The 120003-nt window shown below is 52.2% G+C and overlaps 1 protein-coding gene and 1 long non-coding RNA gene across 5 annotated transcripts; one reads left to right on the top strand and one right to left on the bottom strand.

Moving 5' to 3' along the window:
- Positions 1 to 403: 403 nt before the first annotated feature.
- On the bottom strand, positions 404 to 18292 carry LOC308068932. The gene is made up of 2 exons (XR_013930199.1): positions 16758 to 18292; positions 404 to 10356 (listed from the first exon to the last, which is right to left on the bottom strand). It is a non-coding gene; the product is annotated as an uncharacterized lncRNA (long non-coding RNA).
- On the top strand, positions 14729 to 98842 carry JADE2 (jade family PHD finger 2). Of its 4 annotated transcripts, none has more exons than XM_080400433.1 (12): positions 14729 to 14956; positions 22337 to 22394; positions 25319 to 25404; positions 37724 to 37881; positions 58404 to 58573; positions 69982 to 70193; positions 74089 to 74256; positions 74785 to 74901; positions 81209 to 81670; positions 86990 to 87107; positions 91630 to 91758; positions 94211 to 98842. In XM_080400433.1, the coding sequence occupies exons 2-12, from the start codon at positions 22337 to 22339 to the stop codon at positions 95065 to 95067; spliced, it is 2535 nt and encodes an 844-aa protein (XP_080256559.1). In that variant the 5' UTR covers positions 14729 to 14956; the 3' UTR covers positions 95068 to 98842. The 4 variants fall into 4 exon arrangements, with proteins under 4 accessions (XP_080256559.1, XP_080256561.1, XP_080256558.1 ...); XM_080400432.1 differs by lacking the exon at positions 14729 to 14956 and adding an exon at positions 15074 to 15770; XM_080400434.1 differs by lacking the exon at positions 14729 to 14956 and adding an exon at positions 18448 to 18608.
- Positions 98843 to 120003: the final 21161 nt, after the last annotated feature.

Genomic DNA, 120003 nt, shown 5'->3' with positions numbered 1-120003 from the left:
TTGTGTTGGGTAGCTTTTTTGGCACAAGTGAGTGGTAAGGATGGTTTTGAAGGAGGAGAAAGGAGTGGCTGTTCAGATTTTATCGGGAAGGTTTTCCCAGGCTTAAAAGAAAGCTGGGCAGAAAGCGAGTCTGCTCTTAGGGGAGAAGCTGACAGACTGATTATAGAGGCTGGTGGGGCAAAGGTTATGGGCTGGCCGTACGTAGGGAGGTTATTGGTTCAGCGAGGTAAGAGGAGACGTGGAAAGGTAATAGGAATAAAGAGGAGAAGGCAAGAAGCTTGTAAATTATGTAAAGCAAGGACCAGCATGGTTGTGAATTGATGTGGTCCTGAGGGCAGCTGCTAAAACTGAAGGTTGCAGTAACTGATTGAGAGGGAGGCTTGGAGGAGGATGTTTTGGGTTGTTTGTTTTTGTTTTTTTTTTTTTTTAAAAAAGGGTTTAGAGGTGTTAAATAAGAAGAGGAGCAAGCATGAGACATGATTCCAAAGAAATCCAGTCTGTATGTGGTGGGTGGGTGGGAGGATGGGGGTATCACCTGGGTGAGGACAGGGAAAAGCGAGAGGGTGGCAGCAGGGCGCCTACACCTGCCTCATTGGGAGGGGTGGAAAGCAGTGACCTGAGCTGCTCTGTAGAGCTGTTGAGCTCTTTTTGAGTATTTTTCCAATTTATTTTTTGATTAATGGATCCTTATTTTTATATCACTACTGATTCTAGTAGCTCACCCCGTGTCGCACGATGTAGGTGACTGCGGGGGGGTATCCGGGCTATGCACTCAGCCAGATTCATCATCGGCTGACACCAGCTTCACGCAAACGAGGTTTCTTTTTCTATTTCCAATCGTTCATAGCAGAAAAATATTCTGAGAAAATCTTGTCTTGTGGTGGTTTATCCTTTCTAACTTTGGCCATCGCTCAAATAAAAAATGGCAGTGGTCTATGGAAAAAAGAAAAATAATTTTAAAAGATGCTTACTTGTATTTTTCCAAACCACCAGACCAGTTTACCAATTCCTGAGAAAAGACGCAATCAAGTAATGTTTCCCTTAATGTCAGAATGCAGAATAATGCCTAGATGAGTCTTTCAAAAAAGATACTTTTATACTTTTCCTGTCAAATGCAGAAGACAATCAGTTATTTCTTTCTCCTACCCCAAATATTTACACCTAAGGAATGTTAAGAAGTAGATTTGTTTTCCTTCCTTAATTTGCTTGATAGGAAAAAAATTCTTTTTTTATTGATTTTTTTGGTTTTTTCGTGTTTCGGTATAAAAACAAGATGTAGAACAGTTGGATATAGGTGGGGGGTTTATCAGTTAGACTTGGAGAGCATCATATCCCAGTATGGGATGATGGAAAGAAGGTGTGGAATCCTGGATCCAGACACATCAGTTGCAATACTTCCTTTAATTTCCTTTATTAGATATGAATAATAGAATAATTCATACTCTTTCAAGGTCAAATGCTGATTTCTCTAAAATAAGTCACTTTTGTGAGCTTTTTTGAATTGGAGGCTGTCTTCTGTCTTACTCTATTTTAGTTCTCAACCACGGCAGCAACAATTGCATTTCTGTGAGGAGAAACCTTCGTCACAACCCTGGCTCTGTTTGCCTGGGTTTCCCCAAGCAGTTCCTGACCTGCAGATGGGGTGGGATAGTGAGGAGTTGTGCTGCTGGTGTCACCCTGCCGGGGAGGATCTCCGGGAGGTGATGCTGGGGGATGATGCCTGGGCTTGCATGGCCCAGCTGGTGCCCACTGGGGAGGGAGCAGCTCTGGGTGCCTGTGGCATCTCCCACTGACAGCACCAGGCGGCTGTGCAGCCAGCAGCTCGCCCGAGGCTTTGCAGAGGTCTCTGTGTACGTACACCTCTGTGCTGTGACAGCCGTTAGTGCCACCCAACAAGTGGCTGCAGTTGGAGTGATGGTCAAGGTGCAGTCATGATGAAGGTGAAGCCATGCGGACTCTGGTACCCGCTGAAACAGGCAGCTCCTGACGCTGTAACATGGCAAGTCAACCCGCTGATCTGCGGGAAGACTGTATCTGCCCTGAAAAATGGTCCCGAGCCGGCCCTGTGGCTCTTTGCTTCGGACTCAGATGATGCACGAGGATGGGCACCTCCAGCAGCCCTCAGTGCAGACTCCTCACCCCTATCCCAGCCACGGCAGTGCATTTGCATAAGAAGCAACTGGGTGAGTAATACTTGCCTCTGCAGACATCAAATGCTGGAAGTATTTTGCGGTAAACCTGTTGCTGCTCTGGGCAGGGAGGATGCACTTTACTCCGAAAGCAAAGGATGAAAGCCTTTGTGGCAACGGCTGTGCTTTGAAAGTGACTGAGCCCAATCGTCTGCACAAGCAACTGTTTTATTATCAAAATAAGTGATCTCCCAAAGCACTTAAAGCCACTGCCTGCACGGAGCGGAGCCGCTGTGCGCTGCAGCCTTCTGCTAGTGCTGCTGAGCATCTCCATCTTACTCCAGCAGTGCAGTCTTGTTAATTGCAATCAAATAGTGCATTTAAGGGATTCACCGCTTAGGTTGCTTGTTCAAGTGGGCTTGGGGTGGTACGTGGTGAAAATAACTGCCATTAGATGGCTAGCCTGTGTCTACGTGACCTGAAATGGCTCAATTTGCCCAATTCCTACACCGCAGGTGTGTGGTGACGCAGGCCTGTGTCTGTCATCACAGAACGGAGTCTAAGAATAAACTAGATTTGCACCTTGCATATCTTTTCATAGATAAGATCGTTACTTCAGAGCCAGGCGGTGGATGTAGCTGAGGGACAGACTGTGAACCCTGGGTGCTGGGCTATTCCTGACTTTGGCCTCTGCCACTTACATCACTGGAGTAAAATCTTGTGTGCTGCTGGTTTCTTACATGGAGTTAAGGACACTGGGCCCTGGATTAAAAGTGCTATTAAGGAGCATATTGATTATTATTATTATTTTACGGGCTGGACAGTGTGCAGCAGCTGTCAGTGCTGCTGCAGAGCTTCCTCAAGGAGTCTGTGCCTTTGCAAAAAGGAAGGAGATATGGCACAGGAGGATTTTCTCACAAGCTGAGGAAATGGATTATCTGTGAAAAGAGCCAACAGTTTTTATTTACTGTGAAAATCTGAATCTTGCTCTCAATTTCCCATCAAGATAAAATGCAGGCGTTCGGTTAAAATGGTAACTTAATGCTCCAGAGGTTTAATTACCACCACTCTATAATCAGAATCAACACAGAGTGCAGTCTGCAGCTCCCAACTTCAAGAACTGCAGCTCCCCACAAAGCAGCCAAAGGAAGATATACGGCATGTGCTTAGATTTTGTGGTACTTCCCATAGCTGAACTTGCAAAGCTGCTATTGCTAACGGTTTTCTTTCAAACCTCAGGTTCTCCCTTAGCTATTATCAAACTCCATAGGTCCTTATTACGACGTTTTAACTTTCTCTGTGTATTATATCTATATACCTATACACGGTACTCAAGGGAGTTCACAGTGCTGGAAACTAAATTTCCAGGTTTTTTATTGCACCAATAGAAAGCGCTGGACTGAAGTAGCCCCCAGCAGTGGTTATTGAAATGTTGTAAGGGCTTTGGTTGGAAGAAGCGTCAGGAAGGCAGGGATGTTTTCCAGGCTGTGGCTGATGTGATCTCTGGCGTGGGCCACTGCTCCTTGGGATGAATGATCGATGCTCCTCCATTGCAGCACCCGGTGCTTTTCTTTCCAGACTTCAGCACTCGCAGATAAGAGGTAGGGCCAGCCTGGGTCTAACTTGGTGCTGTTTTCCCTCTGCAAGTTAAGATTTCTCTCCTCCAGTGCATTTTCTGAATGAGGTTGTCTGGCTGTGCCAGCTGCTGTTGATCCCTGTGAAAATTGCACATGCTCTATATTTTACCCGTTACTTTGCAAGCTGGGCTTTCAGTGAGCGAAGCCTCTGCCTGGATCGCTGCCGTGTGCTGCCTGGCACTGAGGCAGCCGTACCCAAGCAAAGCCGGCAGCACAGGTACTGCGCTAGCAGCTCCCTGCCTTCTGCCAGGGCTTGAGCCCCAGCTTTACATCATGGGCTGCTCCCAAGCCCAAGCTGTTTCCAGTAGCAAACACAGAAGTTGCTCTCAAAAAACAAACCAACCACCAAAACCCACCAAACCAAAAAACCCACCACCAAAAAATCCCAAACCCATCCAAACCCCACTTCGCTACAGTTTCTGCTCTCTCGAAGCAAAGGTTAATTTTTTTCACCATCACCAGCCCCCTATAAAAAGCAGCACAGTTTTTATCCTGCCCCACTACTTGTGGAAGTAAGAGATACCCTATTAACAACCCTTGTCCAAACAAAGCATTGGCGGGGTTAGTGCCAGCACTTTCCATCCAGCACTAGTATTTGTTTTTCCATGCTCTTAATCTTATAAATTGAATCGAGTCTGATAAAAGTGACTTCCTGAATATTGCATAACAGTTTGTGTCTGTCAGGATGGAAGACAAACAAACCTGACCTTGAACTTGGAAAGTTTCCTCCCAGCAGGTAGGAGCTTCCAAAAGACTGTGCTGATATGGGAAATGCCAGAGGGGGCTCCTGGTCTCCTCGCTGCCCTGGGGCAGCAGTGAGACTTCCCTGGCAGCCACCCTCTCCCTGAAAAAAAGCTTTGAAAAATGCTTTGGATCCTCCTCTGGGGACCAGAGAATCCCCCGGAAAGAGCTGCAGCAGGAAGACAGCAGCATGTTCTTGCTGCAAAAAGGAGGCAGAGGAGAAATCCTGTCCATATCTGGTATAGTTTAGCCTCCAGGGATTAATTAAAGGCTTTTTCAGTTTTTCTTTCAAACCTCACAACATCCATCTCCGCCTCACTGAATAGGGAAAAAGGAGAGAGGCATTTTCTCTGGTGAATCACCAGCCTGTTTCAATTTTCAGTTTTACATTGCAGTAATATTTTTTTCCAAAGGGAATACCACAGAAAGGGCAAACTTTGGCTTCTCACCATTGGAGCATTGCATCATTGATATGGACTAGAAATCTGAGCGGCGGGCAAAACAAATATTCCCTAAATTTAGCAATCCTCAGTATCCTTGGTGCTTCTGTCTCCTCTTCCCTGCCCCTGGGTAAGGCAGGTGAAGGTATCAGCAGAGCCAGTGTGGGATGCGGAGCAGGGGACTGGCAGCCTGTGCGTAGTGATGCCACGGGAGCAGGGAGGTGTCTGGCATCCTCTGAGCTGCTCGCAGTGCCAGGACTGGAAACTAACAGAGCTCTGGGGCAGCAAAATCCTTTCTTCTACAACTCCAGCTTGCAGTGATGGATGCAATGGAGCAGAAGGAGCCACCCAGCTCCCAGAGCTCCATGTGAAACACGTGGGGTCTTTCGTACAGGTCTCCCAGTACCAGAAAAACATAGGTCTTGGGAGACTGGTTTCTGGGCAGCACCGGAAGACTCACCACAGCTCCTGGCTCAGCCTGCCCCGGTGCATGCATGATGCCCTGTCCCTTGGGCCCTGTGGACCCTGAGGCTGTGTCCTGGCTGCAGTGTTTGTTTTCTGACCCCATTACCTATTCCAGTTTGGATTTCAGCTGCTTAGGCTTGATTATTTTAAGCCCCCTCCATCTGATTATCAGCAGCCCAGCCAGGCCAGATACGAAGCTTCCTGGGGGACCCCCAGCAGCATTGCAGAAGGATAATTTGCCTCTTATTTATGATCCTGGAGGGGGCTGGTTAGCAGAAACGGGGGAGAGTTATGGGATCGGTACAAGACTGGGGGAAGGGAGCTCCTCCTGCACCCCCGGTGCTGCAGCCTTTCAAATCTGAGAAACCTTCCTGCATGATTGATGACCTTGCTGCCACGGGCGTGCAGGGAGATGGGCGCTGGCAGGAGCCCCCTGCTCAGGGGGTATCGGCAACAGGCACTGCAGCATGTGCTAACCTGCATTGATATGGGAGGATGCTTCTGGAAGCAGAGTGTGGCTGCCAGAGCCGAGCAGCCCAGTGACATGCTGGCGTGGCAGGGAGCAGCAGATTGGTACCAAAGTTGGGCAGCCCTGTGCATCCTTCCTAGAGCTGCCTGCTCTTGCTTTTCGCTTTTCTATTGTTATCCTAAAGCTGTCCTCCTCCTCCCCCCAGCAGGATGAAGAAGCCTCCAGCTGGCCTAGGAGGCTTATCAGCTCTGTCTGGCTGGGTGTTAACAGTCTATTTGCATAAGTACCTGTCCCCGTCATATGCCACTTGCCTTTGTGACTGTATTTGTTTGTTTTTCCTCCAGCAGCCAGGCTGGAGGCGTGCTGCTCCCCAAGGTATGCCAAGGCAGATGCCACCACCTGATGCTCTGCATGCTTGGGCCAGGGTGCACACCCTCCCTGGCTCACCCGCTCCTCCTGCCCTGTGGGACCAGCCGGGAAATTCACTGTGGAACTCGCTGGGTCCTGTTTTCTCCTGGCTTTCAAGATAAAATTAAATTGAACCCACCACCACCACCACCTTTCACACCTTGACAGCTGTCCCGGCTGGGGAGAGCAAGCTTCCCCTGGGACTGCAAATCCCAGCTGGTGTTGCAGGGAAGGGTGGTGCAGCTGGGTCAGCATCTGTTTGATGGGCAGCTGTCTCCTCCCTGCTGTTAGGTGGGCATGAGTTGAGATCCTTAAAGCCCTTTCTGAGCTCAGGTCTCGGCTCCAAAGGCAGGGGCAGCGTAGCCTGCCAGGACAACTCTTCTGGATTTGCTGTGCTAAAGCAAGCATTGCTACAGCTTTGCTCCAAGTGTTGGTCATGACCGTGGAGTCACCTCCTCAGGTAGGAGCTAAGCGGTCTTGTTTCTGCTCATTAGCTCTGAAAGGTTTTTCCATCCATAATAAGAAAGTCATTAATGTTAAACTTCCGCTGCCAGGTACGATTGATTTGAAGATTATAACCACTATAAAGAGGGTATGCGTTGCATATACAATGTGTTAAAGTCCTGGCATGCAGGAATTGTTGCTTCAGTGGTTGTCTGTCATCCATGGAGCTCGCTAGAAGATGGCTCAGACAGATGTGGGGAGCAGCCTGGCAGCATCACTCAGAGTGGCCTGTTTCCAAAGGGCGAAGGTAAATCCAGCTCAGTAGCCGGCACCTCCTCTGCGGGAGGGCTGAGATCCCACCCTAGGGGATGTCAGACTCCGTGATTTAACAAGTCTTCGTGCTCTTGTTGCTGTGGTACTTTACAAATACGGTGCACAGCCTTGAGGACCTCCCTTGCTTGCAGGAGGGCAATGCTTGCTGGGGGAACCCCTCTGCCAGGAGCTACCAGTGCTGAAGTATTTTCTTCTGAATGTGGCCCAGAAAGCTGTCCTGCTGGTGTCCTTCCCCTCCGTGGCCAGTGAGCCAGTGAATCAGCTCTCCATCCATTCAGCCAGCCAGCCGCTTCTTGTATGTAAAAGTTATTTCAGTTATTTTAGACACATTTATGGCATTCATCATCTCGTTCATCATGTAAAGTGCTTTTGACAATGTATCAGCTGAGCCGTGCCAGGTGTGCCTTGCTCCTCTGACCGAGAGCGGCTGGAGGAAGGTGGGTGAGAAGAACGGGGAGTTCGGCTCAGCTCGGCGCATCCAGTCTCAGCTTTGCCTGTGTCAGCAGGTGTGTGATGTTATGGGGCGGACTGAAGCGTGTCTGCAATGGAACGCGAGGAGCAAGCGTGGAGAGGTGGGTAACCAGCAGTTTGATAGGAATAGGATCATTGAAGAGGATCAGTGGACTGGATTGTCCAACGAAAAATGCAGTGGGTAGCAGAGGGGGGAAATAGAGGGAGGAAGGAGCAGAAAATACGCCACATGAGCCACCCAAGAAGTGGCTAAAAGAGGAGTGGAACCACAAAAGGATAAATTCACGAAGCCAGGAGAGGGCTGCAGGAATCTCATTGCTGCTTTCAGAAGAACAGTGCTCAGCTAAGGCAGATTCAGTGGCTGTTCTTAGAGGCATTTGAAGGTGGCAAACCTGCTCTGGCTTCTACCGTTAACCAGAAAAGTGTCTGATTTGTGACCAAAATTCAGAGGCCCTGGTTTTCCCACCCCGGCACTGATGGCTGCATGCCCATGGACTGTTGGGTGGCCATTCGGGCTTTACAGACACAGAGGAATGAGTGTTACGGCTGCGGCTTTCTTGAATTTATGGGCAGACTTCATTCCTAACTATGCAGCCTACAGGTGATTTGAAAATTACAAATTCTGTAAAATGTGGAATATCTGGCTGTGTCAAACCCAGAATAATTGAAATTAAATTAGCGGGGTTGCTCCAGAGGCATTTGGTGCAATGGGTGCTCCTCAGCTGCTCCTCCCGCGTCGTGATGCTGCACCTCCAGCAATGGGGCTTCAGCAGCAATGGAGAGGCAGCTCACGTGGTGGGTCCTGGTCACGTCAGAGCAATGTTCTCCACACTTGGCAAACGGGGATGTCCTGGAAAAAGCCCATGAGATGGGACCCAACTGCCTACATGGCAAGCAGCTGGCTCGGCAAAGCGTTGTCGATCTGCATGGACGGCAGCATCAGCCTTGCTTTAGTCCCGTCCTGACAGGAGACAAAAAGACTGGATCGATGTCCTCAAATTTCAGAGGAGCAGAAGGTGGAGGTCTTGGATCCAAAATCTTATTTGCCATCCCTCTCTCACAGCCCTTTGCATGTTGTGCTAATAAATAGTGCTGCACATGAACAACTTGATCCCAACCCTGAAGAAATCCATAGGCACTGCCAGGTGCTTCATCCTCTGAAAATCAGGCCACGCATTTACGAGACCAGACGTGGCTTTCGGAGGCAGCTTTCAGGCGCCCTTTCCAAAAGCTGATATTGTAGCACATTGTACTGGGTCCTGGCTCTATTCAGACCTGATGAATTTTCTTGAAAGAAATATTGCGCCAAGTTGTAAGTCTCAAGCAATCCCTCACTTCCCATCTTTATCTCTTTCCTCAAGTGCACTAGCAGCTGCTCTGTCCTTCTGGCTACTCTTAGGTCTTCCTGAACCGTCGTTGCCAGCCCCATGTCCCGTGTGCCTCGCTCTCTGCTTGCTGCTTCCAGGCAAAGTTTGCTGCTTGGGAACATTGCTCAGGCGATGGAGTGTCCGTGTCAGCCCCCCTATGGTTAAAACCAACCCTGTAAGCAAACCCTCATCATTTTATTTATGATTTTTGGATGAGATAATGGTTTCCCACTTTGAAAAGAAAGCTCTCTACTTCAACATTTATTTTCTATAAATGCCTTGGCATTTATATTGCAACAGGAGACTATTCAGTGACATTATCTGATAAATATCGTGTTATACAGCTGCAATTTACAATGCATATATTTTTAACAGTGCTTCTAAGCTAAATTAAATGCTTCTAAAATATGGTACTTATGGAAAACAAATGTCTGTTCTAGCAATTTTGTTTTTCAGGGTACACTATTTTTTTAAAACCAGATATCATCTTTATCCTGTCAGGCAGTAAATTATGCACTTGCACTTTCATAAACTCTCCCCTTGGGAACTTAGTCAATGAAATGGAAATGTCTTTTTCACACCCTCCAACTCCAGAGAAAGACAGGGAAATAGCCAACTCTGTTATAAACTGAATGTCTAGAGGGAATCCATATAAAATGTGGATTAATGCAGTCCTGATGCATGTATTGTTTAGCATATGTACCATCCACTCAAATGGCGCATTGAATTGTGACTCAGATCTTTAATGTCTCTTTCTCTTTTTTAATTGGGAGAGTAATCGTGTGCTCTGTGGTGGGAGGTGGGATCCGCCGGTAGGAAGGTACCTGCTGGCCCCTGGCTGTTAACCTGCCTCCCAAGCCTGGGCAGAGTTGTCCTGCTCAGGGGAGTAAAACACAACTGCTTTTACACCTAGGTGGATCCTTCCCCGGACTGTGGGGTGGGAATGGGCAGGACAAGGGTTTGCAATGGCATGTCCTGCATTTGGGGGTTGCCTTTTGCAAAGGAGAAAGAAGTATTTAGGCAGCTGAGCTAGATGATCCTTGTACGTCCCTTCCAACTAATTCTATTCTAAACTGTTCTAAATCTATTTCTGTTTCTGACATCCATCACCCAGAACTACAGAGTTTGCCCGTAGCAGTCAAATGTCTTCAGGTGAAATTCCGAGCAGTCCAAGGAGCCATTTTATCCCATCACTGTGTCATCCCATCACTGCATCTAACGTGGAAAGTCTGAAACCCCAGCAAAAAGGGAGCAAAGGAATGACAGTGGGGAAGCGTGTTGCAGGGGATTCTGCTGCCATGCCCAAGGATCCATCTAAAGCAGGAGGAGCTACAACAGGTCTCCTCTTGTAGGAGGGGCACTGAAGCTGTTCAGCTGTCCACTGTTGGTCTTTACTTCCCCAAATCCACCCTTGAAGGTCCTTTGAAAGCACCGGTTCTTCCAGTTTGGGGACTGCATGAAATACACAACGTATTAGATGTGCTTTGCAATAAAAGTGAACTTACAGAAAACAGAGAAACCAACCAGAAAAAAAAGAAGGAATCTTGAAATCTGGCAGAAAAAATTCAGTGCACAAAACCCACGAGAACGGAGAATGTGAGCATCTTTGCACAAAACCACTTACAGATGCATTTCCTTAAAGGTAATCCCTTCAGACAGAGGCAGGCTGCCATTTCTCTGAAAGATATTAAAGCAGCTGTTGCTAGCACATAGAGAATTGTTGAGCTATCCATCAAGGGATGGACATTTGTAATGCTATATCTATTTTTTTTTTTTGTTTACAGTTTAGTTTGACACCAAATTTCTAGCTACTGAAGGTAATTGAGACTGCAAACAAAATCTCGCTATCCACTGATCTGCCAAATCGAATTTTCTTCTCCTGTAAGTATAGTATTTTTCCTGAGCTTCAGAGAGGAAAAGAATTATGCACAATGAATGAGAAAGAAAAGGGATTAGTTTATATAATGACCATAGCAGCCATCTCTCGCTTGATCTTTCTGTAGTAGTTCATTCTCAAAGATGGGAATGATTATTATTGCAATTTAGAACAGAGCTTGCTCTTTCTCTTTCTGCTGCATCTGCTTACTACTCTCCAAATTAACACATATTTTAATAAACATTAAATATCCCGGTTATAGACGGGATATTGGACAACCTTACTTGGGATATAGATGCAGCAAGGTTTTGTGTTCCCCTCCTGGACTGGCTGTGTACTGCTCTGGTCCTTGATAGAAATTAAAGTAGCCATGAGGCCATTTTGATGGCTTCTGGCTACCAGAGGCCTCTGAAGAGGGCATCTAAGGCAGTAAATCATCAGCCACATGTCTCCTACACCGTTTTTAAGTTGTGTGGTGCTTCTGAGGAGCTCTCTGTCACCAGAGCACCTCCCTGCCCCGTGGTGGTCCTCCAGTGGCCACCACTAGGGCCAGGTGGCTATGGCAGCAGGCACAGGCAGAGGCAGCTGAGCTTTCCTTGTGGTTTCTCACTAGCTAACGTTAGTAAATGGATTGTTTCTAAAGGTCTTCAAAATGATGTTGGATTTTCATATATATTTGAGGACTACTCGCCCTCCCCTGGACCTGTCCCAGCTGTGCTCACGTGCTGTGGTGATCAGATGTGAATGCCAGCAAGGCAGCCGGGTTTTCCTCTGCAGTGAGACCCACCTGCACCGAGATTTTCACTGGTCTGAAGTCTTGCTGAGAAGTTTCATAAACCAAAGTGTTGAGAGATGAACGATTTTACATGCTTGTTCTCCTGAAGTCGCTTTAATAGTTTTGTAAAATAGCTCTAGGGTGAGTCCATTCACCCCTAAACCCACCGTACTCGCCCCAGTCACGCTGGCAACGTGCTGCCCCACGGCGTGGTGGCAGCGGGAACGCCAGCTCTGCAGCACTTTTGGGGGCTTGTGTTTACTGATGGGATTCACCTCTGCAGAACTCACGCAAAACTCATGAAGACTCCATACGTCACTTAAAAACTTCTGTTAATTCTACTTATGCGTTCATCGCCAAAAGGTTGCCTATATTTTTATTTTAGGTTTGCAAAAATAAGCTCCGGTGAATGGAGATGAAAGGAAAATGTTGCTGGTTCCTTCCCTGGAGATCGTATTTCTTACTTGTTGCATAAGTGCTTATTTTAGCATCAATCAGCCGAGCCTTTGTTGTGTAGACAATTCTGTCCTTTTAGAGGATTTGTGCTGTATTATTTCTTCCAAAATGTTTTTTTTTTGTTTTTATTATTAGATTTATTTCTTCTCTTAGCAAATGCCAACTGACAACACCCTGTCACAGCTCTTCGTAAGTGTTACATAAATGTCATGCTATGTAAACTGAGTATCATATATATCATATACATGACCTTTCTGTAGAACCATCCATCAGGTGTAATCTCTGTGTATTTTATATATGTACGTGTTACATATACACAATTGTATATGAGTTTTGTTTGAGTGTGCATATATGGTAGCCAAAAATCTGTTAAGTATGTGATCACTGCTGCCCAGGAAAGTACTCAAAATGCAGAAATGTCCGAATTCTTGTTGTCAGTGCAACTTAACCTGTGCCCTTTTGTTGAAGCAGAAGATAATTTTAATTGCATGGTCAGATATTATTTTTCTTCTGCATCACAATGGCATGCAGTGCATGAGATGGTCAGCGAGGGGCTCAGCGATGCTGGCTCGTTCCTGTTGTTCAGCACATGATCCTAGGCCTTAGCTCAGCACATTATTCACATGTCTGACCACTTTTGGATTTCACAGCAAATAGAAAATACAGCTCCAATATTTCTGTGTGTGGTTTTCAAAGCAGAAGATGGTGCTCATCTTCCAGGTGGCAAAAATGCATCGTTGGGGTTGTGCCTTGGGATGCTGCGGACCTGCTGCACGCAACCTACCTGCCCTGAGGGACTGATCCACGTCCCTGGATTTTGCTATGCCATGACCTCCTTTAGAGGTGTTGGCCAGAAGGGTCGTAAGGCTGTAGTGTGCTGTACAGGACCGGAGCAGGGACGCTGGCAGGTTCTGCTGAAGACAGAATTATTGATTTCCTCGTGGCTTTTCCTACAGTACTTTCCACTACGCTGCATCAGTGCTTCAGCACCTTCATTAATCCTCCCCAAGCACCCGTTATGAAGATGGGTCAGGGTGACACATGGATGGATTAAGGTCAGTTTTGACTAATTCTGGGTACTCCATCTGAGAAGCGGAATGTCTGCTTTTTCAGAGCATTTAACATGATACAGCACTTCAAACATGCAAGCACAGCACCCACTGCTTCCAGCTGTACTAAGATGGATGTCAGCAATTCAGGCTAAAGGAGCTATGCACCCCCAACGTGGCCAACACAACCATCAGCATCCAAAAGTTTGGTTTAATGACTTTGTTAGCATTACAAAGCCTGTGGCAAGGGCAAGGAGAGAAGAATCCTCTTCGAGAGAGAGTTTTACCCTGTTGTCCCAGTCTGCATCCGCATCTTGCAGCCCTTGCGTAGCTCTGTGGGCAGGTTTTGATTCTGCAGGTAAGCTGAGGATCTGGTCAAAATTTGTTTCCTTTTTGACTTGCAGAGCAGGTCCATGACAATGCAGGTGTCATATGAAAAACAGATTGGGACGATGTAATAAAGAACTGCATTAGAATATGCGTGAACAAGAAAGTCTCCATAAATTGGTATGGAATGCCTCACTTTGGACATTTCTCATGTTCTGACCAGGTAACATAGTGACTTGCAAAATATCCCTTAACGCAGCCTGTGCACGTGGATGAGGCGGGATCCACAGGTGACGTCCTGGCAGTGAATGCTGTCCACCGAGGCACCTGGGGCTGGTGGGGACCAGCAGAAAGGGGCTGTGCTCCTGCGTCCCACCCTCTTGGACTACCAGGAAAGGCTTTTCTTAACTAGAGATGAAGTTTCCTATTCCCTGGGGTGCTGCAGAGCGGGCTCTGAGCACCTGGGGCATCCGCTGCCCCAAGAACAGCATCTTGAGAGATTCCAGCAGCCAGAACCAGGCATGTTGTTTGCCATGTGTTATGAGCTACTACTCTTCTTCACAGCCCAATAATGTGACTAATTTGGGCGGGTTTACCTAAAAGGCCGCCTCATGCTAAATTTCAAGACCCCATTTCCAGAGTTACAGTCCAAAAAACCACAGCAAGCCCTCGAATGACCAAAGCAAGGCTCCTCTCCTCCTTCGCTTTCATCCTTGGGAGAGCCAAAGGACTTGGAGCGGTTGGAAAATGGCCGGCACAGACGGCCAAGGCAGAAAGTTGCAGCCTAATTCATTCAAGTTTGGCAAATTATGAGGAGCCAGAACAGGGATGTACGGCAGGGAGTGTCTGAGTGGCTCTAGCAGTGGTCCCAATGGTTTTTAATAACCGGTAACTCACACTTAGAGCTGACCAGCATAACAAGTTGAAGAGATGATGGCGGATTGGGGTTGAAGGACTCTCTTGCACCTGAATTTTCACCTTCTGCCGCCATGGTTTAAAACAGCGCAAGGCAACTCCTGCAATTTCTTTTACCATAGGGTGCACAGGAGTTTGGGAAGATGTTATGTTGCATGGACCGCTCCACCCCGTTATGAGTATTATTTTAATTTAAGAAAGCACTTCTGTCTTGACAGCTGCACTCTTGCTGGTTTTAATGGTGGGAAGCAGCTGGCAAGGGGCAGCCCCGGGCCCAGGCATCCCCGAGGGGCACAGAGGGGTCACCCCGGAGCGGGAGGGACCGCTCCGGTCCTCTCCGCGGAAACTCTGCAAAGTTGGGGTTTTTCTGGGTTTGTTTTTTTCCGGGGGGGGGGGGGGGGGCGCCACCTCCCCCCGGGGGGGTTGCGGCTGCAGCCGCATCCCCAGCCCCGCCGCTGCTCGCCTTTCCGCGGGCGCTGCGCGTCTCCGGCGCGGCCCGCGGAGCAGCGCGGAGGCACCGCGGCCCTCCCCGGCGATTCCCACGCCGGCGGCCCGCCCCGCAGCCGCGGAAGTTTGCTACGCGGGGGGGGAGCGGCTCCGCTCCGCGATGGGCAAGAACCGTCTTTTTGACGCAGGAGAAATGGCAAATTTTAAGTACGTCATTAATATGGCGCCAAAAGGTTGTGTGTGTGTGTGTGGTGTGTTTTTTTTTTTTTTTTTTTAAGTATAAGCTTTTTTTTTTTTTTTTTTTTTTTTTTTTAAGGTTGCAGAAGCCGCCCCGTGTACGCCTGTGCGGAGCGCGGAGCGGGGGGGGCGGAGGGGCGGGCGGGAGTGTGTGTGTGTGCGGGTGTGTGTGCAGGGCCGGCGGGACGCCTGCGGGGCCGGCGGGCGTGCGGGGCTCCGGGCAGCGCCATGGGGCCCCGGCGGCCGGCGGGGGGGTGACGGGCGGGCGGGCGGCGGCGGCGCGGCCCGGGATGGGACCCGCGCTGCCCGCACCTGGCCCTGCCGCTGCGCCCGGCCGCGGGGGAAGGCGCAGGAGGGGGAGAAATTGAAGATTTGGGGCGGGAGGGGTGTGTGTGTGTTGGGGGGGGGGGGGAAGCGCCGCCACCATTATCCGTCCCCGCTCCGAAAGTCGCTTCCCCGCCTCCCTGCCGGAGCCCGAGCGGCGGCGGGGCGAGCAGAGCCTGAGGAAGTGCAGGGTGAAAAAGAAAGAGAAACAGGCGGGCAGGGCTCGCCCGGCCGCCGCGGAGCGGCCATCTCGGCTGGGAGCGGGGCCGCAGCCATGGAGTTGCCGGGCGGGCGCTCCTGAGGAGGGCCCGGGCGGCGCGGCCCCGGCAATGACACCGGATTGAGCCGGCGAGGGGGCTCTCCCGGCCGGGGACTGCGGGAGCATCCCCCGCCCCCCGCCTCCTCCCGCCCGTCACCCGAGAGACAGGCTCAACTCTTGGAGGACACTCTCCTGGCAAAGGTAAAGGCTCGGCGGGGCTGGCGTCGGGAACGGGCTTATTTTGCAGCGGATGGTTATTTTGCAGCTCCCCCTGCTTTGCTCGTATTTATTTATTTTTTTAATTTTTTTTTTATTTTTTTATTTTTCCTCCCTCCCTCCCTCCCTCCCCCCCCCCACCCCCCCGGCTGCGAGGCGGGGGATGTGCAGCATTTCCAGGGGTGGATTGCGCATGTTGGTCACTCTTGTTTTAAAGTGTACGAGGGAGGCAGCGGGAATGTAAACAAGAACTTTTAAAGGGTCGCCTCGCCGCTTCGCCGTTTTATTTCCCGAATTAATGACTGCGGCAGAGGCTGCTGCGCGCCCTGCCCGCGGGGGGGGGGGGGGGGGGGCACACACACACGCACGCACCGCGTCTCCGCGGGGCGATGCGCGGCCCCGGGGGGGTGTCCGCGGGGTGCGGGGCTGCGCGCCCGCGCTGCGCTGCCGCGGGGCCGGGCCCGTGGAGCGGCGGGGCCGCGGGCGCGGAGCGCTGCGCGGGGCCGGGATGGCGGTGCCCGGGGGCGTGGCGGCTGCCGGCTCCCGCCTGCCCTCCCCCCGCTCCCTCCTTCCCCCCGCTCCCGGCCGCCGCGCCGCGGGGCTTTCCCCGCCGCCCGCTCCCCGCGCTCGGCAGCCTCGGCAGGCGGCCCCGCTCCCCTGCAGCATCCCCCGGCGCACGGCCCTGCCGGGGGTCCCGCGGGGCGGCTCCCGGTCCCCGGCCTCCCCTCCGTCCCTCCGCGCCCCTTCCCCACCTGCCGAGCGGCGGGGGGCGGCGGGGCTGGCAGCGCCCCACCTGCCGGGCCCCCCGCCGCCCCCCGCGGGGGCTGCAGGCACCGGCCGGCAACTTGGGGAGCGCCGCAAAGGCGGCGGGGGATGGGGGGCTGCTGGGTGTCAGCCCCGGGTGCAATCGGGAGGGAAAAAATGACAATAACAAAAAAAATGTAATGTGTATATATATATATATCGTCATACCTGCACATCTTGAGCGCTTTTTGAGTAGGAAGGATGGCATTCCCAAGGAAAACTCCCAGTTCCTCAGAGCACCCACAGTGAAAATTGTTTACTTATGGGTTTGAGCCTGGACCCTCCCTCCGCTGGGACATAGCTAAGAGGGGATCTTGCTTGGGGGGAACAAAAATTAAACGAAAAAAATCAGTAATCTCAGCCTTTCTCCCAGGGGTAGGGAGCCCGGCTCTTGGGAATGGTGTTTGACCTTTAAGCATTTATTGGCTACTGAGGTTAAAATAAGCTTGAGATAGAAGTAAAAATAGCTGGCAGAAAGGTTAAATCAAAGGTTAAATTTGTTTTTCCTAGGAAAATTGAGGGAGATGTCCAAAAATGAAGGCTTGGAGGGAAGGATGGGAGGGTGCACGTGAGGTCTGTAGGCAGGGAGATGCGATTCATTTAAAGCGTTTGCCACCAAGTTCTGAAAGTTGGTGGCTAGGTGGTCCTCAGGCTGAGGCGTTTGGAATGAGATCTGCACTTTGCCTTTCCCTGGGAATTTGCCTTACCCTGGGAATTTGGTACAGGGCTTGGAGTGCCCATAGCTCCTGTTGATTTTCCTGAGTTGCGGATGCTCAGAGACTTGCAGGATGGGGCAGCCGGCTGCAGGCGAGGAGCCGTGCCCGGTGTCCCAGCCCTTGCCCGGTGTCCCTGCCCTTGCCCGGTGTCCCTGCCTGCTCCCTCCTTGCCTGAGGGCAGGGGTGGCCCCGAATGCAATAACCTTTGCGATTACCTGTGCTCTGCCTGGGCTTGCTGAAGAAATAAAAATGGATAATTAGAGGGTAACAAGTCAGAAGAGGCAAGCGAAGTTATAAATGTGAAGAGTAAAGAAAAAAAATCCCCATGTAGATGTGGAAGAAGGCAAAGCACAGGAAGTAAACCAGGGCTTGTTTTGTTTTAAATTTAAATGAGATGAAATTTTGCCCCAGGGAGCCGAGGCAGCAAGCAGAGCTGCTCCAGCAGAGGCATGGCTCGCTCCTCACCTGGGCACCGGGGCTGGTGCTGGAGAGGCTGGAGCTGACAGCAGGCTGCGGAGGGGCAGGCGAGCCCCGGCTGGCGGGGACAGGCTCCCGCTGCCCAGAAAACGAGTGTTCCCGGGTACCAGCATCGCGCCTTTCTGCGTTTACACTTCGCAGGGTTACCAGGGAGGTTCGGAAAGGAGCAACGTGGCTTCCCCCGAGGTGTGAAGGGCTGTGCACCAAGGTTTGCTGACGGTCTGTTGGTACCGCCGACGCGCATCCTTCAGTCAAAAAGTTTGTTCTTCTGTTACGGTGGAATTGGGGCTGTGCCTGCGGTGGGGGATGCTGCTGCTCTCTCAGAGCCTCCTATAGCAGCGCTTGGCTCCACTGTTGTTAATGAGAAACGACGATCCGACCAGGACAGCCGTCCTGCGGTGCAGAGGCTGGGACCTTCCAGCCCTCCACCCTCCTTCTTCAACTTTCTAACAACGGGCTGGTATTCCTAGACAGAGCAAATAGATAACGCGGAGGGGAAGCGTCGAGAGCAGCCCCTCGACCCCACGTCACCCGCCTGGGCACGGGCGATGGCAGCGGGGGTGCCTGGCAGCGGGGGTCCCTGGCAGCGGGGTCCGGGCTGGCCGGAGCGGTGTGCGTGCCGCTGGGGGCACTATTTTCTGTTTGTGTTCCTATTTCTGTGCTGGAAGAACAAACAGGGAAGTGGTTTTTCTGCAGTCTCATTGCAGCTCGCAAACAGAGCGCATAATTCAGCCGGTGTTGCTCAACTGTCACGGCGTCAGAGGTGACGGCGCAGGGGGACCGAGCGCGGCGCATCCCTTAACGTGCGGGTGGGCGCTGGGAGGAGGTGATGACCAAATACTTTTTCTTTTTACTGCAACTTATGCAGGTTTCTCTGCCTCTTCCCTGTGGAAGCAGTGAGTGTGGGCATGTATGAATTTCTCTAGTTTGCTTGCCAAGGTCCAGAATGGTTCATCCTTGCAAACAGCCCCTGCGCAGGGTGCTGTGATGCCACTCCGAGCTTTGAATCCCACGTGGACTTGATGTAAGGAAGCGTTTGTGGAGAGCTGGGAAGCATCAGCGGATTCCCCAGAGCACAGGGATGGTGGAGGAGTTGTTTGCTGGTGAAAGGCTGGATGAGGCATTTCAGTTTAGTGTGCGTGGGAGTGTGGGGCTGCCCAGGGAGCAGTGCCCAGGTGGGACAGGAGCGCAGGGTCGGGGCACATGCACCTCTGTGTGCGATGGGTGCTGCTGCCTTCACTTCTCCCAGGTTGCATGGGCTGGGCAAAATTGCATCTCCAAAAGCTCTTCTTCAGCCTTCCCCTGCTGTGAGGCAGCATCAGACAGCCTGAGGCCATCATCTCAATTTTACCGCCAGTCCTGTGGCTAATTTGTCCTGGGCCCTAGTGATTTACATTTGTTTAGGCTGATGCTGGGCCCTCATCTTCCTTGGTTTAGCATTTATCTGCCTTTCTCAGCTTGAACAAAGGCAATGCTGAACATGTGCTAGTTTGCAAGCCATTCTGTTTTTGGGTTTCCAGGCATTAGAGCAGGGCTATGCCTGTGGATTTGAGTTGCAGACACTTCAGGGGGATGTTCATTTGTTTATAAAAGAAACCCACATCTGTTTCTGTTTGAATTTTTTAAGCAAGCATACATAGAAACCTTTCTCTTGGTTTCTGGCTCTGTAAAAGTTAGATTTTGGGCCAAGTTTGACCTAACAGCGACCTTTTCAAAGTATTACAAATTTTTTTGGTATTTGTTTATGACTTTAGTAACGATGCCATGCAGGGAATGGGTCAGTTAAAGGTGAAATTAGCTTCTAATGTAAACAGAAGATTAATTTGGGAGCAGAGACTGTATTTTGTGGAGACTTTTTAAGTTGCTTAAGTACACCAACTGGATTGCTTCTGAGACCTCGCTCCTTGCGAGGAGCTCCAGCCCTGGCAGTGAGAGGGATGGAGGCAATGGGTCCCCCGCCCGCTGGTTTCTGGAGGGGTGTGGGGAGCCCATGGCTCACCCAGCCACCATCAGATTTTATAACCCTGTGCTCCAGATGGGGAAATGGCCCAATAAACCTTCTTCTACAGTAAATTCCTCTTTAAGTACCGTGGGGTTTACTACTGTTTGGCTGCTCAAGAATATGAGTCCCTCGGAAAACAGCATCTTCTTAGCGCTGCCTGGAAGTTGATTTCTGACAGGGGCTGGTTGAGCCCTGAGGTTTTGGCCCCAGATTTTGCTCCCGCGTACCTGTGGGCTGCTGTGTGCCTTTCCCTACCCAGGCAGTGATTGCCTTGCGGTGCTGCTGTGTGCAGATGTCCGTACTTTGCTCAAGCTAGAATTTCATTCAGAGCAATGTAATGCAGTTTGATTCAGAGGATGCTGTCTTGGATCCTGCCAGACAGTGGCAAAATGATTTACTGAAGTAGAGCCACTATTTACCTGCACTGTGAACCACTTCTGTATGTGAATTCATGCTTTCATAGAGCAAGCGCCTAGGAGTGTATTGTGTGGGTAGGTGTAGGATGGAGGCAGGATGCAGGGACAAAGTTCAATTAAAGGGATGATCAGTGCATTTTCTTACATACATATCTGAGCCAAAACCAGTCCCAGCATCCTGACACCTGTGCTGTGCGTTAATCATACGGCTTTTTCTCCCTCCGTTGGAAGGGTAGTGATGTCTTGCTGTAAAGGCAAGGATGGAAGACACTGGAAGTCTCACTGGCTATCAGTAGCATTCCTTTGCTTCAGCTCCGGTGTTTCTTTTCCCCATTGGCTTTGGCTTCTTTAATCTCTGTGACTAGGAACTCCAGAATCAATAAAAGCATAGCTCTGGCTTTGTGCTGCGAAAGCTTGTTTGTCACTTCAAACCAGTAGGAGCCAGTTTAAAAGGTTCAGGTAGAATTTCCACTAAAAGTAAGTAAACTGCAGTTAGAGCTGTCTTCAATATCATTTTCCTCGAGCAAAATCTAATGGCTACTTGGAACAAGGCTGGTCTAATAACATCTGTTTCCCCTGGAATCACTGGGGGAAAGTATTGATATTGCCATATTCTCAAGGAACGTTTTAAGTCATGTTTGACAGGGCAGTGCCTTGCCACAACACTGATAGCTAAAATGTTTATGGTACTTTGTAGTATTATCCCTTATAATGGTGTGATAAAACATAGCACATCTATTGTAAAATACAGGCATTGCAAGGGTTTTATATGCTTATGTGGAACTTTTCCTGTTCTTTGGGGGGAAGTGGCATGCTCTAGCCTGCTATCCAGTCTGCGGGCTGCTAGTACCTGCTGTGACTGAACCGTACAAAACCAGTGTTTTATTATCATTCCCGCTTAATCGTTTGCAGCAGCAGTAGTGTGTGTGCTATGTTAACACCCTTAGATTCTTACAGAGTATCTCAGAAGGTGCTAGGGAGACTTCCACGCAATCACATTGTTTTCTGTGGGTGTGTTTTAGCTCACAGCCTGCTGGGTAGATGTCGGGTCCATGGGTAGCCCATCCCATCCAGAGCTCCCCAAGCCCTGTATTGGGGGCCACATTGATCGTCCACCAGACACATTGGTAAACTGGGGTCTTCAAAAGTTTAATTCTCTTTTTTTTTTTTCTTTTGGTTCTGCCTTCTTTTTTTTTTTAAGCATCTGCTGGTACAGGTACTTGACTTCCAGCTCCGAGCGCTGGGTTCCTGAGGGGCGAGTTCAGGGGAACCTGCTGATTTCAAGTGGTTCTGTGGCTTGTTCATGGTCACAGTGCAAATCAGCAGTTTAGGTTGAAGTGGGTCTCCTGTCCTGATCGGTGCAGTGGTACCCGCTGCTGTGGTTTTGTCTCTGAGAGGATGGAGAAGTCACAGCAGCTGTGTAGAAGCCGCTCGCTGGCCCCGCCGGGAGCTGTGGTGCCGGTGGGGGGCTGCCCGGCTGTGTTGGCGCAGGCAGAGCGGCTCTGGGTGATGGGAAGCGTGCTTCAGGCTTGGCTGGCGCGCGTGTGACATACACAGCAGAAGTCTTAAAAGAAGCAGCTACTGCCCGAGTGGGAAGATGAGTCAGAGGGTAAAACCCCAGGCTGATTGTACACAGGGGTCCTCTGCAGCTTGGGGATGCTCGGAGTTCCCCCTGCAGACATACTGAGAGTGTGCGTAGTTTCCATGCTTCTGTCTGTGCGCTGCTCAAATTTGCAGCCCAGATGGGTGGTTCACAGGATGTCTTTTGTCCTGTCCAACAGCACCGCGGTCCATGGTGGGGCATCCTCCTGTGGCGATGCTCTTGCGGAGGGAGAGCCGTTTGGTCACCAGTCCTGCATGGGCAGATTGCCACCGAAGCTGAGTGATCAGAGTGTACTGGCTGTACCTCCTAGGAGCGGGGAAAGCTGGTGGAGAGATGCTTGACACCCTTAAAGTTTTAGGAAAAAAAAGCCGTATGAGGACTGTTTTCTTCCTTTTATTAAGCCTCTGGGTAGTTGCCTGTGGTGAGGCTGGGGCTGGGATAACACGGTGTGCGGATATTCAGAATAACAGTGATTTGGTGCTGAGTTGAGTTTCCTGGACATTAAGTGTAATGTTCAATTTCTTTTGTTACAGATGGAAGAAAAACGACGCAAGTACTCGATCAGCAGTGATAACTCAGACACCACTGACAGTAAGACCTTTAATTCAAGGCTTTGAATGAGATTCACCTCCAGCAGGGAAAACGCTTGAATAATTACTTTGCAAAGAGCGGAAGATACTGCGTTTACTGGGAAGTCTCTGCACAATGAATTGTGTGCCGGGCTGGGTTTGTCAGAAATGCAGCAACAAGCTGATACCAATTTAAACGCTCGGCTGTGGCTCCTCTTAACTGATGAGAGTGTCTCCCTCGTGTGAGGAGTCTGGGCGAGGGAGGGCTGCCGATTGTAAAGCTGCTAACAAAGCAAGCACGCTTTGTAGACAAGTTGCCCTTTCCTGGGAGCTGCAGCCTAGACTAGTTAACTCTTGATTGAGTTGTACTGGGGAAGGGGGAAGTTTTTGCTGGAGTCAGGATAAAACCGGAGCCACCTTGTTCCCTTCTTGCGAGCTGAAGAGTGATGTGGGAAAAGGGATGAGGCGCAAGCCGGCAAAGCTTGCAAGCCCACGCTTGCTTTTCAACATCTACCTCACTTCATCCTCATTCAGGAAAGCACAGAAGCATGTGCTCAACAATAAACATGTGCAAATGTGCTGCATTTTGGCTATAAATAGAGCGCTTTCCTCTCCCACTGATTCCAGGGTTTCACCCACTGCAGACATACCGCAGTGCCGTAGCGTTCAGTACCCTCAAGGCACTAGTCTAATCCCTTGTCTGGGCTCCGGAGTTTCTTACTAGTTGCTCTTGGTTTCTTACGAATGTCACAGTAATTTCATCTGGGCTGTGCTAGGAATTTGCTCTCCACACTTTACAGGATCTGGCTGCTGGATATCCGAGAACGAAAGGGACTTTGCTAAAGACACTAAACTTCTGGGCCTTTTCCTAACAGGATGATGGGGAGATTACAGGGGGTTATGGAAAGGCTGATCTTGCTGGGTTTGGCTGCCGTTCCCACAGCTTTAGCCAAAAAAATTGTCAGCGTGAGTGGAGTTTGCACCTCTACCACCGACGGGAACCTGCTGTTTGGCTGCCAGAGGGGACCCCCGTCCTGCCGGAGCCCGGGGGGGTCGGGGGCTGAGCCGTGCCTACAGAAAGTGTTTCAGGCTCTGTCAACACCACTTGTTTCTTGTAAAATAAAACATCTCTATCTCAGAAAGGGGTTTGTTTTGGAAGCTGTGCTCCAAACTTCCCGTCTCCTAATCCCCAGATGCTCAAAGGCTTACCCAGCCGAGCCGTGCTAGCTGGCTTCTCTGCCTTTCGGGGGTAAGGCATCTTTAATCATGGTATTAAACAACGTGGCCTTATCTCTATTGGGCTTGGATATTTATGCTGCAGGTGGTATCTAAGCTGTTGACAAATGCTCTCCTGCAGGATAATTGTAAAGAAAGTGATGACCTTCTTTTTTATGCCTCCGCCAGGAAAGGATGGTAGCGGCATGTTATCTAAGTCTCCGTAGATGTTGCACCACGTTGTAGCTTGGGAGGAGGGGGCAGGGTGGGAGTTAGGGACTCCATCGCTCAGTACACGCTGTGGGGCTGCTGCTGCAGTGCTGAGAGCAGCTCGCCCAGTAAAGCGGCGTTTCCCAGTGGCTGCAGCATGGGAACTTCTGCTGTGGGCTTTGCCTATGCAGTCCTGTTACGTACCAAAATGGTAACAAAAAAAAAAAAAAATTTCCTGTGGAGCCCACCTTAATGACATCCAGCCTGGCACTGCAGTCAGAACAGCTGTCCTCTGGGAACGACTGGTGCCATCGGATCTGGTCTTCAGTTTAGGAAGTGCAAGACAGTGGGTTTCGCAAGCAAAGAGTGCAGGGTGAACTACAGCAAAACTCCGTTGCCTGAGCTGGTGGAGGGAGGGACATCTCCCACCGCGGTGGTACCACAGCCCAGACAGCCCCGGTCCCTTGTCCCGGCTTGGCTCCTGGCCAGGGGTCCTCCTGAAGTCCTTGCGTGCACGGCTCCATTGTGTTTGGCAGTTGCTTATGTGGAAGTGTTGTTTCTTCCTATTTAGCGATCCAAGGATAAAATCATTAAATAAGCCTGTTGATAGTTAATTTGTTGCATGTCTGCAAAAGGATTTTTATATAGTGGAATCTGGAGGGGTCCTGCAATTTAGAAGATCTTATTATAAAAAGATGCCAGTAATTAGCTTATTATTTATTATTACCAAATACATAGAGCTTTTTTTTAAGTGATGGTAACACATATGGGTTGGAAATAAAGATCAATAACATAATGAGCCCAGCACAATTCAGGCTGCCCTTGCCTTGTGGAGGCAGTAGCGGTGGTGATGACAGTGCTCCAGACGGAATGCTGAGAGTCCGTTTGTAATATTCCCAGAGTAAAGTAATCCCAAATCCCAAAGCAGATGCTCCCTTACTACTGAAAAGTGTTAAGTGCCTTCGCTTGATGTGTCCTGTTGGGTGGTTCCCACTAGATGCTGAGCTGCAGACAGGCGTGGAAATTATTAGTCCTGGCATGAGCAGAGGAGGTTTACCCAGTTTGGTGAATATTTTTGACCATGGGGTCTGAAGTCCTCGAGCAGTTCAGCAGCTTGTCTTTAAGCATCCTTGTTAGAAAACGTTTAGTCTTATCTCCTTAATTCCTGATCCCAATAGATTCCTAATTCCAGGAGGGAGCCCTGGCTCATTTCCTTTTAGAAGCTCTTCTTACTCATGACTTTGGGTTTCTCATTTCTGTGTCTGCATTTCAAAACAATGTTTTTAAATGTCAGAGGCCTCTGTTTCATCATCCATAGCAGCAGGAGAGTGATGTTAGTCTATTTTGGTGAAGTACCCTGAGATGTGCACGCAAGTAATGCCATGTCAAGGTATTGTTGCATCTTAGCGTTGACCCACAGTGTTGGTGGAGGCTGTAGCAGTGGCAGTGGGGCTGGTGACAAAGATACAGAAAAACCTTCGTCCTTTTTCCAGGTAACCTGTCTCTGTTGCCTCATTGCAGGTCACGCCACGTCCGCCTCCAGATGCTCCAAAATTCCGAATACCAAGTCCACCTGGTCACGGCAGAAAGAGAAGAAGCCCTCTGAGGTACGTGGGCTTTTAGGCTTTTACCAAAGGAGAGTTTCCCCCCAGGGTCGTGCTCGCTCGGGTGCAACGGGGACCAGCGTGCCCATGGCTGGCTGCGGGCGGTGGGTGCCAGGGCAGGGCATCCCCCGAGGAGCCCGAGCCCACACTGCAGAGCCCCAGCCCAGCTGGCAGGGACCTGGCGGGCATCGCTGATGAAGGGTGGGGGGTCCTGTGCCCGCTCCATCCCTGTTGATTGATGCAAGGGGGGAGAGGTTGAGTTGGGTGGCATTGGGAGGTCCTGTGGCATTGGGGTGGCTGCGTCTTGAGGCTCCCTGGTTTGGGTGCCTGCCTGGGTGCCTGTTTGTTGATGGCACAGGGATGGTGCTGGTGCCAGGGGAGGGTGGTGCGGTGGTGGCGTGGAGGCTCCTCCCCGGGGATAAGTGGGAGGTACAAGAGCGCCGTGAAATGAGAGACAGCACAGCTGAGTTGCAGATTATGTTGTGTTGGTTTCCTCCTGTCACGGGGCTCAAGGGCATTAAGCTGAGGCCACTGGTGACTGACCTTGCTGGAGGTTTTCCCTGGCTGCCAGCTGGTGCAGGCAGTGCTGCCCAGCCCGAGGGGCATTGCCCAGGCTGCCCCTGCCGACCCCGCAGGGTCTGGGGCCGGGTCAGGAGGAGCTGTGGTTCCCGGGAGTGTGCTGGAAGGGATGATGCTGTGCCCTGCTTTCCCTTGCCTACCTCGGATACATTTCCACTAGGCATGGAAACTATACCAGGCATGAGCTGCTGTTGTAGCAACTGCACTGTTTAGTGGTGGTCATCTTTGTTTCAAGAGCAGCATGAGCAAAGCTGGAGGGACGTTGTTCTCACATTCCCTTTCCTCTGGACCAGGCTCCGAAGTCAAGCAGAGCTGAGTTTAGGAGCAGGTGAAGCTGGCATGGCTAGTGCCTACCCGCAGGCTGTAAGATCCTCCCCAAGTCCCCACATTCACCTCTTCTGAGGCTGTGGCCCGGTAAGCAGAAGCCTAACATCCTCCCTTTGCATCTAGCTGAGTAGAGATTTTGAGGTTTTCCTGTGGTCACTGCCTGAATTGCAGCTGCACTTGGTGCTTACCACTCTGATGGATTTGCATTGATATATCGAATGTGTTGGTGGTGGACAGAGACTTGGAAAGGCCAAGTTGTTTGTGCCTTGGGTAAAGAGAGGGGCTGAGACGCTGTTGTTAGCAGCTGAGGTGATTGGAAGCACTCCAGAGAGCAAAGAACCAGGGGCGCAGGTGGCACTGGCTGCTGACAGGGCTGTTGGGAAGTTGCACTTTAGGGCTGGTAATGTCATCTTTTTGTTATAGATGTGTTCTCTCGAAGCGGGTGAGGGGCTGTATTCTGTGAGCTGTATCCTCCATTAAATATATGAAGCATTTAGGGCATCTCCTCCTCCTGGGACACTGTTACCCCCTCTCTGAAATAACTGCCCGTCCCTGTGCCCGATGTGTCCATAAAGGCACCACCTTAGCCGCGTGGGTGCCTGCAGGAGTCCCACAGAGATGCCTGGCGTTAGAGCTGGCCACATGCACGAGGATCCGACTCGTGCATCACCAACAGTGCCATACGTGCCATTCTGCTGCCCAGTAAACCCCCCCTCCCAGGGAGCCTGTGTTGGGACACCTCTGTCTGCACCACTGGTACAGACATGCTTTTGTCCTTACTGTGAATTAGTTTATCAGCCAGCTAGGAGTTTACCTGGCTGCTAGTGAAGTCACTGGATATAAGCTCAAGACTCCAAGTGAAAATGCGTTGGCACTTTGTGAAGGATGGTCAGACCTGGCTCCAAGTTTTGCTGCTGCACAACAGCTGGAGTGGAAACCAGATCTTAGTCCACAGCACCCAGGGAGACATCAAACGTGGGGCCCAAGGAGGCCAGGCTCGTCCCCCTGCGTCATGCTCCATTACGCCCAGAGGACAGTTCTCAGCAAAATGTAGCTCTGGAACGAATAAAGTGGAGCAAAAGCTTAAGAGTGCCCAGCTTAGCAACTGTTGGGACAGAAAGTGAACCTCGGTGGCCTGTCTGAACTGAAACTCCAGGGGAATTTTGGAGGCGATGTGCAATTACTCAAGCTGGAGTTTGGCCAGGATTCTCAAGCTGACAAACCATCTTGTACAGAAGCGTGGTGGGAGCCTGAGCAGACGAGAGCGGTGCAGACCTCCGCGTCGCTGCCCTTACCAGGGCTCCTGCTGGCAGCCAGGTCTGCTTCAGTTCGGCTCCAGGTGAGACCCGAGGGTCAGCCGAGTGTGTCCCTGGGGCTGGACGTGGGGTTGCTCCGCACGGCAGGTCCGAGACCTGTAGTGGGGGACGGTCATGGTTTGGAGGTCACTCCAGTGAGCGCTGGTTTATGGATTTCCTCTATGACACTGTCCTCCAAACTTTTCCACGAGAGACCCAACTTGTGCTTTTACGGCGAGCATCCGTCTGGTCCATGCGTGGGGTCCTGCCTGCCAAACGCTGCAGGGTTCGGCATGTCCTCAGGGATTTCTCGCAGGAGCTCTGGAGGATTTCAGGCGCAGGCTGGGATGGATGTCGTGGCCCACTGGAGCAAGTACTGAGTAGTGTAAAATGTAAACCCAGCCTCTGTCAAACTACTTCACGTGGAGCAGGGAAGTACTTTCTCCTTGCTATCCCACCGAGGATGGAAACCACAGGAGGGTAACAGGGGGGAGCATGGTGAATGTATTATCTAATGTTTAACCGCCCCCTCCCCCCCCCAGCAGTCTGCCCCAAACGTTCTGGGGCAGGACAAGCCCTTTAAAATGCTAAACTCGAGGTTTACGTATGGCTTGTAACTTTTATCAAGAGCTGAGTTGCTGCCTGGGTGCAGAGGGTCTGGGCTCATCCTGAGGGGCAGCAACGCTGGAGGACGGGTTGGGGGAGCCGGGGGGTTTGTGTGCGTGGAGAACCACTGAGCTCTCCTGCCCCTCTCAAAGTCGTGTCCCTGGTTTTCCGCGAGCTGCTGCCTGCATTCCCCCTGACAACCTGAGCAGGAGATAAAAAAAATCAAAACCATTAGTGTTACATAGTTATTAGCCAGGTCAGGGGGTGATGTTTATTATGAAAGACTCTGTGAGAAGGGATTAACTATACACATTAAAAACCACCCTATACAAGGCATCTGGAAAAACAAGCTTCTTAACATGGAAAAGTACTGAGCTGTTTGTAAACATCCACGAAGGGGGCCATTGCCAGGGAGGGTGATTATATTTATCCGTGCCTGTCACGGGGCTCTGCCCAAGCTCTTTCCCGACATGTCCCAGGCACCAGGTCCCCGTCTCGGCTGCCTCCCTTGCGGAGGTGACAGTTGTCCTCCCTTGCCCCACGCCTGGGTGGCAGAGACCTCCAGGCAGAGCCCCGGTGCGATGCTGATGGAGCCCCAGGCAGGGGCATGGCTCTCTTGCCCTGCCCTTGCCTGTAGGCAGAGGATGGATGTGGGCAGCTGCCAGCAGCTTCTTGCATCTGCAGTGATAGCGGTCTACCAGTCTGGTCATTTTAATTAATCTCGTTAGAGCTGGTTTGTTGCTGAACCTGGCCTCAGACAGAGTGTGGTGGCCAGTACCCATCCCTGGGTGCCACTGGCCAAGGAGCCCTGCGAGTGGATGCTGGTAGCCCTCCCTGCCCCGGGAGCTGGGGGGAGGGGGATGCTCGCTCAGGTCCTGCCTGTCTTGGATGCTGAGTCTGCAGCGGGGATAGGATGTGCCTGAGTACAGGTTTCTGCTTCTTTTAGTGGCACATTAGTGCAATCCTGCCCCCGGCTATAGGGCTGCTGGGGATCTGAGCACAAGCCTCGCTGGTTAGACTGCAGTCATCAAGCCCTCTCTCCTGTTCCTGACAGCGAACAGTTGTCAGTGTCTGAGGAGAGAACAGAAGAACAAGGCAAGTGTGTAATGATAGTCACCGGTTCTATCTGCCAGCTCCCAGCCATCAGCGGCCCGGGGACTCCCTCGGATGCTGCCTCTGAGTCACTGCCGTGGCCGCTGTGTTAGTCATTAGCTCTTAGGATCCAAAACACGACCCTGCAGGGACTTGTGCTGCTGGAGTATATTGCTGGGCCAGGGGAGAAACCCTGCTTTTTTTGTGCAAACCACCTGCCTCACACCCCTGCAGCCATCCCTTTGCTGAGCTGAGGAGCCCTGCGCAGTCTCGGCTCTCCTGCGGGTGCTGCTCGTCTCCCCGGACATCCTCATCGCCCTTCTCCTTCGGGCTGGACCTTCTGGAGGTGAGGGCACCGCAGCTGCAGGCAGGGTTCAAGATGAAGGGGAAACCACAAATTTATACAATTTACATTATTTTCCGCTTGCCTTGTTTAGATACTACTTCCGAGTTTTGAAAGATGTCTTTTTATATCTCTTTGTAGGGATTTAACCCTTTTAACAAACACGCTTGTCGTTTCCCTTCTAAAAAGTCATTCTTGGTGCATTAGATCCTGTTTTTTTCCCTGTGATAGGTATATAATGGCCAGTGCAATGCGAATTTAGTCCTTGGGCTCTCGGTGCTCGAAGAAAGGCTTTTATGAGTATGGCCAGGCAAGACTGGACATGCTTTTACTGGGCTGGATGAGGAGAAAATCCGTCTCTGTTGAAAGGTTTGACTGCAGTGGCTTTGTCACTTTTCCCAAGCTGACATGGGGATAACAGATTAATACTATTGTCTTCTGAAGGCTGAGAAGGGCCAGACAAAAATGCTTCTTGTTCCTATTTTAAATTCTGTTGTTCATTGAATCTTTAACATTCAGCATTTCAAGAGGAAACAAGACTAGATGAAGAGATAGCAGGCTGGCTCCCAAATGAACATAAGAGTAAGTATTTTTTTCCCCACAGGCAGATAATGTCACTGCTTACAAATGCACACTAGGCATTGCCGAGTTTCAGAGCCTTGCTACCGAATGTCACCGCTCGTCTCGTTTCAGAAGGGGCTAGAAAAAGGTGATATAATGGCAGGGAAATAGGGCTGGGGGGGGGGTGGAGGGGAGTGGGGCTGGGCAGCCAAGGGCTGCACCCATGGAGGTGCCGGCTCAAGCTGATATGAAGACAGTTTGTACAACCAAAAAGTATTCCCAGGGCTCCCATTGTTCCCGTTGTTTTCTCTTTCTCTAAAAATCCTTGTGACTCATGAGCTACAACAAACAATTTTATGCTTGAGAGAGCGAAGGGCTAATAGCAGTGGCTGGAAATGAGGGGGGAGCCATGCAGCCAAGGCAGTCGGAGACCCCTGGTCCGGGTGTGAATGGAGCAAGGGGGTTATGGCCAGGGGGGTACATGGGACATGGCTGCCAGGACTGCAGCCAGGCAGGGAAAAAAGGTGTGTTGGGCTAAAATCTAAAGAAAACCTGTTATCTTGGTGTCAAAAAGCACTCCCGCAGCCTTGGTGCGGTGACCTGCTGCTGCCCGTCCTTCAGTGTTGCCTGCGCTACGGAGAGGTCGTCTGTGCGAGGTCCCGCATCGCTGCTGCGGGTGTGAGGGCATCGGGGAAGGATTGCAGATTTGTTGGGTCATAGGAGGGGACAGATGCAAATGTGTGATTTCAGATGCAGGCTGTGGCCAGTCCCTTCCCATCGCTCCTGTCCACCCTTTCCCAGTGAGCACGTTGTGCTTCCCAGCATGCGCTTAGTTTTGAACGATGAGCTTCATTTCTCTTCTGTTTCATACCGGTGCTTTGCAGTGTGGAGTGCTTTGCGAAGGGTTTTTTTTCTGCTAAAACTTTCCAGGGGTACAGCTGTTACTGCGTGTAAGAAAAAGTGCATCCCATCCCGGGACTGGGAGGCGGGACGGAGCTTGTCCCTCTGCCCCAGGAGGAAGGTCTGAGAGCTCCAAGGTCAGCTGGGTGCGGATGCAGGGGAAAATGTGTAACACAATTCCCGCTGGCTCGGAACGCTGGGTGCGTGGGGACCCGGCCTGCTGGAGCCCATCTGTGTTTGCCTGAGCTGTCTGGTTCCTTCCGAGCTGGTGTTCACCTGGGCTGGGTTGCAGCAGGCGCCTGGGGCCCGCAGCCCCGATGAGCACCCCCGTTGGGCGATGCCGAGGCCTCGCCAGGTGCGAGCGTCTGTGCCGGATCCTCTGTGGCAATCCCTGGGCCGGCTGCTGTTTGAAAAGCTAATTAAAACCAGCGCTAGACGAGTGTTTCTATTCGTTTTGATTTAAAGCCCAAAACAGATACAGCTTTTTGGCTCTCACCCAGGAGCTGGTTTCGTAGGAGCGAAAAGTCATCGCCACGGGATCCAAGTTCGGTGGTTTTGGGTCGGTGTGTGGGGCTGGGGGGGTAAGTGGCGGGCTCAGACCCGCGGCGCAGTCACTTGAAAAGCAGAGTCCTTGACGGAGCATGTAAAGCGGGAGCTGAATGGCGGTGAGATCGCCCGGCCACTTTATTAGAGGGGTTTGTGAGTGAGTCAAAGAACCTGGAGGGAACCGATAAGGAGGATTGCACAGAGAGGGGGAGAGGCTGGGAGAGGGGCTGGTCGGCTGCGGGGAGAGGCGGAGGAGGAGGAGGAACAGGAACGCTGCTGCAGAGCGGCACAGCCTGAGAGCCCTTTGCTCAGGGAGGGATGGGAGCGCAGCGTTTGTGATGCTCCATGGCATGCCCATCGCTCTTGCCGTCATGGCAAGGCACTGTGTGCCGGGGCGTCTCCTCCCAGGGGCCAGTGTTTCTCTCTGAGGTTGTCCAGATGTTCGGTGAATTGGTGCTGGTCCATGTGAGAGCTCCCAGAGGTGCCTCGCAGCTGCCTCAGGGTGCAGGGAGCGGCTGCAGGGCTGCATCCGAAGGGTGAGGCAGCAGACCCTCGGCAAGGCGGAGCGGCCGATGTTCGGTGTTCAAGGCAGTGCAGCTCAGAGAGGAGCTGAATCGAGCCCCTGCCTTGCAGGTCTCTGCCGTAACCACAGGAGCATCCTTCCCGCACCAGGCTGGACCCAAGTAAAGCATTAGGATGTGAAAATCTGATGATGTGTTCTATTTAGTTAGCTGGGGTTTTTTTTGGTTTGTTTTTTTTTTTTTTTTTGAGAGAGAGATTAAATTGATACAGCTTTTGCTTCACAACAGCAAATTACAGAAATAATAAAAAATACTGATGTATCATTGGGGAATGTAATGGCTTTGGTGTCCCAGTGACTTTTCGCATTCCTGGACCACTGGGACACGCTGTCCCGGGGAGGTGATCAGTCCAACACCACAAACTGGTGGGCTGAAAGGATGGGGAGATAGTAGAGTTGGGTAATCCAGCCTTGCCTGGCCGGTGAGGTGTGAGTGCCGAGGGTAACTTAAAGGCTTGCAGACCTTGGAAGTGGAGCTGACCCAGAGCGGCTGGATCCGCAGGACCAGGGTGGCAGTGGTGGGACAGGAGGGGTGAGCTCGAGTCTGGCTGCCCAGTGGTTCTTTGGTCCAGGGAGCAGTAATTGCCTAGAAGTTGTTTCCTACACAAAAAAATCTGGGTGGGTTGTGTGTGTGATCAGACAGCTTCTCCAGACGGCTGGTGGGACAGCTGGAGCAGCAGGACCCCTGTGCTGGTGGCCTGAGCTGCTGGGGGAGGTCAGTGTCCACCTTGGGATGCTCTGGTAGAGCCTGCTCCATGGCGTGAGGTCGGTGTGATCACACCGGGAATTAACCTGCTGCCTCATGTAGGAGCGACACAGGTGTGAGCAGGGAAAGCCATCTGGGAAGCAAGACGTGAGGCCGATGGGAGACGTGAGGCTGGGGAGTGGCAGCGGCAGAGGAGGCGATGGGAGCTGCTGCATCGATTGCTGCTTTCGTACAGGACTTGGTTTGCCGCTGCTGCCTCGTGGGGTATGCCGTGCCGAGGAACGGTACCTTCAGGAGTGTTTTTATTACTTCTCACTCCTAATATCCACATTTTGCGTGTTGTAATCTGCAGGAAGGTGGTGGTGGGTGCACTGGGACCCGCAGTGGGGTGCAGGGGTGGTCCTGCCGTGGGTGCCCGGGGCTGGTGATGGGGAGCAAGAGCTGCAGCCCCTGGCAGGAGTAGCTGCGTCTGCCTCCCTGCTGCAATTCCCAGGGGAATGTTGGGCACCTCCCTTCTTTTTGCCTTTTCCTCGCCCTGCCCTGCTGTGAAACACTCTTCTTTGCTCACCTGCGTGGCTGTGGGATCAGCAGGGACCAAGAAGGAGGTTTTCTCCATGTGCTTTTCTTCTGCCTGGGGTCTGAGGCTGCGCAAGCACTCCGACCCTGACTCTCGGTCCCTCTTGCTTGGAAATACGAAGGCAAAAATATCTTGGGATTTTGCAATTTCACATTCCCTGCCCCCACCTTCAAAGCTGATGCTAGCAAGGGGCGAGCCTGGCCCCTGGCCATCGGGGCGATGCATCTCCAGGCGTTGCTGAAACCTGCCTGCGGTTCCTGAGCGAGCAGAGGTAATAAAGTGAGCGTCTCGGTTTGGCCTTCCCCATTGCCGGCAGATCGATAGGCAATAAACTGGATCCCGCTGCCGGGCTGGGAGGGGAGGGCAGCGCCTGGCCAGGCTGCGGTGCTGGCGGGGGGAGCGGGGCAGCTGAGCCACCGAGACAATTTGTCAGCTCCTGCGGACGGGGAGAAAGAGTAAACACTCCTATTGAGGGAGAATTGCTTGTTTTCTGGTACCCAACTTTCTCTTCCCCGCCAGGTCCTCAGTTCATCAGTGCCCAATTTATCCTTTATTTGGTTTTCATAAATAATTCAGAAGAGTTTGAGTAGAATAATTGAGTCTTTTCCCAACCCTAATCCCAGACAATTCAAAACAAAAAGACATTTAGATTACAATTTGAGTGTATTAGCTGTTGGGAGATTTCCAGACAACTGATCTGCTTTCCTTTACAATTTCTGTGCCGTTCTATCATTTTTAAAGTGTTCTGCTTTGATAGTTAATAATTTGAGCATTTCCAGTTCTTCATGAAAAGACAGAGGCGTTGCTGTGATAAAGTGCGGGCGTGCATGCTGCCTTTGGATGGGCGAGCTTATCTGTTTTCCAAGAAGGACTAAATAAATGAAGTAGTGAGATTGCAAATCCAGCCTGCGATGTGCCTTATCATCTTCAGGGAAATAGATACAATCGTGCTTATTTGGCTTAAAATTAAAACTAATCTTCTATGCTGATGTGAGCTGAAAAGCCAGAAGGGATGAATTTGGGGAAGACTTAATGCAGGAAAACACAAGCCTGGGATCTGCATCATGCAGAGGGGAGAAATTACACCGAGGGCTGATCCCATTGCTGCATTTTCCAGCACAGAGCCTGCGAGGTAGGCGCGGCAGTTTGCCGGAGGGTTTTGCATCTGCTGAGGATGTTGCGAAGCATTGATGATGCTGGTCCTGCTGGTTCAGAGCGGCGGTGAGTGGCGTGGGGTGCGCGGCCAGCTGCTGGAGCGCCTGGACCGCTGAAGCCATGACCCCAGCAAACAACTGGGAGCACTAAAGAAGTTTTCTGAGTAATAGCTATAAACAAAGCAAAATGTGCTTAGTTTCTGACACGAGAATCAGCTGGAGCTGTTTGATTTGCTACCCGTGGATGGCAGCCCTGAGGGGCACCGGGGCTCCCCAGCAGCACTGCCAGCTCCTCCCTGGGCTGGTTGCTTGATGCGCTGCAGGATCCTCCGTCTGCCTTTTCATTGGCAGGAGGAAGGTGATGGGCCAGGATTGACATAAATCTGGTGTTACCTCGAAGCAATGGGGCCTGTCACCTCTCAAGCTGTCACCTGGTGCTGACTTTGCAAAAGAAAGTGGGGATCCTTGTTTGGGTAAGGCTCTGGAAAGGGCACTGCTGCGGGGGTGCCAGCATCCCAGGGAGGGGGGGTACCTCTCAGGGCAGGTTAATGACATGGCTGGACCCTTCCGAGGGCTGGTTGCCTTGGAAAGGGCAGTGCCACGTCCCCCATCGCTGCTTCTGCTCTGGCTGCCCGGCCGTGTCCCCGCAGCGGGAGCATGAGTGTGCCTGTGCCCCGCGCTGCTGCCGGGGCCCTGCCTGCGCTGCCAGCACTGCGCCGGCACCTGTCCGGAGCAGCTGGGTGTTCCTGCATGCCATGAAAGAGGGATGCAATGCTCCTGCACCCCGCAGAGCTGAGGGGGGTGTCCTCAGGAGCTGACTGAGTGGGTGGTGAGGGAGGTAGAGGGCACTTACTTGTCAGCAGGGTGCAGCCTGAGGAGTTTTGAAAACCAGCTGGGTGCCAGCACCTTTGGAAACCATTCCTACCTGGCCTTGCCCACAGACCCCGAGGGCGAGCGTCTCCAAAGCAGGTGTTTTCTGTAACACTTGTGCAAACCGAGCAGTGTCGAAGTGCTGCAACGCTCCTGCCCCAGGGCTGGTGGCTGGAGCACGGAGCTGGCACTGGCCCCGGGTGCTGCCCTCACCACATGTGGTCCAGGCACGGGGGAGCATCTCGTCCACCAAAGCAGAGAGGTCTGAGGTGGGGAGGCACGCTCGGGCTTTCATTGTCCTCATCTTGAACTGGGTTGCAGAGATGCCGTTGCTCAAGTTGTGACCCTGGCAGTGCCGGTGTGTCAAGAACGTGTATTTCTACACCGTGTTTTAGAAAACAAGCCGCAGCAGCGTTACTTCACTTATTTTGATATGCAGAGACACAGCACTGGAAGGACTATGCTATTTCGCATATCCCTTCTCATGTTTAATTAACATCTTTTTTTTTTTTTAGATTTCTCACACTCGCAGCATATTAAAAGGTTACTGTGGCATCTCTAACCATGCATTTGTAGCACACAGAGACTTCAAGGAACCTGATCTTTCTCAAACTGAGCTTAATTCTGACTGTAATATGTAGGCTGTTAATTATGTTTGTTGAGGGATGCGCTGAGACTATGTCTGGCCAACTCAAATCAGGTTTATATAGACGTAATCAGAAATGTCTGCAAGCAGATGCATCATCAGGAGGAAGGTACCGGTAAAATTCAAAGAGGTCCCAACATAGAAAAGGTTGTTTGTATTGTATTTAACTCTAATTGGGTTAGCAGCTGAGACTCTGAGGATTAAACAAACTGACCTAAATACTGGTCTCAGCGGTCTTAGTTAATGTCTAGTTTCCTGCATCTCGGCTGATTTGGCTTCCCAGATACTCCGCAAAGCGTGTTATCTTTGTATCGAAAATGTAAAACCATATCGTTCTGACAAAGCAATACTCATTTGGAGAATAGACTTTGCGAACAGATTAAACGGTGTCTGAAGAACACACCTGATCCATCCCTGCCTCGCAGGAGTAACGGGGATGGAGTGGATGGAGTGAGATGGTGTCCAGGCATGATTGCTGGCACCGCCAGTTATTATTTCAGCTAATAGCAGATGGTAGAGAGGAGAAATCATCCATTTTCATTTACAAGTTATTTTTGTGCTGCAAGAGGCAGGATTGCTCGAATCATTGCTGTCAGGCAACCCTCTGGAAGGAAAACCTTATTTACCGTGAGGGAATTTTTTGGAATGAGTTTTTCATCGTAGTATACTGGAGGAAAACTCTGCAGGGCCAGAAGTGAGATGGAGGACGAGCCCATTCACTGTCCGCGGGGCTGGAGGATTTTCATAGAGGAGGGGTTCAGGGTGATCTCACAGGAGGTTTATTGAGTCAGGAAAAATCTCCGTGTGTTTGGCTGTGGGTGTGTAAGCAGGCACCTAGATCATCTTTTAGTTGGGGTTTTCCAGCTCTAACATAACCCAGCCTGACTTTATTTTGCTTCTGGGTGTGCAGTCACCAGTGGAGCCATCAAGGCCTGGTGGGTACCCTCAGCACTTGGCTGTCCCCGCTCAAGGCAGTGAGGTGGTGTGATGGGGACATGAAGGTGCTCGGGGCAATGAGATGGCTTGTGTTTCGCACAGCTTCATTCATGTCAAGACCATCATTTGCCCTGGTAAGGTTGAATGTGGAGAAGCCCAGCGCTATACATCCCTTGGCATTTGGAGTACATATTGGCTGTGCTGAAAACATCCATCCCCTAAGAGAAAGCAGCCTGTTTCTTTAGTTTAATACCAATTTTCAGCCCGTGTCCTGGCCGAGCTTGCACCCTGCAGCTGGATTTCATGTCTGCCCTGTCTCAGGGACCTCAGAGGGGCTGTAGCTGCTAGGGCCGGGGCTCCTGGCGCTGCGTGGCCAAGCAGGGGAGCCCCTACCTGCACGTCGTGCTCTCCTGCACACCCCTCACCCTGTAGGTGACATTAAACAATGCCCTGATGCCATACCACTGGGGACAGAGGCACCTGCTGCGCTCTCCCTTGGGGACCGTTTACCCAGGGCACACCCCTGGGTGCTCGTGCCCCCAGGCTGTGCCAGACCCCTTCACTCTGCCTGTTGGATGAATTTATTTATTTTTTTCCGGTGCAGGTTTTCCGTACGGATCTGATAACGGCCATGAAGATCCCCGACTCCTTCCAGCTGAGCCCTGACGAGTACTACGTCCTGGCCGATCCCTGGAGGCAGGAGTGGGAGAAGGGCGTCCAGGTGCCAGCGAGTGCCGAGGCCATCCCCGAGCCCGTGGTCAGGTAAGCGAGCGGCGTCCCCTCTGTGGGGTCCCCTCGGCCTCGCTGGGGTCCACATCATCTCAGAGAGCACGGGAAGGGGATGCACCCTGCCATGGGCAGCTGCTTTCTTAAAGTCCCTCTCTGTGTGCCCAGCTTTTCTCGGGCGGCAGCAAGGAGCTGTGCCAGGCAGGCCAGCTCCTTGTTTGCTCTTAGTTGGGGAATTTAAAAAAAGACCTGATAGAAGTCAAAGGGAAGATAAAAAAAATACCAGCTGAAAACCACCTGGAATGTCAGGCTCTGCCTGGCGGGTTGGTGCATCTCTGCCTAGAAGCGCGTGGCTGTACCACTGGTATTTCATGGCAGGAGTGCGGGAGCTGGCCCTTAAATTAAAAACTTCCCTCTTTACCATGTAAGCTGTTTGTGTATATTGGAAACGTGATGGGCATGCTGAGATTTGGGGCTTGGGAAAGGGAGCCCAGCGAATAAACAGGCATCTCCCAGACCTTGTAGAGACGACGTCTATTGGCCTAGATCAGTGTCTCATTAGCTGTTTTAAAATAGGGAACTGAGTTTTAAAATAGACACTTAAACAGCTGCTCAAGCAAAAAATAACGTGGGGGAGCTGCTGCCCATTCGCTGTGTGCAGGGGATTATCCCCGGGCAGCGGCCGATGCCGTGGGGGAAAAGCTGGTGCTGCCGGTGGGGGGAACTTGGAGCTTGGGAAGGGACCCAGAAAATTGCAGGGTCGGACCCAAAAATTGCAGGGTCGGACCCGAAAGCTCGTGGGGTTTGCAGGAGCTTCGCGGCTCGGGCGTGCTCCCTTGGTGGCGTGTGACCCCGGGCACGCATCCTGCAAAAACAGTGGCGGGAGCGTTGTGCCGGCATGGTGCTGGGGCCACGGTGGGAGCGGGGCGGCTGCGGGGGGATGTGTTTTGCCGAGGGATTTGGGCACGACGCGGGGGCCGGCGAGGCTCCGCTTGTCCCACAGCAACAGCAGCTGCTGCTGCAGCTGCCGACCCCGCTTCTGAAGTAAACTTTTGTGTACACTCCCCTTCCTCCCCCGGGGACAGCAGAGAAAGAAATGAAACTTTAATGAGTCTGAACACATCAAAAGGGAAGTTGTAAAGGGGGCCGTTGAGTTGATTTAATCCTTGGAAGAAAAAAAACCCCAGCACAAAAACGCCAAAAAAAAAAAGGGGAAAAAAACCCTCTATGTGCAGAATATCTTTTTTTAGTTGTCTTTGACAGCTAACCGCAGTCTGGACTCACAAGTGCTCTGCTCCCCGACTGAGGGCTCATGCCGGTGCTATTTCCAGCTGAAAAGTGATAGCTCGGCGCTGGCGGTGCCCGTGTCAAGGCAGCCGGAGCAGTGGGCTGCAGGGCACGGCTTGGCTCCGCGGCGCTCGGCCGGGGTTCTGCGTCCCAGCCCCCCGAGCCGGGGGCTGCGGGCGCGCGGGGCAGGCTGCAGACGCGCCCCCTGCTCTTCTCCAGGCGCTTGTTTTTGGGGGTCCTGGGGCAGCTCTGTCTGTGCCACGTGTTCCCGTGCAGGGGTGCTCCTCAGGCGGAGCCTGGTGCAGGCCATCCTTCCCACTCTGTCCAGCTCTGGCACCAGCCGTTTCCCGTTTCCCCCGCCATTTTTGGGGGCCACTGTTGTGTCTCCTCTCGGTCCTCTCTCCTGAGACTAAGCAGATCCATTTGTTTTAAGCTTCCATCAAAGGCTGTGTTTGCTGCAGTTGTGAATGTTTTTGTGGCCGTCTAACAGGCTTCCCCTGGTTTCACCCATGTCACCACAGGGACATGCCTACAAACTTCGGAGGGGACATCAGAACCTCCCCCCCCAGCCTGGTGCTGCCCCCTCCCCTTGAGTTTGGGTTTCACTTCTGCTGTCAGATTCTCCTGTGAAGAATTTCCTAATTCTTGGGGTTATTTTACTCATTTGATTATTTTTGAGCTGGGCACTGTTCCCTAGTCCTTGCCAGATTGCCTCTTGCAATAGTTCCAGCTCTGTCTTCAATTCCCCGACACCATTTTGAGTTCAAACCTTGCTCTCCAAAGAGGTTGTGACTTCCCATTTATCAGAGTTCGACTCAGCAGACTGAGCAGGCGTCCCCCGTGCTGCGGGAGGCAGCCTGGCCCCGCAGGGGTCTCAGCAGAGCCCACGGACACCGGGGAGCATCTCCTGCTAGGTAGCGTGGAAGCCTTGCTATGTCGAGATGGGTCCCATCTGCTCCTTTCCACCCACCACAGAGGTCCCAGCCCGTGTCAGACAGTTCCTGTCCCATGTTATTTTCTGCCTGCATTCATCTAGATGGCTTATTGATGTGTTTCAGTGGTTTTCCCTGAGTTTTATTTTTAAGGGCAGATAACATGCGTCATCTTCTGGTCTTGGGAAATCTGACCCGTTCTCTGTGACCTCTCGGAGATGCTGGCTAGTAGCTCCATCCCTCTCGGCTAATCCCAGGTGGATTTCTGCAGTCCCTCTGGGTTGCAGCATGCCCCGCTCATCCCAGGCTGCTCCTCCTGGACTGCTGCGGGATCATGCTACTTATTCACAGCCTTAGCTTCCTCGGAAGTCTTTCCTCTCTTGTTGCTCTGTCTGTCTGTCCTGCGCTGTGTCTCTTCGCTGGCAAGACAGCAAGCGTAGCGCCAATGGCTTTGTCCTCGGACTGAAGCCTGCTCAGGATATTGCTCCTTCGCTAGTGCGATGTGAGTGGAATGAAGAGCTCATTTTACAGCAGCCTTAATGGTTGCACCTGGTTTGTGGCCATGATGCATGTCTCAGGGGGACAGGCGGTGACACTGCCAGTTTTTTTTACATCAGGACAGCATCTCTCCACACGCACACCAGAAGGCACGGCAGAGGTGGGTGTGCTCCTCCCGAGCAGTTCTCCCTCTGATAGCGTCCCTGCCCTCAGTGCTGTCCCGCTTGGGTCGCTGATGTGAGAGTCGAAGCGCTCTCATGGAGAGCAGCGTTCAGACTGCCAAGGACAGATGAAGGCTGCAGTCCCTTTTGCATCTCCAGTGCTAGACGACTTGCCCTCTTTTGGAGAAATGTCATTATTTTTTCACAAGAGATGACTATTATTTCATCTGCCTAAAGAGAACAGCCTTAAAAGGCCTTACAACTCCATTTACCTCCCCAGTCTAATTGCTTTAATTTGCCCCTGGCTCCATCCCAGCAGCACGTGGGTACCTCGCTGGTCCCGCTGAGCTGCTGCCCCACAGCCGCTGCACCACTGTCCCCTTTGGCTTCCAAACTTTTCTTTTTCCCTATTCAAAAAATTTCACATAAACCCAACGGGTCCTCCCTGCATCAGATACGGCCAATCCAAATTGCTGAAAAAAATCCCAACAGTGATACTTTTTGTAGACTGGGAAATGTGGAGCCCAGCAGCTGCCGCTATTCCTCGCTGTCGGGGCAGCATTTTGCTTTTCCCCCCCATCTCAAAGGTGCAGCACAAGGGTGAGACAGAGTATCCTGCCCTTAGGTTTGTGGCAGCAGGGTGCCGGTGGTAATCCAGTTGTCGCTCCGGATGGCCATTTCCATGGGAAATTCCTAGAGGGAGGCGGGGAGGGGGGCCCGGGAGCTGGACAGCAGGCAAGCACTGCCTGCAGAATAACCCTCAGCCCACCACCCTGGGACCCCCAGTTTGGTCGTTTCCTGGGCTGGGTGGTTGGCAGCGAGCAGATTTTGCCACGGAGGGTGCAAGAGTCACATCCCACCTCGGGGGTGGCTCTTGCCCCCCAAGAGGCACCTTGTACGCAGCCGCCGCTGCTCCTTTCATCTCCCGCCTGGGCTCCTGGAAACCAGCTCTGCCTACCTGCACCCTGCCTTGAGGTTTTGTGCCTCCAAAGCTGGAAATTAGATTTTTTGATACATTTTATTTTTCTGGAGCTCTAAAATGTCAAAAGCCGGGGGTGAGGCAGAAGGAAAGCACTGTGTTTTAAGGAATGCTTTCCCCAGAAAGCAGCCGTCTCAAAATGCCTCCAGTACGAGCCACCTTAAACTTGAGGGTCCTTTTAAGGTTAGCACAAATGGCAGTGCAGTCGCAAGGGAAGCGGTGGGGGAAGAGGTGCAGCATCTCTTGGCTTGGTGTCCCGGGAGGCACGGATGCTGCCGATGGCCACCCGCATGCCAGGCTATCAGGCGGCGCAGGAGATCTGCTCTTCCCTCTCACAATCATTTCCAGCTCATCGCTGCTGAGAAGGGGTTTATTTTATACGGTGACGCACCTGAGAATTGCCCAAAGCTTGAAGGGCTCCAGCCTGGCGAGAAAAGCCGCTTGGGGTCGGATGGGAGCAGGGGATGAAGAGTGGAGGCGAGTTTCCCTTTCGCCAGGCAGGGAGCAGCAGGCATCCTGCCGCTGCATCCCCCGGTCACCCGCCCTGGGACGTGGGTGGCGATGACGCTGCATCCCAGTGATGACACTACATCCCACTTCCGCTAGAGCCTGTAGCCAGAAGGTCTCCACTGCCTTTCCAGAACCAGAGATGAGCCTTACAGCCCCCGTGTGAGCTCTAACGTTATATTACAGTTGGGTAAACTGAGGCACGGGCATTTCTACTGTGGCTCAGTGGTAGAGCAAGGTGTGAGGTCCCAGTCTGGTGTGGGGGCACAGCTGGGTGCTTGACGCAATGTTGGACCATCTCAGCATGGTTTAAGTTTAAGGATTAAGCAAGATGAAGAGATACCACAACAGTTCTGGAGCACTGGGGCTGCGGTGCCACCGCTCTTGTAAATAGGAAGGAGAAGCTTTAGATGAGGTTTGTCTTTCCAGCGTCACACTGTGATAAACCCAAGAGGAAAGTGGGCCTTGCTGGTTTGCTGTGGGTGCTTGTAGGAGGCTGTGAAGCCCTTTCTGCAGAGCGGCTGTGCAGGGATGTGACCTGGGCTCGTCCCTACCCACTGGCAGTGATGCCGGGGCCGTACGCAGCAGCACGCTGAGCTCGCTCAGCAGAGCATCATGCCGTAAAGCCGCGGCACCTATGTAGGATTTTGTGCGCCTGTACGGGTTTTAATTCCTCCTTTATTTAATGATTTAACATTTTTGGCATGTGGCTCCTTCCCCAGGCAGGATCTAGAGGTGGCTCTTGGATCTTGCATTAAGCCACATTAGTATGTGCTGTAGATTCTGTTTCCTGTGAATTTGCACACAGCAGGAGGACGAGCAGGAAGGCTGCTTCTTGCTGGCAGGCTTCCCAGATATTCTTGGCGTTGCAGATCTATACTTGCATCATTGCTGTGGCCCTGTTTTAACAGAAAACAGAAAGTGCTGTGGCAACAGGAAGGCACAACCTCTGCGAGTACCAACTCGGTGATGACGGTGGCACCAGCACAGATGCTGTCTGCCGTGTCGGTATGGTGTTTGTGTCACTGTCCTGTCCTCCTCCCTCGGGTCCCCTCTGGCCCTGCTGCTCCCAACAGCCCCACGCGCAGGTAAAGCAGCTCCTCGCTGTGCTGCCGGGCATGTGTTGAGCTGGTGCGGGGCTGGCTGCGCCCTGAGCATCGTGATGTCCAGCTGCCCGGTGCTCATCTCCTTGGAGCTGTGTTGCTCTCTAGTGGACTCCAGTCCCCTGAGGAGTTGCCCCAACACCTCCAGGAGGTCCAGCAGTTCTTCAGGGGGGTGTAGAGTTGTTGGCAGGCTGTTCACGTCACGGTTTTGCGATACCAACATCACTGCAAAAGGGGGCAAGAGGAGGCACACAGAGCCAGTCTCCTTGCAGGGAGCAGTGTTGGAGAGGTGTGTGCTGGGGTGGGGAGAAGAATTAACTGGTGCACCAGTAATGGGTGTAGGACTGGGGCATACCCCTGCCCTTCCCTTCTGCTCTTGGTCAGTGGGCACCTTGGCTTATCCTGGCGGGGCTGGATGCCGCATCCAGAACACCCAGCGCAGGGAGGGAGCGGTTCCAGCAAAGGGAGAAGGTAATGCCGGGAGCAATCTCTGCCGCGGCGTGGAGCACGGTGGCACTGAGGGTGGCACGATGCAAAACGTCCCAGCCATGCCCGGGCTGCCCCTTTCCCTCTGCCTCTCGCTCCGTGTGCAGCGGGAGCCCTGGATGACGGCCAGGCTGTATCCCTGCAGCAGCGCGGCTCCCAGCCCGGGGAGGGCTTTCCAAAGCGTCGTTCTCAGCATGTACTGTATGAACCAGCACACTTTGTTCTTGAGCGTTGAGATTGGACTCCCTTCCCTCGGTCGGCGACGCAGGCTGGCTGTTGACTCATCAGCAGCTTCCCTTGGGCTTTGCTGCAGAAGGGGCAGGCAGGATTCTGCAGCAGTTTGTGTATCTTCTGGAGCAGAGCTTTTTTTTTTTTTTTTTGACATGATCCTGCTCTTTTTTTTTTTCCCCTCTTTGTTGTTGGGTTTTTTTTTTCCCTTCCTTCCAGCTCATCATGAAAAACGTGTGAGTTTGGAGCTTGCAGATGGCATGCTGGTGATTTTACAAAGGGCTATTTCTTGGGTCAGTTATCCCTGCTCTGTGGCTGCCTGCCCTTAAATATGCCGGGATTCTGGTATGCTTCAGAAATACATGCACGCTTCCCTTTCAAGATCTGAGGCTCTGCTCTGATCAAAAGAAATAAAAATCCCAACCACCTTAGGCCTAAATGTTTAGATCACAAGCCCTGGGACATGGGAGCGTGGGGAGAGGAAGGCTTGCTGCTTGCGCGCTCTGCGCTGCCGGGGACCCCTGCAGTGACGCCCGGCTGCAGTGAGCACTGGCTGGCCGGTGGCACTGATCCAGGACAGCAAAAAAACCCCAGTGATGTAACAGCAGTGAGTTCCCTCTGCAGCTCTGCCGCTGGGAAAGGGAGGTTTCCAGTCGGATCAGCTCAGGCAGCCCTGTCCCTGCAGGCAGTGGGGAGGGACGGGTGCTTTGCAGGGTGGTCTGTCCTGCCGGTCTTTTAGATACCTGATTTAGGACAGGGTGAGTCGCCTCCGTGGCAGCAGCTGTTCGGTGGTGCGGAGGGTCTGGGCAGCGCAGAAGGTGGCATCAGTGCTGTAGAGGGTCGTTAGTTCATGCCCAATGCCTGCGAATGCTTTGCAAAGGAGTAAGTGTGATTTATTCTGTCTGTTACTTGTTTTACAATCTGCTTGACAAGTTCTTGTGTGGGCTTTCAGCAAGTCCTCACCTTTATTAGTTTGCTACGGGAAACGTGTTAATCCAGCCTGTTCTTACCTAGTACCAAGCCACTTGGACTTACGTTGAATGTTTGCTAATCCTCCCAGTGGATGCCTGTGGTTTATACTGGATCAAGCGCACAGAAAATCAAGTGTATTTCAGCAGCAAATGTATAGAATGAGCGGGCTTGATTTCCCACTGCTACACAACAAGGTTTACAGCTCTCGGAATGGACGCTGGTTTGGTACCGCCTTGGGAGCCGCCGCATCTCGCTCCATCACCTCCGCTCTCCATCCAGAACCATGAATTTAGCGTATAGCTGGGCAAACCCTAGCAGATGTGATGGCTGCTGCTTGCAAGCGCAGCAGTAATTAAACCACTTCTTAGTGATTTAGTGCACCTTGTGTCCCTGTCGAACCATACAAGAAACTATTATTTTTAAGTGCTCCTCAGAGTGGTGGGCGGAGCAGGGCAGCCCAGCAGCTGCTGGGTCCTGGGTGCTGCTGTGGATAATCCTGTTGAATTTAGGTGAAGCCTGTGTTGCTGGGAAGTGAGCTTTACCGTGTTCCCAGCACCTCGGTGAGGTGAGGTGGGGAAGAGCTGGTATGTGGGTTTTCTTGAAGATCTGGAAGATGCACCGGAACAAGCGTAGCTGCATAGCGGTACGTGGATGCTGCAAGGGGCAGACATATCCCTCCTGGTTTTGTGGGATGGGCTGTGCACTGCTTCAAGTGACTCAGCGTCAAAACTGTTCTCATGTGTTTCAGGGTTCAGCGTTAGTGCAGTGATTCGAAACACATTAGAAAAAGCTGGATGCTGCCTTTTTGAATTCCTCAAAGCTTTGCTTTCCTTGGGTTGGTTTCCCTGTAAGGAGACCCGTGTGATGGCACCATGCTGAGCACAGCAGTAGCCGTCTTTGTGCCCTCCTCTGCATTTTGAGCTTTCCGATGCTCAGCTCGGTGAGCAGCAGGGTTGGGGGGGTTGGCCGGTTCCCGACCTGCTGTGGGTCACGCTCGCAGCCCCTGCTCAGACTATGGCAGGTGCAGAGGTGCTGCTGTTGCTCACAGCCTCTGTCTCTGGTCCCTGTTAGGAGGTGGCTACAAATACTGAGTGGAGCTGTTTGCGTTACTAAAATAATTGTGGAAACATTATCTGGCTGAGATAATTAATTCCAGATGCTTTAATGTTAGTAGCTTGGCTTAAGTTACATAAAGAAGCAACATTTTTTGTCTTTTTATATCCAGAAAACATACGCTCAAGTGTCCCTGGCTTCCCTAGTAGCAATTCCGAGATATATATTGCTGAAATGGAAATGAGCAGAATACTAGCAGCCTGCCAGCTGGGTTTGGAAAAGGTTGGCATGCGACATGGGTCCCTGAAGGGCCACCAGGTAGGTTAATGGTGCTCTGAGAGGAGGAGGAGAGCAGCACCCATGGGTGCTGGTGCTGGCTCTGTCCTGCTTGCCCGTGGGGAGCAGATGCTGCTTGAGCATCCTCTGCAGCTGCCCGGCGATCAGGGACTGCCGTGTTTTGCTGGGTTTTGGAGCCAGAAGAGCAGCGCAGGCTGTGCCTCCTCCCAGCAGCAGGTCAGGGTCCCCACCTGCTGCCTTCGATGCTGCTGTTAAGGCTGAATGGCACAGAGAGAAAAGGGGGAAGGGAATATGAAGAAGATCATTGCGCAGCATCAGAAATTATGTGTGTATTTTGCTTCGAGCCCAGACGCTGCTTTTGTCTAGTCAACCAGAAAAACATCTGCGTTTTGTTGTTCCAGCCAGCCCATCAGTAAACCACTGCCTGGCCATTGCTGTCTGTCCGTGCAGCCGTGGTTTCCTTCTGTGCAGAAGTTGTGCAGATGAACCCCGTCCTCTCCTCCGCCTCGGGAGGGCAGAGGCTGCCCTGCAACTTCCCAGCGCTGCACCTGAACACTGCTTTACCAGGTCCTTTCTCCGGTCTACACTGAGATGATTTTCTGGGCACTGAGTCAGAGTTGAGACTTAAATAATTTATTTGTTGAGCTAAATCTCAGTGAGATTTAGGCTGGAATATAAACCTGAGAAAGACAGGGACATCAACACTCTGGTCTTTCTCTCGTCTGCTGAGTATCAGGCTTTTTATATGGTGATAAACAGCTCAGAAATGAAATTGGAAAAGCTGTCTGGGTTTCACAAGATGGCTGTTTAGTGCCTCCTGTTCACTTGTTTTCCTCTTCTTATCACATCAAAGAAGAGTGAATCACTTTCTCCTTAGAGGATTACATTATTCCAGAAGCCTGGAAGGACCCGCTCTGGTTACAGGCTGTTACTGGAGGAGATTTTAGATGGAGAGGAGAAAACAGAGCATTTTTCTTATTTGCACCTGTTAATTGCAATTTGGAGCTTCAGCTGCATTTCTGTAAAACTTCCAGAACCTTCCAGAATCTTAAACTCCCAGCAGCACATGAAGGGACCACCCTACCTCATCCTTCACATTTTGCACAGAAATGGGATTGTCCTGGGGGATTTCCAGACCCAAACAGTGAGACCCTGAATGGTCCCGGAGCCAAAAGGAGTTTCCCAGCGAGAGGTGGGTACGGTGCCAGCAGCGGCGGGCGGCAGGGCTGTGCCAGGGCTGTGCCAGGGCTGCATCCTGCCGAGCTGCGTGGTGCGGGTGGCTGTGCGCTTCCCACCGCTGGGGCTGTTAATGATCGTTTCAGATATTCACTGGATAGTGCTGAGTGTCCGGGAAAGAAACAGCTAAAGGGATGGTGGCTGTAGCTAAGCTGCGCTGTGCTGGGCTGGTCCCTGCCTGGCAGAGGATGCTGGGGTCCCCGACCATCCCGGGGTCCCTGAAGCATCCCGGGGTCCCTGACTCGTCTCCAGCGCAGGAGGGATGGGGTGTGCAGCCTGCGCAGCCACCAGCATTACGTCACCCGGAGACACACTCACTGGCTGCTGGTACCCGGAGGGCAGGACACTGCTGCAAGCAGCGTTAACCCCTTCCTGAGCATCCCCGGTGCCACTGGGGTAGCACAAAGGGACCTTCACAGGGCCGAGCGTTGGCCACCGCTGTCCGCAGAGACAGGGTGTGCCTTCTGGGCAGGGGTGCTCCTGTTACAGGAGCTTGGTGGATCCTCCTGGGGCCAAATCCAGCTGCTTTGGTTGTTCTGGGGAACAGCAGCAAGAAGCCAAATGAGAGCTTCAGGGCTGAACCAAGCGTTTACAGCCTGCGTAGATTTTTGGGACAGGCATTTTACTGAAGATTTAGGTTATACCAGAGGGTAGTGCCAGCCCAGCCATCCGCACACCCATCAGGAGCTTGCTGGAGCACAGATGTACATGGGAAGGGTTGGTGGTGTGTGACCTCCATCAGCTTTTTTGCTAGAAATGTGCTTGTTGCAGCCCCTGGCATGAGGATAGCCTATGGATGGCATGAAGCGGGTGGCAGACTGGGCCACCAGACTGGACAGCCACCACAGGTTCCCCTTCGCAGACCCACCTTTGACCCCCGGGCAGAGCCCTGTGGCTGCGCTCTTACGTGCATAAGAATTTTTGTGGATTTGCAGAAGCTGCTGCCAAATCTTGAGGGGTTTTGGCTTCAACAGCCAGTAAGGAAATACTGCAAATTCTTACTTTTCTGCACAAAGTGGTCCCAGCAGTGCCAGCTAAAAACGGGGATTTAATTCTGTTGAGGTTCTTGTTTGTTTTAGAATAAAAGGGTTTGGTGATGGTGGCCTGTCGAGATGCTGTCCTCTCCGGGACCAGCTGCCTCCAGCTCTTTCTCTGCTCCGTCGTGCAAGAGGACGCCTTGGCAGACGCTGGGTCCCAGTGATCCTTGCCACAGGATCCAGGGGCTCTGGTTTCAGATCTCCTGCCAGTGGCTTGTGCCGGGGTGACAGCAGGGTGCCCACAGGACTCTGAGCTCTCGAGCACCCTGTGCTGGTGACTGGGGATGTCACCAATGTTGCCTGGAGCGTCTTCAGTCTAGGAGGGGTGAGGTGAAGTGCACAGGTACCCTTGCCACCAAGATGTGGATCCTAAAGGTGCTTTTAGGTTCATCCAGCCAGCTTGCCTGCAGGTCTAAACATCAGGCCTGTTAAATTAAAACCTAACCCATTTAATATTTTCTTGGCATTCCCTTTCCTCTTTAAACCCAGATTTGGAAGTATAGTTTTTGGCTTACGGTTTTACAGATTTTACTAGAAACCATAAAAATGGAATAAGTAGGCGTAACATGGTCAGTAAATCTGACCTGAGGGTCACAGAATCTTGTGTGTGGGTAGCAGCTCATTACTGTGACTGTCCACCACTGTCTGCAGCCCCAGCCTTTGCCCTTGTGGCACCATGCTCTTTTTCTAACATCTTAAATTCTGCTCTGCTATCAGGAAGCAATAGCATCTATAACCTCTACTAGCATCTATAAAATCTGTTAGCTTAAGTTCATAAGAAGATTGGGCATGTGGTCCAAATGGCCTGCTAGATACTAATTTAATAAACAGAAAATGAAAATCATGCTTCTAAATTGCCTTTTTAAAGTTGTCGTGTGCCACAGGAGAATTCCCCTGTGAGCTGGCAGTAAGAACAGTATCAGGATCCGCTGGAGTTTTCTGGCAGTTATCTTTCCACTGACTTTCCTAAGCTGATGTATTTATGGACACTGGACAAGATTAATTTAGACTGGAATGTAGGTAAAGAAAAGATGCCTGACTAAAGCCTTCATTACAGAATTATTTTCAGAAGAGAAACACTACGCAGGATTAATTATTTCTATCTAGTGTATTAAAAGGAAGCATATAGAAAAGAAATGCCTTCTCCCTTCAGCCAAGTGAAGCATTCAGTTTACAGAGATGATTAACCATGGGAATTTTCTGAGTATATTTTATTACCACGTAATCTTCTCCAGGGATAGTTGTGATTCTCAAGAGTGTTGGGGTCCACTTACTCTTTTTCCTCAAGTGCCCTTGAGACCCACTTTCAGACTAATGGCCTCAGGTTTGTTGTGCTTTTCAGGCTGATTCCACTTTCCAACCCTTCGTTTAAATAAGCCCTTGATTGATAGAGATATTTTTTTTAAAATGCCATGTCTCTGGCTGGCTGGATAAATAAAGGAGTAAATGCTCCTCCGGCGTAATTGAGCTTCTGCAAATGGTTTGGCAGTTGGTGGAGGCTTTGCTGCAGTGGTGCAGGGGGAGCCGCAGCATCTCAGTGGTGGCACATCACCAGCCAGCGCCAGAGCTGCGATGGCAAGGCGTGTGGCCCCATCATCAGAGCCCTGCTTGGAGAATGAGGCATCTCAGTGGTGCAGTGCACAGTGAGGACACACACTGCCCTTGTCCTGGGTCCTTGGGGTGGCAGCGAGTTGCTGCTGGGAAGCCGCCTTGCTGCCATGCTCTGGCTTAAGGAGGGCAACCCAAGCCCCCAGCCACTTGCTGTGGATCAGCAAGAAGTGACTTACCTTGTGGTGGTGGGTCTGCTGTGTTTGGGTGCTCCGTGACGGTGCTCACATGCAGGTAGGTCCATCCCTTCCCAGCACTGCATCCTCTGCCGGAGGGGCTGGAGGGACCAGCAGGGCTTTGGGAGTCCCTTGGAGGGGTGTGGGAGGGATGGTGGTGAAGAGCATTTGCAGGGCGGAGGGCCAGGGCACCTCGTGGCTCTCTGATCTGTTGGGTGGCACCCCCGAGAAGCTGTTGCCCAGGACCGTGGGTTTTTTCCAAGAAGAGCATCATCCAGGGAGCATGGTTCTGGCTGTGCCCTTCAGCAGCGCAGCGTTTCTTTCTTACTTTCAGTGAAAGCAGGCTTTTCACCCGAGTAAAACTGCAGGGTCCAGCTGAGAAGTTTCTGCTTGGATTTTCAAAAGATATTTTTTGAGATGAAGATGATTGTGTTGCTGTAATAGGGTAATGATTCTCTGCAATGCACCTGTGTTGTACTAATGAACTTTCAGGCCGTGCCATTTGTTTCTGTAGAGTTCTCGTTTCCTACCATGGCATTATTTATCCTCTGCCACCTGCCCAGTTTGGTGCAGTTGAGACTTTCTCTGTTGGTCACCCCAGCCTCATGACACTTTCCATCCCCAACTCGGGTCACGTGTGGTAACTTTTTCTTCTCTCAACACCCCCAGCACGTCACAGAGCCTTGGAAGCTCAGGATCTTGCCTGTTCCATCTGCTTTATAACATGTTGCTGGCTACCTAAGAACTCCTTCGCTCTGCTTTAGGTTAAGAGGGATGGTTTGGGGCTTTTTGGAGCATGTTCTTGCTTTTCCTGCAGCCCTGGTTTCGTAGCGTTGGTTGGTCATGCCCTGCACATGCCCTGACTGCAGGGATGCTCGTGTGTCACTGTCAACATTTGTTTGGAACATGCCAGGGCTGATACAGCCTGGGGTGACCGTGTCTCTCCCTCTTTGAACCGAGTCTAGGGATGAATAACTAAAGCATCAAAACATAGAGGGAATGGGAAAAACCCTCCAAGACGTATGAAATTCCTCTTGTGCTGTGGAGATCTGCTCGGGCAGGGGTTGGCCCCGATGGAGATGTCAGGGCAGCACATCAGCCGGGCTGATGAGATCCCAGCCTCACAAATGCCCCGGTGAGGAATTTCCTAGCACCGCTTTTGCTCTTTACCTGACTAGTTCCGCTTTTTTAAAAAGGAGGAAGTTTTCTAAACAAGCCAACAGAAGCCCTTCGCTATGGATAAAGGGAAACGGAAAAACTGGTAATTGAGGTAATTAAGAGCTTGACTCTTGCTTTCTCTCCAAGAAAGGAAAAATCAATGCAGCGCCTGGGCAGCCGCAGTGATGCCATCAGCAGGAGGGGGTGCAGGCGCTCTCCCAAGCTGAGGCAGATGCCAGGGCACAGCGTGGCCATGCTGCTGGCTCTCGCCAAGGGTGAGGAACAAGTATTTTCACCAGTCTTCAGAAAACCGTCGCCTTGAGCCTGTACCTGATATTGCCAGACTCTTCTGGGCGCCTGCTGCCCGCAGTGGGCATCGCTTATCGCCCACGTCCCGCACCGCAGGCGGTGGCTTGCCATCCTGAAGCAGGTAGGAAGTCCTGCATCCATGCCTGGGGCTGGAATAGGAGAGGAAAACTAGAACACAAGGCTAGAAATAAGAAGGAGGGATTGATGCCTATGGGATCACTGGCGCCTGAACCTGGGATGTGAAGTGTATTAGTACATAATGCAGAATTCACCCCAGATTGATGTGAGTTGGTGACGTGTGTGCAGACATCCTCATCACCCAGCCTGGGTTTTTTCTTTTTCCACTGAGCAGCTATTTGGAAAATGTGGATGTTTCCAAGGGGATTAAACCCTGTTCCTGTGCAGAATCAAAACCCTGATGATGTCCCTGCCAGCCCCAGCTCTCAGAGCCCAGCAAGAGATGGGCAGGAGATGCTGGCGAGGGCGGCCTCCGCGGTTTGTTCCCTTTTTCTAGCTGCATCTCCACCCCAGTGTGTCTGGGCAGCACAAACCTTACAGCTTTTCAAGCTCAAGTTTTCTTGATCTTATTGTAGATGAGGAGGGGTGCACAGCATGGTCTGGTTTCTGTTTTGCTGTAAATCAGGGCATGGGTTTTTCCAAAGAATTGCTGTCTTGTATTAAATTGTAGGATCTTTTTCTTCCACTGTTTCTCCTAGCTCAAGGCAACTGTCTCTGCAGTCCTTGATCTTTGTATCTGAACACCGAGAAGCTCTTTGCAGGTGTGTTAGCATGTGTCAGGCAGGAATGGGTTGATTTTTAGGAACATGATTTTATGCACTAAAGCAAATCCAGAAATTGACGGGAGGCTGTGCACCTCCAGGCGTCGCATCCTGCTTGGTGTTCCCAGAGGCTCGGGGTGCCCTGTGTGAGCCCCAGCATCTGGCAGCCTCCTGCACCCCTCGGGGCGAGAGGGATGCTCATAGGAGCAGGCACAGCCTCTTGTGCAGCTTGCTGAATTATTTGCAAGCCATAAAACCCTCGTGTTTAACTAAGTGCTGTGGACGAGTCAGGGGTTCAGTCTGGACCAGGCTTCCAGCAAGACTTTGTAGGGTTATACAGGCTGCTCGTTGTATAAAAAAATAGTTTTGCAGTTATTTTCGAGGTGCTGTTGGGCAGCACGTGTCAGCACTGCTCGAGCCACAGCTGAAAGCCACGGGACAGGGCAAAGTGTCCCAACGATGGGCGCTGCTGCCCCTGCAGAGGTGCAGAGCTGGCCCTGGAGTCTCATCTCCCACCAGTGCAAATCAGGCTTAGCTGAAGTTATAAAATTCATGTCAGCAGCAAACTGGCAGAAGATGCAGAAGAAGATGAAGAAGGAGCCAGATGCAAACCCGCAAGTTTTGTTTTCTGATAGGTATCCTGCGTCAGGTTTCAGCCTCTCTGAGCCTGGCCATCACTGCGTGTGCGTAAGCTGTGGGTGAGGTCTCGAGGGCAGCATTTATCTTCCTGGGATGGAGGAGCACAGCATCCCCCAGGCGTGGGCATTGCCCAGAGAGGCTGCAGGGGATGCCCTTTTCTCATCCATCCAGGTGACGCCCGTTTCTCCTCCATGGCTCTGTTGGCCTTGGAGGTTCCATGCCGAGGGGCTCGGTGGGCTGCACACCATTTGAGATGTCTCCGTTTTCGTTTTCCCTGATCTACGAACAACAGGCTTGGGGTTAGTTCTTCACCAGGTGCCTTCTTTGGGCAGTTTCTTCATTTCTGACCTCCTCTGCTGATATTTGAAATGGTGTCAAAATGGCATGAACGTGTCCTGGCATCCCCATGTCTGAGTTAACTCCTCCCAGCCCATGCTGCTGGATCAGTGTGGGGACACAGGGTCCTGCCCATGAACAGAAAACTCCAAAAGTAAAGTTTAGCGGCGGTCTTAAGGAGATACATGTCATAGTAATGCTCCTTCCTTGTAGGACTAATGATTAGCAGTGGAAGCAAGCTGCAGTGGATGGGAGCTGTGCAGGCAGCGCAGTGCTGCGGTAGCCGAGTGCTGCAGCATTTACCAGCCCTCCCTGAGACGTGTGTTTCCAGATGGGGGGAGGCACCTGTCATCGCTACGTTGGCATCTTTCAAACCTTTTAACTGAGCGCCAGCGAGCATGTGGAGCGTGCTGTTAGATCTTTGTATCTTAATTAACTTGATCTTCATCATCAGTGATGTGGTGAGTAAATGAAAGGAACTGTAAATTCCAGTTGCTGTTAAACCAGAGCAAACTCCGTTTAACGACGCAGTGTCAGGAGAAGCTGAACATGGAGCTTTTGTGGCGGCGGTGCTGTTATCATCAGCGGCCCCAGGAAGCTGCCTGTGATCTCTGCATCACCGGGGTCTGTGCAGAGCCAGGACCTGGGGGATGAAACACACACTCAGGTTTTGGAGGGACCAGCAGTGTTTGGCAGGCGGCTGTGTGGAAGGGGAAAGTCACTCGTCCCCCATCTCTGAGCATCAGCTTCTCCCCTTTTCCACGAGATGCCGCAGTGAGAAGGCAGAGGCTGCACGCACGCATTGGTGCCGACTTGCCCAGCTTGGGTGGCCACTGTCCCCTGCACGCCGGCAGCGCGGTGGCTCTCTCGGCAGGCGGGATGGTATGTACTGCATTATAGATAACCCACAGAGGATTCTGCAGTCGGCGTCAGCATCCTTACCAGACTGAGTGCGTTCCAGTGGCTGTCAATACAGTAAATGATCTGTTCAGGCCGCTCCTTTGATATGTACACAGAGCATTAATCTTCACACTTTTATGCCAGGCTAAAAATGGCAGCTCCTTTCTCCCGCCGTCCCGAGCATCCCCGGCTGGCCCTGTGTCAGGCTATCACCTGTTGCAGCCAGCTGTTCGGCGAGTGGCTCGTGTAACTTGGCTTCGTGAAGGCTTACGGCGCCGTCCCCTGCCTGCTCGGGCAGCTCTTTGCAACGGGAACGTTCATCGCCCTTGGAGGCTTTTATTTTCTCAACAGCTTTGAGCTTGCTCTTGTAAGGCGGCTGTGTCCCGCCTGCCTGCTGCTCGCCGGGGCACTTTGCAGAGCTCAGCTGGCCCTGGGCTCGTGGGATGGAGGCGTTCAGTGCTTGGAGCAACGCATGTTGTGCCGGCGACTCCGGTGTGTTTCGGGGCTTGGGAGCTCCTTAGATGATGCTCCCGAAGCCTGACTGGAGCATGCCTGGTTTCAGTGTTATTCCTGCTGTCTGCATTAAATACAGACGTTACTGAATCCCCAAGCCCTGTCCTAGATTACAGTGAGCTTGTTTTACAATCTGGGGACTGGGAGCTGTCTTTTCATGGGGTTATTTTCAGATCCTGAACTGAAGTTCAGGAGATGTCCTCAGGGCATTAGGGCATGTCTTTATTTTCAGTTTCCTGGTGGGGAAAATAAGGCAAAAGAGGCAAAAGGAAGCCCTTTCTTGATGTATCCATCTCCATGCAATCAAATTATTGCTTCTGTGGGTGGCTCTGGAAGTGTCTCCAATGGTTGTGACTGCAGAAGAGAGCAATTAAAGTACAGGTCTGGGTCTGGAGAAACTCCAGGTTCATTTTCCTCTCATGCCAGATTTCTTTCCTGATCCTGGGCAAGGCAGGTAGGGTGCTGTTCCCGAGGGCAGCTGTGCACAAAGATCTTCTTTTGGCATGTACAGACCTTGGAGCATCTGGTCCCACGATTCAGCTGGCTCCGTGATGGACACGATGGCTTTGCCCCAGACACATCACAGAGCACGAGGCACTTGATGTTCCCATATTAACCTACATATCAGGACAGAAGGCAGATAAAAGTCTTGCAGGGGCCAACAGGCTTCCCAGATGGTGCTGGTGCAAGAGCAGGGCTGGATCCTCTGGGTTTGCAAGTCAGAGAAGCTGCTCAGAAGGGGGTGATGCGCTGCAGTGGGTTGCTGTTTGCTTGTTTGTTTCTTTGCAGCATCTTTCTGTGTTGACGTTTGTGCTGGGAGGTGGTATTTCGGGAGGAAGCGTGTGCTGTGCAAATACTGCAGTGAGCTCCAGCTCCCAGCTTTGCAGAGATCTGTCAGCTGGCACCACGGGCTGCTTTTCACTTCCAGCCTGTCCTCTGCTTGCACGTCATTACGCATGACACTGTTGACATGTGCATGGCAAGTGTCATGCATATTGCTGCAGAGTTGCCAAGAAAAGGCAGAAGAGCTGACAGCCAGCGCCTGTCGCTTTCTGTGCAGGGAGTTTGCAGCAGATGAGGCAACTCCTCTCCCTGTCCCTGTGGTTGTGATTAGAGAGTGCTCAGAACAAACCTTGCAGACCACTGGGGGATGTTCTCTGTTGCTGAGCCTGCCAAAGTGCTGCCCGGCACGGTGGGAGTGTGGCACTGAAGTGTATGGCACACCGGAGGCATCCCGCGGCGGCGGGCAGCAGGCAGCCTGCTTGCAACGTGGGGCTCGGTTGCAGGGCCTTGGCTAGAGGGTGTTTTAGATCAGGGGTGTCTGGCGAGTGGATACCTGCACAGAGTGGTTCGGGCATCTCATCTGAGCAGCCCAAGACCAGGATCTGTTTTCTGTTGTGCCCTGGTAAATTAGCAGTAGTTGCTTGAGGAGTTAATGGCTGGAGGAGTTGCTGTTGCTATCAGTATTCGGACTATCGCATCCATTGGACTTAATTTTTCTCATATAAAGAGTTAATTTCCATAGATGAATGGTAAAACTGTTGCTGTAGGTAAAGGGGAGTTGCCACGGACCCGTGCTGGGACGGGCTGTCAGTGCAAGCCTGTGGGTTGGTTTTGGTGCGGTGGGGCTGGAGGCGGAGAGCCTGGCCCAGACTGCCCGCAGCCTCGGGGAGAGGGCAGCAGGCAAAGCTGGGTGGCTTCTGGTCACCAAACCGTAACTCCTCGTCCCTGCAGTCGGGTCCTGGCCTGGGTGTGAGGGGAAGCACTGGCAGAGCTGAGGCTTCCTCCAGTCCTGGGGGACCTCTGGAGAGACAGGACAAATGCCTCTGCTCCTGCTGAGCATTTTGGGCAGGGCACAGTGGGGAGAAGGCGGTGGCTGAGCTCTGGTTTTCAAATGTAAGTAGGACAGAGCAATGCACTTAAATTCATGCACCGGGCAAAGAATCTCATGCACGGGGCGCAGGGTGCGTGGTGGTGCCAAACACAGTGCCTGCGTGCTACCATCCTGCCCACAGGGTGGAGGGTGCTGGGTTGGCAGCACGGTGAGCAGGAGCCCTTGCCTTAGTCCTGTCCCTGTGTTTATCCCACGGCTCGGGCACATCCAGCCTTTCCGAGGGCATGGAATGGCCTTGCATAGCCACGGAGCAGGGATGGGCTGGTGCCATGGTTCCCCTCGCTGGCAGAACCTCTGGTTCCAGGCAAGAGCATCACTATTTGTAACGGCCCTGGTCCTGTGCTCGCATGTACTTTCCACATCAGATTTCCTGGTTTCACAGGCAGGACAATGTATTTCTCCCGACCGAGCTATTTCTGCCCTGATGTGGCATTTCTGTGCAAGCCTCTCTGCAAGCCCCCATGGGGAGCAGCAACCCTCTAACATCAGGGGAGCAACGTGAGGTTGATGCCAGCAGCTGTAGCTGTAGGTCGATTTATTTGACTCAGGAATCTAAACATGTAGGAGGCTGCTGCCACCAGGCTGGTGGTAATGCAAGGTGGGGAGGAAGAAAGGAGCCATGCAAAGTGGAAAAGTGGCTTAATTTCTCCTGGTGTGACAGGGAATTGGATAACTGTTGAAGAGCAGGTGTGCTCCCGCGGAGAGCCCGGTGCAGAGCTGCCCGCGTGGTGCTTCCCTGGGGCTGCTCCGCAGCGTGGAGCCGTGTGGCGTGCGGGCGGGTTCGTGCTGCACAGCATCAGTGGGTGTTCGGGAAGAATGAGATGTGGGGGTAAAGCCTGCGTGTGACACTGGTACCGCTTTTATTTCCGAAGGGTTCGGTGTTATGCCACCGATCTACAGGGAAGCATACACTGAGGTAGATGGAGGCAGAGGCCAAAACCCAAATTCCTGATTCCCAGACTGCTCGTTCCCCTCCTGGTCGCAGCCTGAGGCGGGTGGCCATGGTGCCACATAGGAAGCCAGCCCCACGGGAGCCGGAGCCATGGCGCAGTGGGGTGCAGGCTGGCCCTCGGCAGCAGGTGCGATGCTGGAGCCGTGCCACCATGCTGCCACCTCCCTGCGCTGCCTGTCTTTGGGACACTGGGAAAGCACGAACCCCAGGTTTGAGGTCCTGGGAAGGGGAGCTGGCAGCCAGGCTGTGCTCAGCGTTTTCTGAAAATTGGCTTGTTTTGATGCATCCCAACTCAAACCATCACATAAGGCGCCCACACCGGCAGTCTCTGGGGCTGGGACCACGTTGTAGTCCTCAGGGCATCCGAGGCACAGCAGACAACACCAAATGCACAAAACCCCTTTGCTTTTGTTCTTAAAGTCAGGTTTGTACAAGGCGTCGTTGCACCCTCCATGGCAAGAAAAGGGACAGTTTTGCAAGTTCTAGCTCTTTCTCAACCTCTTCTTCTGTTCTTCCAGGATCATACCGCAGCTGGAGAACTCGCCTTCACAGGTTTCACCAAGCAGCCTGCCTGGCTCCGAGATTTCGGAAGCTACAAGGACTTACTTGCAAGGGGTGAGCCGCTATGACCTGGATGAGCTCGATGCTTGCTGGTTGGAACTTGTTAATATGGAGCTCAAGGAGATGGGTGAGTATTGCTGCTGTTTTTCTCCTTGCCTGGGCATCCCGGAGTGGGCGTTCATGCTTTTTAAGTGATAATGTGGAACAAAAGGTCTTGAAGAAGAAATCTTCATTCAGGCTCTCCAAAAGAGACGATGTGGATTGCTGCAGTGCAGGAACTTGAGTGTATCTCGATGCTTCTCACTCACGTAGGAGTTTTTGGACACGGTGCAGGAAGAACGGGGCAAACCAGATGATGGTAGGAACAGTGCAGCGTGTCCTGTGGAGCAGGGGTCTGATTTGCAGAAGAACCAATAGATTCAGATCACTCATGACCGCGCTCCAACTGCGTGACCATCTTCATCTCCTGTAGCGATCCCTGCAGCATCTGAGCTGCAGGAGGTGTTGTGCAGGGCGGGTGCGTTGAGCCCGACTCCTCTTTGACTGGCCAGATCTGAAAGCATTTCTGCAGCATCTCTCCAACGGGGCAGATGAAGTCAGAGGAAAGAGGATTTCCTAGGCACAACGTGTAACTCTCAGAAATGCTGGTCCTGGGTTGTCTCTTTCCCAGGTGTCTCTGAGTATCATGGCATAACGTTGCCTGCATCACTGCTGTTACATCACTGCACATTCTTAAAATCCATTCGTGCGTTTCAGTTGAGTGCAAGTACCTGGGCTTGGAATTTGACCACTGGCACTAGTGCTTAGCATGGTCTGCTGGGCAGATTTGTTGGCACAGGCACGTGGGTCTGTAGTCCTGCCAGACTGTGGAGGGATTTTCCAGTCCTTGTTAGGTAAGGGTTGCTCTGGTGTGGCGGCTGCCGCGCAGGTAAGAATAACACCACAATAAAACATTCACCTTGTGAGGTCGGTGAAAGCTGAAGCGTGCCTACATGAAGTATGACTCCCCATTGCAAAGGTCTTCCCGGGGGTGGGACAAGGTATGTTACCGAGTGCTTGAGCAGATGGGGTCATGCACTGCTGAACGGGAGGGTTGTGCTGAGTCTCCCAGCCCGCTGGCTAAGAGCTGCAGTGAGTTTCAGTAAGATTGCAGTAAGGTTTAGTTTCAGTAAACTTACACAGGAATGTAAACGAGCTCAGAAGCAGGCCACTGCACTGGCTGGTCTTGGTTGCAGAAGATCTCTGTTCTTCTGATGTTCTCATAATTTGCAGCCAAATTTTGTTACCGTGATCTTCGAGACCTTGAGAAGGTTGTAGAGGCTGCTTTTACAGTTTGGCTAATTATCTATTATACATATCCTGTATATTGGATTTCCCGTAATCTCGGCATTGTGGAGCCCATAGTATCACTAGCAAATCACCATCAGCTTTGCCCTCATTAACTGGTCCTGTATTAGCAGCCTCAGCTCTGTCATTAGGCACACCCAGGTTTTGAGCTCCTGGCAGCTACAGCCAAGTCCCTGGGCAGAGCAGAGGGTGCTTCTGGGCAGCCCCGAGTGGCCTGGTCCCGCTCAGGTACCTTGCTGAAGGTTCACCCTTCCTGACGCTGCACAGCTGCCGTTACTGCATCAGGACAGCAGCCTGTGCTACACTGGACATCCTTCTGACTCCACCGGGCTTTCACCGTATCCCCTGCTGCACTTCCCTCACCATCTCCACTGCTAGGTGCCCATCAGTTGTGTCTCTGGGCTCCAGAGAAGGGTTGTCTCTCTTTCTACTTTCCCCTTGTACATATTTCATAAGCCTTTAGGAAGGCAGTGGGCAGAGATTTGACTTCTCCAGCCCAGTTGGGTTAAATTTGGCTTGCTTTTATTATTTCTTCAAAGTATTAGGTTACAAATGCAAGGTCTTAAATGGCTTTCAGATGTGGAGCTCCTGTGCTGATGGATAACTGGAAGGTTGAGATGAGATGGGTGCCGTTGGGGCAGGGATGCCGCTGCCCCAGGCCAGGTGGGAGCTGCCTGTCCCCTGCAGCTGCCAGTGCCATGTCACCTTCGGGCTGGCGTGCACCTTGGCACAGCGGCGCTGCCTTGGGAGCGTGTTGGGGTTTAGGAGGGGAGCTTGAACATTGTCCCAGGGGAGCTTGAGCATGGAGCATCACATACCCCTGGTAGCGCCGCTCCTTGCAGGCGCGTTGGGTGGGCTGGCATCGCGGCATCCTGATGAGTGCGCCCCGAACCCGATGTCAGGACATAGGCGATGGTTTGCTGCTGACCCTCTGTAATTTCGAGCAAGCTGCGTGTTTCTTCCTCTAGCTCCTTGTCATTTATCAGACAGTCAGCTTTTTCAAGGACGGTCCTTAGGAGCTGTTTGTACAGCACCAGGCTGGATGGCACCATGGTCTCTGACGAAGCCCCTGAGCCCGCCTGCCGCAGCCAGCTATAGACAGTAATAACGAACCCAGGGGATTTCAGCAGCGATAACGCAGAGAGCCTCACTGTCCATTCTGCAGCCCGTCTCTGTTGCTGAAAGAGCGCTGTAATTACTGGCTGAGCCTTAAATATGCTTAAATATGCCGGGGAGGGAGCAGCTTTGAAAACCAGCGTTTGGTGTGCGAAATCCACCGCGGACACGGCTGCAGCCTGAAGGATTCTGGTATCTCGCCCCATCCCCCAGCCCTCCTGACTCCTCTAGCAGCACGAGGGCTAGTGCATTTTTTCCAGTGACTTGAAAGGGAAAACATGTGGCATTGATTAATACCCCATCCCCGGCGCCGTGGGGAGCTGGGGGTCTGGCAGGTAGGGAGCAGGCTGGGTGCTGGTGCTCCGGGCTGCGGGACCGCGGCCGCATCTCGCCCGCCGGTGCCTGGTGCCGCCGGGGGGGTGGCCGGCGGGCTGCTTCGGGGGGACGTGTTTTCCTGCCCGTGGAAGTGGTGGGGTTTGGGTGCCTGGAGAGGAATGCTGTTGCAGCACATCTGATGGCTGCTCGCCGCCTGGGCTGTGCCAGAGCTCTGCTCCCTCTGCTTCCCATACGGGAGAAGCCAGGCAGCCGGGCACAGCACGGGTGAGATTTGGGTGCCCTTCACCACCCAAGGCAGAAGATTGCCCCCTGCCTTAGGTGGGGCTGAAGGCAGTCCGCAATTAGTGCTTTCTCCCGGAAGCCCTTGACATTAATGACAGGCTGAGATCTCCAGCCCAGCTTTGCTGATCTCTGAGATCATTAATGTGACTTAACTGGAGGACCGCAGCCTCTCCTGTTGAGAGAAGTCAGGAGTTATCTCCCAGCTCAGGAGATAGGCAGGAGTTTAAATTCCTCCTGGGTGTTTAGCTGAGCTGTTGTCACTGGGCAGTCCAGGGGCACAGTGTGTCATTCCCAAAATATTTAATGACAAAGAAGGAGCCTGATCTGTGACTGGCTCTCGAGGAGTGGCGGGGAGGGGAGCTGGAAAACACCTATGAGATCATCCCTCTCGCTTCGCTCCTGCCGCCGTGATCCACGTAGCACACAGCACATGCCTTTTCCAGTCCTTTTTAGGTCACCCCAGGGATGGAATTTTATCACCGAGATCAGATAAACCTCCAGATAGCTCCAGCTCCCTGCGCTCCGCAGGCTCCTCTCCCACTTAGGTGAAATGGCTCCGAAAAGCAAAAGTTTTACATGTAAAACCAGCTTTAAATAGCTGTGAACTGCCCTGTAAGATACTGCGGGAGCTGTTGCTGTACTGGAGACAGGTACTGTTTAAAGGACTGTGTGCTGGAGATGAAATCAGTATTTAACCCTGCCTAAATGTTTTATTTGTTGCTGCTGCAATATGAGAGAGTTAAAAAAGTGGGTCTGAAGGAGTCTGAATGAAACCCTGAACCAGATTTATGTACGTGCCGCTCCAGGCGGCCCAGGCCTTTCCTTTTAGAGAGGAGCCATGCCATAAGTCTTCGTTTTTATATTAACATTTTATGCTGTATTTTGTGATCTCCACTAAATCCAAAGCTATTGTAAGAGTGGGGCTAGAGACACTTCAAAGACCAAGGCTGAAAGATGCCTTTGCAGTGATCAGCACTTCATAAACACACGGAAAATCCTCAAGAAATGGCTAAAAACGTTGCCGGAATCAATTTTGCTGAAGGCAGAGTCGAAGTTTCTAAGTATTCCCTTGACTTAATCCATATGGTGTATGCTGCTCACATATGCCCACCACAGCTTCTATCTTGGGAGCTGGAGGTGTTCCTGGTATTTTATGGCAGGAACATGCAAAGGTCACATGCATTGCTTTTGAAGCTCCAGGGGGAATTCATCACTGCATACTTGAGATATGTCTGTGTACTAATGAGATGATACCTCCCTCGGTGGAGGTGAGATTGGTCAAGTAGACTTGGAATAAACCGAAGTCGGTGGAGTGACCCTGGGGAAGATGTGCTCAATGGAGCAGAGGCTGACATTAAATGTATGCCTCAGAGAGCGGCTGCTTGCCTCCCTGGCAGTGCCGGGAGTGCCTGTCTGAGGCTGCCCCATCCCACAGCATCCTTTCAGGATTTGGGGAGCCCTATTTGCCCCCCAAGACAGCTCGGTCTTGGTGCTGCCCAGGCAGAGCCTGTCCCCACGCAGCTGCCACCCACCCACGGGTGCCCCTCGCCACGGCCAAGCTCCGTCGGCTCTGCGGGGCCACCCTATAGCTGGCATTTGAATCTCTTCCATGATTTTAACGACTTTGGGGGTGAATCCCCGCCATGCTGTGCTGGCAGCAGATGTGCAGCCCCATTCCCTGCCCGTGCAGCCGGCTGGAGGGAGCCCTGTGGTGGGCACCGCTGCCCTCTGATGCGGGGGATGCAGGGGCTGCCGGCCCCCCGCGGCAGTGCTCCCCAGCCCTGGCTGGCAGGGGGATGTGCGGAGGTCTGTCCTTGTAGTGGGATCCATTTCCTTTAACCACCAGCCCAGCTTCCCCCTTTCCAGCGTCTCCCCACGCAGACCGTAGCTGTCGGGACCGCTCGCAGCGATGGCCCTTCCACCGCCTTCCCCACCATGCCCCCGCACCCAGGCTCACCCTGCTTGCCGCTCACCGCTTGACAAAGCTTAGCCCATTAATAATTCAGAGTCTGCTTGTTGGGAATATTTTTTTTTTCTCCTTTCTCTTGTTTTGAAGAAATCCTGCCAGTTTGGAGCTGTTTTATAACATGTCTGTGCTGCAGCCCACAACAAACATCCGCGCGTAGCCTGAAATCTTTGTTCTCCACCGAGATCGTAAGCTGATTGCACGAGTAACCGTTTCGGCAGCAGAGCGGCTGGGTGCGTGGATAGGCGAACCGGCAAATCCTCTGCTACTTGGTGGTGTATCGCCAGCAAGAGATGTATTTCATAGAGTGCCAACGTACAGCGTACAAGTATCTTGGGAGCAGATTTAGGGCTGGAAGCTGTTCTCAGTTACATCGCCGTTATCTGGATTAATGCCGCTGGTGTCACGGGGAGAAGGACTCGCCTGAGCTGCCCGTAGGCAGGTGCCACACTCGCGTTTGCTCGCAGGCTGTTGCTCTTTAATGTAGGGGTCCGTACCCCACTTGGATGCGAGGGCAGGACTCGGGAACAGGCGAGTCAGCGAGCCCAGGGGGTAAAGAGGCACAGAAGTGATGGCAGTCAGAAATGATGAAGGTGAGAGCCCACTGCAGCTGGCTCGTGGAGAGCTGCTGAGCAGCACGGCGGGGGTCTGGGAGAGCTGGAGGTGGGTGCACAGGACTTCTGCTCTTCTTTTGGATGAACAACATTGTCCCCCCATGATCACCTCCCCCACCGCCGGCCGGGGTGCCCCTGGCACAGTGGGAGCTGCGGTGCCCCTGCCCGGGCGAGCCGCAGCAGCTTGCTGGGGTGCCACAGCATGGGGCGGCCGGAGGGAAGGGAGGGAGGAAGAAGAAGAACAATCCAAGCACAATAATCCAGGCTAATTTTGTGTGAAAATAGCCTCAGCCTTTAAGCTTATCTTTCAGTAAGGAAATCCAGAAATATTTTCAGGTGGCAGTTCTGTAGGTTGTTGGCAGAGGTGAAAACACTGCAAGCCTCTGGAAGGGGAAGCTGAGCTAAATGAGCTCGTAGAAACAGCTACTGCAGGAAAGCTCTGTGTAGATTAATGTGTTCATTGAATATAGATCATGTATTAATGTATAGCTTAGGAGGGCTGGGTATCAGTGGGAGATGCTTTAGACATTTTGCCTCCCCGTTTTTTGGCAGAATCAGTTTTTATGTCAGATCATTGTTTTGCTATTCCATGAATTCCTCGCAGTAATTGCAGTACTTCCAGCGATACTCGGAGTTTTGCTGCTGGATGGGGCGAGGAGGGTTTCATCCGCAGTGCTCCAGGACAGCTCCGCCAGTGCTGAGCATCGCTGGAGAGAGACGGCAGCTTGTAAAGTGGCTCCTAAAACATTTTGTCATCATCTTAAATTTGAGCAATAATTGATGTCGGTGGGTGGCAGAAAGAGTGATAATTGGTTCCTGTAAATCTTTTAAAAAGTGCATTAGCAGGCTGTGTTTGTAACAAAATATCTAGAAGTTTCACTGCGGATGCTCAGCTCGCGCAGGTTGCATGTCGCTGTTTGTTTTGTTGGTCTTACTTTTATGTTGAGGTTCTGCTCATAAATAACATCAGTAAAGGATTAATGTGCAATTGCTGCATCTCCCAGGCATTGTGTGCCTGCAGGGGATGGCTTCGAGGTGGCTGGGGGAGTCCCAGACGGTCTGGCGTGGTGTTCAGGTGGTTGGCTGTCATCCCCTGACCTTTGCAAAGGATGCTTGGGACAGGACCTGGGATGCCCAGGGGAGCACCCAGCCTGGGGCAGGGGTGCCTGGTGTCCCGGCGGGTGCCTGGAGTGCGTGGGTGCTCAGCTCCCAGCCTCATCCAGAGGCAAGGTGTGCTTCTCCCAGCGTGTCTTTCTGCACACCGGTACCTCAGCTCAGCTTCAGCATCTAACCAGTGCTTTTTATCTCCGGATTGCTTTCATTCCCCCGGCCTCTGAGGGGGGAAGGATCCTCAGCAGAGCTTTGCAGAGGCAGAAGCTGAAGCAGGCAGGTTTGAAGTGACTCACCCAGGGCGAGCTGGAGGGACAGTGAGCTGGGGGGAGATCTCAGAAGCCCGTGGTCCCCATGCTGCGTCTGAACACCCCTATCCCATCAGGGAGCTGGCAGCCTTTCACTCTCAGTTATTCAAAGATGCTAAGAGACAAGCCTACATCATCTCACAAGTGCTTTCCTTTTTTTTTTTTTTTTTAATTAAAAAAACCCAGTAGTTTTGCTTGTTTATATATATTTTTATACTGAAAAGTAGATGCCAAGGTTTACAGCTTCTGAATCAGCTAGTGGCACAGCCTGCAGTCCTGATGGCTGTTTGTTCATTAGCTGTTTTATCTCCAGGTAACCTCCACAGGGTAAAAGGATTTATTGTTTCAGTAAATTGATTTTAGTGGAGCACAATTTAGTCAGAAATAGGTCTCCATTCTGTGAAAGGTGTCTTCACCAGCTATTGTTTTTCTCCCTGCGCAGTGAATCGGCTCACACCACGACAAGAAGTAGCTGAGAATTCATTTAGCAGAAGAATATTGCTCCTTCATGCCACATAAATTACGGTATTACAGAAATAATTATAACGGAGAGCGGCGTTGTGTAAAAGAATGTGCCTGGTGGTTCTCCAGACCCGGTGCTGTGACTTCGGTGCCAGCTCAGCGATCCCAGCTCCTTTGGGATGAAGTGTTTAAATTCTGCATTTCAGGTGCCGTACGGGCAGCTGCTGTGAGGTTTGGGGTTGCTGAGCGCACAGGGTTGAGGCCAGGACCCTCAGGAGCCCCCCAGGGAAACGGGGATGCTGGGCAGCTGCAGGGATCCTGGCAGACCCCGACGGGAGAGGTACAGGGAAGTTTTCTGCTGGGAGCAAAGTTCAGATGAAAGGCTGGGTCGGTTCCTGCATGTTTTACCTTTCTGAATCAGATTTGGAGACCTCCTGTAGCATGTCATTGTCTGGCACTTCTCCTCCTCCTCCCTTTCTGAAGCAAAGGCCGCCTTCTCCTCCGAGGGATGCTTCCTCTGGGATACGCGCTGCCACCAGCATCCCGCTGTGGGCCCAGAGAGGAGAGCTTCTCTCCAGCCGGGATGCGGCAGGAGGCAACACTCCCTCGGGGACAGTCCTTCCCAGCGCAGGGCAGTGTCGGGGGGTCCCAGGGAGCCTGCGTGGCTACGTCAAAACCCAGCATCATCAACACGCTCGGTGTTAATGGGGAGAGGGTGTGGGTGGCGCGGGTGGCCTCCAGGCAGGGGTGGTGGAACATGGAGCCCTTTACTCTGAACATGACTCCAAGTCACTGGTGGTTATGTTGGCATGAGACTGCATTCTCACTTCTGCCTGTGTCCGTCTGGAGAGAAACGACGGAGGAATTTGCAGCTACGCTGCCCTTCTCTGTGGAGGCTCAGAAAAGCTTCGTTTTCTGCCCCACCTTTCATACAAGACCCTGGCTTACCTTAACCAGGTAAAAATATCTTCCTCTTGGTCAGCAGGTAGAGTCCACAGTCCTGGTGATGGTCTCAGACATGACTTAGCCCCCGGACATCGCTGGACCTATTAATTGTAGTCAAGATCAGTATCTGGGTCTTTGCTTTTCCTTCCCCGGGGACAGCAACGGCATCACTTGTGCATGTACACAGAGACTGTTTTGGTGGAGCATTTTTTTGGTTTTGCTATTTAGCTGACCACGATTGATGCAGATAGCATTTTTGCAGCCAAAAAGATGACAATTTTGTGAATGGGGTTTAACAGCACAAACTTTACATGATGCAGAAGGAGATAAATGGAGCACAAATGGAAAAAGCACTTCACCCCCAGGCCCCATTGTTTAGTGTTTCATAAACGATTAATCGCTTCATCCCCATCAAGTGCAATTGTCAATTCAATAAGCTCCGAGGTATTCTGAATGGCGCTTGGCAAACAAACTCCTAATGTAATTACATCTAAATGGAGTGTGAGAGCGCGCGTGTGTGTGCGCAGGAGGGAGAGATCTATATTTTTCGGTGTAACGGTGTAACAGCTCTGTGGCACGTAGGCTGATAAGGAAACCCCATCGGGTGCTGGTCCTGCCCCGGCGCAAGATTTTTGGGATGGGCAGGGACTTTCTCCCCAGGGTTAAGCTGGTGATGCTGAGGCATCACCATGGGTGGAAAACACAGGAGATGGGATGGGAGCCGGTTCTTTCCACTGGAGGTGAAGTGGGGGCAGTGGCGACGCCAGTGCATCCCGACCCTGCGGGCAGGTCAGGGCCAGGGTTCCTGTGGAAACCCCCTCCCTTTCCTTCCTCGCGCTGCCTGCAGCTGCCAGCTCGCTGCCTGCCCTGCCCCTTGCACAGGGCGGCTCTAGCAAGTGCGTGGGGAAGAGCACCGGGAGCACTTTAACGATCATTTTGCTTTCCAGAAGAGCAGAGAGAGCAGAGCCTGAAGTGCTGGGAGAAAGAGTTAACTCCAGGCTGACACTCCGGTGTCTGGGATCCTAGTCACCCATGTGGACTTGAAACGCTGACCAAGAGGAGTGTGTTCTTGCTGGGTTTGTTTAATACTCATGTAAAGTCGTGGTTTACAGCTCTCCATAGAGCAAGTGCAACTCTGGTGGTGTGTATGCACCATTAAGGCAAAAAAAAAAAAAAAGAAAGGCTTTGTAACCTGCTCCCTGCCCTCTTGCATCCAACCTGCACGATGCCAGGAGCGAGCCAGCAGCTCCATCCTGGCTCCGGCGCGTGGGGCTCGCTGTGCCACCGTGGCAGCGCAGGATGCTTCACCTGGCCGAGCTCCAGTGGTCCCCGGGCAGCCTGTGCCAGCCCGGGGCTCTGCAAGGTCCTGCGCCCATCGCCAGGGCTGCTCGGTAATGGAACAGGTATTGGCAGGTTCCTCGGCGTGTTGCGGCTCAGCAGCCCCACACTTGAAAGGGCTGCGATAGGGAACAGTGTTGTCTGTCTTAGATGGTATCTCAGACTCGACAGAGACATGTAAAATGCCAGGCTAGATGTTTGCAGAGACTTGTCAAGCCAAGGGAAACCGTGCCAATGCGAAACATCGGGGAAGAGCTTAAAAAGGCAGACAATGGTGTGTTTGCTTGCCGAGCTCGCCTACGGGTTGCTTTCCCCCTTGACAGAGTTTTTCCAGCCGGTCCGTGGCCATCAGGGAAAGGTGCAGCTAGAAGTGCTGCCCGGGACCCCTGCGGCCCCATCCCACCCCAGCCCTGGGGACCTTTTTGGGCCCCAGAGCTTGGCCCAGGACAGGGACATCGCACTGTGGCTCAAGAGATGCCCAGGATGGCAGATTTCTCACCGAACATTTAATTAATAACTGCTTCATATTAGTACTTCCTCAGGCTTTTTTTTCCCCTTCTGTGCTCATTAATGAGATATTTTCTCCCATTGCCTTGCATCAAGAAAGGTGGACAGCAGCGTGGGTCAGGCTCCTCCACTGTCTGTGGCATTCTGGAGCATCCTGGCCGCCCGAATAATATTATCCAAGGAAACAATGAAATGCAAATGAAATGCGATGTTTAGATGTTTTTTATTGCATCTTGCTGGTATTTCCATCCTCATCTCCATGCCTTCTTAAGTGATGAAATGGTGCTTACGGGGAGATGGGGTGCAGTGGGAGCTTAACTGTGCCTCTTACTCCTCACGGAGAACCTCACTCCTACTGCTGACAGATTATTTTTGCTTCTTTTTTTCCTTACCTGGAGTGTCCTCACGTTGCATTTGTGGCACCAGGACCTTTGTGTGTGGGTGAGAGGCAGCACTGCCAGGGCTGGGTTCAGCACAGCACTGTTCCAGTGCTGCTGAACTTCTGGCAGCAGCATCCCCCCTGTAACAGTGGCTGGGTATCCTGCTGCTGGAGGTTGCTCCTCTGAAAAAGCCTCTCCTGGTTATTGGCCTTGTATTGCTGGTTGTCACTCTGCAGAAACCTCTGGTAAAGCACCTCTGCCACTTCTTTCCGCTAAAGATGCTGGTACAGGGGGAATAAAAGACAACACAGTGGATCTGAGCTCACCCCTGCCCAGGTCTGCCCTTCTGGTTCCACTAAACCCAGCCAGGAAAAAAAACCCTAATTTGTCCTCAATTTCAGCCTTTGGCTTCAGTTTTACAGTTCCATTTAATTGGCCTTAAAAGGGTCAATTTTCAGTTATAACAATTAAAGCATTGACTTTGTGTTGCCAAAGCTTGTCTGAGCCCTTGCTGCAGAAAGCATCTTTGCAAAACTTGTCTCCTTGAACATTTAAACTGTCAGACCTAATTATCCGCATTGATTCAGCTGAATGGGTTTCTTTCCTCTCAGCCAGCAGCAATATTTTGTTACTGTCTATGAAATATAAACTGCATCCCGAGTTAGAAGCAGCCGTTTACTGAATCGCCGCTCTTACCGTCGCTGTGGATTTGCCTCTTGAGTTGCAATCTGAAATGCTCAGCCCTTTGCAAAACGCTCCCCGAAGGCGGGTGAGCTCCTGCTCTAGAGCTGCATCAGTGTCCTCCTCTGCCTTCTGCCTTGCAGAAAAGCCTGAGCTGGACGAGATCACCCTGGAGCGAGTGCTGGAGGAGCTGGAGACCATGTGCTACGAGAACATGAACATCGCCATCGAAACGGAGGAGGGTTTGGGCATCGAGTATGACGAGGACGTGGTGTGCGACGTCTGCCGCTCGCCGGAGGGGGAGGACGGTAACGAGATGGTGTTCTGCGACAAGTGCAACGTCTGCGTGCACCAGGTGAGCCCCCACGGCGGGGGGAGAGCAGCAGGGCTGGCTGCCTGCGCATCGCGCCCCCGTGCCATTCTCTGGGTCCCCCCTGTCCCTGTCCCCCTTTCCCTCAGCTGCTGTACAGCCCTGCTGAGCTTTTCGGATGGATTCCCAGTGCAGCTGCAGCGGAGCGAGGGTAGCAAATGGGGTCTCGGGGAGCTGGCAGGCAACAAACTTGCTTTTTTCTATTTTTAGCCCAAACCCTTCCAAAGTGCCCATGGAAATACACAACCAGAGGCTGAAAGCCGCTCCCTGCAAGCTTGCTTTGCCCCTTCCTCCTTATTCTCTGGTCTCTGTGATGCTTTATTTTATGCCCGCTCTTCCATTAATGTGTTTATTCTTCTTTCTTTACCCCATCTGGCTTTACTAAGCTGCAGCGGGATCTTTAGCACCCAGGGGTGGCCGGCACCGTGTGCGGGCCTGGCTGGTGGGCTGGGAGGGACGTGGCCCCGCAGCCCGGCACGCAGCCTGCCCTCGCCACAGCGGTGGGCTCGCACGGACCTCCAGCCTCCTCCTCTGCAGCGATACACGATGGGTAGTAGCACCTTCCAGCTCCACGAGTGCTGCCTCACCTCACAGGGTTTCTGTCCCAGCTTCCCTGCTGTATGAGTGTAGGATTTCATTTTATTTTACTGCCTGGAGGAAAATAATTTTATTTTTAGAATTGAATGCAAGTGCTTCGAGCCCTTGTCTGGGGGTGTCTGTGGGCTCCTGCGCTTGGGGAAACCTTGGCAAGGAGAAGGCAGCCGTGGGAGGGTCTCCTGGGTCCTGCGTGGGTCCAGGGAGGTTTTGCTGGTCCTGCTGCAAGGGCAACTGGAATGGCAGCAGCATCTCCTGGGCTTCACCCTCTGTACGAAGGGGTTTGGGTTTTTTTCCTCTCAAGAGCCATTTGCTCGTCTTTTGGGCGGCTTTTCCATCAGTGCTTCCTGGAGGTGGGAGAACGTTGGAGATATCTATAGTTGCGGGAGGTGGGTGTTTTGAATGGTTTCCATCAGTGAATCAGATTCCACAAAATACCAGGATGATTCAGGGTTGGGGTTTGGGGTTTTTTTTGGGGGGGTTGCGTTTTTTTTTAACATGCCCAAGTGGCGGTGAGCAGGGCTGCCAAGGGGACGTGTGGACCCCGGCTGTGCCCACCGCCGGCCGCAGCACCCCACCGGCTCCGCTCTGGGCAGTGGTCCTGGCGCTGGGAGCAGTGCGGTGCTGCACAAGGGGATGCGGGGGGCTGGATTTCAAGGCTGTTGAAAGAAAAAGGAGATTTTCCATAGTTTTCAGGGAGCAGAGTCTAACCTGAAGCCCAATGCCATTCTGTAAGCTGCCGGTGATTTACTCTCTGCCCCAATTTACACCCTGAGCCACAAAGTGCAGAGCCGTGGCACGGGGTGTTACGTGGCATCGTGGTTTCTATCTCAGCTGCCCTGTGCCCTTGCCAGCCCCGCATCCACAACCTGCTGGGGATGATGCTTTCCTGCGGGCATCCAGGCAGTGATGCCGCGGGCTTCGCATTTTCAGGCAGTGGTGGAGGGGAGCTGGGGTCCCATGGGACGCGGCTGGAGCCACGTCCCATCTTCCTGCATCCCAGCGGGGTGGCACAGAAGCAGGGTGGTGCTCAGACACACGTTGGTGGGTTATGGTGCTGGAAGGTATCGTTGTGATAATCTCATCTGCATAACACAAGCCATGAGGCTTGCTATTAATTAATTCCTGTGAAGCGTAGCTTTTAGAGAACACATGCAATCTTCATTTTAAAATTTTCAGCCAGGAGGAATCTCCCCCCCCGCTGCTAAATTGTTGTGGTTCATCGCTCTCGCGGTGGCAACGTCGCACTTCTGCTTAGCATGGGAGCGATCCATCTCCAGCTTCCAGCCACCGCACCACGGTCCTGTCATTACCAAATTCCTGTTCCCCAGTGTGGGGACATGGCCGAGCCCTCCCTCTGTTACATGGACCACACCACATTTTTCTGTGGCTCGGCATCCTCCCTGGTTTTTTGGCGTCCCCTTTTTGGTGATGTTGCACCCGTGACAGGCGCAGCGATAAAAATAGCTGCTGTGCTCCTACTCAGTGCTGCTCTGCTCCGTGTTCCCAGAGCACCTTCTGGTGCCGGACCGGGAGAGTGTGTTTAGCTGATAACCCACCTTGTTTCTAGATCCCTGCCTAGTCTAGGGCAGAGGCCCTGTAGCATTTGCTCCTAGGAGCAGGGTTGCATCTTGAGCTGCTATGAAACATCTGGGAATAAATAGCCAAGAGCTGAGACTCTGCCAGAGATGCATACCTGGTCATAATTCCCACTTACCCCTGGATTTTGAGATCAGGCAGCCAGTTTATTCTCCTGGTAGTACATACCAGGCTGATTTTTGTCTGGTACTAAATCGCATGTTCTAAAAACCTCTGTTACAGAACTTACCTATCTGTCAGATTTGGAGGCGCTGTGAAACACACAGTTAAGTCTCTCTGAACCGTGTTAGACTCACAGCAATAACATTACCTCCCTTAATTCCTTATTATCCCAATAATCTGTTCATGAAGTAGCTTTTTCCCCTTGGAAATCACTATCAGAGTGCATTTGTACTTTGGGACAACCTGAAGTGGTGTTATAAAGTCTGTTTGTGGCCAGCAAAGGCAGAGGAGACACTTTGCCCACACCCACGCATCTCTGCTTGCCCCCTGCCCTGTCCCTGCCTGCAGCACTGCCACTTGGGGTGATGGTGACCTGCGGCAGCAGGATGAAAAGCTGTTCTTTTTTGGCAAAAACTTCAAGAAATGGTGTTGACAAAGGCCTGGGCTCCATTTACAGCCAACAGTGCTGGGGGTCCTTTTTGGCACTGCCCGCTTGCCTTCTGGAAGGGCATCAGAGCACCAGGTCTAGAATAAATTGCATTGCCTTGCTTAAAACGTGGCACAGCCCCACGACAGCACCCAGGGCAGTCCTCTGCCTCTCTGAAAACCTTTTCAGTCCAAGTTACTGGGACACGCTGGTTAAAAACTGTCTAGTTTTAGTAGTAGCTGTTTGATACAGTCATAACTTACGGCTGAAGTGGAAAGTATTTTATCGTCGTCATTATGCGATACGGCTTATCATTTGGCTCTTCCCCAAGTACGGAAGAGAAATATTTATGAAACACTTGGCTCCTCTGCGTCCTGCGCTATCGCAGCAGGTCAGGGAGTTCTGTGAGCGACCCGAGTCCTTTTGTTCTCACTCTCTTGGCCGTAGACTTGTCCTTGCCTCCTTTAATTTTATCATCCTTTAGATGTGTCATCCTTCATGGTTCCTTCCCTCTGATTTATATTCATGACTATCGGTTTCCCCTTTTTACCTTTCCGTAGTTATTTTCACTTCCCTTTGGGCTGTGTGGGGTGTGTAACCAGTGTGGCCATCTTTCTCAATCATGGGGTTGTGGCTTTCCAGCCCTCAGCTGCCTCAGAGGTCTTCTCCGCATGGCATTTCTTCTCCGACTTGTCATGGCTCCGGTAGCTGTTCAGGCGCGGGCAGGGGATGGGCAGGCAGGTGTCCGCACGGCAGAGCTGCCGGCGTGGGGGTCTGATGGAGCAGCCTGGTTGCCCACCCCCGACCGGGAGCCGGGCAGATGCTGGCCATGATAGGCAGCACATTTTTCTGCTTAGCTTTTAATTAAAACCCAGGACATACTGACCCAGCAGGAGTATCCCTGTGAAAACAGGGAAGGTAGCAAGGAAGGAAGAACTTACCCTTGTTGTCTGCGGAGCTGCTTTTCATCTGCTGTTCGTTAGGTTGCCCAGATGTGGTGGCCATAAGCCAGTGAAGAAGGTGGGGGTGAAGGAGGAGGGCTGGAGGATGCTCTTCCCGGGCTGCTGGGGCTAACCCTCCTCCCTGCTGTCCGTGCAGGCGTGCTACGGCATCCTGAAGGTCCCCATCGGGAGCTGGCTGTGCCGGACCTGCGCCCTCGGTGTTCAGCCAAAGTGTCTGCTGTGCCCCAAGAGGGGGGGAGCGCTGAAGCCCACCCGGAGCGGGACGAAATGGGTCCACGTTAGCTGTGCCTTATGGATACCTGAAGTAAGATGTTTTCCAATCTCCTCTTGACACATGGGCGGGCACAGACCTGGTTTCGAGTCTCAGCCCAGGATGGTCATTAATGGTCTAAACAGCAAGCCCAGTTTGGCTCAGCGGGCTGTGCCGAGGTCAGAGCCACGCGGCCGGGCGGTCGGAGGGCTGTGTGTTTAATTAGCAGCCAAAGGGCTCCCTATTAAGAGAGGGCACAGAGGTGTGGGGTGCCAGGGCACGGAGGTGGGGGCATTCACAGGACCTCTGGGCAGGGTAAAGATAACTTCACGTGCCTACCTGAGATACACAGCAACATCCACATGAGGAATTAGTTCAGATGAAACGCCGACATAAATACTTCCTTCCATTTCATCCAGATTTGTTTCTGGTTTTAGAGCTTTGGGGTTTTTTTTCCAAATGACCAGTGAACCTGAAAAATATATTAAAAAATTAAAATCCATCCCTCATTCAAACTACCACAGACGTCCCCCTGTAGGAGATTTGCCGGTATTTACAACTTGCCTTCTATTTTGTGGCCAGGTTAGCATTGGATGTCCTGAAAAAATGGAACCCATAACGAAGATCTCACATATCCCAGCAAGTCGATGGGCTTTGTCCTGCAGCCTCTGCAAGGAGTGCACTGGGACATGTATTCAGGTATGTAAGTCGGCACCAAAGAAATTCAGACCTCCAGGATTGTGCCTGTACTAGCCACTGGAGATTCTCAAGATGTTGGTGAACGTGATCTGGCAGAGGCTTATTCCTGCTCTGAGTAAACCTAACGACAGGGAGCACAAGCGCCCATCAGACATCGTCAGATGTTGTTCGCAATCATTTAATGTATTGAGTGCTGGGAATCTAGATTAACTTTCTTTGCATAACACAGTTATGTTGCTGTAGTGACACTAATCACCAGGACTGCAAATGACCGTGGTTTGAAATCGGGAACCTCCAGCAGAAAGGCTTGGCATAGCTGCCAGAAAAGTGGGATACTCATCAGATACGTAGCCCAAGTATTCACAAACCAGCGGAGGTTGGCTGGGAAGCCGTTCTGTTGCAGGGGTACCAGGGAACCCCAGGATTAGGTAGTCCTCACTAGCCTGCTGGCTTGGAAAATAGAGTACTTGCTGCGTATTACATTCCCACATTTTCTCCTGTTTTACCACATCTAAGAAAACCACTGCAGACATCTGATTGCCTGCTCTTCCCACAGCGGGAGGGCGAGACGTTCTCTTTGCAGACTGAAAGCAGGACGCTCTGGGCTTTCCGATTGCAAAAGTGGGACACAGCTTCCCAGACAATGATCTCTCTTACTGGGGAGCGAGGAGCAGAAGCTCGCATCCAAAATGCAGCGCTCTTGGTGTGAGAGCTTTCGGGGAGCCTTGCTGCATCCACTGATTCTCCCTGCTTCCCGCTGCTCCAGCAGCGTAATGTCCCGTGGTCCGTGCGGACGGGCTGGGGGATCGGCCGCTCTGCGGTGCCCGCTGCTTTTGTCGGCAGAGCAGGCACCAAAGCAGTCTGGGCGTGGGGGAGGGGGTGGAATAGCCATTAAGCTTGGAAAACCTGGAAGTCTAGGATGTGTACCAATCCTGACAGATCAGCTCCTGTACAGCAACAGGAGCTGCACCTCGGAGGTCGGTGCGTGCGGCAGAGACTGGGGGGGACTAGAAGTAGCTGGCTGGCTGCAGGGGGGCGATAGGAACGGGGGGGTCTGCAGGCTCCACTGTGTTCTTGCTCCCACCTCGGGTTTAATACTTTAAAGGGAGTCATTTAAAAGCAATCCCCTTAGCTTGAAATGAAATCTCACAATACTTCTTTAAATCTCTAGCGTTGACTCACTTCTTTTTTGATGACTCTGGGTGGATCTGCTTATTCCCCCTGCCAGATGGAGATACTGTGTCATAACAGCAACTGCTTTCAAAGAACGGAAGGGCAGGGAAGGAGGCAAACAGGCTTGGCAGCATCAAAAAGAATTCAGCTTCTCTGAGGCTTCATCCTCTTAGTGCCAGCATGGCATGGGAGCTGTGAGATCCCGGGGACCAAATGGATTTGTATTAAAGGTCACCTGAGATGGAACAGGAGCTTTATTGTCTGATGTGTCGGCAGCTCACGGTTTATAAGTCTTTGCAAGATTGTCACCAGAGCCTTTGCCAAGGCCACCCTAGCACGCTCGGGATGGTTTTGCTTCAAGGAAAAGGGGGAGAAGGAAAGGAAAAAAAAAAAAAGGGGGCAGGCAGTGCCTTTATTTAAGGATTTATGGGGTAAATCAACAAGTTCACCCATAGATAAATAAACATGCTTCATACTCATCAGCGGGACAGAGCTCTGTTTTGAAAGCTTATGTTTATGGAGCATATTTTTGAGTAGTGCCTGTTTATACAGGTGTAATCTAACTACCTTTGTCAGCATTTCAGGCGTGTGACCCAGCTCTGAAAGGAGGAGATTGTTTTCTGTTAGAGCTTTTATTTTTGGCAGCAGGACTCAGGTGCTGCAGGTGGGGCAGGTCTGGGGAAGGAAGGGTGTTGCTTCCAGGAGGGGGGTTTCCCAGTGGCCAGTTGGGACTGGGCTTCACCAAAACGGGAGGCGAGATCTGGAAGGCAAGCTGGAGGAGCAGAAGACTTGTCATCCCAGTGGGGCACGGGAACGCTCAGAGGCAGCACCACAGCTTAAGAAAACACCCACCTCGACCACATTTGCAGAGACAAACATGAAATATTTTTTGCTTAGGGTTTTTTTTTTTACCCATCCAGATTTGACCATCAAAAGGGAAGCAAACCCAGGGAGTCCTGGGGAACCCTCCCCACGGCTCTCCATGCCTCTGACCTTGCTGCTTGCAGGTGATTACTGCCCTTGCTTTCTGGTACGGAGCTCTGTACTCAGCGTAACTTGGTGTGGCCAGAGCCGAGCCACAGCCCCCCGGCACTGGGCAGGGATGCTGCCCTGGAGGCACCCTTTCCCTGGCTCCTGTTAAGGGGAAATCACGACTTCATGGTGGTTCCTGTGGTCAGACATCATGAGATGCCAAAGAGAGCTCAGAATCCAGCAGGAATTTTCTCATTTGCATTGCTGAGATGGAAGAGAGACTGCTAGGAGCCGGGCTCTGGCACAGCCCAAGTCCTGACCACGCTCGCTTGGGACCCAGCTCCCTCCTCACCAGCTCCCTCCTCGCTTCTCGGAGCTACTGGAAGAGCTCACCAAGCCTTGCAACGCAGTGCAGAGTGCCAGGTCTGTGTTAGTTGCTGGCAGTTTCTCCAAAGGGCACAATCTTTTGCTGTCAGCATCTTCCAGCTTTCTTTTTGTTGGTTTGTTTTGGAGAAAAAGCTCTTGGAAGTGTCCTCCACCACTCCTTATTGCTCCTCTGCCCGCTGCTGCCTGCTCCCCTTGAGCTGCTTGTGCCACTGGTCCCCATCCACTGGGATAACTGGTGCGGTGGTTCCCAGGTCCCCATCCACTGGGATAACTGCTGCGGTGGTTCCCGGGTCCCCATCCACTGGGATAACTGGTGCGGTGGTTCCCGGAGCTGTCGTCTGATTGTGCCTGTAGCCCTGAAAACATACAGCTTGCCATCGGGAGAGAAGCAAGCGTGCGTGCAGCCCCCTCGCCATCCTCTGCCCCAGCCCCGCATCCTCCGAGGGTGGCTGTAATGCGGAAATTGCTTGTTGCAGCTGAGAAGCGCTACCAGGATCCAGACCATCTGTGGTCACTAAAAATCACATGGTAGTTTTTGTAAGGATGCAGAAGTGTCGTGGCTGATGGCTTGGCCGGAGTTCAGCACCGGTAATTAATTTTTCCTTCCCGAGATCCCCTCGCAGGTCTGTTGGAGGAGCTGCTTCCTTCCCCGCCGGCCCCAGGCTGCGGCGGAGCACCACTGTAAGCCGGTCAACTCCTGTTTGCCTTGCGTTTCCCTCTGTTTCTTCCCAGTAAGAGTGGTTTGAGGACTAATTAACAGCCCGCATTAATCTGTAGTGCAGTTTTCACCCTCTCTCTTGGAATTGTGTTTGGGAATGGATTTGCCTGGATAAGCAAAGCATGCTGGAGTCCTTGAATGAAAGGTGCTGTAAGATAACGAAGCATGATCGATAACAAAGCAGGCTTAGGGACTGCGCCAGTCTTTTGAGCCTGGTTTATTCTGCGTGGCACATCCCTCCCTCCCACAAAGAGTGGCTTCGTTCCAGCACCATTCTGGGGTGGATCAATATGTTTTTATTGTCAGTTTATGCAAGGTCCTTGGGTAGCCGTGGCCAAGCAGGTACCTTTCTTTGTGGCCCTGTCAGCCGAGCTGCCTAATTATTTTCTATTTGCATTTTGGGCACGGTTTCTGACAAATGCCGCTTGCCATCTGTTGGAGGAAAGATCCAGGACGGGAGTCATTGCACTTGCTTTATTCCTAAGGTGGAGCGATGGTCGTTCCTGTTAGCAGGACGCTGGCCGGGCAGAAGGCACAGCCGTGGTGTTGATGCTGGTGTTAGCACCAGGGGCAGAACCCGGCGGGAGGGGACATTGCTGCGTGGCTTTCCTTAGCTCACATAGTTCACCAGTGGCGGCCGGTTCTCTTATCTCTTCGTCATAATATCTGTTTTGTCATAGTAATTGTCATAAATATCTATGACACTTTCTGTGCCATAGGTATTTACGTGTGTAACAGCACAAAAGTTTGCTGTAGTTTGAAGCACCCCCAGCTGTTATGCCGAAATGGCCAGGATGGAGTATATCAGGAGTATGTCAGGAGTACATCAGGAGTACATCAGCAGTATATCAAGTACGTCGGGAGGACATCAAGGAGTATGTTAGGAGTATTGTAGGAGTTATGTCAGGAGTATGCCAGGAGTATATCAGGAGCTCTCTAGCTCCATGCAGTGCCATTACCATCTTGGCTACCAAAGAAGAAAGCTCCATCATGGGAACTTCCAGCTAGCAAAACTCCAGCCTGAAAGTGCCGTTGAAGTGAGGAGGGGTGACTCCATCAAGCAGCATCGCATCTCCTCGTACCGCTGCTCGCTCCATGGCTGTTGAAAGCCGGTGTGTGGTATGTTGACTGCACCGAAAAAACCTGGAAGCTGCACGTCAGGCTGGGCTCCCTCTGTCCCTCCTTCACGACAAAAAATAAATACTCGAGAACGAAAACGGTGCTTCAGCTGCATAGGAGGCTGCGGCAGGGCTCATCCCGTGGGATGGGCAGGGCAGGCACCCGGTGCTGCGGTGAGTGCCCCGGGTTGGCATGGGGAGCCCCGACGGGTCCCGCACGACGCCAGGCTCCACGCAGGCGCCGGCACCATGGCAGAGGGAGCTGGTTTTTGCAAGCTCTCAGCTATTTTCACGAGCAATTTCAGGCTGAAATGAGAACCAACTGGCCGTGTTTAAACGGGGTAAGCAGGGGGTAGGAGTTCATAATCCGCTTGTATCTGGTGCCTGCAGGAGTGAGAGCCCGGCATCGCTGCCCAGAGCCGTGCTGGTACAGCTCAGGGCTCGGCCGTGGCGGGGCTGCATCCAGCTCTTCCCGCTGGTTTCGGAGGTTTTGGAGCAGGGCCTGGAGAGTCCTGGAAGTGGAGGACTTGGACACCACTTGCCTACGCTTTTCTTGGCCCTGGCAGCCGCGCAAGTCTCTCGCTTTCATAAGCACCAGCAGATACATAAACAAAGTCAAGGGAAAATATCTAAAAGCAGCAAAGTCAAAAGTTCACATGCTGGGTGACTGAGCAGGAATTCAGGGCTGATGGGATGAAGATAAAAAGCCATAAAACTTCTGTTCCTCAACTACTACCAGAAATTTATTATTTTTTTTTCTTTTTGAGAATTCAAGTGCAGCAGAGCCCCGCTAAAACCGAATCGTTTGTCATCAACATCCAGGAAATTTCATAATGCCTCTGCCTGGTCCTTCAGGCCACAGCTACATCTTCATCCCCCACGAGAACAATTCTTCTATAAATGCCAAAATATGGTGCCTACAGTAATAGCCCACTTAAAATGCCTCATTATTGCAGTTTAACTGGTCATTAGCAGCTGGAGTAGACTGATTTTGTATGGGTTATGGCTGAAATAATTACCTGACACTCTGAGCCATTAAAAACTGGTTAATGAGTAGAGGGGGAGAAGGTGCTGGTGTGGACACAGGCACCGTGCTGGCTGGGGGTGGTTCTCTGGAGGAAACCAGGCTGAGGTTTGTTGCCTGTGGGATCCAAAGTAATTTAAGCCTGAGGTAAGTTAGGGAAATCATTAAAAAATTAATCCAATACAAGTTTGACAGCGCTGTAGCCACTGTACCAGTTCTAAAAAGTTCATTTCGTGATGTTTTGCTCTGTATATGCTGAGTTGCTTTTTTTTTCTTTCTTCTTTTTTTAATGGAGCTAATTAGAGGCTGTGTAATTTCCAGAGGAGAAAGGCGTCGTGTTGCGGGAGCACTGGCTGCTTCTGAGATGCCACATTCACTCACAAACCTTGACATACTCTGGATGTTTTCAGTGAACGTGGCATCTGAGCTTTAGATGTGGTAACAGAGTGGAGCGGTTTAATGGTGAAATACAGATGAAAATTTCTCCATCAGGAGAAATGCATTGGCAGTCTTTGAGCATCCCGTTAGCCCATGCTGTTGTCTTTGCCTGTTGCCACATCTTGTTGGAAGAACCATTGGAAGCTCCCGTTTATGGTGGGTGACAGTCGAGCAGGGCCCGTCACAGAGAAGGACTAAAGCAGGTAAGGTGGGAAGGTGCCTGCTGATAGCAAACCCTGGGTTTCTTCTGCTTGGGTTTATGGTGTCCGGCTCATGGGTGTCTAAGACTTGGGCAATCCAGGTGTTTCTCCGTAAGGAGTACCTCTTGTGGAGCATCCATCACTTCATGGTAGGTGTTGTCACTGCATGGTTGTCACCGGGTTTGTAGCAAGCACTTGGTGTCCCATTGTGTTGGTAAGCATCCCCCCCACCAATGGTGCTTTGCCCTGGCCGTAAGCCCTGTCCTTCTCCCCACAGTGCTCCATGCCCGCCTGCGTCACCGCATTCCACGTCACCTGCGCCTTCGACCACAACCTCGACATGCGGACTATTCTAGCAGACAACGACGAAGTGAAGTTCAAGTCCTTCTGCCTTGAGCACAGCACCGGTGCCACCAAGTTGCCCGAGGAGGCGCGGACAGAACCCGACCAAGCCCAGCTGGACTTGGAGAAGGTCACGCTGCGAAAGCAGAAGCTCCAGCAGCTGGAGGAGGACTTCTATGAACTCGTGAAGCCTTCGGAGGTGGCAGAGAACCTTGACTTAAGTGAATCGCTGGTGGATTTTGTCTACCAGTACTGGAAGCTGAAGAGGAAAGCAAATTCCAACAAACCGCTGCTGACACCAAAAACAGATGAAGTGGACAACTTGGCCCAGCAAGAACAGGACGTTCTCTACCGACGCCTAAAGCTCTTCATGCACCTCAGGCAAGACCTGGAGAGGGTGAGTACAGCTTGTCCTTCAGTGGTGTACCCTTATGCTCTGTCAGGGCTGCTTTATTGTCTGCTGGTGCCTATAGACAGCACCAGCCCTGTTGCTCCTGGCTCAGCTGGTCTCCCCTAGCAGTTGCGTCCCTCCATCTAGAGCATTATTCAGAAGAGTAATGGTGCTCAGCATGCGTGTGTCATCACTGCCGAAACACTGACACTGATGAAACAAGTTAGTGGCCGTCCCAGCTGGGGGTTCAGAAGAACAAATTGTGGGGAGAGGTGCCTCTGCAGGGCTGGGAGGATGGGAGGCAGATGATGCTGCAGCTGATATTCACTGTATTTTATTAGTCTCAGGCCACAGAGCTATCCTGTGCTGCCCCTCGGATGCTTTCCAGCAGCAAGGCACAGGGACACTTAATTATTTACTTATATTAAACAGCAAAGAAGGGTGAATGGCAGGATTGAGCGGCTGGGCCGGCGGGAGTGGGAGTGGGCATTCCCTGCCCTGCCGCAGCCAAAAATGGGTCGGCTCCTCGGGGAGCTGCCGGCGGAGGCAGAGCCGTGCGGGAAGATGCAGACGGAGGCTGCAGACAGGGGATGCAGGCACCCGCAGCTCCCGCGGTGCAGGGCATCCGTGCACAGGGGAGGCAGCAGCCGTCTCCACGGCAGCTTCTGGGGGAGAGCAGGCATCGGTGGAGCCGCGGTGCCGGAGCCCCCCGGGCTGTGCTCACTGCCGCACCATGCTGTCTGCCTGCGGATTTGGCTGCCATGGCTGCACAGAGGGAAGGAGCAGGGATGGGGCAGAGGCAGGCTGGTGAGGAGGAGGGGTGGCGAAGGCGAGAAGCAGTGAAGGGAAGAAGCACAGCACCCAGAATGAGCTGGCAGAGCAGGCAGGCGAGGGGACGGGTGCAGTAGTGCTGCTGCAGGAGGGGCACAGCAGCGTAGCACAGGGCAGCAGTGGGGTGGGGGCAGGCAGGGCAGGGCTGCCGAGGCTGGCACGCAGGGCCAAGCTCCCTCTCCTCCTCTACCTAAAACCGGAGCCCTGCCTGGGGTCCCCCTTCTCCTGCTCCTGCCAGAGGGGTGAAGCCATGACCCCTGCCTGACCGCCCACCCCAGGTGCAAAAGCCGTGGCAGGGCTCAGGAGGTCTCTGGGGGCAGGTGAGGAAGGAGGAAAGCAGGAAAACAGCGTTGCTTTGACCTGGTGGAGGTGGTGCCACGGTGCCCTGAGCAGGGGAGATGAGGTGCTGCAGGAGACATGCTGTTCCTTGGGAGGTAAAGGTGATGGTGGTGCTGCCCCTGCATAGCTACCCCTGAACTCTCTCTCCAGGCTGCTGTGGGTCTGTGGTATAATGTAACCCATGGGGAGAAAGGTGGTGCGGGTGAGCGCTCTGGTCGTGTCTGTGGACCAGCTCACTGGTCCCTTGCTGCACCCACTTCTCCCGGTGGGTCTCGGAGCCTGAGAGCCTTCTCCTGTGTAAAAGCAGTCAGATCTCAAACCACTGGTCTCCGTTCTGTGGCCGTAGCAACCTTCATCCCTGCGTACATCATTGCCGTCGCTCTGCCAGTCTGTCCCCCCTTGGCCCCTGCCTTTCCTGCGCCATGTTTCCATCTCTGCCCCTGGCCTGGGCTGGTGCCGCCGTTAACGGGTCTCCAGTACCAAGCTGCAGGCAACAGGCTGCAGCTGCCGGATCCGAGGGCGTCAAGTTCATCTCACTTCGTTCCTTCATCTGCTTCTCTATATTGTAAATCTAAACCAGGCTGCCTCACTCTGCTTCCACTTGCTCCCAGCTTGACTTCTCCCGGCTGCAGTGAACCACTGTGCGTCTCCGGGTACAGTGCTTTGCTCCAGGAACTGCCTAATTCAAAGACAACGGCACGGCAGCTTCTCTCTGATATCTTTGTGTCAAAACTACATGTTTTACCAGATTTTGCATTTTCCAGAGCTGCCTCCAGGCTTCGTGGGGTCATTCCCCATCAGAGTTCAGCCTCTGCTTAGCAACTCCCTGCCAGGTTTCACTGCCTGGCCCTGGAAGAGCTGTTTGTTTGCTCTGCTTCCAAGAGGAGGAACAATAAACACTGGCTGGATCAAAGTCCGGTGCTCAGATGGGTGATACGGGTCTAAATCCGATTGCTGCCAGTGCATCCCAGGTATCTGATCCTGTCCGTCAGCGCCGCTCACAGCTGCCCCGTTTTGCTGGCAGGCGGTGAGGCATCACACCAGACAGGGGCTGGAGAAGAGCAGCCAGGAGTGATGGCTTTCAGAGGGTGTCGGTGGAGCATCACATTTGATTTTAGTGTTTTCAGCAATTAATCTGTCAGGATTGGTTGTGATTTCAGGGCTGATACTGGTATCTGGATCCAAGAGCTGGGGAGGCAAAAACAGCAAGGCAGGTGATGTGGGGACAGCCAGGGTGATGGCCTTTCCCTCTGCCCTCTCTTAACCACTGTCATTTCTACACTTCACGGTGTCAGCAAATTAAAGGTATTGCCCAGGAATCCTAATACGATCCCCCTGTTTTCTTTCTGACTGTTTTTAACCCTCTTTTCATTTTTGTTTTTTTGGTAGTTGTTGTTTCTTTTTGTTTTTTGTTTTTTTTTTAAAAGCATTTTCCAATGACTGGTTGTTTAAATTAGCTCTAACAAAAAGCTGTAGTTTCCAGGCTTTCATACCAGCATCTAAGCTTGGCTTGGGGAAGCAGCGCTAGCTGGTGTTTAGCCATGTAAGTGTGTGTAAATACCAGCAGTCTCTAAGCAGAGCACAAGCAATGTTTTCTTCCAGGAATATCAAATCATAGAGAAGAGAGACCGCCAAACACTTTGAGATGCAGGTTGCCAGAGGCAGTTGTTTTCCTCATAAAGAAATTTCAGTTTGATGTTTTCTCCAATCCAGAACACAAAAAAGAGAACATAGTAAAATATGCAGCATATAGCTTGCTGCTTTGTATTTACAGCTGGGGGATTCAACAATAAAAAAGGCAGCCTTTTCTTCTGTATTCGTGTTTCCAAATTGTCCTTAGGTAAGACCAGTGCCGTCAGGGGATGGCCACAGTCATCCTGCTGCCTTCCCAGCCTGTGGTGGCAGGCGTCAGGTAAGTGAGGGACAGTGTCCTGGCTTGCTCTGTCCCTGTGGGAGGCACAGAGGCTCCCGACCCCACAGGGACAGTCCCCCAAGCCTGGAAATGCCCCAGCTCCCTCTGCAGAGAGGGGTTGGAGGATGAGGAGGGGGAGGAATCGGAGACATAGGAGCAAGTGTGGACGTACCCTTCCAGTTACTGCCCGTGCCTCCGTTCAGGCCACCTCCTCCTTACCTTATCACAGGCGGGTTTGCTCTTTAGAGCATCAGGAAGCTGAGTAAACGCTGTCAAACCCTGTTCGCTGCCAATAGCGTTTTCTGTTTCACAGCTGAAACCCTCCGTTCCCTCCAGGAGCCTCAGTCCCCACTGCAGCCATGGTGACAGAGCCTGGCTCTCCAGCCACCCTTACACGGGGCTGGCAAAAAGCACGGCACTGAAATGCGTCACAAGGCCGATGCCAGCGGGTGTCACACGGTAGCCCTGTCATCTTGGTCTGCTGGGGGTGTTTATCAGCAACCCCCTGTGATGAGCGAGGTTTAACCGCTGCTGTGCTAGCTCACGCCAGGATTTCTGTCTTGTCCTTTGCTGTTTGCATTTAGGGCTTCCCGCCTGGTTAATAAAATTTCTTGAACTGGGACAAAATGCACCAGTGATCTGCAGGTAGATGTGGAGCAAGTGTGAGTAACCGTACAGAGGGGCTAGGTCTGGGGCAGGGGGGCTGCACCAGCTGCGGACCTGGGCCAGCACCACCTCGATATTTTGCTGTATTTTTCCATGTTCTGTCCTAGAATTTGCTTTAGTCCAACAGGCAGTTTTGTGAGGCTCTAGTTCAGGAGACAGGCAGCCTCATACGGGCATCTCTGTGCCCCTTCCCTGCACGTCGCATCAGGGCTCTGTGGGAAGAGGGTCTCTCCCTGCCTGCAGAAGGAGCAATTTGTGGATGAGAACTGGTGCATTGATCCAGGGCACCAAGGTACTGCTTAGTGTTTGGCATTTTTTTGTGCAGGCTTCCATGGCAGGTGTGAACAGGGCACGTGTGTGATGCAGCTGCTGGGCTGGGGGCTCAGCATGATGCTCAGATGCTGGGGGCTCTGTGCGTCTGCTGGGCTTTTGCATAACTTACAATGCTCCTTCTACAGCACCTTCCCTTCTGAGATGGGAACAAGTCCTTTAGAGACATTAACTTCTTCATTAGATCTGTGAAAATTAACAGGAGATTAAAACAGCCCGTGCATCAACACCATTGCTGTACCTGGGTAAGATTACAAAATAATTTACCTGTTTCTCCTGGCTCTGTTCCCATTTTATGGGTCCTGGTCACATTGTGTGCCGATGTGTGTCAACAGCAGAGTTAAAGGATGTGCTGCAACAAGTACTGAAAGTTAATCCTGAATAATCAGAGCAGATTAGCAGCACGCTCGGCCCCGTTTGACTCCCTGTGTGCTGTGTTACTGGGGCTGACTTTGTGCCCCGGAAGGCACTGATGCCAGAGGGCAAACCCTGCCTGTGCACTCCAGTCTTGGATGGGAGAAGGTGAAGATCAACTTGCTTAATTTTTGTGTTCAGAGGAAGACAGGAGAGAGAGAGAGAGACTCTGCTACCTGTAGCATCCTATGTGGACCCCTGCGTGTGCAGAGCTTTGGACCTGGGGCTGCCCCAGCCCCCTGGGCACAACATCCCAGCTCGCTGCTGCCCCAGGCACTGGAAGCACTGGTAGCTGAGCTGTCCCTCGTGCCAGGGCAGAGGCTGGTGGAGCCTTGGCTGGGGTCTCCAGGGCAGCTGCTCTGCTTTGGGGTGGGTGCCCCTGGGACCCAGGTCTGCAGGGCTTGGCAGGGGCACTTGGTGCTACAAGAGAGATGTGCTGCTGGGGTGAGTGAAGCCACATCTCTGGAGATCCTGAGATTCCTTACAGCATCTGCATGACCAGTGCACGGGCTGGAGAAGCCGGCCAGCCTTCCTTACCCCCCATGGGTCCTGGCTGTCAGAGCCAGAACAGTGAGATTCAGGCTTTGAATTATGCACTGCACGGTTTTTCCCAGATACATGTTACGCAGTTTGGCTCAAGAACCCCCATCTCTAGTCCTGGCGCATCTAAAGAGCCCTGGTAGGAGTTTTGGTGTGGCACAGATGATGGTGAGATGAAGAGGACTGAATCCGGGGAAGCAGGGATTTCCCTGGGCGGCAGAAGCAGTGACGCAGCGTGAGGAGACCTGCTTTGACCCTGCCTAAACCAGATGCTGTTTCTTGTGTTTCTGTAGGTTAGAAATCTCTGTTACATGGTGACGAGACGGGAGAAAATGAAACACACCATTTGTAAACTGCAGGAGCAGATCTTCCATCTCCAGATGAAGCTTATTGAGAAAGACCTTTACCCAGGTCAGTACCACTTACCAGAGCTTGTTCTCACAGATGCCGTCCCTGCCATCCTGAAGCCCAAAACTGGTGCCCGAGCCTCAGATCCCCACCCCGGGAAACCAGAGCTGTCCCCCCTGCGCTGTTATTTAAGCACAGTTCGTATGTCGACTCTTTGCCCATCTCCAGTTTCGTTCAGAAGCACACGATAAAGCCATACCCTGGGTGAGCAGAGTGTCGGAGCTCCTTGTTCCCACAGATCCCTCTCGATCCTCCCCTCCCTGGGAATCACTTGGAAGGACCCAGCGTTTGGTTAGGTGGTGATGCTAAGGCAGTGTTTTGGCAAATTTCCCGGAGATGGAGCTGTTTGGGGGGAGATGGCAAGTCCTGGGCACAGGGCTGCTGAGGCTGGGGCTGATCCGCAGCAGCTGGCTCCCTGGCACGGGGCAGCAGCCCCCACTTTGGAAGAACCCAAGGTTAAGCTGTTGGTGGGATGTCTGTTACTGCTAGAGACAAGCTCCTTTTGCTCTGGTCAGCTGCAGTTTTCAGCTCCGGATACTTGTTAGTGGAGAACATCACTCTACTGCATGCAAAGCCTCTGGCAACTTTTATCAAGGAGCTGAAATAAAGTTGCTTTCCTTCTGTCCTTTTTTTTTTTTTTCCTTTTGCACACGTGGTGCCGGAGCCCACAGCTCCTCCTCCCTCTTCCTTTCCCTTTGGTGACAGGGCAGAGCAAACCCCATGGCTGCAGAACTGTTTTTCCAGCAGCAGCATCTGGTGCTTTGGCAGGATTTTCCAATGGTTGTTGTGTTTGTGGCTCTGGAGTTGTGTTTGAAGCCATCACACAGTTGAGGTTTCCTCAGAAACCGTCTGGGCTGAGCTTTCCTAGACAAAGGTTTCCTTTGACTGAAGTTTTGGAGGCTGAGAAATGTGTACGTTGAGATGTTTGTGACCTGGAGCCTGTGCAAATTCCTCTCGATGGCCAGAGGCAGGCGGCAGCGTGGGCAGGGGTGGCCGGGACCCCAGGGTGTGCTCTGGGGAGAGGTGGGTCCTTGCTCCCTGTGACACAGATTAGTGACACTGTGTGCTGCTCCGTATGTCCTCGCTGAACCAGTGATGGGGGTCACCAGCCCGGACACACACAGAATGGTGTTCCCAGCTGTTCCCCCCAGCCAGAGACCCCACGTCGCGTATCCCAAGAGCCATTCCCTGGCACCCGGGGAATTCGTGCTGGCTGGTGCTCCCAGCAGTGGGGGGGTGGGGGGGCAGCAGGTCCAGCTCGGGAATAGCAGGTGGATAAAAGATGAACAAGAAACTCGGATCCTGAAGGCAGCTGCCGTGCGCTGTTGCTGCTGGGCTCTGTGGGTTTGCGGGGATCCAGGGAGCCTTGTGACGCTCCAGTTCAGCTGGGCGAACCCAGTGTAGCGTTTGGAGCTCCTGGGGGGCACAGGGTATTTTGCCGGGAAGGCTTGCTGAGCTCACTCCATTGCAGACAGGCTGTTAGACGGGTGGAAATGCCCTTGGGGACCTGCGTTCCCCAAAACACCCTGGGGAGCCCCAGCTCCAGTGCGTGCCCGACCCTCTAACGCAGCGATGGGGTGGGAGCCGGCAGCTCCTCCCGCGGTGGGCTGGGAGGGGTGAGCTGGGACCCTCTGGTGGGGTGGGGTGCTGACTGGCGAGGAGCTGTGTGGGGGGCTCTGCCAGGCACGTTTCGGGGCCGTCTGCACCGCCGGCTCGGCGCGGTGCAATCGCCCTTCCTGGAAACGCTGTGGGTGTGCTGGGGGCAGGGGGAGCGTGGCTGCCCTGACCGCCCGTACCTGCTGTTGGTTCCGCCTGGAGGTGAGCGACCAGGGCAGCCGCGGTGACAGGGCAGCCCAGGTGGCAGTTGCTGTGCAGGCTGGGGGGGGATTCATACGTTTTGGTGCAAAGTTCTTCACTCCTGCCCCAGACGGCTGGCGTTTGCCGGTTTGTTTTCTGCTCTGAACCGATGGAGCTGAGCTGGTCATCTCTCCCAGGACGGGCTTTTTGATTGAGCGTAAGCAGCGGCTGCTGCCGCTGGGACCTGGCTCCCACAGGTTGCTGCTGCCAGGGAAAGGGACCGGCTGTGGGAATGTGATCCTGGGATCTCCAGGTGGTTTGATCATCTGGGTCCTTCCAGTGCCAGGGCACTTTAGGGACCCGAGTGCCTTTCAGCATCGGTGCACAGGGTCTCCCGAGCTCGGGAGGAGTTCCCTTGCCGGGATGTAGCATCAGGCCATAAGTTGCGATCCCAAACGTGGGGAGAGAGGGTGTTCAGGTTAGCTGTGACAGCCATAGCGCAGGCAAGAGCACAGCATCAGTACGTACGTGCTCCCCGGTGCAGCACATGGTCCTGACGCTGAGCTCCCAGTGCTACCCGACGGCAAGTGCCGGCGCTGGGGCCACCGGCAGCACTGCCCAGGGGGGCGGCTGGGGTAAGCGGGGTCAGAGGAGGGCTCAGGCTCCAGCTTTCTCAGCCGTGCCTGTGCGTGGCAGTGCCGTGGAAAGCAGTGGTGTGTTTATTTTCTGCTTCAGCCCCTAGCTGTCATCCTGGTCCCACCCCGACCACACCGTTACAGACCCCGATGCTCCCAAGTGCTCCCAACACCCACACGTTTGCTAAGCCTCCTCCCTGCCAACTGATGATGCTTAGAGCTAAAGATACTCAGCACCCAGCTCCCTGCTGCCTTTCCCGTCATTATAGAGTGCTGGCTGGTTTGAAAGTGGGGGGGCGGTTCCTGTAGCACCCTCTCTGCACAGCTCCCAGCCGGGCTGCTCTGCATTCCTGGAGTTTCTTGGATTAAGGACCAAGTCCAGTATTTTGCCTGGATGGGGCCAGTTTTTAACTGCTGTTACGGTAGTCATGGACTGAAATCTGTTGGGGTTATTTCAAAGATGGGTTTGGCACCATTTTTTTGGAGTGGCTCCCACATAAAACTCAGAACTGGAGGGATTTATTTTTCCTGCTGACAAATGATCATTTAAGCAGGAGATTTTTAATAAAATTAGTGAGAACTGCCCATGTAAAATGAACCCACCTCTCTCCCCTGTATTTTTCTTGCATGGAGTGGAAAGTAAACACTGTCTGGCTTTGAAACACAGCTACTATTTTGACAGGTTCCTCTTCAAAAAGTACTGCTCGGGTTTCTCTTTAGCCCCATTGTGCTGTCTAAACAAAGTTAGATTTTTATTTTGTAAGCGAAGTGAAAAATGTGTCTGCCTTTCTCCAGTTATTTGGCAGGAACGTAGCAAATACCAATTTTGCTTTTGCTTTTGTTTTTTTCAATGAGTCCTTTGGTCAGGAGGGGTTCCTGGCTGGGCAACCCCAGGGCTATAAATCCTCTGTTAATCCAGACTCAGGCAGGTGCAATGTGAATTCCCTGCCCCGCTCACCCAGTACATTTCCACTGCCACAGCCAGGGGAGAGCAGAGGTTGCTCCCTCTGACCCCTCCAGTCCACGGCCTCTCTGCTGTGGCAGTTTGCAGGTCTGCTGCTGGCCGACACAACAAACTGATTTATTTCTTCAAATCATCGCTCTGATAGCTGCACAGCTTGTGCAGGTTCAACCTATGGGCCAGACTGAAAAACTGCATCTCTCATCTCCACTTCCATCAACCACCCACACTGGGGTTTAAGGGCAGTATCCTTCCCCCTCTGAAAATTAATAGGAGATCGAGCATGGACTTCTGTGGGAGAATGACCTAATGGAGTAAGTAAAAACTGTTAAAGTACTTTGCTTAGCAATGTAAGTCATACTTTTACAGGGTGTTTGTCCTGTTTACCCAAGGGGAATAAATCCAGTACAAGTTCAAAGCCATTTAGGATATATTGATTTTTAGCTGGATGTCTACATAGCTAAGAGTTATATCCCTGGCTTTCCATAGGCAGTGCCGCTCTTCTTTCCTACTCCATTTTCTTATGTTCAACACGCTGCTTAAGTTTTATAGCTTTGGGTGGTTTTTTTCACCCCCCCACTGTATGGATGCGAGCAGTTACTGTGGCCGAAAGGTTTAAGCAAATCAAGGTCTGTTTTAAAACGCTGCCAGTGCCATTGCTGTCAGACTGGCTTTGCAGCTGAATCCCTCCGGGAGATGCTCGTGTCGGTGACGGGTGACACATCACTGGGTTTGGTGGTCCCTATGTCTCCTGGAAGTGCCCAAGCGGTTCGGGGTTGCTCCCATAGGTCCTTGCCCCAGAGCCCTGGTCCAGGAGGACACGTCGGTGGCTGAGAGTCTCCAGCGAGTCCCCTGCCTCCAGCGGGACTGCTCCTGCAGCCACGCCATGTTCGTGTCCGAGGCCCAAACCTCTTTTTTATATAACCTACAGGATTCAGATTTTCTTAACGTACAGAGATCTTAGCCCACAACTGGCCAAAAAGCGGCCGCTGTTTTCCCTTTGGCTTGGAGCTGTTAGCAGGTTTGGTCCCGGTCCCCAGTCCACGGGTGTGTCCCAGGGGAACTTGCTCACCACAGCATCCCTGATGCCTCGTCTCACACAGAGTTTTCCTTTTTTTCTAAAAAATGCCAGAACAAACTGGGAAGAAGACAAAGGGTAAGAAAAGTGACCCGAGAAGGAAAGGAAGAGATGGTAGAAAAAGTAGTCCTGAGAAGAAAGAGAAAAGGAAATCAGTCAACGAAACTGTATTGGGACAACTGGGTAAGTCTGATTTTATGGGCGCAGAGCTGACCCGTGCTGCTGGAGGCTCCCTGTTTTGGGGAGTCCCAGCCCTGATCCCTCCTGCACATACACGGTGGAGTTAGTTACACCCGTGGGAGCCTCTTCCTTCTCCTTTGCAGGCATCAGCCTGAATTACCAGGGTCCTGTGGGAGAGACCACATCAGAGACATGGTCCCCAGCAGGGCAGGGGGTGTAAAATCCCCTCCCCAGCCCCCAGGGCTTGTGCCCGGATTGGGAGAATGTGTTACAAAACCTGTGATGTGCTGCTGAAGCGTGATTTCACATTCCGGTGATAAAATCAGACTTACCCACCTGCAGTAGGGCTGACCTCCCGTATCTTCTGCGCTGTGTGCTGATGGCCGGTACAGCACATGGGCTGTGCATTTCCATGGCATATAGTGTTCGGGGCTGTGTGGTCATGCTGGTGGTGCCAGCGGTCCGGGAGCCCCCGGGGGCAGGCACAAAGCGTGGCCGGTCTCTTGAATTTGTTCGGGGGGTGAGGAGATGCAGCCTGGCTGTGGGGATGCTTCACCCACCTCTGGCTCTTCTCCATCAGCTGCAACCTACCACTGCTCAGCAGCCCACAGCACTGGGAGGGAAGGGAAAAAACAGAACAAAAAGATCTTTTTTGACAAGATCTTTGACAGCTGTGTATGTTTTTGGGACGTAATTGGGTTTTTGTTTGTCTTCCTCCAGCACTGTCACCTCTGCCAGCATGCTGGGCAGGACGTGATGAGCCCACACACGCTCAGCTGCCCTGTGGGTCCCGTGGGGCTCTTGGACAGCCTGAGGGTGCTATAAAACCCTGCCGGGGGTACAGAGAATTTCTGTGGGAGGTCTGGGCCACCCTGCCTTGCTCTGCTTTGCCCGTTGCCTGCCCTGACTCTGCTGCTTTCTGTTCATCTCAAAGCCGTTGGGCTTAAGCAGGAGCCCCTTTGGAAACAGGGCTTTTGTGCTCATCCTGTCTCTGCGCTGTTCTCTGCTAAAGGGACTTTGGATTTTCTGGGACAGATTCCATCAAATGATGGAGGGCTGGGGTATCTCCGAGACAGGCAGCACTGCTGCGAGCCTGGGAAACCAGGCAGCCGACCCAAAGCTTTGCCAGGGTTTTGTAACCTGTGTTTTGTTCAGGGCTTGAAGCATCGCTTGGGGCTGCAGCCACCTGAGGAGGGCTGGGGGAAGGTGAGCCTGGCAGCGCCCTTGCCAGCGAGACCTTGGGCTGTTTGGCACCTGGGTACCACGCGGTGCCCTGAGCTTATCCCTGCTCCTGCTTCCCCTCCCCGGCACTGGGCTGGTGCCAGGGCAGGGGCTGTCTTCTGCAAAAGGACCATGGTGACCTGCCAGAAGGTGCAGTACTGCCACCTTGACAGTGTCACCTTCGAGGGGGCATCTGACCTGACCAACCTCCCCAGTGCTGCCTTGAGCAGCCCTGGCATTGCGCAGGGTGTTCTGTTTGTCACCCCTGCTGTGGTCACTCATCCACACAGCGTGGGGGTGCAGGGTCACCTCCCATATCACTCCTCACGGGGGAGGGTGATGCAAAGCTGTCAGCGAGGCTGGCAAACATTGCAGGTGTGAGTCACCGTGCCTGTGCTGCTGCTCTTTCCCTCTTCTGTTGCTAGACTGACCGCTTTAAAAGGAAAGCTCTTACCTGAAATAAAAAACCAAACCTAATCTTTCCTTCATCCATAAAACAAGCTCTAATGTTGAACCTGTGGGTTGCTGTTATGGGGATTAAAACCGCGTGTGCTTGTGCGAGTGTGCGCCTTCTCAGTGGCTAGTTAGACCCAGCCCAGCCCACCATGCTCACTCTTGCTCTCAGAGATAATTCTTAGGAAGTTTTCCAGCTTTTCCCATTCCAGCCCGTCATCTCTGCTCCTCTTCCTCCCTTTTCACACCTCTCCGGTATTAGGAGATGTTTTCAGAGCTGCCTCCCCCCCTCCCTGCCTTCGCATGCAGGCTTGGCCCCAGTCCCATCACCCCACTGCCACCTGGCTCGGTGGTGGCCCACGGCAGCTGCTCCCCGGGGAACCCGTTACCTGGGTCCAAGTCCCGCTCTGGTAGCGGTCACCACATTTGTAGGCTTACACCCGAACCGTTTGCCTGCTGCCTTTGCATGGGAATGCATTTTCAACCTCGGCATGGGTTGAGCCTTGGCATCTTCACTGCAGAAGGATGCCCCGTTCAGATTTGGGGAGGTTTGTGGAGTGTTGGATGTGGGGGACCACCCTAGTTGTGTTGTGACCTCTGTGAACTCCAAATTCAGCATTAGTGCTGGAGCAAACCCCCCTCTGTTTCCTGATGTGGTTACATTTGACCTTTTGAGTATTTCTCCGGTGCTGGGGAGTTCTGGTGAAGTTGGTGGAGGTGTCGAGGGCAGTATGGCTGTTCCTGGCTCCTGAGGCAATCTTCCCCTTTCTCTTTTTTCCAGGCTTGTCAACGTCCTTCCCCATTGATGGGACCTTCTTCAACAGCTGGCTGGCGCAGTCAGTCCAGATCACTGCTGAGAACATGGCGATGAGCGAGTGGTCCCTCAACAACGCCCACCACGAGGACAGCACCCCCGGCCTCTCCGAGGAGCTCCTCCAGGATGAGGAGACCTTGCTGAGCTTCATGATGGACCATTCCCTCCGATCCCCGTTCAAGCAGAGCGAGGCCACAAAGAAAGTGAAAAGCAAAACGAGAACGAACACTAAGAAAAAGCTGCCCCGGAGCAGCCCCCCCGCCGTGGCTGGGAGCCACCCGGAGAGCTCGGAGCCCTGGACTAACAACGCCAGCAGCTTGTCGGATGGTGCCACCAAGCCCTTCGCTCCAGATTCCAGACCGAGCAAGTCGGAGAAAGGGGCGGTGAAGCTTCCCACTGACCGCAAAGGGACGGGCGAGGCAAAAAAGGCGGCCAAAAAGGGCTGTGTCCCGAAAGCCGGCGAGCCTCACCCCCCCACCGGGGCAAGGGGCTGCATCAGCAAGGAGGAGGAGGAGGAGACGCCGCGCTGCGCTCAGCCGGAGCTCAGCCCCGCGGCCAAAGTGCCTGACTCCGTAGGTAGCCCCAAAACCATCGTGCGGTTCAAATTACCAAAGGAGAGCCGAGGGACTCGGAGATTGCAGCCCCCCAAGCCCGACGGCGCTGGCGGAGCTCCCTTGCGTCGTTTCGACGCCGAGACGGACGGCTACTTCTCCGACGCAGAGATGAGCGACTCGGACGGGGAGTCCCGCAGCGGCAGGGCGCAGCGGGGCCAGCTGGATGCAGCTGGTGAGGACATCGTCAGGATGAGCATCTTGGCATCCTAACTCCTCCCCGACCACGCCAGCTCGATGAGGCCTCAACCCAGTTACAACTGCCATGTCCAATTTCTGCCTGGTATTGTAGGAAGGGGGATTTTTAATATGTGTATATAGTTGGAAATTCAGCACTGTTGTCTTTCTCTTCTCTATACGCCTGAGATACAGCTTCAGCTTCATCGACATCAATGACCGTGACAGTGTGGTCCCTCCCCGGCTCCCTGCCAGATCCCACTTCCCGGGAACACAAGCCGGTGCCCGGCAGGACCGATGCCGAGGGTGCCGAGAGGGTGGAGGGTGCCGGTACCCGTGCTTTCTGCAGGGATGACAGTTTAATTAATGGGCATTATTTAACGAGGGGCAGATTTCTGCCCGGGACGGTTGCCCCCGGAGCAGGGAGCAAGCGCAGGGTACGGTAGCAGCCGGCTGCGGGAGGGGAGGTACCCGCCTTGTGCGCGGATACGAGGAAGCAAATTAAATGATACTAAAATAAATAATGACTAAAGCACAAAAAGCTTGTTGGAGGAAAGCGCTTGGGGTAGAAGAGAGCAATGTTACATTTCTATTTTTAGAAAAAAAGAAAAAAACCCAAACCTCGGTTGTTATTTTTCCCCTCACCTTTCCGTCTGGTCGGGATCCGTCCAGGGGCCAGGATGCAGAATTTCTCCCCGTCGCTGCCCTGCGGGTCGGCCCCGTTGAGGTTGCTAGAAAAACTGAAGCGATTTACTCAGGTGAATTGGTCAGCTGTTAGCAAGCTGGAAAATGGAAATGTGGGGCAGGGTGGGGGAGAGAAGCATCCTTTAAAAACAGCGTGGGGAGTCGGGGGTGGTTTAACCCGGGAGGTTGAGTGAGTTTTTTCTGCCCATGCTTCTCTCTAACAGCTGCCGTGGTCCCACTGTTTGAAATCCCCTTTGCACAACGAAACACTTCGCCCCGAGGCCAAACGTACTGTCACCAAGGGGAAATGGAAACGCTTGCCTTCACCATTTTGTTTTCCTACTAAACGCTACAAGGGAAATGGTGAATTTATTCCTCCCCATCACTTTTTTTTTTTTTTTTTAATGATTATTCCTTAAATCCTTGTTACAAGCTGTTGACTCGTTGTGGGAGGGTGATTCACAGAAGCTGACATTATAAATATTACAATAATTTAATGCATAAAACGTCCCCAATAAGCCTTAAATGTTGTTTAAAAGCCCATGTTACCTACAAGTCAGGCGAATTTCCATGTTTGCACTTAATTGCACCATTACTTCGGTTTTGGCTTCAAAGGTCACAGTTAAGTCGTGCTACGTGTTTTATTGGAGTGACCCCAGTGTGAGCTCAGGGAACAAAAAAAAAAAAAAAAAAAAAAAAAGGAATTCACTGAAACTTTTGTTGTTGTTGTTTTTTAAAAATAAAAAATGTTTAAAAAAAAAAACTAAAAAAAAAAAGCAACCCAAACCTGGGACACTTCTGCAACCGGTTAAACCCATCACTAAACAAAAAAACCCTTGCAATTGTCAAACCAATCAGTCAAACAATTTTGTGGATGCCAAAGAATATTTTGACAGTCAAGCAGCACAGCCAGAAACCGGAAACTAGTCAGTATGAAAAGAATCGGAAGTTATTTAGCAACAAAGGACTAAAGACACACTCATAACACACTGCCGCGGCGTTAGGTTCCAAGCTTGCTCCGAGGGATGCTGCTGCTCCGAGACCGCATCCTGCCGTTTTGATTTCCAATGCTTTTTGCTCATTTCACTGTGAGCTTTCTTTTGAGACTCTGAGACTCCTTCGATTGATGTTTTAGAGTAGATCATCTTTATCAGCCTTCCAAAGTCCTTATTATTGATAAAATTGCAGCAAAGCTAAGCGATGACAGCCTAGCTCATCCCAGGCATGGCGAGCGGCGGGGGTTCGGGTCGGATGCTGAGCGCCTGCACCCAGCCCTCGCTAAGGCCAACAGTAACCCGGCTGAGACTGACCATGCCTGGGGAGAAATCTTCCTCAGACGGAAAAAAGGTTACACAAGTTATTAGCTGGAAAAAAAAAAAAAGAAAAAAAAAAAGAGAAAAAAACCAGAAAATCAACAAAACGGGAACCACCTTTGTTACAAATTAGCATAATCCATTGAGGTTGGAAATGAAAATCTGCTCATTAATTAAGGCTCAGTATGTTCAGATAATGTTAAATACAGTAAATAGGACTTAGTTTATCTTATCAGGCTTGCTAGCTTTAGCTACAGTATCCTAGTATAAGAGTCATAACAATAATCAATATGCTGCCTTTTAATGAATCTTGCTTCCGTGTGCTTCACTCAATTATGGTTAAAAAATAAAAAAGCAATCCACAAATTTCACTGTACACAGCTCCATTCATCAGCTTCTGCACTACTTGTCTTCTCAGTACAGGAAAGCAAAAAGGGGGAGACTTTAAAGAACAACCAACCCGGCGCCACCAGCACCAGGCAATAAAACAGTCTGAAACACTCCCGAAACATCAGGCACCGGATTTTGCCGTCAGGAGACGGCGTTTAGGTGAGGAAAGCTCAAGGGGGCTGGTGGGGCACGTCAAGCCTGGGGAGAAGAATGGGGTGGGGGGGATAGACAGGAGAAAAGGGGCCCTCGTGAGCCATGGGGCTGAGCAAGTGCTGGACCACAACGCGATGGCTGCGGCCGCCCTGGTGCATCCCCTGCCCGGGGCGTCCTCGCCACCACCCTGGAGCAGGGCAGCCTGGCGTTCAGAAGAGAAAGCGCACAAGGAAAGTATTTTTGATGTTACTGTAAATGTATTTTGAAATTAATAGAAAGAAAAAAAAATTAAAGGGGTTTATTTTAGTAAGGTAGTGTTGTCTTTTAAGATGTATAAACTGCAGGAATCGCCATTTGCACTGTAAGAGCACCCGTTTCCTTGGAGAAGCAGCAGTGGTTGAGAAGGGGATGCAAATAGCATCATGCTCTGATTGTGGAGCACAGCCCCAACATCGGCCCCAGCCCCAGCGGCTGCGGGGCGTTCCCAAGGACAGCCCCAATTCCACATACCCATTTTCCCCACACCCACTTGTAAAATTTTTTCTTCATTTTAATTTTTTTTTTTTGCTTGTTTGCTTGCACCTATTTGATGGGGATTGGATCCGTGCTGCCCGATGGAGCTCGCCCCAGGGCGCGGTGCAGAACGGCCCGGAGGTGGGAGCGGGATGCGGGAGCAGCTGCCAGCGGGAAGATGCTGCTGCAGGGCAGGGCGTGAGGTTTGGTTGTTCTTTAAAGAAAGCCCCCCACAGTTTGCACCATTCCACACACAAAACAGACTCACTTCACATCAGTTACAGGAAACGATATGAATGTCGCAGGAGGAGAAACCCTTCTGTTTTCTTTGTTTCAAAGAACGTGATGTGCCATTTGTTAATACAAAAGAGAAATATTGAAAATATATTGAAAAGAGCAATTTTAAATTATTTTTGGCTTATGTTGCAATATTTATTTTCTTGTATTAGAAATTCCTTTGTAGAGAAAAAATGTATTTTTCATTAATGCAAAAACCTATTTCTCCTTTTTGTACATTTTCCATGTTAGTTAATCCTTAAAGCAATATAATGTTATCAAACTCGTTCTGTGTGAGACTGTATTATGCATGCTATTTGTGTTGCCTTGGAATAGCTCTGTCTGCCATTATTTTCATCCTGTTTAGATACAGTGTATGCTTTAATACACATTGGGACCATGGCCCATTGCTTATGGAAAAACCCCTTTGCATTCCTCAATGTGTTGGCAAAAGCAGTCAATAAAGCAGTGTTTTCTGTGTACCTCTGTGTCGGTGCAGTGAGCAGGGTCACACCGAGCAAACTTACCCTTGGACCTGATGGCCCGTTGAAGCATCCCAGGGGATGTAGCGCTGTGCATGGGGATGCAGAGCTGGGCTGGCCCTGCTGATGCAGCTGCTGTCTGCCTGTGGATAACAAATTTCTGAATTTCCCGTGCTGCCATCTACGTTTCCATTGCCAGAGCTCGGCGAGCCCTGGGTGAGCAGAGCTGGGGATGTTTGTCACAGGTGGAGGGGAGAGCCCAAGCCAGAAGGTGCTCACAAAGTCCCCTGTGCCTGAAAGTTTCTGTAATTCAAGGCAACCACCATTTCTCGTGGAGATTTAAGTCTTATTTTACAGACTTGGAGCAAATCACAGAGGAAGAGCCTGATTACGAGCTGGGAGGTTGGGAGGAGCAGCCTCTTGCACCAGGAGCCGGTGTAACAGGCGGGGGGAGGGGGGAATATGCTGTTAATTTGCTGTTCACGGGGGCAAAAGCGAGCTGTGAAATCCAAAAAAGTGTCACAATTACCTGGTGGTCAGATGCTGCTTGTACAAACCTGTCGCTTGAGGGGATCCACCGCTCCCGCTTGTGCTGGGCAGCCATGGGCAGGGGTCTTCCCTTGTTCCAGCAAACGCTGGAGCTGGGTGCTGGGGCTGGGTGCTGGGGACCCCCCGTGAGTGGGACCCATCTGCATGCAGCTGCTGCGTCTGGGCGGGCAGTTGGGCACAAGGAATGGCTGGCCAGCGGCTCCTTTCCGTCGCCTTGTTGGCGTTTCCTGGCACTTTCATTTTTTCCTCTGTAAAATGGACCAAGTGCCTGAGCTGCTGAAGGAAAATGAGGTATTTAATAGACATACTTCATTCAATTCATTACCAAAGTGATTAATCAGGGAAATCACGGTGCACAGTGAAGATAGTGCTAAGACCATCAATCTGAGATGGGTCTTCTCGGGGGTGGGGGGGAAGGAGGAAAGGAAATCTGCCTTTAAGCTACCATGGCCTTACATTTCTCTCTTAAATGAAAAGGCAAAGGATTGGTTTATTGCAAACTAAGGATTTTATTACCTGGCTGTGTTATTGCTCGCAGCTCTCCAGGCACCCCAGTGATGAACTCCTGGCTGCTCCACGGAGCCCCACGCTGCAGGTGCGATGCCCACAGCGTCATGCAGGAACCCATCCACCCAAAGCTGGTTCAAGAGTCCTCTTCTGTAATAAGTTTTTCACCTGTTCTAGTATTAAAGAGTTAGATTTCAGAAAACAGGGAGTGAGAACAGCCTGCCTGCCGTGGTTTAACCCCGGCTGGCAACTCAGCCCCCAGCACCGCTCGCTCACTCCCCCGTGGCGGGATGGGGGGAGCATTGGAAGGGTAAAAGTGACAAAACTCACTCGGGGGCTGAGATCAGGACAGTTCAACAGGCAAAGCAAAAGCCGCACAGGCAGAGCGAAGCGAGGAACCCGTTCACCGCTCCCCAGGGCAGCGGGTGCTCAGCCATGCCCAGGGCAGCGGGGCTCCATCCTGCCTAACAGGGACCGGGGAAGACAAACGCCACCACTCCGAACGTCCCCCCTTCCTTCTCCTTCCCCAGCTCTATGTGCTGAGCACGAGGCTCATGGCAGGGGACATCCCTGGGGTCAGGCGGGGTCAGCTGTCCCGGCCGTGCCCCCTCCCAGCTCCTTGTGCCCCCCAGCCCGCTCGCTGGCGCGTGGGGTGAGGAGCAGCAGAGCCCTTGGCTCTGTGTAAGCCCCGCTCAGCAGGGACTGAGCAGCCCTGTGTTACCAGCACCCTCCCCAGCACAAACCCAAACCAGCCCCGTAGCAGCTACTGGGAACACAATTAATTCTATCCCACCCAAACCCAACACACCACTGTGCTCCTGGTTTGAGAAAACCCCTCTAGTTTGACTCCCCTGATTTCCCCCTCAAGCCCTGGCGATGTCCCTGGCCCTGGGATACTCCCAAAATGTCGGGGGGTGGATGGTGGGCAGCCCAGCCAGGCCTTGGAGGTCTGATGCTGGGGAACGTGCGGCAATGTCCTTACAAACTGGAGAGGATTTTTGTCTCCAAAACAGCTGAGCCTCATGGAAGAAAGAGGTAGCTGAATTCCTGGGAAGATGCATCCCTGCCCCCGGCACCTGTATTAGACCAGAGCTGGCTGGGATGATCTGGGTGGATGTATCGTAGGAATGGGCATGGGAAATGGAATGATAATGCCTGGAAGTAAAGGGAGAAAAGAAAATGATGGACAGCTAAAAGGATTATATTGCCTCTGTATGTCCTCTCCTTTTCCAGAGAGCCCATTTCACAGGAAAGAAAACAACCAAAATGACAACAAATCCAACCCACCAAGAATAACTCAGCAATTTATTTCTGGCATCCTTCTGTGCAGGAAAACACCTAAACCACCAGCTGGCTCTTGCAGGAGCAAGGTGCAGCAGGGAGCTCTGTCAGGACAGGACCCGAACCCTGGGTACCCAAACCCGGGCAGCACCCCCACCGCCCATCACTATCACCAGGTGAGAGCCACTGGCACCAGTCCCTGAGCCAATTTTAGGGTATTTTTGGTCCCCTGGCAGCTTTTCCAGGCACCCAACCAAGCAGGGACAGCCAGCAGCACCACATCATCCTTCTCCTACAGCCCAGCCTGAAAAATACTTCCCCAATAAGGTTACAAAAAGCCATTCTTATTAAAATACATATATTCATAGGTACTTACAGCCCATAGGGTTTCCCTGTGTTGCTTGCTTGGGGTTTGCCTATAGTACCCTCATCACAGATGGTGCTGAATGCCTCGATCTGGAGTGAGCAGGTGAAGAACCATTTCAGTTTAATTGCAAAATAAATGTTAGGCTATCCCCTATACATTTTGCATAAGGATTGCAAGTGCCAGCATAAATACTAATGGGGCAAATATGCCCCTGCGTCAGTAAATCATCGGCAACGGATGTGAAAGCGAATTAATTTCCCTTCAACTTATCCTGAAAGAATTGCAGGAAGATCTTGTTTTATTGTGTTTGATTAAGTGCTAGCGGTATAACATAATTTCCCCTAACCATTAAAAACGTTTGTGCTGTACTTCTGCATAAATGCCTCTAACGCGATGAGAGTGTATTTAGTATTTACTCTTCCAAAGTTAATACATTTAGGGAAGACATTTTGTGTGCTAAAAATAGTTCCTTGGCCTTGGATTTCCATGTAGGGCTGTGAAATTATGTGTCTGCTGTGATTGCAATGGATGAATAAGAAAAGAAAAAAAACACAACTCCAAAAAAATAAACAAGCCTATGACTAACACACAGAACAAGGGAAAAATCCCGCTCCAGCCAGCACCGACCCTGGCTGAACCAGTTGGGTTTTACAAGCGCTGCCTCTGCCCCAACATCCTGACCACCCCAAACTCCACTTGACAAACTCATTCCCCGTGCATTTAATGCACAAGTTAAAAACACACTCGTGTGTGTGACGGGGAGGGTTTAAGCAGCACCTTTTCTCGTGGAGGATTAGCATGGGGAAACAGGAGTGACACGATGGGGCTGGGTTTGCGTGTGGGCAGCTCTTTCTGTGCCTCTGATGGCCCCATATACCAGTGCTCATCCGCGGGTCATGGTGGGGAGGTGCTCAGCCCCCAGCCCAGCGGTTTTGGGGGCACAGGGGGAGCCCACAGCTGTCCCTGTATCCATCCCTCATCCATGAGAGGCTGCTGCGGGCGCTGATCCTGGACCTTCTCTGCGAAGGGGTATAAATCATGCAAATGGCAAACAAGTTCTAGGGGAATTAGAAGGAGACAGCAGGACTACAGCCCCCTTCCAAAGTCAGGAGTGGGGTGCTGGGGGTGTTGCTTGTGCTGGGGCTGCCCTGAGAAGTGAGCCCTGGGGTCTCCGTGAGCTCTGCTGACGTGCGTGGTGGTGGGATGGAGTTTCCCAAAGTGGTGGGATGGCATTTCCCAGCCAAGCCCGCTCTGCTGAGTATCAGACACGGTGGTTTTGCTTGGGAGTAGCTGCTGTATATTCAGATGTAATAAAGATTAAAATAATTGACTGCCTGTGCTTGTATTTTAAGTGGTACTTTATAATATTGACACTGAGCACTAGGAGAAAAAGCAGAGGTTAAAATATCGCTGTTACAGCTCAGTCATTAGCAGCCCTGCAATGAGCTTGAAATGGTCTGATCAATGAAATGGAGTTTTTCCTGGGAGACAGGCAGGTCAAAAAGCAAAATAACACATCTGCAGCCATAACTCCCAGGAAAATGATCCTCAGGAGGGAGAAGCTGTGTTTGTTTAGGACGCCGCTGCCGTCAGAGCGGGACACCAGCAATCCCCGTGGGTCTGGACCTGCCACGTGCTCAGTCTCCATCCAAGCATCCCCCTGTGCACGCTGGAGTGCAGCACCCTGCAAGCCAGAGAGTGCTCTGTGCAAAACAAGGTACCAAACCGCCTTCCAAGAACGCTCGGTTAAAAATAGATGTTTGTAGTATGGGATACCACAAATAACACTCATGCTGTGCAGAGGGACCAGCAGGCGGAGGATAAATTCTTGCCCTTAATAAGCCAGCAGGATCAATAAAGCATTTCTAAAAGAGGGAAGTCAGCAATTTTTGCAGCTCCAGCTTTAAAATGACTAAGTTTGGGGGCTAAGCATAGTGGCAAGGCTGGCAGTCCTCGTGACACGCATTCCCAAAGACAGCCTGAGCCAGGTGCCATCCTGGAGTACACGAGATTCCTTGATACCCAGAAAGACCAGTACACAGCCCTGGGCTGGGCCAGTCCCCCTGAAGGGCTGCTTCTGGACACCCGTGGGGAATGAGCTGGTTCCAATCTGCTTTTTAAATCCACCGTGCAGTGAGCACCCTCCAGAGCCGTGCAGAGCCAAGCAGCATCGCTGTGCAGCCAGAGACACGCATCCCCTGTGCCCTGAGCATCACCTGCTCGGCACCAGCTCTTCTCTAGCAGCAAAAGGCGCCTGTGGCTGATTTTTTAGGCTTTCTGAGGCACAAGGATGCCGAGGCACAGCCAGCCGCAGGGCAGCAGTGCTGCTGCTTATTGGCACGGCAAGAGCCAGGTATGTGCCAAGCTGTGAGGACTTTGGTCACTCCTCTGATCTGTAGCCTGCAAGCATCTCCCCAGTCCTCTGCCTGTGCTAGACAACAGCTATAAAACTGGCTCATATAAACACACCAGGAGGAAGAAGCACTATAAATAGCTGAGCTCCGGGAGCACGGGCTAGGAGCGGCGTGGGCATGGCCTGGCACCGGCACAACTGGAGCCGAGAGCGTGCCGGGAGCGGCCATGCCTCCCTCGCACCAACAGCAACCACAGCCACCTCTCAACACCCCACCAGCCCACCTGCCAGGCGTGTGCAGTATTTTCCATCCCAAGCATTAGAAAATAGTCAGTAATGGTGAAGTTACTGCCCCACGTGACACCAAGGGAGATGCCACTGCTGCCTCTGATGCACAGCTGTCTTTTAGGGTTGGCAAACATCACCTGAGCTTTGAAACTCAGCAAACCTGGTTCTCCCAGGCCTACCAGGAGGAGCAGCTCCAGTGGGAAGTACCCTGCGAAGGTATTCCCATCCAGCTCCCCCTTTACTGGATGGAAGGGAGCAGGGATACAGCTGGTGTGGGAGCAACCAGCCACCAGCCCATGTTACAGCAGTAACTAAATATAATTATCACTTGAAGACACCGTCAGGCTGGGGAAAGACTTACCTGCAGTGCTGATGTAGATTATTCTCAGCATTGGTGATATGGAAAACTCTTTGGAGCATGACGTGGTCCCACAGTGCCTAGCAAGAGCCGAGTGGGAAGTGGCTGCTCGGGCCATCACCTCCGAGGAAGAGGAGGGAGATGCTTCAGGAGAGTGCTGGGGAAAAGCCCCAGAGCAGCACCCAGTGCGGCGTCCAGCATCCCCTGGAAAGCCCAGCTACGGTGCAGCCCTGACCCACCACACGGTCCCTCTACGGGGATTACAAATGCCTGATGCATAACTTCCCTATAAAGCCTGGCCCTTACAAACCTCCTCTGCTGACTAGCTCGCCAAACGCTGCTGGGAGCAAAGCAAGGAGCAGAGATCAGCTTTAGACCTCAGAGGGACGATGTCCTCTCCAAGCCAGGCTGGGATGAGCTCTACATACTTTCCAAAACTTTAAAACACAGTTAAATTAGTTTACCTCTCTCGGGCCATTCAAAGTTTCCCAGGTTGAGCGGTGATGTGAACCCCGCAGGTACCATACACTGTGCCTTCTTGCAGGTTTTGTTGTCTTTTACCGATGTTGAGTGACTATTTAACTACCCCATCTTATCTATGCGATACAAATCTGCAGCTGTGACATTTCAGGGTTATTGCCTTTGCAGCATCTGTAATAACAGAAGGATGAAAAACGTCAACACGTGTATGGGACAAGGCAAATACGCACTGAGCATTCGGGGCTGTTCTACATGGAGAGAAAAGATAACAGATTGTTTCCCACGTGACGTTTAGCAGTTGCAAAGGAAAAAGAAAAGGTTGGCTCTGGGTGCTTTTATTGCTCTAGGCCTCCCTGCCCACCTCCCCTCTGGGTCTCAGCACCAATTCAGCAGGAAAGCTGGAAAAGAGCCCGTTAAATGCAGGGTACAATATGCAAACCACCAGGAAACCCAGCAAAGTCCGCGTCAAAATGTCCCTTTCGCGGCCCTGCTTGCAAGGTTGCGTTTGGGCTGGGTGGTAAATAAGCGGGGAGGGTTGGTAGGCTGCTCCACTTTCATGGTGGTTTTCTCTGAACTTCTTTGAACAGAAGGGAAATTTTGGCTAAGGTGCCTTAAAAGCAAAATTAAATGTACTTACCAAGGCCATACGCTTCACTGCGAGGTTGTCCTGGGCTGGCACAGGGTGCGCAGGGGCAGGGAAGCCCTGGGGAAGGATGGGTGCATTTGCAGCTCCTGCCAGAAGCACCTAACGCCCCGATCGCCAGCAAAACTAAAACAGAGTCTGGACAAGGCACTGAAAAACTTCTCTTCCTTCACTTCAGGGAAAATGGCTTGGGTAAATCAATTTTTTTTCCTGCTTTCTTTCCTCTCTGGTATTTGTCCGGAACCGACGATGCCGGTTTCTGCTAGCAGCTCTGCTTTCCCTTCTGGGTGCAGAAAGACAAGGCCAATGTGCCCAAGGGGAGAACACATCACCTTCGGGACAGACCATCACCAACGAACATCCCCATCCACACCGCCAGCCAAGCCCGGCTCCCCTGGGGCCATGCATCCCCGAAGATGGAGGGGTGCAGCGCGGGTGCCTATCACATTAATTGCATTAGGGACTGTAGGATTTTCCAAACTCCTGGCACCTGGGCGCTGCTGATCTGCTGGGAGCACCTTGGGCCTGGCTGCTTTTATAGACTGCTCAGAGTAAGAGCAGATTTATTTCCCGAATGAAATATTAACCTCAGTGTAACTCTCTGCTTTCTAATGGGGGGACGTCAGATGCCATTTACCGACTTACGAGACTGCTCGCTGGCTTTTTTATTTTTTTTAATACTTCCATAAAATCTCTGGCATAGCTAAGGACTCCCATCTCCTTACAATTAAGTGGACAACACCACCCGCCTAAGCAGACAGACCTACCTGACACTACGGAAGGCAGCTGAGCAAGCCCCGGGCAGTGCTGCCTGACAGCCAGAGGGGAACATGCTTGGAGCCTCGGGAAAACTCACATTTCTGCTGATTTCTCAGTCTGAAGGCAGCAATTCCTGGCTGCTGAAGAAGAGATAGGGTGCTGGGGTCTGGCAGCAGTGAACTCATCATACATTTACAAACTCATTTTGCATTTTTGGTTTTGGTACGTATCAACAAAAGGGATTTGTTGGAAATGAAGGAAGCGGGGCACGGGGAAAGATTTGCTGACTGAGGCTTGCGTGGATCTGAAGGGCTGCACGGCTGGGGTAAATGAGCAAGGAATTAGCTTGTTACTGAACGGCAGGAAAGAACCAGGAGTCAGTTCCCAGCAGCGACTAAAACATCTCCCAAACTCAGCCATCGACTAAACCCCGCTCGAATGAGCATTCGCAGCTCTCTGGGTGGCAGAAGCGGAGGTCTCACCAATGAACCATCTCCATCCCCTTCGCTTCGCTTTGTGCCTCTTTGCCTTTCCCAGGCAGGTGTGTGGGGCCAGGGCTGGGTCCCCCCGTGGGACATGGCACTCGGTGCAGGGTTGTGTGCCCTGTCCCCGCCTGACGATGCTTCCTCAAGCTGGTACAAGCAGAAACTCTGCCACAGGCAACAGTTTTCTCTACATTTGGCTCTGAGATTTTGACTCATCCCAACCTGAAAGTCAGAACGAAACTCATGCATGGCGAAGGGGGGACCTGAAACACTGAAACCTGGAGGAGGCTTGCACCCACACCCGGGAGCAGAAGGCAACGGGGAGGCTGCAAAGGGCTGACACTGGCTCACCCCCTGCAATCTCCGGCAGTCGGTCCCCTCTGATCCCAAGCCTGGCCTCCCACGGCTGCTGTGGCCCCTTTTTGGATGCTCTTAGACCCGATCAGAGCGAGAGGAGGGACAGGCTCAGCTCCTCCACAGAAGAATTCATTTTTCATCCTGTGACACTGTTGGATGCAAACCTGAAGGGAAAGCCTGGACTGAAACCCTGCTGAGGCCAGCCCAGCCCCAGCTCCGCTCCTCTAATGGTTGGCAAGGGTTCCCCAGCCCGCACGCACGCTGGCTTCGCCCCACACGAGCACCCCGCAGAGCTGAGCCCTGCCGCAGCTCGGCAGCACGGGGGACGCCCAGCTCCAGCTCCAACACATGCAATTATGACCCCAAATTATCAAGGCAGGGAACAGAGCGATTCCTTCCTAACCAAGCCGAGGAGCCCGTGGTGCTGCCCGTCCCAGCCAGGGCTCAGCCCCTGCCTTGCCACCGTCTCCCCTTGGCGCAGTTTTGGCACCTTCACCTGGGGAAGGGGAGGGAGGGGAAGGCGTCGCTTGGTGACACCGAGAGCATCATCTTCTCCGCAAAATGCATGAGTCATCTCCGCAACACACAGCCGGTGTCAGCCCGAGACACAGGATCCCAGCGCTGCCCACACGCTGCTGAAGAGAGCCAGCCAAAATCAGCGTTTGGCTTCCCGGCAGCACCCAGCCCCCTCCTTCCTTCCTCCCCCCGCCACCACTTTCAACAGCCACCAGCTCTGCTCGAAAGGATGCTGCTTCTCAGAAGGTTTTAGGGTTTTTGTTGTTTTGGGTTCTTTTGGGGTTGGTTTTTGTTTTTATGTGGTCAATCTGGCCCAGTCAGTTTCAGAAAGAAAAAACAGCTTATCTCCCCCCTCCACACGCAGCTCTCCACACAGTTTGTGCTGGGTCTGATGCAGTGGCGAGGGGCTTTGCTCGGAGACAGCTTCCCCCCAGCACTACACACACTCTGAGCCGGCAGCACAGCTCTGCCGAGCACCTTCCCACCCCAGCAGCAGGGACAGGGGCAAGGACCAAAGACTGGAATAGGGACAGAGACCCCCAGGGCACACCAGGATGCTCAGGGCTGCTGCGGCCAAAGACCGCCAGCTTGCCCATGCTCTGTGCATGCAGCGCTCTATTTAATGATGAAAACAGTGTGAAGATGTTACTGCAGTAATTTTACGACTTCTCAAGGCTAATTAGATGGCAAAGCGGCACTCGGGCCCTGCAGGCAGGCGGTCACGCTGCAGCCCACACCGGAGCCATCGCTGCTCCTACAAACGGTGCTGGGTTGCCCCTGTCATCTGTCCTGGTGGGTCACCACCCGGCAAGCCCGTGGGTGGGAGCTGAGCTGGACCTAGCGAAATATATCCATAAACAACTAAAACCTTCAGAAAAAACAACACTCAGCCTGCTGCAGGCAGCGTTTGCCCCAGCCCTTTCCAGCTCGCCCAGCCCAGCTGCCCCGGGATGGATGGGAGCAGGAGCGACCCAGCGGGATGTGGGCTGTGCACAGAGGAGCAGCTCTTGTGGTAGTAGCACATGGGAATTGCTTTTTTCTGTGGGAATACAAGACCCCAGAAAGGTCACCGGTAAAAATCCTGATGAACACCCAATGGTGCATGCTCCAGCCTGGGCATTGCCACCTCCGGGCGAGCATCCCAGCACTGGGGAAGGTGTTTGCAGGAGGTGCAGTGCCACCGGGCTGGTTTGAAGCTGCCGTGGGGATGACAGTGAGTGCCTGCAGAGTGGCTTCATTCCCCTGGGATAGCCTAGGAGCAGAAGAAGCCGTCCCACCACCCGCTGCACTGCCGGCTGTGCACGTGGAGGGGCAGCTCCCAGCTTCAGCACTTTTACTGAGCACCACAACAACCATTATTTCAGCAAACGATGCAGCAAACCGCAGGGGAAGGGCGGGGAGACAATCAAATTTGCGGGCTCTCACTAGGTACAAACACCGCTCGGCTGCATGGCAGTTACTTACCCGTGCGGTTTATGCAGGGAAATCGTGCAAATAAAATATAAAGCAGCACTTGCTGTAGAGACTGAGCACAACCCACCTGACGGGAGAAGGAGCAGCCCCATTTCAGCCACCCGGCAGCTGGGACCCCCCCGGGAGCTGCCACATCCCCCTGCTCAGTCACGCCGCTCGGAAAGCGCTTGGAGATCTTTTTTGGATTAAAGCCGTGGACAGCTCGAGCTAGAGAGAAACAGGTGATTTCAAAGAGGGGCTGAACTTCTTCTGGAGGTAATTGCAGGCACTCGGCATGCTGGAGCAGCAGGCACAGATGGAGGCTAGGGATAACACAGTACCAGCCCCAGCCTGAGCAGAAGGGGTTTCTATTAAGTGCGATGCTTAAACTGTAAATTTCCCACAATAACCTGCAATGCCTCCCTGCAGCTTTCCCCACGCAGATGTGAACCGCAATGTGAAATGCCTTTAAAACACAAACACGGCCTAACACCTGTTCTAACGTCTCCTACGCCGCTCGTGCGGAGAGAAAAAACAAGGCCGGATGGCAGCAACAACCACCAAAAAGCAAAGCTGTGGTGAAGCTGCCGTATTAAAGAGCATCTCCTTTACCAGCTCCCACCTGTAGGCACAGAAGCTTTTCAGACATTATGGCTGAGCATCCCACCGGCGCCAGCATCCACGCCTACCTGGAAGTAAAAGGCTTCTTAGCCTTGTTAGAGTGTCTTACAGGTACAACTGCATCGAATATCTTATAGGAAAAAACCAATGTTCTTAGAATTTAAAGTTGAACAATCCAATTCAACATAGAAAGAGCCAGAGGCCTTGACTCATCTTTTACAGTCACAACACGTGGCATAAGCCATGGGTGCTCACAGCGCGATGGGGTCCCTGCACCCCGGTGGCAGGTGCTCATCCTGGAGAGGAACCATGCACTGAACTCTGCTTCCAAGGAAATGTGATTTTGGAGGGGTACCAAGAAGCTGAGGGATAGATCAGTGGTTTGAACTGGCTTTTTGCAAATGTTTTTGCTTTTTGCTGGTATTCCTGGGTGCTAAGAGCCCTCCTGCTGGGTGCTCGGGACCAGCAAGGGTGATGGAGGCTGAGGGTGTCCCCACTTGGGGCCAGGCAGGACCACAGCGAGCCCGGCTCCAGGGGCAGCCACTGCCTGCACAGCAGCACACGCAGATCTGCATCTTAGGCTACAACGGATGGAGACCCACTGCGCTTACAGCCATCTGACATGAAAATTATTCTTTGGGAATTTCCTGGAGCGGGGAAGGGAAAAAGCCACCCAAATCTGTGCAGAACACTGCAGAAGCCCAGTCTCGCAGACAGCCTCCACCACCCAGGCAGGACCCCTGTCCCCAACCCCCTTTTCCCCCTCGGGATGCCAGCACCCACTCGCGCCCAGCACGCCAGAGCTTTAGAACCAAAGGCCACTACAAGCTAGACCGAGATCACCCGCTCATTTTATGTTAGACACTAAACAGACATAAGCTGATCGCTTCAACTTAATTACATAATAATTAAGCCCTCATATTCCTGTCATCTGCAACTGTCAACGGCAGTCTGAGCAGAGCTGCTGCTCCTCCTGAAGAGCCGTCACTCATCACTGCTAGCTTCTGAGAGGTGTCAAAATAGGGGTAATTTCGCCTGCAATGCCAGCTAACGCTGTAAACAAGCCATCGTGCCTCACTGCAGAGCTCTGCCAGAGCGGGGACCATGGGGACAGAGAGGTCCCCCTTGCCAGTGGCATGGGACAGTGCCCAGGGCAGCGCTGGGAGCACGGCAGCCTCCGCTCCCAGCACAGGGTCCCCAGGTCCCTGCACCAGCACTGCACCCCCACCGAGTGACACCGCCACCTCGCCTCGTGCAAGCAAGCTGCGTAAAACACGCGTGTTTAAGCCCATTTTTAGGAATAGTTAAATACAACTTGGCACGTGCTTTTCCCTGCAGGATCAGAAAACGAAGGCTGAGGATGGAAATGTGGTTTCATTCACTGTTCACTTAGAAGAAGGTACAATCCCCCAGGGTGCAGCTGAGCACAGCACCCACTCCGGCATGTGTGGAGCACTGGACAGGCTCTCTCTCTGCCGGAGGAGACCATGTTCTCGCCCAGCTCCACTGCACACCAGGCCTGATCCTGCTCCCTTGTTGCATCTCCTGCAGCTGAACCAACCATGCTGCATCGTCCTCCTCTCCAGGAAAGCCAACAGCCCCAGGGTGTCCATACATAAATCATGGCTTTCTCCTTCCCCTTCGGCTGCTTCCCCTCCAGACCCTCATGGAGCTTCCTGTGCATACATGCAATACCGTAACTACCATTTTATTATTACTTAATTTTTACAAGCACTGAGTATAGCTTGTGAGGTTTCATTTAGGATTGCTCTGCTGCCTGTCAAAATTCCTGTCACCTTTGTGGTTGCTGAACAAGTCACTACCACTGCTCCAGCAACACTCCGTCAACTAATGGGCAGGTGGAGAAGAATTTCTCATTCAATTAAAGCAATGATTAATTTTTGCAAGAGAAGTATAATGACTTAGGTGGAGGGCTGCCCTCACCCTTGGCCAGAGCACCATCACTGAGCTTTTCTTTTCACCCCTGGCCCAGCCATGCTTTAACAAATTCCTGATTAATTACCCTGGGAGGTGGCCATGACTCATTGCCACCTCCAAACAAGTGCCTTCCTCACCTTGCCTTGCAAGGAGCCCACTGGCCTCGCTCAGCCCTGCCTGCAGCTGATGCAGCTTTTGGCTGGTACTTGTCAACACGGTCTCACTTGTTTGGGTGAGCCTGGCACAACACGCAGGAAAATAAAAGGCAAACTGTAAAGTCACAGCAGCGCACCTGGCACTGCATTCCCCGGGATGTGCTGAGCGGTGCTAGCAGGGATCTGCAACCTAAAAGTGCCATGAGTAGAGACACCTTGATACTGACCTTCATCCTTTATCTGCTCCATCCCCAGAAGGGGATTTGGGATGGGGAGGCTGGAGGAGAGCTGGCTCATGGCACTGCCAAGCCCCGTGTAGCTGTGGTGTGATGCTGCTGCAGATGGAGGCACTGGGATGGAGATCCTGAGTACCAGAGACCCTGAGTGAGTACCAGAGACCCCGAGCACCCGTTGCAGCTGGGGTTCTCATCACTGTGGAGCAGACTGCACCCCACATGCTGCTGCAGCAGGAGCAGCCAATCCTGCCCTGAGCTGTCCCTGTGTCCCCCGCTGTGCTGAGCCTGCTCGCCTGGTGATGCCACCCCAGGCTGGCCCAGACGGTAGCCAGGCATCATCGCAGGGGAGAGGAGAGAGGTCCCCAAACACAGAGACATACCAAGAATGCAAAAGCAAATTTGAGCAAGTGGCTTTAATCTGCACCACAAGCACGGTTTTCTGCCTGTGTGCGCTTTTGCAAGGGAAAGATTTTAACCACGTTATTTTTGCTGGGTAACTTACCGGACAAAACCACTGGTCTTTGCTGGGGCGCTGGCCTGACAGGCGCCCACCTGCCCCGTCTCACCCCCGGGTTCACTTCCCACTATTTCCCTTCCCAGCACAATCCAGCCAACAGCTGCGAAGGCTGTTTTCTTCCTTCAAAAGAATTCATTCCTCTTACACCATCTCCGCGCACCGAAGTTCTGGAGATCGAGCTCCTAAAGCCCGTCGGTGCAGAGGCTGAAGACGCACAGCCTGCTGCCACCTATGGATGGGCAGCCGGGAGAGCAGGGACCCCCCGGCGCACGGCTGGCTGCAGCGGGGGCTTCACTCGGGATAAAATCCCTCGGGAGCGGGGGCTGCCAGCAGCCCTGGGCAAGCCCCGAGCTTCCACCTCCGTCAGACAAGCTCAGCAAGGTGCAGGACACGGAGGGCTGAGGCAGGGTACCGGGAAAGTCGCTACCCATCATGTGAATGCACATCGCACGAGGAAGGGAACAAGCCTTTTTTTGGCTTGCTGGATTAATCGGATTGCTGGGGTTTTTTTTAACAGACCGTAGCTTGCCCTCCACTTCACCTAATTGTTCTGATGTAATTAAATCCTAAAAAAAAAAAATATTGTACGTATTTGCATTCAGATTGCTGAAGTGATGATTTCTGCAATAACACTCTGCAGAATACCGACAGCCGACGTCTGTGGGGCCACAGAGCAGCATATTCCACCCTCGCTGGAGGAAACAGGGTTATCTGTAATAGAAAGGACACGTTATTCTTACAGCATGGTACCTAGCTGAGCTTTCAGTTCATGGAAGAGGCTACTTGGCTGGTGGCAGGGGCCACCCCGCACCCCACGAGCATCCCTCCTGGCAGCCAGAGCTCCGTGTGCCGCGCTGCCCATCGCACAACGGGACCAGCCCTTTACCTGCAATAGGACAAAGAGGAGAGGGTAGGATGCAGCGTCTGCAATGATGCAGACAAACAACTGCAAATCAGTGTTGCACGAGATGCTGTTATATACATCCTATTTAATGTTCATACACCCAGTATTCATCTTTTTTTGCTCTGGTTATCTGCATGCATGCTCTGAAAATGGAAAGCTAACCAAAAGCAGGCACAGTCTAATCTGCTGGTCTCGGGCATCCACCACAACCACTGCCTTAGTCTTAAAAAAAGGATTTAATACTTCCAACACAGGGTTAAAGATGTCCTATTATTTTATTCCTTTTTGTAATTTCATCAGCTTCAGCTTCTTGAAAAACCTGTTTTTCTTTTATCCTGAGTCATTTCGCATGAAGGAACTATTGTTCTAAACTGTGACTCATCACTTTGCATCACCACTTTCCAAACCCCTCAGGGGCACTCGGGCATCGAAGCAGGGAATGGCAGCCAGCCTTTATTTACCAATAAATAGGCACTTCATCGCTGCATTGACTCATCGCTATTTAAGCCTCATTTTATTCCTACTTCCCAACTGTGAACCCGGAGCGGATCATTCTGTTTGCTTTTGTAATCGCCTTTTATGAACAGCATTCGCACGAACCACATCTTGCTGACAGTCTACTGTTTAAATACAAATACAAAAACTTGTAAGTAGAGACAAGCACCTAAATGCTAGTGCTGAAATACCTGGAAATACCCAGTTTCCAGAAACCAGCTGCCATGAGGCAGAAAACACAACTACTCATCACTGAGACATACCTCATACAGCAGAATTCACGGGGGAAAGCAGGCCACTATCCAAAGTACCCACTCACTGAAGCTCTTGTACAGATCATAACTGTAGCTTCTTGAAATACACATCTAAAGGAGCCCTTCTGGAGCTAGAACCCCCTCTGCCACCCAGAGCTACATCACCCCTGCCCAGCAAACACAGCACCAGCAGCGGCATGCAAGAGGTAAGCAAATTCTGCATGAGCAAAACCGAGCCTTAAGAGTTTAAAAGGTGCAAAATGAAAGGCTTGGTCCTGCTTTTCTTATGCAGCCAGACCTCAGTAATGCTCTTTGTGTACGTCTGCTACTGAGTAAGTATCAATAAAGCAAAAGCAACTAAGATATTTAGATGCATTATTTCTTCCAAGTCCCACAGTTGTCAAGACCAAGTGGCACTCGGCCCCCTGTCCTAAATATACAACACTGCACTTTGCTGTGGGATGTAAATCATGGCTGGGATCTCCTGCAGCCCCAGTGCCAACTGGAGCTGGAGGGAGCTGTGTTCGCAGAGAGCCCGCTGCAAGCTCAGGCAGTGCGCTCCAGCAGGCTCTTGCCGTGGTTCAGCTGGGTCCAGACTGATCTCAGGGGCAGGAGGATTGCACAAGGCACAGAGCAGCCCTAACACAAGCCGTCACGCCTGAGGCAAACAGCAGCACAAGAACATCACTTGAAAACCAGTGGGAAGAATAAAGAGAATGTCCAAACCTACAGCTATGAGGATTTCTGATAAATATCCCAAAAGTGGGTTGCACACCATGGTAAGCTTCAACTGGAGTGTGAATTCCTGGGTTTCTCTAACAGCAAATAGCCTATTGATGTGAAATTTTAACAGTTTTTCTTGCCTTCCTACTCTTCTATACTGTCCATTTTTCACCTTTAAGCAACTAATAGAAAACCATTTGGAAGTCATCTCTAGCCAAAATTTCCACAGCAGTCACCAACACTGGACTGCTGGCAGAGCTCCCCAGCCATGCAGTATGGGGCACAACTGTATTTTTGGGGGGAACGAGCTGAATTTGGGGCTTGGCGGTTTTCCTTTGTCTCTTGAGCAGCAGTCACACGCCAGCCTGAGGTCCCGGTTGAAACCTTCTCCTCCTCAGGCACAGCTTTCCCCTGCGGACCTTCCCTGTACTGCACAAGGCTGGTGGGGGGATGCTGCTTCTTCCACTTCACCTGATTTTTCAGGCTTCGCATGAAAAACCACAAACTTCCCAAAGACCAGGACTGGGAGCAGATTATTCCCAAGGGAGATCAGAAATATAGGCTAAAGGGAGCAGCTCAGGGTTGCAACACATGCCCTGCAGGTGATGTTACACAGGAGAGAGACGAAGGCACATGCTGCTCCAGGTTTAGGGGTGCCATGCATGAATGGGGGGGGGGGGTCACCGCCTGTTCCTGAGAGGACTGTCTGCCTGCTCAGGCTCTTGCTGCAATGAGGCAGGAGTCAGATCGCCTCTGCTGCGAAATGAGAAAACCAGAAGCGAAGTAAATCCAGGATCCCACTGGTCTTTTTTTGCCTCTGTTTTCGCTCTCCCTCCTCGCATGACTTTTTCACCCAGTTCCCAGGACAGGCTCTGGTTTCCTCCCAGCTGCCAGCACTCACCTGCCCACACAGGCAGGCTGCTGCCTGTCCCAGGGAGCTCCTGCCCAGTGCAACCCAGGGTGCAGCCCACTCATCCCCCTCTGGCAACGGGCACTGCATCCCTGCATCCCAGGGAAGCTGCCTGAGCCTCCGTGAGCTACACCGATGCGGGTGCTGGCTGAGGAGGTGCTGCGCCAGGGCAGACCTTCGAGTTCTGGGGGAGGAATTAAGCATCTGGGGTTGGGAACATCACTGACCTTTGCACCTGGGACTGGGCTCAGAGCGGAGGTGCCAGGCTCCGTCCCAGTGGCTGCAGGTGGGACATCCCTTGCAGGGGAGCAGCAGTGGAGGGCACAGCCGGGGCAGGCTCCAGCAGAGGACTCCGGGCAGGACCAGCTCCATCCCCACCGCAGCCTTGTACCCTGAAGGTCACTGTTGGAACCACCTCATGAGCACAGAAGCAAAGTACACACGACCCATTTCTCCTGCATCTTTTTTGCCTTCTTTCACAGTCTTGAGACACTATTATTACTATTATTATTTTTCGTAGAAAGGATCCAAGTCTCAGTCACACAGTTGGAAGAAGAATGTATTTCAAATCTGGACTGTACAAAAGAAAACATCACATTTGGTGATTTCTTTCCTAGACACTTTCAGTGTAAAGTGCTCTTGTGTCCACAAGATATTGTTACAGAAACACGGCACCTTCCCTCTTACCTGGTAACATACTGGGCAGTTTCTTTGCTTTATTGCTTGACCTACTTCCCTTCCCACAAACACCTCCCAGCAGCACGATGCTCTGCACTAAGTTCAAATTCACTTTGTACTCCTAGAGAGGTGCAAGTCCAATGATAGCTGACCAGGTCAGACAAGGACTTCACCAGCACCATCTCCATGGCGTGTATTTCATAATTTCATGTTTACGGAGACATAAATAGACTCCATCCCACAGTCACATGCGTGAGGATCTGTTACACATTCCTCGGTGCAGCCAGACTTGCAGCAGCTCCGTGAACTTCGACTAACCACAGTGACTGTAACTTTTTTGGTTTTCTTTGTTTCTCCCAAAATAGTAACAGCAAAGAACACACGTAAATCTTTTACTGATTCTCTCTTGCATTCTGCCTGACAACAGCCCTGAAAACACAAGATTTTCTTCTTTGATAGAGGGCCCCCTTATAAATTTCTTCCTCAGGATTTTGAGCATCAAACTGTTGAAGAAAAGCTCTCCCCAAAACAGCCTGAGGGGAGGAAAAAAAAAGTCATGTTTTTTTCAAACTTAGGAGGCAATTCAAATTACAGATTAGAAAACAAAAGGCTATTACAGAAGTGGTAACAGCAGATAGCAGGACTAAAAGAGAACTGAAAAAAAAAAAACCCAACCAAAATAAGAAGTTCTCTTTACAGACAAATTTTCAGGACCAAATGTCAAATCAACATAACCTTCTTTTGGGGATGTTCATCGGAGCTCCTCAGAGCCAGCTGTCACAGACAGCAGTGAGTAGGAGCAAGTGGATAGGACACATTTTCTAAAAAATGCCCCAGTAAACATCTCATTTCATAGGAACGCCCATACTTCTTTACACCAATGCTTAAAGTGTCTCTGATGCCAGTAATAAAGCATAAGCTCTAAAAAAAGGCAGACTGTATTATTAGCTCTGCCTCCTCCTGCTCTGCCTGAACAGTTTCTCCAGGCAGCACCCTGAACTCCAGCTGCTCGCCCTGCTGTAGCTGCACATCTGAATTTCTCCCACAGTATCTCCTGTAATTACTTAATTCACCAGTAAAGCAAAAGAGTTTAATTTTCTCTACTGTAAACTCCTGATCTTTTTAGCCTTTAAAACCTGTGAGCAGACTTTCACTAGATGGCCTCTACAATTCATATAAGTTCATCTCAGTATTTTAAACAGATTTGAAACCTCTTGTGTGTCTATATACGTAAATATATATGTATACAATTATTATAGATCCATCACGTAACAGACACACAGAGCAGGAACGGAAGAGCTAAGTGGCGCATACAGGAGTCTTCCTTTCACAGCTCCAGCTTACACGAACCTAAACCCAAACCCTGCTCTAAGGAAGCAGAGAGAAAACAACGTTCAGGCACTGGAGCTGGAACCAATGGTCTCGGCTGAGCTCAAAATCCAGCTCCGAGTGCCAACAGGCATGAGAGAGTTTCAAATACGGTTCGGAGTTTAGCAGCTCGCACTTATCTCTGGTCAGAAGTCAAGTGCATTAAACAAGCGACCTCAGCTCCGTCCTCGGGGAACAGTCGACCAAGGAGCAGCAGTTTGCAGTGCCTTGGCAAAACTCGGTTAAATTGTAGGATACTGGACAGATTTCAAAACAACCTGACAAACGCTGGCATTACCATAGCGCGCACAGACCGACAGAAATACAGCTCCTATCACTAGCTGATTTCTCTCTCCCCTTTGCTTTCACAAGCGCCAGTATTTATTTCCACATACCAGCCCCGGGGTCAGCTCACAAACAAGCCATGGCAGAGCAGCGTCAGGAGCCCTGGTGGCAGTTGTCCCCCCTCTTACATCACCACCAAGAGGGCATTTTTCAGCCCAATTAATTTTTCCCTCCCTCCACTGCACAGCCAGCAGCTTGGTCAAGTATTTCCTAGGGATGCTCGCACCACCCGCAGGGCAGCCCCCTACCACGGCCCCTGCGCTGACCCCCTCCTCCAACCCCATCTCCTGCCACCAGCAAAGCTTTGCAGTTTCAACAAACCTTTAACAAAGATTTTCACAAACTTTAACTTAAAACAAATGCTGACCTTCCTCTCGAGCCACATTCTCAATGAAAAGCAACTTCCTCCGCTGAGAAACCGCACGTGCTACAGAACCTGAACTAATTCAGATCCTCTGGCAGGGTGCGATCAGGTTCCCCGCCATCGGTGCACACCGCTGCAAGCGCCAGTCCCGTCCCTTCCCAGACGGCTTGTCACAGTACACCCCTCGTCAACAAAGCCACTAGATCTACTCAGGCACTCCAGTATCATTAAATTGCTAAGATGGGGTCTCCAACAGCTCCTCTCTGCCCCAAGCTCCTGCCAAGGCTCTGCTCCAGCTAGTGCTGCTCCCGGGAGTTCAGCAAACTGCTCCGACAGCCAAGTGCCGCCTTTGCATGGGGAAAATCTAACCGAACGGTATCAAGTCTCACTTGCCTGTGCCAAAACAAGGTGTTTGGACCCAATACTGAAAGTATGCCTTTAAGTTCTCCTTTCCCAAGGATAGTGTTTATTTACATTGCACATTTGGAAAGAGAATCAGAAGCTACAAGCAGATCCAAGCTTTGCAACCCACTCTACACATCGCAAGTTTTTGTGCTGTTCTTTTAACTTATCTACTAAATATTGTCACAGTTGGGTGAAACACAGTCAACAGTGAACAGTACTTGCTTAGAGCAGCTTTTTTTGTTATGAATGCAGAGGAGGTGACCCAAAATGCCATTGATTTACATGTGGTTTGTGCAGTATCTTCCGTAGCTTGCATGTAATGAAGGCTTCTGTCATCACTCTAGGACATCGGCAAATGGTGCCCAGGTTAAGGGAGGCATTTCTTCATTCAGTGCTGCTGGTGGTTGCTGTGAGAGCTCTTCTTACTCAGGCAGTGATCAAGTATGCCATAATCCCTCTGGACCTCACCTCCGTCACAGGTTAAACAAGGACAAGAGCCCTCTGCCTTCACAAGGATGCTGAGGCAGCACTAGCACATGGAAAGCTTCAAGATCCTAGAATGAAAGGCATCAAAAGCTCTAAGATATTATTATGATTTTTTTACTATGATGGGACACATGCTATAAGAAATGGGGTCATCAGAAAAACAAGAGATATGTTTTTAATTACTATATTACCATAATTGCTCATCACCAAACAAATTTCTAATTCTAGTTCAAAAGCACCCAAGTAAGAATGTGAACAATGTAAACTAGGAACATATACTTAGGATTGAAAAATAGTTCTCTATGACACTTTCCTGTGGGCAGTACCAAACAGGGTTGAGTGGGCTCAATGTGAGAAGCACGTGAAC

Source organism: Falco punctatus (genome assembly GCF_963210335.1).
Source record: "Falco punctatus genome assembly, chromosome: 8".
NCBI lineage: Eukaryota > Metazoa > Chordata > Aves > Falconiformes > Falconidae > Falco > Falco punctatus.
Note: the sequence above shows the minus strand (reverse complement) of the source record. Positions and strands in the feature narration are given on the sequence as shown.

Excerpts from the sequence above, each read along its gene's own strand:
- JADE2 (XM_080400433.1), top strand. The coding sequence starts at position 22,337 with ATGGAAGAAAAACGACGCAAGTACTCGATCAGCAGTGATAACTCAGAC. Across the intron at positions 74,902-81,208 it reads GCACTGGGACATGTATTCAG|TGCTCCATGCCCGCCTGCGT; the intron begins GTATGTAAGTCG and ends TTCTCCCCACAG. Across the intron at positions 87,108-91,629 it reads TGAGAAAGACCTTTACCCAG|AACAAACTGGGAAGAAGACA; the intron begins GTCAGTACCACT and ends AAAAAATGCCAG.